The sequence below is a fragment of the Phascolarctos cinereus genome, unplaced genomic scaffold (genome assembly GCF_003287225.1).
Source record: "Phascolarctos cinereus isolate Bilbo 61053 unplaced genomic scaffold, phaCin_HiC Scaffold_726;HRSCAF=1367, whole genome shotgun sequence".
NCBI lineage: Eukaryota > Metazoa > Chordata > Mammalia > Diprotodontia > Phascolarctidae > Phascolarctos > Phascolarctos cinereus.
In genome coordinates this window covers 251,671,943-251,816,121 of record NW_027556098.1, presented here as the reverse complement: position 1 = coordinate 251,816,121, position 144,179 = coordinate 251,671,943, and the positions used below count along the sequence as shown (strand labels likewise).

Sequence of the window (144,179 nt, the reverse complement as noted above, 5' to 3'; positions counted from 1 at the left end):
AACCATGCCCCCAAAGAAGTTCAGATCCAGAGCTCTCAACCGACTGGTAACTACCCTCCTTCTCCCTGAACTCGATTTCAAGAAAGCTTTCTCTTCACTTCCTCCTCTGAGCCATCTCGATCAAAACTTCTCCCCAGCTGCCTTGCCACTGATCACCTTCCTGGAGTGTATCAATCTACTCCTCCACACACCATCTCTGTGACTTCTCCACCAAAATGCCCTTCCCTAGCCATCACTCCCTTGTATGTGCTGTTTTTTCCAAATACAACGCAAGGTCTTTTAAAGGAAGGGATTGTTTTTGCTTTTATATTTGTATTCACTGCAATAGTACGGTCTTCCACATACAGTAGACACTTAATAAATGCTTTTTATGTCATTCATTATACAGATGAGAAAAAGGATGTTTGGTGACTTCCTTATGGTGGCACCACTTGTGAATAGCAGAATTGGTCCTGAACCTGGGCCTTTTCATTTCTTTTCCAATGTATCATAGATCCAGAAGTTGAGAGTATCTCAAAGCCCCTAATCCATAGATTAGGAGGAAGTTAAGTGATGTCCCCAAAGTCACAAGAGTTACTATCTGGTAGCCTCCAAGGTGGGACTGAAATGTTTATCTTTGGACTTTAGAGCCAATAACTTTCCATTGTTCTCCGAGGCCTTCAACAAACTTATAGGTGTCCAGGGCCACACAGTTACCAAGCAACAGAGGCAGGATTTGAATCAACTTCTCCTAAAATATATTCACTCTTTAAACATATATATGCTATATTATATATTATTATATATGTTATAATATATACCTATGTGTTATAATAATAATTGTAAAGCATTATATATATATATATATGTATTCTCATTTTATTATCATAACTCTCAAAAGCAGATACTATTATTATTCTCCTCCCCCATATTACAGCTGGAGAAACTGAGGTAGAAATGTTAAATGACTTGCATAGGGTCACATAGATAGTATGTATATTAATTAGGCAAGTCTAATACTCTATCCACCATGATGCTGAGCTAACTGCCTTATCTCCCTCCTTTCTCCTAGGAGTGTAAGGATTTGTTTTGAATCCTTGCCAACTTGGTAGTCATATCATTGGGGGCTGGAAGCTGTACTCCAAAGCATATCATACAGAAGCTGACTCTTTAAGATTTATCAATGTTACTTTGAGCCATAGGTGGGTCCATTCTATCATCAGTGTGGCTGATGCCTCTGTCAGTTGCAGGCAAGCAGCCATCTTTGACTTCTCATTCCCTATAAATTTTGTCCCCTGGATCCTCTTCTAAATCCTTTACAGAGAATGTATTGAACACAACAGAGGCTTTCCTCTGTTCTTTGAATATTTCAGGGTCTTCAGTGCATTTTACTCAGGCGTTCTGTCATTCCTCATTCTCAGTCAAGAATCCCATTTTCTCTATCCTTTACATCCTAAATGGTACCCATTATGCCACTTCTCACACACAAATCATCCTCACCAATATGTTGCAGCCTAATTCAAATCAATTCTCTATATTACCCCTACTAGGGAAGGAGGCCTGGGGTGTGGCAATACAAGATCCTTATAACTGATCTTGGAACAGATCCAGAGTTTTTGGCCTTTTTTATTTTTAGCACATTTACATTCTTCATTGTGCTTTGGTTGGACCAATGCTGAAATTACTTGGATTTCTTACAATAACCCATTAGACACTGAAGCCACCCAGAAGGATACTGGATTTTGAGGAAGCATCTTGAGATTAAAATTTGACTGCAGATAATTAAAGAAAGTATATTATCAACATGTGATAAAGCTGGCTATTATTTTAATGCTTCCTTTAGAGAGAGAAAAAATGAACTCTTTCATCTTACAAAATGAACATTTTTGTAAGCTCTGAAGTAGGCTGCCTTTCTGCACTGAAGATAGGGTGAACTGAACCCTTTTATAAGAACAGCTATGCCCTGGTCAGTTAACAGCAACAGCTAGGTGGTGCAGTGGATAGAGTGCAGGGTCTGGACTCAGGAAGACTCATCTTCCCGAGTTCGAATCTAGCATCAGACACAACTAAACAGCAACAATGACTCAGTTAATGTATCATCCTGACCTTGTCATCTAACGTGCTATGGAACAAAGGACCCGTATCTTGGGGTACAAATTAACCGTACTTTATCTGTCCCCATCTCTCTGCCCCTCCCCCATGTGAAGGTCAGATGCTCAGGAAGTAAAGGTATGTGAAAATAGCTGAATGGTGGCTGGGGTAGAAAAGAGGTCAAGAAGGCAGTCAAAGGGGATGGGGGTGGCAGATACAAGGTCAAGGACATAATGGGCCAGAAGATCATGTAAATCAGTTAACTGACCAACCAAGCATGTATTAAATGTCATAATATATATATATCTGGAACTTTGGGATATAAAGACAAAAATGAAACAATTCCTACCCTCAAAGAGCTTGTATTTGATGAGGGAAAGACAAATTTACCTCGCCAAGTATAGATAAAATATTAAAAATAAGCAAAAATAATGATGTTGATTTGACCAGACTGTGCAGTATGTGAAGGGGGATAACATAATAAAGCTGTAAAGTTAAGTTCAGGCCAGGTTGTTAAGACCTTTAAATGCCTAACAGAGGTTTGGCCTTGATTTTAAAGCCAAAGGGGAGCCATTGAAGTTTACCAAGTAAGTAAGTAATATGGTCCAACTTGTACTTTAGGAAAATCTCTTTGCCCATTGTGCAGAAGGAGAAGTCGGAGGAAGGGAGGTTAATTGGGAGGCCATTGCCATCTTCTAAGCAAGAAGAAACCAGGGCCCACACTGGGATGGTTGTGGAACGAGTGGAGAGATGTTGTGGAAGTGGAAATGGAAAGATTGATAGGGTGAGGGAGAGCGAGGGCTCAGTTTGGGGAGGAACGAGTTGACGTTGACCACCTACAGGACATCGATTTAAATGTTCGGGCTTTTGGTGATGTGGGACTGGATCATGAGGAATAGTAGATCTAATAGCTGCCTGCACAGAAGTGCTACTCAAACAACTCAAACCAATGAGATCTGATGATTAACCAAAAGACCTCATTACCCACAGCCCTGAGACTGATGAAATGATCACAGCTGCTCAGAAAGTGGTAGAGCTTGGGGGACAGAAGGTGGCCCACTTTCTGACAGCTACCATGTCGGTTTCGTGCCCTTTCCCTGGAGTAGAGTATATAAAAATCAGGGGGACACTAGGACTTTCTTCAGCCCTCGTTGCTCCTTGTCAGCTATTACCAAGATAACAGCAATGACAACAACTAAGTTTATACAGCACTTACTATGTGCCAGGCACTGTGTTAAGCACTTTACAATTGCTATTTCATTTGATCTCCACAATAACCCTGGGAGGTCGGTGCTGTTATTATCCCCATTTTTATAGATAGGGAAACTGAGGCACAGAGGTTAAATGGCTTACCCAGGCTCACACAGCTAGTAAGTATTTGAGGCAGGATTTGAATTCAAGTTTACTGACTCTAGGTTCTGTGTTCCATCTACTGCCCCACCTAGCTGAATCTACTAGGACTTTTGTTATTGAGTTGCTTCAGTTGTGTCTGACTCTTCATGACTCCATTTGGGGTTTCCTTGGCAAAGATACTAGAGTGGTTTGCCATTTCCTTCTCCAGCTCATTTTACAAATCAGGAAATGGAGGCAAACAGGGTTAAGTGACTTGTCCAGGGTCACATAGCTGGTAAGTGTCTGAGGCCAAATTTCAGCTCAGGAAGATGACTCTTCTTGACTCCAGGCCTGGCATCTATCCACTGTACCACCTAGGTGCCCACCTCTAATAAGATAGTTGCTAGCAATGCCTGCTGGTGGTTAAAGAATGACTCCACCTAGCTTTGTCATTTCAAATTTGCTTAACAAGTCATGTATGCCTTTGCTCTAGTCATTGAGGATGATTTTTTTTCCCCCAGCACAAGGCCAAGCATAGATTCTTGGAAAATTATTCTGGAGTTCTGCCAAGCTGACCTTGACTCATTTTGGCTTCCTCTTCACAGCTAGACATTAACCCTTTAACTGTGCTCTTGGTAAGACATTACCCTTGTATCTAGTAAATGAGCAGCTTTGTCAAATTATTTCTTAGAATCTAGCTAAACTCTATCTATAACATTTCACAATCAGTCTAATAACCCTGTCAAAAAAAGGAATGAGGTTAGTCTATGTGGAATACACATATATGCACACACATATAATATAAGTATGTGTATATAGAGAGAGTACATATGTGTGTATACTCCATATACACACATGTGTATGTGTGTCTATATACATATGTATACACCTACACATACATACATATAAACACATTTTCCTCTGTGTGTGTGTGTGTGTGGGGTGTGTGTGTTGGGGGCACAAGTCTCCCAAAGATGATCGTTGTTATTTTTTCTAATTCTAAGTGTTTTTCAATCTGGAGTTCATAGACCTCTTAGAGATCTATGGATAGATTGCAGAGGGTCTGTGAACTTGGATGAGAAAATTTTATCTAACATGTAAATGAAATTTAGCATTTCCTTCAAATATCAACACAGGCAACAAACATTCTTCTGAAAAAGGGTCCATAAGCTTTACCAGTCTGCCAAAAGATTGATCAACACACACACACACACACACACACACACACACACACACACACATTTAAAAACCCTGGCTTTGAGACAGAAAAATCTAAACAAGCAGAATTTCTGTGGTCTCCCACGTTAAATTGTGAAACCCTTGAGGACACACTCCATTCTTCTTCCCAGCTCTGCTTCCGACTCCAGATTTCAAAGACATACATCAGTTGTGGTTGCTCCCTGGTTTCCCGAGTACCTGGAACCTCCTCACCTTGGAAAATCCATCCTCCCATTATGATCTTCTCCCTTTGGAGCATTTCTCCACCATGTTGGCCCTCTTTTCCCATTGGTGAGTTCCTCTGACAGTCTACATTTTGGGAGGCCCAGGCCAGGCAATCCTTTTCCCCTCTCCTGGCCTCTGACTTTCCTGACTTCAACAATATGCCTCAGCTGCAGACTCATCCGTGAGTCTTCCTTAGTGCCTGGGACCCCCTTACTCTTCACTCATTCCAGGCTGTGCTTCTGACTTTCTGGCCTTCAACACCATGCCACTCCACTCTCATGCTACTTTTCAGTTCCTTGTAGTCTTCCTCCACTAGAATGTAAGCTCCTTGAATTCAGAGTTTACCTTTCTTTTTGCTTCTATTTGCAGTCCAGGTTCAGCACTCAAGTAAGCATTTAATGTTCCTTTATTGTTGTTCAGTCATCTCTGACTCTTCATGACCCCATTTGGGATTTTCTTTGCAAAGATACTGGAGTGGTTTGCCATTTCCTTCTCCAGCTCATTTTACAGATGAAGAAATTGAGACAAACAGGGCTAAGTGACTTGCCCAGGGTCACACAGTTAGTAAATGTCTAAGGTTAGATTTGAACTCAGGAAGATGAGTCTTCTTGACTCCAGGCCCAGCACTCTCTCTACTTTACCACCTACCTGCCCTAAGACACAAAGTCCTAGGGAAAACAGGACTCGTACCTATAGCATGTGATGAGTGTAAGGGGATTTTTTTTGTTATTATCCCCATTTTATAGACGAGGAAACTGAGACACAGAGAGGTTAAAACTCAGAGGTTCTTGTCTCCCCTTCATGAGACCCTCATGAAATTCCCCTTAGCCTGGTGTAGCTTTCTGCTGGGGACACTGTTAGCACTATGACGACCTTTCTGGCCTTTTGAAGTTCACAAGCTCATCTTCTGATCAAGGGAAGAAGGCAGGGAAGCTCCTCTCCTCAAGTCATTCCCTCTCAGGATGTTGGCTAGAACTACTACTATCTCTTAAGCTGACCTGACATTCAAATGCTTAGCTTCCAAACTGATTTCTTATTTTTTCAGACCCAGAGGGTATGATTGAGTCAATTTGAGCCAATCCCAATTCACATCCTGCAGGACATCATTTTGTTTTATCAGATGGCTTTCATTACTTCCAAACTGATTACAGATTTTCCACACCTGATTTAGTGGCTGCAGTCGATTCAATGAAAGTGATCTCACCTGGTCAAATGAGATAATCTATGCAAAGTTCTTTGCAAACCTGAAAGCACTGTAGAAATGCCAGCTATTCTAAGTTGCCAGTTGGCTTCAACCAAGACATTTCAATGGAAGAAATTGAGTTGAATCACAGTTTAAAACAAAAACCCACCTCCTTAGAATAAGAAAGCACCTCCAAACACTCCCCATTTACTTAAACAGGTATATCTTCCATGCTAGCACAGTGTCTGACACATAGTAGGTGCTTAGTTAAATGAGTGCCAGCACATAGTAGGTGCTTAATAATAAATGTTTATTTATTGATTCATTCAGCTGGAAATAGAACAGTACTTCAATGACAACTACTACTAGGAAGGGTTCAAATGTCCACATCCTTCGTGCCAGCTTTCTCATCAACTTGCTGTATCCTGTTGGATTCCTACTCTCCAGATACTGCCTTCTTCACCTCCAGCAGACACCAGGAAGGCCGGAGGTTAGACCATTGAGATGAATTGTTCATGCTTTAGGGCTGATGAGGTGTTGAATAAATAAAGATGAGCATCACATTTAATTGATAGTGCAGATGTTGCCAAGACTTAATTTAAATTCATCCAGCATTAGGTAACTCTCCTTATTTGCTCTCACAACTCCTTAAAGCTTACTTAATATTAAATTGCATCATAACCTTTAACAGGCTGTTTGTCTTCAACTGATTTTTTGCTAAAATAGGAAGACATCTTAGTAAGTCCCCTTTTCACCTGGTGATTGTAGTTCTGCTCCTGTTTTAGGTCATGAAAACAATTGACAAATGGCTCAAATAAGCAAAACATTCAGTTAAGTTAAGCTTTGGAATTAGTGTTAAATGAAATGATTGGATAATAGAATGAAATCGTATTATACACCAAGATTGTTTTAAAACACAAACAGAAAAGGAATTCAAGTGGAATTTTTCAAAGGCTGTGGGAAGCTCAAGAGAGCTTTCAATCAAGTCTATCACCCGCCTTAGTATAAATTGTGTGCAGAACATAATTAGCTTAGAAATTACGTGGTTTTTAGAAATTTCATTTTAAAAATCAGATCCAGCTTCCCATCTTAAAAGTAAAACAGAATGGCCCCCACACCTCCTCTCCGGTGGACTGTGCTGGTCTATAAGGGCCTTCTGAGTCAGAGCTCATAACCAGCCTTAGCTGGTAGGATCCAATCAGCTTCCTGGGGAGTCAAATATTAATAACTCTGAAGTCCATTTAAATTAGGCCATGGCATGTAAGTGCTAGGAGAAAGAGGTCTGTGTTGGTTCAGGTATTTCTCTTTCACTAAAACAAATCCGGTCACAGGACTCTGTTTTGGTTGCATTCTTCAGTGGCATGTACTGTGTCCATTCATGCAGTTCTCAGACATATGGCTCCTATTCAGGCATCAGGCAAGATGATGCAACCATCACTGTTTCCACATGTTTTGGGTGTTTTGTTGTTTTTTTCAAAACATGCCAGCTTAGTGTGAAAAAAGTATTTAGAAAAAATGAGGGTCTGAAATTAAAATTGCGTTTGCCGTTTACAATTTTTACTAAAATTTTCCCATTAAAATTTCCCACTAAATTATGCACTCATAAAAATCCTACTTAGATTCGAAAAACTTTTATCTGCTTCCATTATTCTACATTCATTCATTTGTTTATTCATTCAACATGTACTACATTGACTAAATGACTCTTCTACTAAACACATATTTCCCCCTTGTCTACTCACATAACCACCACCCTTGGCTTACTGTAATCTCTCCTTCATAACTGGTCTACCTACCTTAAGTCTCTCCAATGGGATAGCTGGGTAGCACAGTGGATAAAATGATAGGTCTAGAGTCAGGAAGACCTGAGTTCAAATCTAGTCTTGTATACTCCCTAGCTGTGTGACCCTGGACAAGTAACATACTTAACCTCTGTTTGCCTCAGTTTCCTCAGCTATAAAATGGTGATAACAGCACTTACCTCTCCGGATTGCTGTGAAGATCAACTAACATAATCAATAAGGCAGAGCAGTGAATAGAGTGCCAGGCCTGGAGTCAAGAAGACTCCTCTTCCTGAGTTTAAATCTGGCTTCAGACACTTAGTAGCTGTGTGACCCTGAGCAAGTCACTTAACCCTGTTTGCCTCAGTTTTCTCATCTGTAAAATAGGCTGCAGAAAGAAATGGCAAACCACTCCAGCATCTTTGCCAAGAAAACCCCAAATGGGGTCACAAAGTGTTAGACACTTCTAAAAAATGACTGAACAACAAAATTAGCACAGTTCCTGACACATAGTAGGTTGGTCTGTTTTCTTTCACAAAATGACTTTTATAGAAATACGTTTTACATGAACTGCACATGTATAATTTATATCAAATTTCTTGTGTTCTCAGTGAGGGAGGAGGGAGAGAATTTGGAACTCAAAATTTAAAAAAAAAATGCTAAAAATTGTTTGTACAGCAATTTGGAACTATGCCCAAAGGGCTATAAAAATGTGTGCACACTTTGACCCAGCAATAGCACTTCTAGGGCTATATCCCAAAGAAATCATGCAAATGGGAAAAGGACCCACATATACAAAAATATTCACAGAAGCTCTTTTTGTGGTGACAAAGAATTGGAAATTGAGAGGGTGCCCATCAACTGGGGGATGTTGAACAAGTTGTGGTACATGAATGTAATGGAATACTATTGTGCTGTAAGAAATGAAGAGCAGGCTGACTTCAGAAAAACCTGGAAAGACTTGTATGGTCTGATGCTGAGTGAAGTGAGAAGAACCAGGAGAACGTTGTACACAGTAACAGCCACTTTGTATGATGACTAATGTTGATGACTTAACCCTTCTCAGCAGTACAAAGATCTAAGACACCTCCAACGGCCTCATGATGGAAAATGCTATCCACATCCAAAGAAAGAACTATGGAGTTTGAATGCAGATTGAAGCGTACTATTTGATTTTTTTTCTTCTGTTATGTTTTGTTTCCTCTTTATGGTGGTTCCTCCTATTGGCTCTAATTCTTACTTACAACATCACTAATGTGAAAATATGTTTAATAGGAATGTATATGTATAGCCTATATCAAATTGCGTGCCACTTTGGGGAGGAAGGTGGGGAGAGAGGGGGAGAAAAATTTAAAACTCAAAAACTTATGAAGTGATTGTTGATAAATCCAAATAAATTAATTTTTTAAAAATTGTTTTTACATGTAATTGGGAAAATTTTTTTAAAAGAAGCTGTCTGCACTCATTTCTTCTACTTCTTCCTCTCCTCTCATTCACTTCTCAGCCCTCTTTAAGCAATTGAAACCGCTCTCTCTTTCTGAAGTTACTAATGATCTCTTAATTGCCAAATCTGGTGGTCTTTTCTTAGTTCTCATCCTTACTAATGGTTTTACAGCACTTGACACATTCACTTTCTGGATTCTCTCTTATTGTCTTCTGGTTCTTCTCTTTCCTGTCTTACTGCTCCTCAGTCTCTTTTGCTGCCTCTTCAAATCATCCTCCCTAACTATGGGTATACCACAAGAGCATTCCTGGCATAGGAGTCAGCCAGAGAAAATACCCAGAGCTGAGAGATGGAGAGTCTCATTCATCGGACAGCAAAGTGGCCAGGGTCACCAGATCTAAGAGTGCGTGGCAGGGAGTAAGGTGTAAGAAGAGTAGAAAGTTAGGAGAGGGTGGATTATGAAGTGCTTTAAATACCAAAGAGAAGATTTTGTATTTGATTCTAGGGGTAATAGGGAACCATTGGAGTTTACTGAGTAGGGTTTGACATAGTTGGACCTGTGCTTTAGGAAAATCACTTTGGTGACTCAATGGTGGGTGAATTGGAGTGGAGGGAGACTCCAGGCAGGCAGACCTGAATGATGAGGTGATGAGTGCCAACACAAGGTGGGTGGAAGTGACAGAGAAGAGAAGGAGATATATTCAAGAGATACCGAAAAGGTAAAATCCATAGGCCTTCATAATAAATTGGATGGGGAAGAGGATGAGAGACAGTGAAGAAATCAGGATGACAGGTTGGGAGCCTGAAGGATGGTGTTGCCCTCTATAGTAATAATGAAGATAGGAGGGGGTGGGGAAAATTTGAAGGTAAAAATAACAAGTTTGGTTTTACACATGTTGAGTTTAAGATGTCCCCTGGACATCCATTTCCAGATGTCTGAAAGGCAGCTGAAGATGTCAGATTGGAGGTTAGCTGACAGAAATTTGAGGAAGGATAGGTAGATTTGAGGACCAAGCAGATCTCAAAAGAAAAGAAAATTGGGCGCAGCTGGATGGCGCAGTAGATAGAGCTCTGACCTTGGAGTCAGGAGGAACTGAGTTCAAATGTGACCTCAGACACTTGACACTTACTAGCTGTGTGAACCTGGGCAAGTCACTTAACCCCAATTGCCTCCCCCCCTCCCAAAAAATTAAGCTATCAATAACCATAGGAAAAAGCACTCTACTTAACCAATAACAAAAAAATGCAAATAAATAATGTTTCTACCTTATATTTATCTACCACATACTTACATGGCAATGATAAGAGATTGGAAATGGATCATTGTTGAAAGAACTGTTGGAAGGCAAACAAACTAATGAGCTGTTGTTTCTATAAACCGGTCCAACTATTCTGGAAAGCAGTTTGGAACTATACCTGAATAGTCACCAAATCATTTCTAACTTTTAACTTGGTAATGCCACTACTAGTCATATGGCCTAAAGATGTAAGAGGCAGAGGTAGAAGACCCTTACGCATTAAAGTATTTATAGTAACACTTCTCATTATAGTAAGAAACTGGAAACAGAGATAGTGCCCATCAGTTAGGGAATGGATGAACAAATTAAGGTCTAGTTATATAATGGAATTTTATTGTATCATAAGAAATAACAAAAAGAATAGATTCAGAGACACTCGGGAAGACTTGTTTGCCTTTATCCAGAATGAAGTGAGCAGAATCAAGAGAACTATTTATGTATGAACTGTTTATGTATTTATATAAGAACAATATTATAAAGGAAAAAATTGAAAGACTTGAGCATCTAACCAATGAAATGACCAGTTACGACTCTAGTCAGCTAACGATGAAGCAAGCACGCCTCCTGCCTTTCGGTAGAGAGATGATAGAGTGTACGTACAGAATAAGACATAGCTAGGCATGGTGATGCATGCCTGTAATCCCAGCTACAGGGAAAGGGTAAGGCTGGTGGATCACTTCAGTTTGGGATTCTGGGTTACGGTAAGAAAAAACAACATATTGGGCATGTATACTGCATGTGGCACTGAATCTGGTACGCTCCTGGCAGCAGAGGGCCACCAGGCTGCCAAAAGAGGTGCTACCAGCCCAGGTGGGAAAAACAGAACAGATTAAATAAAGCTTACACAGCAATCATCATTAGGATCAGGCCCACGAGTGGGCCTTGGTATTTCTACTCTGGCTGAGATAAGGAGCCCTGACAAGAGAGATAGAGATAGAGTGTCAGGCACAGAGGGAGATACATAGAGAGAAAACAACAATCAGTTTAATGCAAATTTGCTTTGCTTGAAGGGAGGGCTTTTATTTGGGAGTGGCTAGGGGATTAGTGTTAATGATGAAAAAAAGAAGAAAATGAATCAATGAAACATTTAAAAATATACAAAAGATAGCAGAAGTAAGAGACAAGCAGGGCAGCATTGGTATTACTCCATTAAATTGAACATACACAAACTGCATATGATAAATTCACAGTTTCATATGAAATTATTTTTCTTGGCTTCTTTGTATATGGAAACATTAATGTTTGTTGGTGATGTTTCTAGTTCATAATAAAATATTTTAATATTTAAAAAAAGAAAAGATCAATGAATTGTGCATGTAACAAAAAACTAAAATATTATTAACACTTCAAAATACATAAAAATAGTAATCCTGGAGATCAAAGAAGAGATAAACAAAACTGAAAGCAAAAAAGACTATAATAAAACTAAGCACTGTAAGTTGTTTTTGTTTGGGTTTTTTTTTTTTTTGGCATTGGGGTTAAGTGACTTGCCCAGGGTCACACAGCTAGTTAAGTGTCCAATGTTTGGTCTGAGGCCGGATTTGAACTCAGGTACTCCTGACTTCAGGGCTGGTGCTCTATCCTCTGCTCTATCCTCTGCACCACCTAGCTGCCCTGTAAGTTGTTTTCAATGTCCCTGGTCAAACTGGAAGAGAGAAAGCATTAAAAGAAAAGTGATGACCATTATCTTTTATGTATATTCATGTGACTATGCTGAATAAAATACTAACAAAAAAGGTCTGGTTAAAAATGACTCACTGTCATTAGATTAGATCTGTAAAAGGAATGAATGGATGATTCAACATTAGGATAACTATAAATGATAGACTTTATTAATAATAAAATTATTTTTAAACACATGGTTATATTAGCAGACACAGAAAAAGCACTCAACAAAATACAATACTTATATTAAAAGCACTAAAAGCATAGGAATAAAAGAACTTTTCTTTAACATGATAAAAAGTACACATCTAAGCCAAGAGTTAGTTATTTAATGGATTCCTTAACCTTTTTTGTTTGTTATGAATCCCTGGGGCAGCTTCATGAGCCCTGTAGATCCCTTCTCAGAATATTGTTTTCAGATGTAGAAAATAAAATGCTTATAGGGAAGAAGCATTTATTAAGCACCTATGTGCCAGGCACTTTGCTGAGTACTTTATAAATATCATCTCTCTTGATCCTCACAACAAAACTGCGAGGTATGTACTATTATTATTCTCATTTTATAGTTGGAGAAACTGAGGTGGATAGAGCATAAGTGACTTCTCTAGGGTTACACAACTAGCAAATTTTTTAGGCTGGATTTGAACTCAAGTCTTCCTGACTCCAAGCCCGGTGCTCTATCCACTGAGTCACCTAGGTGCTTATAGGTTTACAGAGGAAGCCAATTCTACTGAAATATAAATTTTTTTAAGCTCACAGATCCTAGGTTAAGAACCTCTACTGGTCACTTTCCCAAAAAGATCATGGACAAAGGCAGAATGTCCATGGTCTACATCTTATTTAATATAGCACTAGAAATAATAGCTATAGCTATAATAAGAGAAAAAAGAATCCAGGAGGAGGAGGAAAACCCTTTTTTGTAGATGACCTCATAATTTACTTATAGAATCCCAGGAATTCAACCCCAGAAGAATCAAAACATTACTAAGCTACAAATGAACTCACAGAAATCATCAGCCTTTTTGTATATTACTAACAAAACCCAGTAAGAGAGGATAGAAAGAGAAATTCTATTCAAAATCACCCCTCAAGAGGAGAATCAGGTGTTAATTTATGGGAAGCTAAATGGGACCAGCCTGGCTTCAGGAAATGAGGACAGGATCTGTCCCTGACTCCAGACTCTAGGCTGAGCTCCACTGAAACCTTATCTGGGTCCTTCCTCCTTGGACTCAAACGATTTGGTGCAGCAGTAATTGTGAGGATTGTGGAGGGACAGCATTGTGCCTGACTGGACAGCAGATCTCAAGCAACAAACACATTCTGGTCATTCTGAGAAACATCCTCAAACCTTACCTCTGTAGCCCAAGTGATTAGGTTTCTGTGGGCTGCATGAGGCCTGTCTGTACTGGGCATTTATCAGTGAGGGCTTGAAGTTCCTTAAGGAAGTCATGGATGTCTGCACACAAAATATTAAAATATTTTACATGATTGTACATGTATGACCTAGATCAGCTTGCTTACCATCTCAGTGAATTAGGGGATGGGCCAGAGGATGGCACAAAATTTGGAACTCAAAACTTAAAAAACTAAAACAGCAAATATTAAACATTGTTTTTAGGTGTAAATGAAAATATTATTTAAAAATAAAAATAAAAATTTGGGAACCCTGAAAAAAATACCGTTTCACTTTTAAAGCCCTTTGTAATCTGACCTCCTCCTACCTTTCCAATCTCTTTATATACTTCTCACCCACCACATATTCTGTGATCCAGTGATACCGGCCTTCTGACTGTTCTTCCATACAAGCCATTCTGCGTATTTTCACTGGTGTCACTTATGCCTTGAATGCTCCCCTTCTTCATCTCTGTTTCATGACATCCCCAGGTTCCTTCAAATCCTAACCAAAATCTCCCTCTCCCTTAATGCTAATGCCTTCCCTTGGGTGATCATTTTATTTGTACATGGTCATTTGCATGTGGTCTCCCTCAGAATGTGAGCTCCTGAAGAGTGAGGGACCATTTTTTTTTTCACTTTATTTGTAACCTCAGCACTCCGCACAGTGCTTGGCACCTAATAGAAGCTTAGTAACTGCTGCTTGACTGACCTGTGGTTCTGGCCTGTCAGCACTGACTGGGTCTGTTCTAAATATTGGCAGAATTACTGTGGGCAGTGGGTGACCTGGGCCTCAATAGCCACACACCTGACAATCTATGAGAAGAAGAGGATCTTTATCTGTCTAGTAGTATTCAGTCAATTTAAGTGTGTGGCTCATGGAAGCTCTGAGGCACTTGCCACATTTCAAAGACTTACTGGAGAAACTGAGGTCTGAGCAGAAGATTCAGTGAAATCAACATTGGATATTCCTTGGCTTCCTTCAACACTCAGCTCAAATCCCACCTTCCGCAAGAGCCCTTTCCCACTCCAACCACTCCCAGCCACCCTCTAATATGGCCCTCAGTCTATTCTGTACTCATCTCTTGAATGTACATGTTTACTTGCCTGTTGTCTTCCCCATTAGAATATAAACTCCTTAGGTAAAGGGACTGTGTTTTTGTCTTTCTTTGTATTCTCAGCATTTAGCACAGTGCCTGGCCCATAGTAGGCACTTAATAAATTCTTGTTGATTATTGACTGACTGACATTCTTAATGAATGCATACAATGCTACTAAGAATGAATCTACAGGTTTGGCTTCCATATTTGTTGATGTTTAGGCAAGAACCACAGTTAAACCTATTGATTTGTGCTTTGAAGACTTAGAAGATAGAAAAATCATAGAGACTCGGCCAGGACATCTCAAGACCAGAGCTGGCTCTGAAGGCCTATCATCCAGGTATAACCTCAATCAGGGGTGTGCTAGTAAATATTTAACAAACATCTCTCTGGAGGGAAAAAGACACATTTTTAAGTTCAACCTGAATTATTAGGCCCAATAGCCAAGAATGACTTTTATGTTTTTAAATACAATGAACTTTAAGATGTTAAAAATTATTCTAAGCTCAAGGGACATACAGAAATAAGATGTGAACTGAATTTGCTTTTTTTCTAGGGCTAGAAGCTTGCTATGTCTTGGTCTTGACAATCAGCAGAACAATAAACCCTCCCTGATCCGTAGCATTTGCTGATTTCCAAGTTATCAACGTTCACATTGAACGTTCAACAATCAGCTCTTTGGAACCAATTAGAGCTGGCTCCTGGCCCCATCTCAGAAAAGCTGTGATAAAAACAACCAATGACATGATGTTCAAGTTCAATGTCAAGAACTATGGTGGGAACATTCAGTGCAGTGACCCAATGGCAAGCTATTCCATTCCAAGTAAGTGAAAGATGGAACAACTTGCCAGTTTCCAAAATCACTCCAGAGAGTGGTCAAGGAAATATAAAAACAATACATTGTGACCATCTGTTGCCCTTTGGGGAGTCAAACTTTCTCGTGAATGAGGGAAAAGAGACATTGAGAATCAGCCATGTGGGATCCATGAAGAAGAGCCCATACACTAGATGCAAGTGGACTAACAGAGCTAAAGATGGCAGCACACAGTATTGGGTATGTTCATGTCCATTATGCCATGAAGCTGGGAGAATTACCTGTGGCTATGTTACATGCTAAATGATGGTGCTTATGTTATATGCTCACAAATATTCAAGTATGCCCTATACAATGTGTAGGGACGTGGGGGTGAATGTCTCAGTGGTATGGCTACATTCCTTCCAAGTTGAAGGACCTGTGGGGCCAAGGTGAAGCAGTGGTGCCTCCAAGGGAAGCAGGCTTTTGTAGGTGGAGGGACAGCAAGAGGAGTAATGATGATAGGCTTGCTAATTTCCCTGACCTAGGTGCCTTTAAGCACTAGGCATTGTTTTCTAATGAAGATGATAGATCAATGCTAGGGCCTTGGGCTTTTGAAAAAGAGGGAGGGAAGGATGGAGGTGACTAATGCAGAGAAATGGGAAGACAGCAAAAAGTGGTGGGGAAAGTGAAATATACTGCCATTACCTCACCATTCATACCAGTGCATTCCTATTTTGAGATACACACCAGTTTCTCCTATAGTTTCTGCATTTATTATGTGTAGTCTCTCATGATTGCCCATTTCACAAGTGGGACGCCTTTGGCTAAGCCCCCATTTGGGAGTTAATTTATGGGCTTTTGCCCTCCCTGCTGTTTGAGTAGGTTGGAATAGTACTGAATGGAAGTCTCAGTTTATGATGCATATGGCCAATGTGTTGATATTAACATCCTTGTGTTTAGTTTACCATTTTTATTAAATACATTTACAAAAATAACAACACTGAATACCAGTGATTGAAACTGGTACAAGGAACATAATAGAATAGGAATTGCATGTGAGGGGGGGACAAATGAGTGATTTGATTAGTGGGCACATCCAAAGAGACCTCTTGATTCAGAATTAAGAATTCAATACCAGCCATGCAGAGGTGGAACCTAGGGGTGAAAGGTAACCAGCTGCTCTGAGGTCCTAATAGAAAGGAATAGGCAACTTGGCTTGGCTGACACCCACATTACCCTCTGGTGTTGGACACAGAGTATGTAAGAAAGAATGTGGACAAGAATTCCAAGAGATGAGGAACTGTGGATGAGTTTCAAACTGACTTGGGGGATGGAGTGCCCACATTGATGAGATCACAGAATCATTAAATTATCAACATATTGAAATAAAAGAGCTATTTAAGATTCAACCCAATAGCTTAATGGTTCTGCCAAAAAAATGTTTCCCTCAAAGTTTCAAAGGCAATTGTTTCTTAGTGGGGGGTTTGCCAGTATAGTTTGTGTGTGGTTTCTTCTAGGCCTGGTAATCAGCCTCCTTTGGAATGTGTGCAGAAAGCTGGGTTTGGAGTGTCACCAATCAGGCTAGGACTGGTTCAGTAGGAGTACTGTTAGCTTTCCAAAGGAAGATCCCAATGGGTACTCTGGGTAATTGAATACATGCAAGTTGTTTATTTCATCCATAAAGAAATGACCTCTCTCTGAGGAGAATGATCATATTAGAGAAAAAATTTTGTTCTTCATCATTCAATTCCTGATTATGCCAGTTATAGAGACTTAGTTCCTAGCAGTTCAAATAAACAATTCCATGTGTGCCCAGTCAACCTTGAGAGAAAGATGCTAGGAAATGGAGGTGTTACAGAATCTAAAATAAATATGCATTCATGAGCACGATGGTTCACCCTTGAATCAAGAAGTGGCTTATCATAGAATCACAGAATTTTAGTTCTTGAAGGAACCATTGAGATAATCTAGTACAACCCTTTTATTTCATAGATGAAGAGATAAAGAAGATATGACTTGTTTAAGCTTATGTAACTATGTAATAGAAGACTTTTTACTTTGAACCAGGTCTTCTAACTCCAGTTCATAGTTTTTTCTACTATGTGACAGTGTATTGTGGAAAGACTACTCAGCTTGGAGTCACTGGGTCAAGGTATAAATCTAGACTTAGATACTTAATAGATGAGTGACTATTAGAATTTGGAAACTCAATTTTCTCATCAATCAGATGGGCACAATAATAGTTCCTCTACTTATGAGAATACTTTGCAAACTACAAATGTGATAGAAAGGTGAATTGTTAATTATGTATATGTAAATGATATTTATATTTGTAATTATTGATAAAAATTATAATGCAATGGAACCTAGTATAGTTAGGGAAGGCTTGATAGATAGGTAGGATTTGGATAGGGAAAAGGAAAAAGAGAGAACTTTCCAGGCAGGGGAAATGAGATGAGCCAGAGCATAGAGGAAGGAATGAGTATGACATGGTTGGGGGGAGAGTGGGAAGATTGATAAAAGTAGTGGACAATACATGTTTGGAAGTAATGGAAAATGAGGTTGTATCTTTAAGGTGAGGATAGATTATGAAGAACTTGAAAATAAGGCAAAAGAATTTAGATTTGATGTGACAAGAAGCACAAAGCCACTGACTGTTATTGAGCAAAACAACAAAACAAAACAAAACGTGATGTAATGATGAACACAATATTTAAGGAAGATCAGATAATTAGCTAGGAGAAATCCTGGAGTAAGAAAGGTTAGCTAGAAGGCTATTGCAGTGGCTGAGATATGAAATAGTTAGCATGATAATAATATAATTGGCATGTTATCAATGGGAATAAAAAGGCATAGCTTTAGTTTTTCTTGGCTCTTGAGGGCAGAAATAGAACCAATGAGTGGATATTAAAGGTCTGTTTTTGCTTACTATATGGAGGAATTTACCAGCAAGTAGAGCAGATCCAACATGGAGTGGGCTACCTTTGGATCTTTGGAGTAGCAAGTGCCATGGGACTAGAATTCTTCCAGAAAAGGCCAGATGGTTAGGGATGCTGCAGAAAGGATTTATACAGAAAATTCTTACTGATCTTGTATGGATGGAAGAGATACTTTAAAGGACAAATTTACAAGACTTTTCAATTGACTATAGATTGTATATGGTAGATGAAGTGGAATGAGCCGCATATGATAAAATGTGCTTACAAAAAGTCATTTGATAAGAATTATTTGTTTAGAGTACTGGAGAGCACTTAAACTTGGCTATTTTGATAAGATTTATGTCATTTATTTTTGGAGCTCCTCCACACTTTTCTAATAATTTTCTGATCTTGATTGAATTGAATTGACTGCATCTGCTAATCTAATAAAAAAAAACCCCATCAAAGTACAAAAGTTAATAAAAATAAAAAATAAATAAATAGGATAGGGAAAGACAAAAGAACCTATTATAAAACAGCTTCTTAAAAGATGTGTTGTTCTTTGCAGCTGGTATGTTGGACTTTTTGCCAGGCAGCTTTATTCCACACGTCACCAACTACACAATTTCCTAGGTGAAGTGTGTGTTCTATTGTGGTCTTTTGTTAGGGACATTCAAGTGAGAATTCTCCATTTTTTTCTTTTTTAAATAAATTTTATTGATCTTTTGTTTTTGCATTACCTACATTTCACACTGTATTTCTACCTCTCCCTCCTGCCAGAGAGGCATCTCATATAACAAAAAACAAAAACAAAAATGAAAGAGAGAAAAATAGGACAAGAAAAAAAAATCAGCAAAAAATCCCAATACATCTAAAAAGTCAGACTATATATTCAATGTTCTCTACCCATAGACCACCTACCCTATCATAACCCCAACCTCTGCAAAAATGTGAAAGTAGGTATCTTCTCATATCTCTTCTTCGGGGACACATTTTTTCCCTTAAAATTTGGTAATGTTCATTTTTTAATTGTCTTGTGGTTTTTCTTTTCATTAACATTGTTGCAGTCATTGGATATAAAGATTGGAATTCTCCTTTTTTCATTACAACATAGTGATCAGAAGTAGAACATAAACTTAAAAATTATTTCCACTAGATTAACAATATTGATGCCCTTTTTCTTTTAGGAATGTATTATTCCATTCCCTTCTGCATTTTCTGGTGGGTACAGAATAGTTGCATTATTTCAATGTCCTTTTTAGGTCTTTTTTGAAGGTCTTTCTCCCAGTCACTTAAGAAATTTAGTATTTGTCATTAGAATTGTTAAATTTCACCATTTTGTGTTTTGGAGTTTGATAGAAGAATTTTTCTGGAGGTAATTTGTGGATTCTTTTGATTGATATTTTATTTTCTATATTCAAAAGTTTTGGGTGGTTTTCTTGTATTATTCCTTATATTATGGTGTTGAAGTTTTTTTTTCTTTGTTATGTTCTTCCAGGGTCAGCTAGGTGGTGCAGTGGATGGAGCACCAGTGCTGGAGGCAGGAAGACCTGAGTTCAAATGTTCTTCTAGAAAGCCTATGATCCTTACGTTGTCTCTATGCCGCCTGTCTTCAAGTTTAATACTTTTGCTTGTCTAGATACATCACGTGCTCTTTTAAAATTATTGCTTTGTTGGTTCTCTTTTTCCAGATACTCATTCATGTCATTATATTTCAATTCTCAGTCTGTAGTTTCCTCTTTTGCATCTTTGGAGAGACTTGCCATTGTGACTTTTTCTCTTCTTCTATGATTTCTTCTGGGAAGATCACAAACTCTGTCATTTGTTTCTATCTAAATTCTTCTTAGAGCAGTTCCATGATCTCTTGAGAATCTATAGGGTTCTTCAGGTGTTGTTTTGTTTTCCTTTGCTTTGCAATCTTTATTTGGATCTGTTTGCAGTCTTTTAGATATCTTAGTGGCCTTCTTCTCTTCTAATTTTTGTTGATTCATCTCTTTATGCCATAGGCTTTTCATTGAATTTTCTTCTTCCCAAGATCTTTGGTGATTTTAGTCTTTTTCTCCTATATTCCTCCATCACTCACTTTCTGACCTTTCCCCTTTGATGGTGGGTTTACCCCTGTGTATGGATCTCAAAGCACTTTCAGTCTAAAGCAGTCTCAGTCTCTTCACACCTTAGAGAATTCACTTTTCACTGGCCTCTGTCCCTGCCCCAAGAACTTCTGAGTGGATAGGACTGGTCTCAAGTGAATACCAATCTCCTTTCCTTCAGACCATGATGGCATCCTGCTCCGATTCCCTCCATTCTAGACCAAGGCTGCTACTTTTCTTGCAGGCTTGGTTGGGGGTGTGTAGAGTGTGTATTCTGGGCATACTTGGTGCTGTCTATTGCAGCAGCTGCCTCAGGCAGAGTAAAGTCCTGTCATCCTCTACCTCTCCCTACTCCACACTGGGCAGAATTAAGGTCTGCTGCTTTTTTCCAAGAGAATGCTGGGGTAAGGGCAGTCATGATGCTTGCTGATAGAGACTGTAGAAAGAAGGAAACTTCTGAGTGGGTTCCAAGGCACAAGCTAGTCTGTGTGACTTTTCAGAGTACAGAGGCTAACAGGAAAATTATGTTGAGTGAGATAGTCAAGTATTAGCATTCTATGATGTTAATTCATAAGGCTGCTGCCTTGTTGGGCTTCTTGTATTTTTGACTTCTGGAAACTCTATCTCTGGCAAATTATTACTGTTCCTTGCTATTTTTTTTTTTGAGAGTTAGTAGGGACTGGAAAAAAACAAAAAGTCTGATCCTCCATCTTGTTTGTCATGCTACCTCCATTTTTTCCTGCATCACTTGAGGACCAGCAAGAAAGATGTTAAAGGGGACTCTTTCTAATGTGGATTTTTCTAATGGGAAAGAGAAAGAGAACCTGAAATAGCTTACGAGAATAATATACTTTTGGATCAACTGCCTTACTACCAACTAACTTACTGGCAACAAACTACCTTACTTTGCTAGAATGGAAAGGGTTGTCCCTGCAGGCAAAAGCCAGAACCTGCTAGCTAGAGTTAAAGGAGCTGAGAATAGCTGGTTCTGGATCCCAAAGACAAACTGATATTCACTATGTTATAGAAAGAGGCACTGTGGCGTAGTGGATAGAAAGCTGAGCGGGAAGACCTGTGTTCAGGTCCTGTCTCTGACACATATTGGCTGTGTGAACACTTAACTTCTCCCTAGGCAACTCTCAAAGACTAAGTTGCAAAAAGGGTGCAGGCCTGCATAGGTCAAATACCTTCTGGGAAAGGGTGTACCTTGGTACATTACCAACGTAATCATGCTTCCAATCTCTATTCCTGTGTTATTGAGAAGCCTCTCATAAATACATGCTTCCTTCACATACTTTTACGAGTCTCCTGAACTTGGGAGCTTTTAGTTTTACAATAGTGTATTTTGGTAGATTGCATCCAAAAACTTACTCCCAAAGATCTTTCCTTGAAATAAGAATGCAAATTCATTAAGTGTAGAGAGTTAACATATACATGAATCATCCTGGGAAAAATTTAGCGCACAGACAAGGATATGAACTGTTATTTATCAAAATAAGAGTTATTATAATCAGGTAACTTCATCAGGAACTTTGCTTTAAGAAATGATAATAGTAAATCACACAGGCCATGGGTAGACAGAGAACACACATACCCAGAAGGGCTAAGGTTTATGGGAGAAAACACACACACACACACACACACACACAGACACACACACACACACACACACACAGAGTATTAGGAATAGATGGGGAGCCTTCAATTTTCACTGAAAATAGCCTCTAGGAAGACAGGACAGAGCAATAATTCCCTTTCTTAGGGTCCTGTTTAACTGTTCTTCCTGAAATATATTAGAGCATCTAGTTTAGAAGAAAAAGCAAGAGAGTTTCTGAAATTCTTAATTTTCAGAAAAAAAATGAAAGAGCCCTGAGGAAAGGGAGTGAGTCAGAAAGGGGTCAAGCATATTTTGAGCTTTTCTCTGAGACAAGGGAAAAAAACAACCATAAAATTGCCCTCCAACCTCACCAATAAAAACTATCAGCAAGAGAAATAACAAAAAAAGATGATAGGAAACAAATAAACCCTGATTTGCACACACACACACACACACACACACACACACACACACACACATGCACATATACATATGTACATATATATGTTTATGAGCATATATGTATAGATAATATATGTGGTTCTGCAGTATATTTAGAGTTTAGGGTGTTCAGGGAAGACTAGCACCTCTGGTGTGAAGGCTGCCAAGCCCAATTCAGGGCTGCTCAACCACCTTTGGAGTCTGCTTGATTAACACAAGGCTCACCTGTGGCTCCAAGAGGCTGCAGCATGCACAGCAGCCACCCCCTGCTAAATCATTTCAGCAGATGGGCTACACCGGGTTGAGGGTAACCAAGGGGTCTCAAACCCATCAGTGAATTGGGGGCTGTCTACCCCAAGCATGTGAAGACTTCCCCGGGCAGAATGTGTGGATGAGAACAATTTGTTCCAACAGCAATTAAAGTGGCTGAAGCAGGCTCTGTGAAGCACTTAGAGCTCGATTAGCCATCAAAGAACCAATGTCATCCACTGCATACCGAGCCATTACAGTCATCTTGACTTTTGTCTTGCCACTGGACTTCAATGACTCTAGAAGAGAGTGAGGCTGACAACTTTACACAATTTTGTCTCACTTAAATACAATTTAGGTACAGGTCAAAAGACACTATGAGTACAACTTTGCCATCTTTTACCTACCTCAAAGTCCTGTGGTGAGAGGCAAGTGACGAAGCAACAGGTGCAGATACACTGGGAGCTGTAGGCACAACCCGGCACACAGGTGGCCCAGACCATAAGATCATCTTCTCACTGGACTGAAGCAACAGTGAGATTTGGCAGCCCCTTGGGTGTCTGAGCTGCCTTTTTTAAGGACTGCGCTGTTCACCTCCTGGTGTGAGGAAGGGGCTAGAAAAGGTGCCCTAAAAATTGTCTGCTTCACCCAACTCTCCTCTGCTGACCACAGTAAGTGGGTATTATGCCTTGTGGTGAAAAGACACACACACACACACACACACACACACACACACACACACACATACACACACACAAAGTATAAAAATTTTTGTAAAGATGATTTCACACACTGTTGGTACATGGCCTATATGTTTATGGACAACGTGGAATCCAGTAGATCTGAAAGATGAACAGCTCTTGCTGTGAGAGAACTCAGCAGGTATCACAGCTAAACAGTAGTCCTGAGTGAAACAAGGCTTGCACATGAAGGCCAGTTTCCTGAAGTCAGAGTTGGATACACATTTTTCTAGAGGGCCTGCAATGAAGGGGAGCACTGTGAAGCTGGCATAGATTTCACAATCAAAACTAATCTAGTCAACAAGCTTGTATGCCTCCCAAAAGGAGTGATTAACAATGAGAATGTGATTGCCACATGTAGGAAAATGTCATGCCACCATTGTTAGTGTCTATGTTCCCACCGTGATGAACCCTGATGTGGTCAAAGAAAAATTTTACGAAAACCTGGGGACTTTCATCATCAATGTGCCAAAAGAGGACAAGCCTGTAATTTAGAGTGACTTTAATCCACAGACTACCAGACATGGCAGGGAGTCCTTGGAAGGAATGGAGTTGGAAACAGCAACAACAATGGTCACTTACTACTGAAGACTTTTGTGTTTCATGACCTTTTCATCACCAATGCTGTCTTCCACTTACCTAAACACAATAAAACTTCATGGATGCACCCTCATAGCAAACATTGGCATTTAATAGACTATGTGATTGTAAGGAGACAAGAAAGACAGGATGTGAGTGACAAAGGTGATGTGTGGTGCAGAGTGCTGCACTGATCATAGACTTATCCTCTCTAAGCTAAACATTCACATTCAGCAAAAGTGGCAGCCCCCAAGGCAAAATGACTGCCAATGTCAACAGATTAGGGTGCTTCTTCTTGCATGAACAGTTTGTTGCTAACTTGGAGGGAAGGCTGAGTTAACACATGGTTGGCAATAGTGGAGCAGAAAAGGAGCGGGCAGCTTTCAGAGATCTGGTGTTACAGCACCACATTTACTTTCCTGGGTCAGAATACCCACAAATATCAAGACTGGTTTGACAAAAATGATGGGGAAATTCCAAAGCTGCTAAACAAAACACATGTATATATGTGGTTCATGTGTATTTAAAAAAAGATTGTATTGGAAACTATGAGCTTCCGTTAATAGTGTGGCCATTTTTTCCCAATACATACCGTTTATCATATTTTTAAATTTAGATTTAACATGGTAGTTCCAACATTGCCCTGCTTGTCCATATCTGCTTCATCATTAATTTTCTCAAGTTCCAATTAGTCCTTGTATTGATCATAGTTCTTAAATCATCCATAAATTGTTTTACTTTACAATATTACAGTTATTCTATAAATTGTTCTTCTGGTTCTCCTTACTTTACTCTTCAACAATTCATACAAGTCCTTTCTGGTTTCTTCAAATCTATCCCTTTTTAAATTTTTTATGGCACAATAATATTCCATCACATTTGTGTGCCATAATTTGTTTATCCATTCCCCAGCTGATTGGCATCAACTTGTTTCTAAAACAAGGAGAGTTGCTATAAATATTTTTGTATATATAAGTCCTTTTCCTCTTGCTTTCATTTCTTTGGGGCTATAAATTTAGTAGTGTTTTCATGGAGTCAGAGAATATGAACAGTTTAGTGACTTTTGGGACATTTTCAAATTGCTTCCTAGAGTGGTTTGAGTAATTCACAGTTCATCTACAGTACCTTAGTATGCCTGTCCTCCTGAAGCTCCTTCAACAATTGCCATTTTCTACTTTTTAAAAATAATTTTTGGTAATCTAATGGGTATGAGGTGGACCTTTAGAATTGTTTTATTAGCATGTTTTATTATTAAAGGTTTGATGCATTTTCCCCATGTGGTTGTTGATAGCTTGCATTTTTTCTTGAGAAATGCCAATTCATATCCTCTGACCATTTGTTGATCTCTTTTTCTGAATCTGGGTTATTTAGATTTCCCATTTGTTGTTCTGATAACTTGAGTGTCTTACACACACACACACACACACACACACACACACACACACACACATATATACATATATATAGATACATATAGATATATACCTATATCTATATATATATATATATATCATAAATATCCATCCATTTCTTTTGTCATCAGCTTTTTGGGCATATAGCTGGGCAAAATGGTTCTAATAATTAACTTGACTTCTTTTACATGTTTATGAATTTTCCTTTCTCCATTTTTATATTGGCACTTTTGTTTTCCTGTCTTTTAAAATTGGACTAGTGAAGAATGGTTCTGTTATTTTATTGTTTTTTTTTAAATCAAATTAAGTGGGTCCTAGTTTTATCTATGAATTCATTTTTTAAAAAATGTTTATCTCTTCTTTGATTTTAATAATTTCTATTTTTGTATTTATTTAGGATTTTTTATTTGTTGTTTCTCTAATTTTTTAGCTCTATGTCCAATTCATTGATATGTTCTTTTTCTCCTTTACTGATGGAAGTATTTAGAAATATAAATTTGCCCCTCGGGATTTTTTTGGCTAAATCCCCCAAATGTTGGTATTTTGTCTTTTTGTTGTTTTATTTATGAAATTATCTATAGTATTTGATTTTTTCCTTCCCTCACTAATTCTTTCGGATTAATTTATTTAGTTTCCTTTTAAGTTTGAATCATTTATTTAAAGGCCTTTAATTGATTATGATTTTTGCTGTGTTGTGGTTAGTAAAAAAGATGTGTTAAACATTTCTGATTTTCTACGTTTGTTTATCAGGTTTTTATGACCTAGCTTCAATCAGTTTTTGTAAAGACACCATGCACACCTGAGAAATGTGTATATTCTTCTCAATTCCTATTTGACGATTACCATAGATCTAGCATATCTTTTATAAACTTCTAAGTAGTCCCTAACTTCTTTGTTATTTATAATTTTTATTTGCCTCCAACAATTGGAGTTTTGCTATCTGTCTTCTTGTAGTTTGATTAACTTTTCCTTCAATAGTTAGATGCCATTAGTGTACATATTAAATATTAATATTTCAATATCTATGGTTCATTTACATACAGTGTAGTTTCCTTGCTTATTTCTTTTAAGCATGTCTATTTTTACTGTTGCTTTGTCTGAAATCATGATTGCTTTCTTTTTACCCCTGTCTTTTTTTAGGTTGCCTGAAGCATAATATTAAGTCCTACTATGTGCCTAAATTTAACTTGGTATGAATCTTTATGTTTTAAATATGCTTCCATTTAAGAAATACATTGAGTCTTGCTTTCTAATCTAATCTAATGCTACACTTCTCCATTTTATGGATGATTTCATCCCATTCATGTCCATAGTTATGATTCCTAATTTTATGTTTCCCTCCATCATACCACCATATTCTCTCTTTTTTTTCTCCTGCCCTTACACAGAAGGGGGTAGAGAAAGAGAAGGAATCTGATTAATAGAAGAAATCTGCAAGTGAAGTGTCTTTTCTTACTTCTTCACCCCTCTTTTAGACCCAGCCTGATCTGTACTTTTATACAATACTTTCTCTCTTTTTAATCATCCTTTTTACAAATAACTCTCCAAAACTGAAATTTGTTTGACTTGTGACTATTCACATCCTGACTTTACTGTCCCTCTTACACTTCTCCTTTCTTTTGGTCCCTGACAAATCTCTGTTGAGTTTCATGTATTTTTACATCACTTTTTTTTGTGAATGTCAGCATGCTCAACCCTTCTTTATTCAGTTCAGATAAGTATGAGGTCCTGAAATGCCTACTCCCCTTCAACCTTCCTCCATGTTTATATACCCTCCCTTTCTAGTACCCCATTCAAGTGAAATAATAAGCATCTCCCTCTTCTTTCTCTTTCTGCCCTAAGTATATTACTTTTCAACTCCTTTTTCTTTCCTCTCAAAACCAACATAGCAGAAGAAAGCTGCCCTCGGTGTTATTTGACTAATTTACCTCCCATTGTGACCCCTGAAGATTCTGCAGGGACAGTTGTCTCTTCTCCCTTGGCTAGAATCTATTTACATTATCATTGTATTGTCACTTCCAGTTGTTCAACTGTATTTACCTTTCTAGTTTTCTCTAAGTTATGTGTTTGAATGTTTGACAGTCCTCCCTTGTTTCAAAGATCCATTTCTCCACCCTCGCCCACCCCCCACATCCCCAAGGATTATACTTATTTTTTCAGGGTAAGTTGTTCTTAGTTGTAAGCCTGTTTCTTTTGCCTTTTGTAATGCGTCACAAGATTTTTCCCTCTTTTATAATTGTTTCTATAGTTTTGCGTTAGTACTGAAACTTTTGTACTTCTTTTTTGGCTACTTGTAGCATACTTTCTTTGACTTGAAACCTCTCATTTTAGGCTATGAACACCCTGAGTATTTTCAGTTTGGGAATTTTTTCAGAAGATAACTTATTGATTCGTTCTGTTTTGACTTTGCTTCTTGGTCCTAATAGATATGGGCAATTTTTCTTTCTGAAAATAGGATGTCTAGATTTTTGTGGGGGGGAGAGGGGGGGTCATGGTTTTCAGAGAGTCAAATGATTCTTAAATTATCTTCCCTTGACATGTTTTCCAACTCAGTTGTTTTTGATAGTAGAAACTACATTTTCTTCTATCATTTCAATCTTTTGACTCTGTTCTAATACCTTTTGTTATTCTGGAGAATAACTGGACCCTCGGAGTCACTGAGTCCCATTTGCTACATTTCTGTTTCAAGGAGTCCACTACCTGGATTAGATAGTATACCTTCTGTCCTAAGTTATTTATTCTGCCTTCAATTTTTTTCCCCCTATTGAACGCTCATTTTATTTGTAATTTCCTTTTTTTTCGCTTTTGCATCATTTCTTCCCTCTGCTTTTGTAGTCTTTGTAAACAAATCAATTTTTTTCTGCCAAGGCTCTTAATTGTAGTTATTACGAATCCACTTTCATCTTCTCAGTTTACTTGTGAATTTCTCTTAACAATGAAGATAGTATTTTTTTCTATGTTTTTGACTTGATTTTCCTGTTTACTGCTATTTCTATCCTCAGTTCTTGGTTTGGGGGTTGTTCTCAGGCCGATCCTTGACCTCAGCAACAGTTTGGATGGTGGGTCTGTGTTCACTATAGCCTGCATGTCATTGCCAATTAATACAGTGTGACTAGCATGGGGCTCCCCTTGGCTTCCATCTCAGTATCTTAGCGGTCCTTGTAAGTTCTGGCCTTAGATGAAATCTGTCTTCTTGTATGACCCCTACTTGGAAGTTGGTTCCATCCCTTGCTGTGGCCCTAATCAGCCCCAGTGGGATGCTGATCTCATACCTCCTGCTCAGTTCTCCTAGTACTGGCACCCAGGTGCTAAATTGGTCCTTTTTCCTGCTATGCTCTGAGGAGCAAATGGATGAGCCCCTGTCTCTTTATGCAGTGATCTATGAAGACTAGTTCCAACTGGGCTTCTATTCTGACAAGCCAAGATTAGGATCTGGCTGTAGGACCCCAATTACTAGAATTTACAATGGCTTACACTCCCCTCCCAGAGTGCTAGTTGGCTTCAGGTTTGTTTGAGGAAGCTTACAATGAAGTTCCCTGGGGAAGCTAATCTCCCTGGCTCTTCTGGCCTCCACTTCCCTGGTATATGTCCTCTTAATTATGCCAGCCTTATTGGTGGAGACCCTTCTGCTCATCTCTGTACATCTTTTTGTGCAGTTTTGAATGGGATACTGAAGTGTACTTCCTTTTTTATTTTCCTTCAGTTTTCTTTATCACTGATCTTTCTGGGGATCTTCTCAGATATTTACTAGTGTTATTTTGAGAGAGCTGGACTTCTTTATGACCTTTTGCATTGTCATCTTAACTAGAAATCCTTATCTTATTCTTAATTCCTCACAAAATTCTTGAATGTATTATTAAAAGTATAATATGTGAGAAATAAGAAAGGGAAATGATGATCACTGAAATCCATCATTGCTTCTTCAAGAACAGGTCATTCCACACTAATTTCATTTCCTTTTTTGACAAGGTTCTACACAAATACAGGGCAAGCGCTCACATAGTAGTCAGAAGAAGCAATATAAGGACACTTTCAAGGTCTCTCTTAAGAAGTTTGGGATTGATTGTGTGACATGGGAGACACTGGCACAGAACCACCCAGCATGGCATGCCTTAAAGAAGGGGCTGTGGTCTATGAGCAAAGCAGAATTAAGTAACTCAAAAGAAACATGAGATGTGCAAATTTAGAGAATTCACCCCAAATATTCACAGGGACTATTTGTGCCTGACCTATGGTAGAGCATTCCAAGCTCACGATGGTCTGATCAGCCACAGTCAGACATATTGTAACTTGACTCTAATACAGTGATGTCATTTTGGTCCTCTTCGAGGACAAAGGACAACAACCTACCAAGGTTACAGACTGGTAGATCAGAGAGATGCTTTAGTCAAAGTTTATCTAGATTCCAGCTGAGTATTTCACAAATTTTCCTATGATACCTTTGAGGACAAGACAGACAGATGCAGACTGGATGACAGAACAATGACTGGACCTGAAGGATAATCATTAAGGGATTAAAATCAATCTGGAATATCTCTAGTCTATTATCTCAGGGATTTGCTGTGATATGCAAAGCTTTGATCACTGATTCAGATGGTTTAGACAGAGATAAGATGTTTATCAAGCTTGAGAATGATAATCAATAATCAAAAATTTATGGATGACATGTTATTCACTATGGACACAAAAGCAAAAATATATATATTCAAAATAACTATAAGGCAATATTTGGTGGGGGAGCACCCTACTCTGAGTGGATCAGGTAATGACTCTTGTAGGAGGTGGCATTAGAGCTGACTTTAAAGGAAATGGGATCATAAGAGGTATAGATGAGAGGGACTCTTTGACAGTTATGGTGGACAGTCTGGGCAGGTGGACAGGAGTGGGAGATGGAGTGCCATGTCCAAGGAACAGCAAGAAGGCAATTTGGCAGGACAACAGAGTGTATGAAGGGGAATAATGATAAAAGGGCTTGCAAAGGTAGGATGAAGGCATTTACATGCAAAACAGAGAGGTTTTTATTTGATCCTAGAAGTCATATGGAGGCACTGGAGTTTATTGAATCCGGCATTGATATGGTTAGACCTGTGCTTTAGGACTATCATTTTGTCAGTTACGTGGAAGATAATGGAAAGGGAGAAACTGGATATGGGAAGGCCAATTAGACAGCTATTGCAATAGTGCAGGCAAGTAAGGATGACAGATTGAACTAGACTGGGTAAGTGAATAGACAGAAGGGTGTGATTTATGGAGGTGGAATCGACAAGACTTGGCAATTGATTGGATTTGTGCCGTGAAAGAGAGTGAGGAATCAAGTGTGACTCTGTGGATATAAACCCCAGAGATTAGAAGCATAATGGTACTCTCAAAAGAAATAGGGAAATTTGTAAGAGGGATGGATTTTGGGGGAAAGACAATGAGTTCAGCTATGAATACATATAGTACCTGAAATGTGAAATGTGCTAAATGACACAAAGCTGGGAGAAAATAGTGAACAAATTGGATAACAGATTCATGATTCAAAAAAGTCTTAAAAGACCAAAATTATGGCCTTAATCTAATAAGCTAGATTTTAATAGAGGTAAGTGGATTTGCATTGGGCTCAACAAATTAGAGGCACAATTACAGGACAGGAGTGGTATAGCTAATCAACGGCTCCTATGGAAAAGGTTAGGGAATTTTAGTGGCCAGCAGGTTCAATCAAGTCACATAGGTATAAGGTTTGTAAAGTGCTTTTACAAAAAGGCAATAAACATTTATTAACTGCCTACTATGTGCCAGGCACTGTACTAAGTGCTGGAAATATGATTTCATTTTATCCTCATAATTACCCTAAGAGGTAGGTGTTATTATCACCAATTAATAGATGAGGAAACTGAGGCAGACAATGGTTAGGTGACTTGCTCAGGGTAACACAACTAGTCAGTGCCTGAGGCCGTATTTGAATTCTGGTTTCATAGAATCTAAGCCTTCTAGCTGCCTCTGAATAATAATCTGAAATAGCCACTAATGAATTCTAATGAGACCTTAGTCTGAATAAATAGAATGATAGAGTCCAAAACACAAACAAAAGTAGTCCTTCTACATACTCTGCTGCAGTCAGACCTGGAAAATTGTGTTTGAGTTCTGGGAATCCCATTTTCAGGACATTGACAAAGTGGAGTGAGCCCCAAGGAGGACAAAAAAGATGGTAAGGGGATTGGGAGAGATCATTAGGTTTAAGGAACTGAAGATGTTTAACTTGCAGAAGAAAAGGGTTGTGGGGAAATGGACATTGTCTTCAAGTATTTGAAGAACTGTTACGTGGAATTGGGATAGACCAGTTTTGGTTGGCTAAAAATAGGCAGAACCAAGAGCAACGGGGGGAAAGCTTAAAAGAGTCAAATTTGATAGAAAACCTTCCTAAGAGAAGTCTCCAGAATGGAAAATGGTGTCTTGGGGCATATTGTGAGTTCCCTGTAGCTAAAGAGCTATGTGTTGAAACTGGATCATCATTTATCCAGGCCATTGTTGGAGGGATTCTTGTTTGGGTACAGGTTTAAGTAGATGACATGGAAAGATGCCTTCTACTTCTCAGATTTTATGAGCCTAGGACTGAACGATTATTTTTCTGAAGCTATCTCAGGCAGTTTTAGGGCTGCTTGTATTTCATTGGATCATAGAATTTAGAGTGGATTTAGAAGGGAGCTTAGATCCTCTAACAATCCAAGGGCTCTTGGGTTACATGTTTTAAAAAAAAAGTTCACGGACTCCTGGTTAAGGAGCCTCTTATCTAGTGCAGCCCCTTTATTTTGTAAATGAGGAAACTGAAGACTGACCAGACGAGTTAAACACTTGACTTGTCCAAGGTCATATGTAGCAAATGTAGGATCTGAACCCAACTTGTTTTTTTTTTTTTCACTCCAAAGCCAGCGCTCTGTCCAATACAAATTGCCTTTCAGAAGTGGAATCTATTTCTGGCACTTACAATTTCTGGAAGACACTGGCCACCATCTACTGTTCAGCATCTACCAGATGGATCGTGGTTAGGTGGATTAGGAAGTTGGCTGTTTCATAGTTTACTCTAGTTAAGTTTAATGCCCTCAACCAACGTCCTGCTATTTAGTATGTGACATCAAAGCTTGGTGGGAGGAAGTGAATAAATGTTCCTTGGAGATATAGTTGAGTGGCTAAATGATCAAACATTGGAGAGCCCTTTCTTTTCTCATGGTTTTTCCAAGAATATTGGGGAAAAGCTCAGTTGTTATTTCAAATTGGTTAACAAAGGAGGCTTTCTCTGGTATTTATTAGATACTTAGATCCCCTAGATTAGGAAGATTAACAGCCATCAGATTTAGAATAACAAGAAGGCTGGGTTATTAAGTAGGTCTTTTTTTTTTAAACCCCAGAAAAGGAAGGGCCTGAGTTATATCTGATTTTGGTATGGATGATACCATAGCTCCTGCCAATTACAATCTATCTTAATTGAGGAAGGCATTAGCTCTACCTCCATCTCCACCCCCAAAAGGTCAGAGCAAAGGGGAGAGGGTTATGGTGTTAAGAGATTTTCTGACCTGTATGTAAAGGGTAAATCTGGAAACCCTAGACCTTGACCCTTCCAGTCTGGGTCTAATACTGTTACCATGATCTGGGACTCTTATGCCACTTTCCACCTCTCCACTCCTTAGTGAAGAGTTTGCTGTTCTGGGATATGTAAGATAATCCTGTGAGGGTTATCTGCCTTTTGTTGTCTAAAAATATTAAACAGAAGGGCAAGGTGTGGGGAGGATTCCTCAGCTCATTTGAGCTCAGGGCTATAGTTACCCACAGTGAAGAAGGCATAGTATATAATATAGGGTCACAACCCACAGTCTAAGAAGCACTGAAGGTCACAAATGGAAAAAGTTTAAGAAGTCCTGGTATGACTTAAGTTCCTACTCCAATCTGTATTTTTCCTTTGGATTTCCAGCAGCCTTTGTATATTACACTGCTTCCTCAACTTTCTTTTGCCTATTAATGATGATTTTTTTGTAGCTGCAAATCTCCTTTCCATTCCCATTCCTAGTGTAACAGCAGTTCATATTTAAAAGATCTGAGGGGTGGGGTAGGGTTAGTAGCCTGCAAGCTCAATGTATGAATAATGAGATGTGGTAGCCAAGGACACATCGACTACATTAAGAAAAATAGGGTCCAAAACACAGAAGGTTCCATATTACTTGGGTCAAACCACAAATGAGAATATTATGCTAAATTCTGGTCACCACAAAATTAAGACAGAAACTGATGATGTGAAAAACATTGATAGGAAGCCTCAAGATTGTCATACAAGAACTAGTTGAAGGAATTGAGCCTATACTATAGCTAAGACTATCAGATGAGCATTGCAGAGAGGAAGATTTCAGCTTACTCTAAGGAGAAATTTCCTAACATACCAAAATGGAAAAGGTGGTGTGGATGAGAGTGTGGTGCCCCTTTATCTGAGCTTTTCAAGCAAAAGTTAGATGAATGCTTGTTAGAGAAGTTATCAAGGAGATTCCTGTTTAGAAAGTTTATAATAAATGACCTCTGAGGTTGCTTCAAGCTGAGATTTCTGTGATTTTTAATAGAACCCTGACAGGGATGGTCCTTCTACTGTTGGAAAACTATGAACTTAACTATTTCTCAAATAGGTATGTTTTTAAAATATGGATGTGTATGTATGTTAAGTTGTATGCATATGTGTGGTCCAAGATAAGGCCTGCTTGGGAAGGAAATGGAACTGATGGGTTTTTTGGGTGTTAGAAAATGGATTTAGAAAAAAAGAGACTGATTAGAGGGGCCACAGGCTCATCTGCTCCCCACTAACAATGCATTCTCCCTACCTTGATCTGGGTAAGTCTTCCATTTTTTCCTTAATAAGGGACCACTAGACACGAGATGTATTCTAGCATCAATGTTAGAGATATAGATTCTCAAATTTTCAGACATCCCCGTATATGTAAATTTATCAGACATGTGGTCTTAGCATTGCAGACAGAGGAATAAGGATAGCAAAATATCCTTAAAATGAATTAAAGGGAAAGAAGCATCTGTGAAATCCAAATAGCTGATCCATATGCATTTTTGAGAAAAAGACAAAACTAGAATTTGAAGGTGAGAATAACATAAAACTGTGATTTATGAAAATTCCTCTACATAGAATTGGAACTAATTTTTAGTTCTAATTCATTGAAATATGGTAGCTGACCACTGTTAACTGGATTCTTAACACCCATTTATTTCATAATCCATATTTTGTATTTCATAATTCATAGTTCATATATTTATGGGATAATCAAGTAAAGAGAAGACACATTTCCTAGTGGAAAAGTGTTGGAAATGACAAACCTAGAGCTCTCCTTTAGAATGAAGCTTTTACTTTTCAATCTTCAATAAATTAGAATGATAAGAATAGAGAAACCTTAAAGTTTTTGTTTTTTCTACGTCTGTTTGAAGGGTCACACTCTTAAAGAAAAAAATATGATCATAGAAGATATGTAGACTGGGAGATGGGGAAGAAACTGTATCCAAGCACCAGACAGAAAAGATGCAACACCAGATAGCAAGATCCTTAAACTGTAGTTGAATACAAGTCCCATCAGTCTCTGAAGTACAGTTGAGGAGTACCATGATATTGGTCTGACGATAAGACAAAAATATCACCAAATCAGGACAGATGTGGAGTTAGACATTACGTATGTACCAGAAACTATGGAAATGGGGCTCAGACTCAACAGTCAAAAAGCACACAGGGGAAAAGAGGTGCAAAACCAAGAAACTGACCAAAAGAACAAAATAGAAATTTGTGAATTTTAAGAAAAGTGGGAAGATAACACTGACTCTGAGAACGCAGAGAGAAGAAAGGCAGAAAAAGAGGAAGGTCAGGCTAGGGACATTTAGGTTCACAATTATTCCTTTGACAGACGCTTTAAAAACATATCAATTAAAGTGGAAAACTATGGAATGCCAATCAGAGAGGGTCAGCTAAATAACGGTAGTAAAGAAAGCTTCTTAGGAAGTATTGGCGCTTGTGTGGCAGTGAATTAGGTGCCCGATATTTAGAACTCTTCAGAAGCAGAATGGGCTGTCTCTGTCCAGTTAGTCACTGTATGACCACTTGTTGAAGAGGTCATGGACTACATAACTGGTTTGAATAGCGAGTAGGCCTAGAAGACGTCTTTCTGAGGTCCCTCCATCCCCAAGCCAATGACAATAATAAAAATACACGTTTACATAGGCCTTTGAGTTTTACAAAACACTTCCTCACAACTCTATGAAATAGGTAGTACTGTTATATCAATTTTGTAGATAATGAAGCTGAGGAGCTCAGGGAGATTAAGTGACTTGATTCTCTTTATCAACATAGTAAGTGTCCGAGTTAGGATCCAAATTCAGGAGTTCTGCCTCTATGATTCTGTAATTTTGTGATGCTGGCTCTTTCCTTTGGAGAAGATGAGACTAGGTAGCTAGTCCCAAAGTTTTATTGCTATTTTTGACTTAAAATTCTTTCCAGTGTTAATTTAGAATATGTATGTGAATTTATGTTCAACCATATGAACAAAGAAATTCAGAAGTATGGCAGTCAGAGCATAAAACAATTTGCCTTACAACCCAAAGCCGCTCCCATATTTTAGTATTATTTTAAATTTATGTAAGAATTCTTGCACTTAGTTTTGTCCATGATTTCTCCTCTAAGTCATTCCTGTTCTTGCCACTTTATTGGTAGTTTTGAATATCAAACCAAATCCTCCATGTTATCCACTAGGGTTAATCAATTAGGCTTTCGTGTTACCAAACAACAGTAATAATGGGAAGAGCCGAAGACCTGCATGGAATGAGCTTAAAGAATTTTAAAGGCAGAACTAAAATGGACAAGCTCTCTGTATGTTCACTTTCGGTATAAAAACTGACAGCCCACAAAAGAAAAACATCTTTTGCATAACATGTAACTCAGATTAAATCCCAAACTTCCATGAGTCAAACAATAGTGTATCATACACTTAACTAGTCAAGACATTAATAGAATACGGAAATTGAAAAATTCTACTTTTTTAAAAAAAAATTGGGTTCAATTATCAAAGTTCCTGAGTTAATGGAAACTGGCACCAAAAGTGAATTTTTCTGAAGGGCTGACTAGCAGCATTGCAAAAAGGAAGAAAAATGGTAAATAGTAGAAGGTGGAAAAAGATGAAGAAAATAAACCAACAGTGTATGTGGAAATTATTCCAGAGGGGTAAATTTTAATCTTATTTCACATTAAACATTATACACCACTCAGCTAACAAAAAATATTAACTTTGGCCAAGGTGACCCTATTAAAACTAAAATTCAGTGTTAGGGGTAAGCCTTATTTAATATGCATGATAATGCTAGATTTTAGTCTTTTTGGTGTCAAGAGCAGATACAATTTCTCTTAAACAGAAACCACACAGTTAACACTGACTCCAGAAGAACACTGACATTTTTGTGAAGACCAAGATCTTATCATCCTGAGAACCTTATCTATTCCAACAGGAGGCTAAAACTATTCAAGGACAATAAGGCACAGTTGAGAAACCAAGCTCAAGGATGTGTACCCGTACTGGATAAATTAAATGCCTACAAATCTCTGGTGTTACTACTTTGGTTCCAGTGCAACTTGAACCATTAGACAACTGAGGTGCCATTTTTGGCAATGGGGTCTCAGTTGTATCCAATCACATCTCAACTTTGATGCAGCACAAAATATTAAAGGGGTACTTGTACTTATCTCACAGTATGTTAAATTAAGAAAACATTTTGGTTTTAACCAAAGTATTGATTATGAATTTATTTTTGAAAACTAAATGGAATGAGGAACATAGTTCTGCGTTGCAGTTATGTACGTGTTGCATCTTCCCATTAATATTGTAAACTCGGTGAAAGCAGGCTCCATGTCTTATTCAACTAATACATCTCTCCTCTTTCTCAGTACACTGATCTGCACAAAGTGGGTACTTTAATAACTATGGAAGTTTGTTCATTTAGCATACCTATTATTTAAATCTCAGTATGCTAATTCTTTTTCTATTAATTAATTTCTTTATCCTATTTAGCAAATTTTTTTGGGGGGCAATTGGGGTTAAGTGACTTGCCTAGGGTCAAGTGTTTGGTCTGAGACCAGACTAAAGTGCCAGTACTCTATCCACTGCACCACCTAGCTGTCCCAGCAATTTCTAAATAACTAGTGAGTTCCAGTTCAACAAACATTAAGTGCCTAATGTTTGCAGACCATTGTTTTAAGTGCTAAAGAAGATACAACATTTTGCCCTTAGGGAGCTTAGTCTTATGGGAGGGAGGAGAAATATACAAATACAGATTAAAAACAATACAAAATAAAACATAAGTGCATTAGAGAGGTGGCAAAACAAAGTTCTTTGTGAGGATGGCTTTAAAGACTGGAGGAGGGAGGGTTAGGGAAACAAATTTCATGGAGGAGGCATTTGAGCTGCACTTTAAAGGACAGGCAGAAATTCAAAAATTGAATAAGAACAGACAAGACATTACAACCTAGGGCAAAGCTTGAGAAAAGTACAGAGGCAGAAAAGTGCCTGACTGTCTGAGAGACAATGAGTAGTCCAGTTTGGTCGGAGAGGGGAAAGGGTCTGCATTCGATGTTCAGCTGTAATGGTATAGTGGTGCCAGACTATGGCAGTCCTCGAATGCCAGGCAAAGGATCAACCAATATGGAAACAATGAAGACTGACCACAGAAGACTGTTTGGAGGACTATATTTACATTAAGAAGATTGGATTAGGTGCAGTATTAAGAATGAATTATATAGAGTAGGAGGTAGAGGTATAGACACAAGAGGAGTTATCAAGACATAATTTATAATAAAGATTAGACCAGCTATACAATTAAGTATAAATTATAGTAGGGAGAGAATGGAGGCAAGAAGATCTGTTAGGAGACTATTGCAATAGTCCAACAAAAGTCATGAATGGGACACTTTGCCTAACCAAGTAACCTGTCTGATTATTGTTCTTTAGGCCACATTGATAGGAGTCTTGTGCAAGCTATAGTTTAAAAAAAAAAGAGTATAAATATTTAGTATCTATGAATATAATATTTTTAATGAGAGCACAGACTACATAAACTTTTTCACTGTAGTGACTGTGCAGAAATAAATCAGATTAAATACCAAAGAAATACATTGGGAACACATCACAAACTAAATAATATTATATTAAGTAATTTAAAAAACAAGATTCAGAAGAAAATACCAATAGAAAACATAGTTTTAACCATGATGAGAACTGTTTAACCAATTATTGATCTAATCAAGGACCTCTAAAATTACCACCCAAATGCACTACAATATTCTTTTATTTAGTTTACAGAAGGATTTTATCAGTACAGGTTGCAGGAAGAAAATGTTTAGTACTATTTACAATTTGTTTTAAAACTCTGCTCTATACAAATTTAATTCTGATCAGTATGAACAATATTTTTGTAGATCTACTGCATATAAAGCCTTTTCATCAAAGCGATAACAATGAATAAAATAACCTGATTACATTTAAATGATGTTGACCATCTGGAAACGTTTACATGTATATTTAAGGGCTGTGGACACTTATTAAATACAGAACACAATGTCAGCCTGTGACTTTAATTTCTGTGAAGGCTAAAGCTATTTATATGGAATATTGTTCTATTATACTACACGCCAATCTATATTTAAATTCTATAGTTAAGTATTTTATAAGATTTTTATTAAATATATTCTACACATATTTGTAATTTCACCCAGGAAGAATTTCTTCCCAGTGAAAAAATATAAAATCTTTTATATTTTTACAGATTTAGATGAAACTAGCTCATGCTTTAGTGCTGTGCAAATTTCTTGAGCATATCAGCTTTTAAATTATTGGTATGAAACAAAAGAATGGCATCACTTTAAATCATGTATGCCTTAAAAAATCAGCTTTTGATTTTAATACAATTGCAAGCACTAATACCAAATGCAGATTACATAAACAAAACTAGTACTATGGAAAAGAGATTGGTTTTTTTTTAATATTAAGAATTTGTTTGAAATGTCTAATGAGTAAGCATGACATTGGACACTAACGTACAGATGAGAAAAGATTACTGGAAAAAAACCATCAATTTGTTGATATTCAAATACATAAAATTGATCAGGAGATGAGGTTTTCTAATAGTTATGCACAATAATAAAAGCCTATGGACTACAGGAAATTACCCCTCCCATATTAAGGCTAGGAAACACACTCTTTGCCCTATTTGTGCTGTATGAACAAGCACTCAACTACTGCATGACCAAAGAGTGCACACCATAATGAAAACAATTAAACAGCCCTCTGCAGAGTGCTTTAAATAGCAGGCACATTGTTTTTTCATTTGTTGCAGTTAAAATAGAGTCACACTCAGTTTGGTTAGTATCCTATGCCAGTGTTACTACCAAGGTTAACTTTGGTAGAATTCACTGAACAGTTTAGTTTATTTTCCATTTTTCTCCTGCCCCTTTTCTGTTAAAAAGAAAAAAAAGAGTTGGCCATTAACAAACATTATTAATTGCTGAGTGTTTTTCCAGTATGGAATTTATAGTAGATTATTTCTAGGTGTCATGGACAGAGTTACAAATTCTATTGATGAAAATAATGAAATAATGTCAACCATTTTTAGTGCAAATTGCATTTGGAACGCTTGATTTATTAGTTCTCTGGATGAAGATTTTTTTATGGCAGCAAAATGGTTTCTGCTCTGGAAGATAACATGTTAACTTTTTGTTTTCCTGGACTGACTGCATTCAAAAATCAATGAATTATAAGATTGCTCAACATAAAAATAACTAGAAATTAAAAATCATAGTGAAAATGTTCTTGAATCTCTTCTTGCAAGAGAGAATGCAACAACAGTGTTCATGTAATATTTCAGTTCCATGGATTTACAGACAGACTGTTCCTAAGCATGTCTGAAGCAATGTCGGATCTCTTCTATCCCAGCAGCATGAAAGACAAAGACTTATATATTACACCACACTTAGCAGAAACATCAGTGTTTACAGGATCACACAACAATTGCTTTCTCCAGTCTTTTCACGGTTCCTCTGACCTATGGAAAATGAGCAGAAGACCTATTTACAAGCTAGAAACTGGTTAAAATAAAACAAAACAAAACCACATCCAAGGTACATATAGCAATCAACCTAACACAACTTTTAAATTCTGTATTTATATGTATTGGGAAACTCCATGGCACAGTAGCTAGAATGTCAGGCCTGGAGTCAGGAAGACTCATCGTTATGAGCTCAAATCAAGCCTCAGACACTTACTAAGTATGTGACACTGGGCAAGTCATTTAACCCTGTTTGCCTCAGTTTCCTCATCTGTAAAATGCAAAGGAAATGGCAAATCACTCCAGTATCTTTGCTAAGTAAACCCCAAATAGGATCACGAAGAGTTGGACACTGACTGAAAAACGAATGAACAACAATTTATATGTACTAAAGAACTATCATAAATGCTTTTGAAAAAATACTAGCATGTCCCAGAATGTCTGATTAGTTGCTTGACAAAAACTATTCATAAACTGAAGATTTCCTAATCTTTCCCTTGGAAAGTCCAAGGAAAGCCATGATATCTTTGAATGCTTGCCCACGTGACTATAGTTAGACCCTCACAGCTTACCTTGAGAATTTGGTTCTGGCAATGTCTCTCGAGCCACCAAATGCATCACTGTTGTTTTGCCAAAAGGAAGTTTTAATGCTGTGTGAAAACAGAGTAATTTGTTAAAAATACATTTTTTTTTTGGCTAAAGAGAATTGAAACTATCTTTTTAATTAGATAAATGCCTTTTACTAAGCTTTGATAAGATGACTGTACTTCCACACAATAGAATTTCAAATATTTAAAAGATCACAATTTAAAAATGAAATATAGTCTCATAACCAACAAACAAGAAAAATTATCTCACTCACTCATTCTCAATAAATATTTACTTAACATCTAATATACAAGGCACTGTGCTAGAACTGTGTGGATATTTTCCTTTTTCTTGTGGAGCTTATAGTCTATTATTTAAAGGGTAATATCTAATTATTTTGAAAACCCAAAGGTGCTGAACAAGTCTTACATGTTAACAGTTCCATGCTTGACTTTCAAACTACAATACCTAAGTGAGACCTATCTTTTAACAACTATTGGTTAATCTCATGAGAAAATAAGTTTTTACTTACTAGAACTATAAAACTACGGACATTAAAGGTAGAATTCATAGCTTTTTTTTAAATCAACATCTGCTACATTTATATAACTTTTTAAAGCTACTTATTTCACACAGATTACCTCATTTGATTTGGCTCATGTCAGATAAGCTTAGCCATATACTTGTTTTTAAAGGGGAAAGCAACAACTGAGAACCTTTTTCCCCTAAATTAGGAAAAATGTTAGGCAATATAATTGGGATACATTTGTTTCTCTGATTACAAGCTAAAAATCCAAACAATCACTGGACCAAACTGATTTTCATAAACCAAAATAAATGATGCAGAAACTTCATTTTAATCTTTCCTCCCTTACAACCATTCTTCTAACAAGGTAGGTTTAAAAAAAATCACTGTTCTGGCACCACTCATAAAAAGTTTTGCAGGTTCTTCAAGTTTTCACAGTAAATTACTTCGCTATTCTGTGGATAATATCACAAACATGGAGTGAATCTGGCTTTCTGCATTGGTGTTTCCAACAATCATAACGCTCATTTACTTCTATGGCCATTTTTCAGTTTCTGATTTCTCTTCACTATCTATGAATGAGGTTAAGATCATCATTCAGTAATAAAACTAGGTTGTAAAAAGCTCTAAAAGCTCATCGAGGCAACAGGGAGCTAGCTGTCTGATCTGCCTGAGTGGGAAGTCACATGGTCAGACCCATATTTAAGGAAAATGATCGTGGCAACAACGTGGAAGATGGACTGGAGTAACCAGAGTCAGGGAGATCAATTTAAAGGCTGTCTCAATAATCTGGGTGAGAGGTGATAAGGATGAAAACTGCAGTGGAAGCTACGTGAGTGGAGAGAATAGTTCAAAAGTGAGAAATAATGTAAAGATAGAAAAGGCAAGATTCAGCAACTGAAGGGAAAGTGAAGATTCTAAGATAATGCCAAGCTTAAGGACCTGGAGACTCCACAGATGGTGGTACCTTTGACAGAAACAGGGAAGTTTGGAAGAGATGAAGATTTAGGCATAAAGATCATGAGTCTGGTTTTGGCCATGTGGAGCGTAAGATGTCTGTAGAACATCCAGTTTAAAATATCTCATAGGCAATTGGTGATGAGAGACTGAAGTTCAGGGGGCAGACCAAGGCTGGATGTATAGAGAATGCACTGAGGGGATAATGAGTTTACCAAAAGAGAGTGTGGCAGGAGTCAAGAAGACAACCTAGGACAGAGCCTTGGGGGCCCCGCAATTAGACAGCGTGATAGTGATGATGAGTCAGTGGAAGAGAATGAGAAAGAACAGTCAGAAACAGAAGGAGAATCAGGAAAGTGCCAAAAAGCCCAGCTTGGGGAAAGTATACAGGAGGAAACTCCCATTGCTTTTTTTTTCCATTTTACTCAGTCTGAGTCCAGTAATTCATTCATATTGCAGGTTTATGACTGACTTTGGGAGTCTAGAAGCCTATCTTCATCACTAAATAATTCACTTTAACCAGCAGAATATAAGTATATTGAGAGATTAATCTTCTTATATTTTGTATTTGGTGCCTATCGCAGTGCCTTGCACATAGTAAGTACTTTATAAATGCTCATGAAGTGCATATAAACTGTGGGACACAGCAATTAGGTTAAATTCAAATAAATAATATAGAAACTGATATGGACACAGAAATCCTATAGTTAAATACAAATTAAGAATGTGTCTAATATATTACTGAGAGGTAGCATGTTGTGAGTGGGATTCCAGCTCTGCCCTACCACCTACTATTTACAGACTTTGGGAAAGTTAATCTACTTCAAGAGGTGAGTTTTCTAATCTGCAAAATGAGAGAGATGGACGAGATGATCACTAAGGTCGCCTCCAGTTTTAAAATTCAATTATTTGATGATTTAAATATTTAAAACAAAAACGAAACCTAATTACAGAAAACAGGAACCACAAGGGGGCACCCTTAAGCTACATTTCTACAAACAGTTGCAAAACCCTATCAATTTTTGCTCCTCACGAGAGCTCTACCCTAGAGACAGACTGGCCTTCCATTATTATTTTTAAGTTGTTTCTTATCAGATCATAACCACAGTATTACTATTCCAACAAATTACCAAAAATACTTCAACAAAATTGGGATGCCCTGACATAATTTGTGTTCCTCTCAAATGACAGTTTTCCAATTATGCCACACAGCCTTCTAACTACAACAGAAAGGAGTCTGATTCATAAGAGGTTAAATACTTAGGTTTAGCAAAATATTAAATATTAAGAACCATATCAAAAACAAACAGAAAGTAACCTAAAAGAACCCACAAACAAATCCTACCACTCAACAGTTAATTCCTTTTAACAAAAATGATCCCATTACCTCCTAGTGTCACATTTCCATGTAGAAATCGTCCTTGATAAATAAGTCGAAGAATGCTTGGACTGCTAACCTGTTCTTCTTCCCAGTCTGAAAAGAAACCAGAGAATTAGTCATATGAATTCCAAAAGATAGGTAGGGAGTATTGTATTTTTCTGATGCAGTTTCAAACTTGGCAAGATGCAACAAGGAAAAGTCTAATGTCACATACAGTGTATCACTAACAATCAGAGAAGTACATATTAAGACATTTCTGAGGTTTTAGCTTATACTCAGCAAATTGGAAAAAGATGACAAAAGACAGAAATAATTAAAGGCTAGAAGGGCTAAAGGAAGACAGGCAATCTAATATGCTGATGATAGAAATAGGAATTGATCCAACCAGTCTGGAAAACAATGAGAAAAGTAAATACATTGCATGACCCTCAAGGAGATCAAAGACATGAGGGCGAAAAATCCACTATATACTGAAATATTCATAGCAACAGCACCTCCTAAGATAGAAAAATAAAGAAGATATCCATCCATTGATTAGGCGGTAGGTAAATAAACCATGACACAGAATTGCAATGGAAAAATTATTGCATTGTAGGAAAAACAATGTGTCTCTGTGGCTCTGAGCTTTTAAAATGACTGATCCTAGAGCTTGACCCATGAAAGTCAGTTTCTGTTTTAGCTCTTTGCCCTACATAGATTTACTCTAGAGAATCTCCAAATATGAATTAGGTACATCTCACGTCTAGGTTTTCACATATATGGATAAAGGGGATTTCCAGCTCCTATACACATATTCAAGATACTACAATACTACAATAAAGAATGATGCAGAAGAGGCAAAGAACTCAAAAAAAGTCTATAGACAAATACAGAAAACCCTCAGCACTTTAGAGCTCATAAGCAGATTGAGAAAACATAGAAAGCACTTGGGTAGTGCATCAATGCCTCTCAGAGATGAGCTAAACATGGTATTCCAGTGGGGCCCATTTTCCCACAGGAAACAGATTGTGATCATCCTGGGTCTACAAGGTAAAGGTGAAGCTGGGCTGCCAGAAGACTATGGCCTCTCTCTTTCTCATCTGCTCAAGTCTGTCCCTCCTCTTCTGACTCAATGTATTTCTCTGAAGCCGTCTTTCTGTTTCACTATTTAACTTGCTCTCCATTAAGACAATATAGTGCTCTTCTAAGTTCCCTGTTCTTAACCTAAGAAATAAGTGGAATTATTTTATGTTTCTCTGGGAAGAATGGATGGGGTGGACAACAACTCAACAACAAACCTGCCATTGGTGGTGGTTGTTTTACAGATCTATGGACCTTGGTGGACTCTTTCAGCAGCCCTTCACAGAAAAAGCTACTCTATTTCTGGCTTAAGTCCTGATGCTGTCCTGTAACTGTAGGCTTACAAACTGTTTCAAAGTGGTAGGACTGACTTTATTGTGAATATCCCATCCCAATTTTTGCACACTGATAAAAATCACAGTATTTTCAATATCAGCAACTGACTCACAAACTACTAAGAAAAATATATTATTCTATTATGAACCATCTCTTATATTAGACAAGATAGGCTTATCTGAATTTGGATTTTTTTAAAAAATTCCTATTTTTGTGCTTACTGTTATGAATGTTACTGGGTCAGAATACAAGTAAACAGATCTAAGAGATGAGCTCCCTCCTTCTCCTATCCTCATAGAAATCTCCTCTTCCTTCAAAGCTTCCTCATGGAAGGTGTTTCCCATTCCTCTCCTCACCTTCCTGAAATTACTTCATATTTACACGTGTGTGTGTGTGTGTGTGTGTGTGTGTGTGTGTGTGTGTGTGTGTGTATGTGTGTGTATCAGATTCTACCTGGTGGGTCAAAGTGAAAAGGAAAGGATGGGAATCAAATACTTTGTAAAGTTTAGTGTGGCATCAACACTCTCACTTACTGATGTGTGGTTTATCTACTCTAGAGACTATTTGCAGCAAATCCTCAAAATAGCTTCCTTGGCCACATGTCAAGAATTGCTGGGAAAAAACAAACAAACTAATTTTAACATTACTTGGATCAAACATAATTATTAATGAAAAAGATTTACTCCTTTCTCCTCTCAATACAGTCTAAGACAGGTAATATGGAGATTACCTTTTTTTGTTTGATCTTTTCTTCCTTGGACTTTACATAACACTTTTTGGTACCTCTATTACACCCATCCTGTTCTATTCCTCATTATTGTCACTTACATATGAGTATAAGACCCCATAAGCTCTATTTCAACAGGGAAAGCATCTCTCTCTCTCTCTCTCTCTCTCTCTCTCTCTGGAGTAGCACAGTGCTTTGCACATGATCAAATATGCTAGCATGTGAAAATGCTTTCTAGATCCAAGGTATTATACAAATATAAGGAATTATTACTCAATGGTTTTCATAAAGATGTATCACTGTAATAACTAAAAAGAACAGGAAAGCTATACAAAATTATAACAAAAAGTTAATCTCTCCAATACTCCTAAAAATTTTGAAAGCTCTAATTGTGGTCCCTAGTGACTTAGCCACAATCTGTTTAAATGATGTGACCTAATGAAATATAAGGTCTATTGCTTCCATCATTAACAAAATTATTCTAAATCCAAAGGTCATTGATCCAAATTCTGATAGGGAAAAAGGCAAGTCTTGGAGATACTCATTGTACCAAATGTCTAGAAACTATTAAGGTAAATAAAGCATCTATTTCTCTCACCCCCCAAAAGAGATAAAATATGTACACAAATAATTGTGAAAACAAGGTAGAATGTGACAAGTGCCAAAAGAGGGATACAAATAATAGCAATAAATTTTGCTGTTCAGTCATGCCTGACTCTTCATGATGCCATTTGGGGCTTTTTTTCGGGGGGGAGGTTGCCATTTCCTTTGCCAATTCATTTTACAGATGAGCAAAGTTTAAGTGTCTGAGGCCAGATCTGAACCTAGAAACATGAGTCTTCCTGACTCCAGGCCAGATACTAGCAACCCAAAAAATAATAATAGCTCACAATTGTATAGCACAATTCATGATTTATAAACTTAGGTCCTCAACATGATCAATATGAGAGGCAGGTAGACAGAAGTAATCTTTCCTTTCTTTGAAGTAGAGATTTTTGCCTGAGGTGAATCAGGATTAGAGAAGGCTTCATGGAGAAGCTAGAACCTGAGATAGATCTTAAAAGTTATCAACAATGAGATTTAGGAGGAAGGTGATGACATTTCAAGCAAAAGAAAAAGCCTAGTCAAAGCTGTTCCTCTGTCTAGAGAAGAAGATGCTGAAAGAAAGTACTGGGAGTTAAAGACAGAAAGGCAGTTTTAGGACCAGTCTGTGGAAGCTTTTGAATTTCAGGCTGTATTTAGGCAACGTGTTAGGCAACGTGGAGCCATGGAAGGTATATAACAGGGCGATGCTCTGATCACAGCTATACTTTAGTAAGACTCTTCTGGCAGCAAAGTACAGAATGAATTGGAGGAAAGGAGACAATTAGCAAGTCAGTGCAACAGACATGAAAAGAAGTAAAATGAGGACCTAAACTAGGCTGGTGACTGAGGAAATGGAAAGGAAGGGGCTGGAAGAACATTTCAAAGGCAGAATAGACAAATCTGATTGTCAGTTTGGATATCAGGGTCAGGGAGAAGTTAAGATTTAGGGAAATGGTGTTGACATTAGAAGAAATAAGGAAAGTAAAAGAAAAGAGCAGGTTTTTGAAGAAGATAGTTAAATTCATCCAGGAATAAGTTATGTACACATAACACAAGGGTTCCTTGCAGAGTTGCTTGGACAAGTGGCTGGGCAGACTTTAAAAAGATGACAAAATATTTTCCTAAGTCTCTTCTTCATACTTCATATGATTTCTCTTAAATTATTTGTCTTTTAATTTTGCTCAGCCTCATTCTTTCAAAACCTCATTGACTCCAGGGGTAGATAGGTGGCACAGTGGATAGAGAACTGGCCCTGGAGTCAGAAGGACCTGAATTCAAATTTGGCTTCAGAAACTTGACACTTACTAGCTGTGTGATCCAGGGCAAGTCACTTAACTCTGATTTCTTCACACCCAAAAAACACAACAACACCTCTTTGGCTCCAATTCTACCTACTTTCCAATCACATATATTCCTCCTGCCCCTGCCTTCCAAAAGCCCTATGCTTAAAGTTGTTTTAGTGAGTTGCAAATTTTGTCACTGACAAAACTGCTTGAATTCTGGGACCAACATGCACCTACAGATTACACGCAGAGGGACAAAGTAGTGATTAATTTTTACATACAGAAGTGGTTCTAGTTTTGCCCTTAAAAATCCCATTTTTCAAAGTCATTTACTAGCTTTTGCTCATGAAACTAAATTAAATCAGCTAAAAATGTCATATTACTCAGTCTCTCATATAAAAATGGCTTAGAAAAGTCCAGAAGAAAGAGGCTAGTCAGACTAGAGACACATTGCAAAGAGAATCTCAGAGGTGGAAGAGATCTACAGAAAAAATTTAACAGAAAATGGAGATTTTGTGCCAAAGAGAGGTTTTAGTTTTATTTTAAGAAGTGGGCTGCTTCAAACTGGCTGTTTAAAAACACAAAGGAGAAACTATCAGATTTCCTGACCTCATTACTCAGCAGACTGAAAAGGTTTTATTAACCTGTAACTATAAATGGCCTTCGAAAAATAGCTTTGAATAGTATATAACGGAAAGGATCAATTTGCTCCAATTTTTAAAAAAGTATTCTGCTTTTATTTACATTTTCTTTTCTTTTTTTGCTATGTCTTGGTATTTATTTTTTAAAAAGTGACAACTACCTCAATGGCCATTTTCCACAGGGAGAGAAGAAAACTCTTCTCACAAAACAAAAAAGTACAAAAAGAGAGACTTAATAAATATCTTTCCCGTACATAGAAAGTACAGATTGAACACGAAAGGCTTCTTAGTTTCTAGTTGTAAGGTTGAACAAGACTGTTACTCATTCTGGTTGTGCTACCATAACTAATAGCATCAACAAGAGGAAGCGGAATGAAAAAAGACCAACTTCAAAGAGATTCTGACAAGATCCTTTGGGAGTTGCTTCAACTCCTAAAGACTGATGGGACATTCAAATCCGGTCTCAGATACATGATCAAATCCGGCCTCAGACACTAGACACTTATTAGCTGTGTGACCCTGGGCAAGTCACTTAACCCTGACTGACTCACCAAAAAACAAAAAAAACGACAAAAACAAACAAACAAACAAACTGATGAGGCTGCCACAGGCTTTGGTTAGCTAGTGATTTAGGACCTCTGTTTCTGGGCTAGAGGCTATCGTCTAACACCAGTTCTAAGGATAAAGCAAAAAAGCAAAGTTACAGATCTGATTAAGGTAGGGGAACTCCAAATGGAGGTTTATGAGATAAGGTCATTTTTACTCCAAATTACGTTGTGAAGCTCTTAGGGCTCATCAGAAAAAGGAATTTTATGGCCATCATTGTTATTTCAGTTCCCTTAAAGTGACACTACCTTTGAAAATGGACATAGAATCACATGATTTAGACATGCAAAAAACTTTAGAGATCAGCTCATCCAACATAAGTCTTATGATCCCAGTTATTCTAAATTATAAAAAACATATAATCTAACATTCATCATGAGAAAAGGCTACTCACCCATTGGCCAATTGTCGTATACATGCTTTGCAATATCTGCTGCTGAATCATTAGGAGAAAACAGGAATTCTTTAGTTTTCCCACTCACTAAGATGAGTCGTAAATTTATCTGAAAGGAAAAACAAAATCTTTTTTTAAAAGGCTATTTTACAGTAAAAAGCAATCATATGAAGGCTTAATTCAATCATGTAATAAATTTAGTCACAACCATTATGACAATTTTCATTTACCAAAAACAATAAACTGTTCAACTTTGTTCATTTTAAATGTGCCCCAAATATTTTGACATTTAAGACCATTTTTAAAGAAGTAAAAATGTAGTAGTCTTTTTTTTTTTTTGGCAATTGGGGTTAAGTGACTTGCCCAGGGTCACACAGCTAGTAAGTGTCAAGTGTTTGGTCTGAGGCCAGATTTCAACTCAGGTCCTCCTGACTTCAGGGCTGGTGTTCTATCTACTGCGCCACCTAGCTGCCCCTAAAAATGTAGTTGTCTTATGAGACTCATTTTAAATCTATTTCATAAAGAATCTCTTTTAAAAGGTTTACATTTCTCTCAAATATCTTCAAAAGAAAACACTGATATTTTGTTTTAAAATTCCTCTGTAATCTTTTTAGAAAAACAATTACCTCCCAAAAGATTTATTTTTTGATGTCACATTACCTTTATTATTAGTAAACAATAAAAAATTCTATAAAGACTGCCACTCAGCCTCGACACTAAATTTTAGAAAGAAAATTTGTGATTGCTAAAGTGCTATATATACATTTATATACCTATACAGATGCACACACATAAAATTTGGGGATTAACCAATACAACTGGGTATAGCTAAAAAAGTTTCAAGAATTATTCAATTATAGATTCTATAAGCATCTCTATTCTGAATAGTTTCACTACAAAAATGCAAATGCCTCTGCTTCACATTTAAAGTCTTTAGGAATCTAACTCCAGCCCAGCTTTCCAGACACATACATTCCTGCTCCTAACTCTTTTGTGGTCCGTCTAAACTGGGCTACTTGTGGCCCTTCACATATAGTATTACAAGCTCCTATCACTGATCCCATCTATAAGCTGTCTCCTGTGCCTGGAAAATACTCCTTTCTCTCCTGTACCTTTTAGAATCTTTCATTTCCCTCAGTTGAGGCACCATCTTCCACCTTGAGATCAACAAAGACTGTGACTCTCCTCAGCTGCTAAAGCTTCCTTCCCTTCTGCCTTCCCTCCAATTGCCTTGCATTTTAACTTGTACATATAGTTTTCCCCATCTAATTTAACATAACCTCCTTATGGGCAAAGGGATTATTTTATTTTTGTATTTGTATATGTATATCCAGCATCTAGTACAGTATCTGTTATTAGCCAACATGGTTGGCTCTAGTAAATACTTGTTGATTGGCATCTCCTCAGGTATGCTATGATGGGTATCTTTTTGGATATGGATTGAACTAGTTCCCATCTGACTCTCCAATTCTGTGATCCATACCCCTTAATAAGGAATAGGGATCGGACCTGTGATTGCTTTGGTATGGAAACTTCCCATCAATGGCAATTCAGCTCCTTTTCAGCAATTTGATAGGGAGTGGCTCAATACATTGGGAAGCTTCTTGAATAGAGAAGGTATTGAATGGAGACATTAGATCTCTGTTTAGAAATATTATTTTGTAGTCATGTAGAAGATGGGACTGGGGAGTGAGGGAGACTGGCATTAGGAAGGCCAATTACATTGAGAAGTTAATTAACTTTCCCTAGGTCACACAGAAAGTATGTGTCAGAGACTAGACTTGAACCCCAGGGGTCTCCCTATTCTGGGGCTGACTTTCTATTCACTACTGTAACACTGCCTCTCATCAATTAATATTCTAGCAAAAAAAAAAGCATTCTGCTTGAAATTATCAGTCTGGAGATTTAATTCTTTGATTTTAATTGCTCTGTTTTATACCTAGGATGTTTATATAAATGTAATAGTTTCTTTCTGGTTTATGCTTTCCTTAAACTATGATTTCATATGCAAAGTTCTTATACTGTTATAGTTTTCCTATAAATGATTTATTAAATAACTGAAATACCTATAGAAAAATAATTCAGTATCTTATTCAGTGTCCAACTTGCTACAAAAAAATCAGGGTAAACTTAAGGCATAATTTTTTTCAACTTTAATAACAGACATTAGTAAGACCTTTCTAGAGCTTCTCCTAGGCCCTAAAGAAGTCTACAGTGGATAGAGCACCCGCCCTGGATTTAAGGAGGATCCGAGTTCAAATCCGGCCTCAGGCACATAACACTTACTAGCTGTGTGACCCTGGGCAAGTCACTTAACCCCATTGCCTAGCCAAAAAAATAAAAATTAACAAAACAAAACAAAACAAAAAACAAGTCAAGAAAATAATGCCCTATATAGAAAGAAACTATTTTGCAGATGATTTTCTCTTACAAATAGAATAATCTGAATGAGATCCTAATATAAACTAATCTTAAACCTCCGAAAAGAACTAACATTGTCACAAAACCTTGATATCATAAAAATGCTATCTGTATAAAAACTTAGAAAGTTTAGAATTCATCTTATATTGAGTTAAAAACATAGATGCCTAGGCAGTACTGAGGATGTAACTCACTTAGCATTAATCACCAAACCTTAATAAGGTAGTTTTGAGTTCCTTGAAGCTTTTATAATAATCTAGTAAAGAGTTAACTGGGGCCCAAGCTGGGATGACTGTGATGTGAGTGGAGAGAAAGGGGTGAATGAGTGAAGGGTTGTACAGGTAGAATAATATTTGGCAATTGGTTAGATATGGTGAGTGAATGAGAGTGGAGAATTAAGTAAGATCCCTATGTTGAAAACTTGGGTTCAGGAAAGGATGATGGTGCCCATGATATAAATAGGGTAATCAGGAAAAGGAGTGGGTTTGGGGGGAAAGAATGATGATCTTAATATTGGACATGTTGACTCCGAGGTGCCTTAGGTGTGCTTTTTCTTAAATTTGATTGCAGATACATCTTTTTAGATGTGACTAATACTTATGTGTCATAAAGAACCCAGAAATATAAATTAACACACAAGCTTCATACTATTTGAAGTGTATAGAATTTGATATAAATAATGAAAAAAGAATCCATTAATGTGGTCATCTGTCCACAATAATGTTTGGGAAATTAAGGAAATTTGATTGGAATACAAGTCCAATTTTCCCACTTGCCATCAAATTTTCAGATCTTTTTGCTTCCTAGTTTTATTTCTAAGTTCAAAAGACATTACTCCTTACAAAATAATCCACATCTTAAAATTCTACTGAAATCAAAAGTATTTGAAGATATTTTAGAAGTCTGGCTAAAAGAAAAGAACCAGGATGTTGCCAATCTTTTCTTCCAAACTTGAAAAAATTAAGTATAGAAATGTATCCTACTGTCTGGGTTAATGTCTGCAAAATTTTTAGCATTCCATGCAACAAAACCGTCCCATCATATGTTTTATAGACTTTAACTGGCCTGATACCTTCCCTTCCGCATTTCAAAATCAATGGCCTAAAGAAAAGCTTTATATATAGTCCATTCTTACTTAACGGTATAAAATTCTAGCAATTCAGATGACATATCAGTTGAGGAGTTCAAAAGTGGCTTTGGGCTAAACGATAAGATGTAACAATTTGCAAAAGCTTTAAAAATTAGTTATTTAAAAGATACAACTTGGGGGTGAGAAATAGATCCAGGAGAAGGGGGAATAAATTAATTTCTGGTAGAATTTGCCATTCTGATGAGCATTAGAGCTATTTTAAATTGAAAATAGCTAAGTGGAAGGGTTTTTTTTTTCAGTCTGCAGTTTCTGCAGACTTCAAGCCTACAATTTAAAATAAAACACAAATCCTAACTTGCTGAATGCAGATCGTGCACCAGCTGCCTGAAACATGTCAAGGCAATATTTCTTTCAGCTTCTTTGATCTCAAAATGCAACTCCAAATGGGTTTGGAGAATGGAGAGAGTCGTTCCTTTAAAAATAGAGACACTTTTCTCTTATGTTCTTCACCATTCTTCTTGTAGCTTTCACAAAGAAAAATCATAGTTGAAGACCTAGAGTCAAACAAATGTTGAGAGTTCTTTGCAATTTAATTGTAATGAAGAATATCAACTTGTGGCTACATGGCTTGTGAGAAGAAAAGGTAAACCTTGTTTATAGCTATTGGTCCTTTGGCCTTTACTTCAATCCAAACCCAGAAGCCTAGAGCTCCATTTTCTTGCTCTTTTTTTTTCCTGAGAGTCAATTAGTTGGATTTATAAAGTGTTTTGGAAAGTAACATGAATCAATCTATACAGCAGAAATAGGTTAGTGCTAACTACTCAAATAAAAAAAAAGAATGAGTGAATAAATTGTTATATTCAAAACCACAGTGAATCTAGTCTTTGTCCTATGTGTACATTCATAAAGCTGCCTTGATTTTAGGCCCCAAACAGGAACTTATCGTAGTATTTCAAGAATTATATTTTAGATTGTGATGGTAAAAAAACAAAACAATGAGTTACTATAAACTTACTTGGAAAAAATATCAAGAGCAACAAATGCTGTTATAATAGAAATTTATTAACAGCTAGGTGGTTATCTTGTTATTGGTCATAGCTACATTTTTAATGTACTTTAATTTAATAAATACCTTCTCAGGCTTGGATAAATTCTGTTATCAGAAAGTCTTTCCAGAAAATCTACGCTACACTAAATATATGCACTCAGTTACCACCACTGCCACCAGTCCCCCCTTAATGAATCTACCACCAAATAAACAGAGTTGCACAAATGTCAAATGGGCTGATCCAAGAGGTAGGGACTCCCTCCTAAGAGGATTTCAAGCAAAGGTTGAATGATGATGCTTGGTGATATTTTAGAGAAGTTCAGCTTATTGACTGATCTAGATGGGTTCTGAGGCCCTCTCCAAATCTGAGATTTTGAGATGATGCATTGGTTATTTAAAATATTCATTTAATGATAGATATTTTCATTATTTTAGACCTTAGTCAAATTCAATATTCAAGGATTTCAAAGAGAATATCAGCTTATGTAAAAGACAGCTGCTTTAATAATGGGTTAAATATGAGAACATTATTTATAACCTAGTATGTGACACATTTAGTATACACGCTTGTCTAAAAATAAAAGCTCCACACACACTTGAGATGACTTTTTGCTTTTAAATGTGGACTACAGATCCCACTATATTGTACAATTGCTAGAGGCTGTGATTTATACAATCCAACCTCTGAATTTTAAATTATAGCTACATTTTAGGCAACAAAAACTGTTAATGATGTAGAATGGTGGTGTCAAACTCAAATAGAAATGGGGTCATTAAACTATATATAAACATCTCTGTGGCCACATACTGACTTAAGTTTTAAAATGTAGTGTTATCAATATTTTAATGTATTTTTATCTATTTAATTAAATAATCCCCATTATATTTAATCTAGTTCCTACCTCTATCAAGAGTGTTGCATTTGACACCCATGGCATAGAATATCATGTTCCTTACTCTCTAAGAATTTATGAAATAATGAAAACATTTTTGCTCTACAAAATTTCAATGTTTGGTTCAGTGAACAGAATGCTGGTTGAATTTGGAGTCAGAGAACTCTGCCACCCACTGAACCCATCTAGGCTTCACTTTCTTCATCTGTAAAATGAGGGGGTTCAACAAGATAAAATGGCTTCTAAATCTAGGAGGCAATGACTCTGTTTAAAAAAAAAAAAACCCTAGCCGAATCTTCTGTCTGGCATTCAAAGCCTTTCATAACCTAGCCTCCTCCTACAGGACACTCCAGTAGCCAGTTCTGGGCATTTTCACTAGCCGTTCTCCTTCCTCATTTCCGCATCCTGGCTTCCATCAAGTCCCAGCTTAAAAATCCACCTTCCTACAGGAAGCCTTTCCCAGTCACTCTTAATTCCCATGCCTATTTATCTTAGAGATGATTTGTTTATTCATACTTGGTTATATGTTATTTCCCTATTAGATGTGAGCTCCTTGAAAGCAGGCACTGTCTTACTTTTCTTTATATCTCCAGTGCTTAGCGCAAGGCCTGGGACAAAGTAGACACTTAATAATGTGACTGATTGAATTCATTATATCTTCTTATGAAGTTAAATCACAGAAAGACATAAAATGGAGTTTGAAGAAGGTAGTATACCATTTATCCTGCAGAAATTTGTCTTCATTTTTAAAGTTTTATGCAATTCACCAAATTCTGCAGTATACTTTCTTTCAGATGTGAAGCCTTCCTTGAAAGGTCAGTACAAGGATAGGGGAAACGCGAAGAAAGTATTTAATGGGTTAAATTTCTGGAAAGGGTGGTGCACACAACTGTGGGACATGAATAGTGCCATTATAGAGCTGAGGCTGCCACACTACAGGCTATCAAGAGTGCTCAGTGGGGCTGAGATGTTCTCTTTTGGTTTACTTAGAGATCGATAAGAATTTCTTTTCCTCACCACCTTATCTTACCATGTCCATCATCAATAAAACAAAAAAGATTGTGAGGCCTTACATAAACAAGAGCCAGAAGAATAAGATTAACCCTAGTTTTCTGAATTGTTAAAAATGTTTCAACTTTTATCCTAAAATTTTCTTTTAAAATGCCTGCCAGCTGTTTTTGACGTGAACTTATTCAAGTTAAATAGAAACATTTAACTTTACTGTTTTGTGATTTTTACTTATCAGCCAATATTGTTTAGAAACTTTACATTTCATATTTGTCAGTATAACATAAAGCAAGGAAAGTCAAGTCTGAGTTTAGATATTAGAACACGAATGAGATGCAGCATTAATATTTGAAGTACCGTTTAAGGTACTTCATAAAATCATATTAGCGTATCAAGAATGTTGCAGTGTATACAAAGTGTTTTGATATAATACAATTATATTTAATTTAATACATTGAGAAATTTTTTAAAGTACAGTTGCCTATAATCTTCTATTTCAGTGAATGAGCAAAAGAAATGTGCCCTTATGACTTTGGTGATAAATATTGTGACTTAAAGGAAAAAATATGTTTATATAAACCTTGACCATAGTAAATGTTAGAACAGATTATACCACCGAGATTTGCATTTTGAGTTCAAGTACTTAATAGGTAAAGCCATTATCACTGCAGTAATAACCAATGCCACCACCACAATATTACCCATTAAGTGATGATTGTGGGTGGAGCACTAGGTGCTGGAGGAGATTTGAACTTTAGATAAAGAGGAGATCAATCTTAATTCAATATTGTTGAGACCTCTCAGATTTTATGCCACATGAGCCTCTGAGTCAGAGAATCAAATTGAACAACTTTAAAACACTCTTTTCTTTTGAAGATACATTCTTCCAAATTTTTATGATAGCAAAGTGGCAAACACTAAAAATAAGTCATAAGACTCCCCTGCCCCCAAAAACACTACCCTTCAAAATTTACACCTATATTAAAACTTTATCTTTGAGATGCCATTACTATATCTGGCAATAGGTAATGAAAACTCTTCTGTCTGATGACTAATGAAGAGTAGACACCAAAAAATAATACCCAAGACGTTAATCTGAAAGTAAAACATGGAACAGTATCAGAATTATTCTGGGCTGAGATTTTTTTTTCTATTTTGGGGAATGGAATTATTATCAAGAGGTAAGGTGAAGTTTATCCACACCCTCCAACTGCTAGTGCCTCTCCCACCAAAATTCCTTTACATTTATGTATTTATTGTGTATATACTTTATATTTAAAAGCTGTTTCCCCTGATTGAGCATAAGATGCTTGAGGGAAGGTACTTCAGTACTTCTGTCTTTTGTTTAATGCCTAGCCCATAGAAGGTATTTAATAAAGGCATACTAATTAATTGATGGTACAAATACCATAAATGAACTCCCAAAGGGGGGAGGGAAATTCCCAAGAGCAGATGTATTTTACAAATGAATTCTTTCAAACATTTAAAGAATAATTATTTCCAATATTAAATAAACTGCTAATAATAACAGTTGGCATTTATATAGCACTTTAAAATTTGCAAAGCACTTTGAGTGCAAAGTATTTTACAAAATATCTCATTTTATCTTCATACCAATCCTGAAGGGCAGGTACTCTTCATTATTCGAATTTTACGGATGAGGAAGCTGAAGCAGACAGAAGTCAAGTGACTTGTCCAGGGTGACACAGCTAGGATGTGCCTGAGGTTAGATTTGAACTCAGGTCTTCCTGACTCTGGTCCAAGGCTCCATCTACTGTGCCAATTAGCTGCCTTTTTTAATATAAGAAAAGGAGGTACTCATCCAATCTTTCTATGACACAAAACTATGGTCTTAATATATGAACCTGGGAGAGACATAGCAGAGAAAGAAAATTATAGACAAACCAATATCCCCAAACGAACACTGATGTCAAAGTTTTAAATGAAATATTAGCAATACCTAAGAAAAATTATAAATTAGGGTTGGCTGGGTTTAAACCAACCCTTCTGGAATCAATAGTCACCTGTCTTTGTTTCCAAGATTTTACTACCACTAAAAGTGTTGCTATGGTCATTTTTAGTATGCGTTAGACCTTTCTATTTCTACCCTCTTGAAAAAATGCCCACAAGTAGGATGGCTGAGTCAAAGAGTATAAACAACTTAGTCACTTTTCTCACAATTCCAAACTCCTTTCTAGACTGGTTAGACACACTGACTGGTATGTCTGTCTTCCCACAGTCCCCTCCAACCTTTTCTTATGTTTTTGGTCAACTTCGATTATTTGCAGAGTATAAATTAAAATCTGGGATAAGTTCTATGATCTCCAGAATATTGTAATGTATATTATGAGTGATCTGAAGCATATTTCTGTGTGGACATTTGTGGTCTGAAATTCTGTTGAAAATGGTTCACTTCCTTTTACCACTTATCTACTCATAAATTTAGTCTCAGTCTCATTTGTGTTAATTTTTTATGTATCCTGGATATCAGATTTTTATCAGTGATATTTAATGCAAATATTTCCTCACCCCTTCAAATAGTTTCTCTTTCATGCAATGAAAAGAAATAGCCACTTTTTTCACATGGGACAGTGGTCTCCAAAGTTGCACTGAAGACCAACAAGACACCCCCCACAGCCTAAGGCCTGACACAAAGGGGTGTGTGATAAATCACAGGGTGGGAAGACAGGTTATATCTTCCCTTCCCGAATAACTAATTACTACACTAGTCATAAATACAACCACACCTAACCTTATCCCCCACTACTCCTTCCCTCTTCCTCCTACGCAAGCTCCTATCCTCTGAAACTGGCACTGGCCACCAGGGTAGTCAAAACCTAAACTAATCTGCACAGATCCCAATAAGAAAACTCTGTCCCCACCCATTGACCTTTTACATCACACCACAGAGAGCATGTTCTATTCTTGGGGACAATGACCTGTGAGTAATAGGCCTGCCTCCCCTTTTCCATTCTGGATAGGACAGAGTCACACACAGTGAACTGGCATGATGGATTGTGATCAGGATCATAGATATCATTACATTAGCTTCCACCCAAACCCAGCTATCTTCTAACCTACCTATTAATATGCAAGGTACCGCCATCCTTCTAGTAAGCCAGTTTCTTACATCCTCCATGTCATCTTTGACTCCCCACTTTCCACAGCCTCCAGTATACAACAGTCTCCTAATTGATCCCCTTGTCTCAAGCCTTTCTCCATAGCTTTCACAGTCATCTTACTACAATGCTGGTTTGATGATGTCATGCTTCTACTCCATAAACTCCAGTGGCCACTACTGACTTTTAGGGACCAAATATCATTTCATTTTTATTTCATCCTTCTTAATTTCTATTTTTATGAGTTTTATAATGCACATAATTATTAGTATAATAGTACATACTTCATAAAATAAATCTATAAACAATGTATAAATAAAATCTATAAATTAAATAATCTATAAATACTTAATCTACAAATGAATACATAAATAAGTATGTACCATAAATAATACATTTGGGGGTATATACTGATACATACTCCCAAATTTTTATTGATGGGATACAAAATCAAAAGTTTGGAGACTAGTGATAGGAGATAAAAAACCATTGTGAAGCTCTGCTATGATAGCACTAGATCTCTATTAGTTTGGTTGTTTGAAATTCAAAATTAGGAAAGGACATTAAGAGCTAAAAATGTCTTCTATTAAGAATTGTCTAAATTACAATGGAAAATCAGATTTGATGTCTGGAATTAAATAGTTTTCTGTGTTATTTTTTGTTATAAAAACAGGGAAAAAATTCTTATTCCTAAAAATCACATATCCAAGTCAGGGAAACTCTTTTGGTTCCTCTGAACTCTAAAATTCTGTGCATGATTTTAAGGAGGAGTTCTTAACCTGAGGTCTGCAAACTTTAAAAAATATTTTTTGATAACAGCATTTTAATATAATTTGTTTCCTTTGTAACCCTATGTATTTTATTTTATCCATTTAAAAACCTTATTCTAAAAAGGGATCCATAGGCTTCAAAAACTGTCAAAGGGGTCCAGGACACAAAAAAAAGGTTAAGAACCCCTTTTCTTTTCTTTTCTTTCTTTCTTTTTTTTTTTTTTGGCTAGCCAATGGGGTTAAGTGACATGCCCAGGGTCACAAAGCTATGTGTCTGAGGCCGGATTTGAACGAAGGTCCTCCTGAATCCAGGGCCGGTGCTCTATCCACTGAGCCACCTACCTGCCCCAAGAACTGCTTTTCTAAAGAGATCAATGATCATAACGACTGGCATTTATATATCATTTTAAAATGTAAAATTTTTCCCTACATTTGATCCTCATAAAAACCCTGTGATGCAAGAACTAAAAGTATCACGTGTCATCTCCATTTTGGGGATTAGGAAATTGAGTTTTGGGGAATTTAAGTGATTTGCCCACCATAGCTGGATAAATTTCTGAGGCAGGATTTGGGCCCAGGTCTTCCATTTGAAAACTAAAATGGATGGGGGTTAAGATGAGATCTAAGGGCAAAGTAGTTATCTATGTTGTTTTGTATCACATGTTATTAGAGTACCTAGCTGGGACCCCCTGTGGGCACAGTACAAGTCTGTAGGCTTAGAATAATTACATTCCAGGATATTAAAATAACTTACAGATATCACAAAATCATTGACAATTTTTCTGAAACTATGAAGAATGAGTCTAAGACATGGGTTCTTAATCTTTTTGTGTGCGTCAAGGAACCTAGTCTGGGGAAGCCTATGAATCTCTTCTCAGAATGATGTTTTTAAATGTATAAAATAAAACCACAGTATTACAAAGGAAATAAATAATTTATATTGAAATAAACATGCAATTTTTTTCCTATCCAAGTTCATACACCTTCATTAAGATACTGATGTGGGCAAATGTCTTAATTTAAGGAAAAAGATGAATAATGGAGAACACTGACTTATAGCTTACAGTCAGTCTCTGAGAAAGTCAAGTGAACAAGAATTTATTAGATGCCTACTATATTGCAAGTACTGTGTTAAGCAATGGAGATACAAAGTCAAGAACAATCCTTGCCGTTCAGGGGCTCACAATCTACTAGAGCAGACAACATGCAAAGAATTGTGCAGTAGCATTAAGGGGGAACCAGGTAAGGCTTAAAATTCTAGAATGGAAATTTGTGGACAATTAGAAGAAAAGTGTGATTCCTAGGTTAACCAAGAACAAGTCATGCAAACTAATCTAGTTTAAATACACAAGTGGTGAAATAGATCCAGCACAATATCTGGAGTCAGGAACACCGAAGTTAAAACCTGGCCTAAGATACTATGCAAGGTACCTAACTTGTCAGCCTCAGTTTCCTCATGGGTAAAATGAGAATAATAGCACCTGCCCCCTAGGGTTGTTGTGAGACAAAATGAAATAATATTTGTAAAAAGACTTTGCAAACCTTAAATCTCCATGTAAATGCTAATTATTATTATTTTCCCCTTTTCTGAAAGAGCAACTAGAAATTCAGATAACAGGAATTCTGAAGATTTAGAATTATCTTGAGTTCAGTAAGATGGCTTAAAAAAAAATTCTCAATAGGTTGTAAAAAATACAGTAAACAAAGAAACCCCAAGGACGCTGAACTTTGATCAGCAAGCTCTGGGCTTCCTATCCTCAATGCCTGATTGTGCTAGACTCAGATAAGAACTCTATAAAACCCACCAAACTTTCCTGTGGGTGGAATGGAGGGAAGGAGAAGGAATGCCCACAGGGGTCCCAGGGAGGTACTCTAAATTCCACCCAGGGACACAGCAATTCTGACCTGTTTCCACAATTCTCCTTGACTGCTCTTCATACTGTAAGTATATCCCTTCAATAAAGCTGGCTTAGTTTTCTGTCTTGTTTGTTCTACCTTTCCTTATATTATACCTAGTTATTCCAAACATTCCTAAGTCTATATTAAGACATATGTTCCGGGACAAGTATAGACTGAAATTTCAAGAGTTAGATGTAGCTATAGGCAAGTAACAATGGCAACCAAAGAGTTTTGATTAATGTTTTAATATTAATCTAGAAAGAAATCTTTAGTAGCTGGCCACTGGGCTCTTTGTCCATGGAATTATTGTATTCAACATTTTCACGGACAGCGATGAAAACTATATGCATGCATAGTGCTCACAATTGGCTATGTTCAGTGCATAGTGTCAACAGGGAGTCACAACTTCATGAAACTTATATGAAAACTAGGTTTATTATGATAGAAATTAATGTGCATGTGGAACCCAAAGAGTTTACAATCTATACAGACATCTGCTTATTTATTACAGTAGGACAAAGGAAGGAGGAAAAAACATAAATCTTTACCTAAAAGGGAATGACTCGAGAAGGGGGAAAGTGCATTAAAGGTTGGAAAACACTAAAACCACTCCCAAAGGGGAGGAGCAAGGTGGTGGCAAAAGCAGCATTCTTTTCCTTTGGGAACTGCAACACCATGAAGATATGACGATGGTCTGCTTATCTACAAAGATCCCTACTGCACAAGCAATTTCCCAGTCTGGTGCAGACTGACTGGCATCTACTTTGACTCCCAAGGACACACGGGGGGGGGGGTCCAGTTGGGATGCAAACAACAAATACTATCAGCTTAAGGAGGGGGAGGAGCTTTGTCCTTGACACATTCAAGGCCTCCTGCATACCCTAGTTCTAGTATTTCTGAAAAATACGGCAACTCAAAAAATTAAGTTCAGCGAACACCTTAACATTCCTCAATAACACCTAGGACGAAGACAGTCATACTTCTAAAACTGAAGATTACATAACAATAGGATGGATGCTAATATAATGGATGACAGAAACAAGATTCAAAATTATGCCCACATGCTAGAATAAAAAGCTAAAACCAATAAAATACTATTTATCTCTGTTAAATTTTAAATCTTGCGTTTAGGACTTTAAAATTAATCATGAACACAACGTAGAGCTGAGTATATAAAAATAACCACCTAATCAGCTTTTTACAACACGATGTGAGATAAATTTATATACATATGGAGTCTTAAATTCTTGTTATTCAATGATTAGTTATAAATGTCCTACAATATAAACTGAGGCTGTGCTTATCATTCATTAGTTTATTGGTAATATCTAGTTAAAAGTTCTTTAACATGAGCTATGACATATGGAAAGAAAATGAAAACAATTTCAATATTATTTTGCTCCTGAAGGCACAAACTGTTTATTTTACTCTTATATATATTTGCTGAATTAATGAGCAGTAAGATTTACTTTAACAGAGAAAATCAAGAGACATATCAGGAAGGAATGACAGACAAACTCATTACAATGGAACAACTACAGATTGTAAAATTTTATTAGCAGCTCTAGATTTCCAGTTTATTCTGTGGTGACATGTCAGAAATATGCCAGAAGTCTAAATCACTGAGCTATGATAATTAAGCATTACAGGTCATATATAAGATCTTATTGCTAATCTAAAATAACTGAAGTGAGTATTTAATTACATTGCTAGATATGAATGTCAATTTTCTTGTTATACTCATGAAAATAACTAAGGCACACATGAATAAAAAGATGCCACATTCTAATTGCCTTCCTGGTATTCTTCCTTATATGAGAGAGATTCAAGTTCAGGAGACAAGATGACTAGGGAATGCATCATCAAAGAGGTCGGATCTAAACTAGACCTTCAAGGATAAATATATTTTGGATAGAGAAGAATAAAGGAAGGCACTCAGGTACAGAAATCTAAAGGTTCAAAGATGAGTGAATAAGCTGTATTCAGAGGTCAGTAAGCAGACAAGACTGGTTCTCCTTGTCTTTCTACTACTGGCATGTAGTGGAAAATGAGGTTGGAAAAATAAGTTGGGAACAGATGATAGAGCTCTAAAAACCAAACTAAGTAATTTTAACTTTGTCCTGGGGATACAATGCATATTTTTCAGCCGAGGATGATCAAGTTAGTGATTTAGGAGGGTAGTATGCATGATAGATCAGAGTTGGGGGAGACTATAGGCATAATCAGTTAGGAGACTATGGAAATGGTCCATGTGTGAAGTGATCTTGAAATAAATATCTAAATTAGGATGGTGGCAGCTGGAACTTAAAAGAAAGGATAAATTACAAAGATTATGAAAAACTAATATAATTTGGTTACTTGTTTGAGGATGGGGAAGTTAAGGAAAAGATAAGGGAGAGTCAAAAATGGTTCTGGGGTTTTTAGCCAAAATGATTGGGAGAATGATGGTATGTGCTATTCAGAAATCCATGCAGAAGGTAAATTTGGGGAGAAGATAGTGATGTCAGTTTTACGAATGTGTACTTAAAAGTACAGCCATAGTGCTGTAATGTGATATAGTGATGAAGATCTCAGGATCAAGAGAGACCTGAATTCAAATTCTACTGCTGTTAATTATTGCCACTGTAAACACAGACAATTACAACCCTCTGAGCTGCAGTTTCTCATTTGTGAAAACTGATAGTAATACTCCTATCTACCTCATAGGGTTACTGGTGAGAATAAAATGACAACGTGTGTAAAGTACTTTGCAGACCTTAAAAGTGCTATGTAAATGCCAGCTCTGATTACTGTAACCAACCACAACTATCTAATAATAATAAGTGGTTATAGATATAGGATTGAAGCTTAGAAAAGGGGTCTGAGCTCAAGATAAACTTGTGAGTCCTTTATATGAGGTAACAGAGGTAATAACAGGCTCTAAGTCAAGCCTCTTCACGACAGAACTATTAAGACAGTCCAGTACTTATGAATATCTATATCTACAAACAAGACTCCTGATCTAGTTAACACCACTATGGCATAACTGAAACTACTCCCCTCCAGAAGCCTCTAGAGAGCCTATCTTTGATCCTGTTGATAGAGCTTCCTGGCATGTCTGCCAGAAAAGTTCTCTAACCCACAAAGTCCTGCAATGAAGCAAGCCCAGAACTCCTTCCTCTAAAGGCGTTTAGCAGTTCCCTATTCTCCAGGGAACACTGAAATATCCCATTGTTGAGAATAAAATTCCAAGACAAAGTTTCTGGGTATTAAAAATCAATTTGCTAGTTAGGCTAGCAATAAATATCAATCAATTAATAGCTCATCAATCAATAAATTGATGGTCAATGATTCTCTCCATAACCAATGACCTAGATATTGTGTCTTGGATCATCTTGAATGATCCAAGGGATTTTCCCCCTTCCACAGGGCACATAATAGGGCCCTCCCCTGACCAGAAAAAGACATTGTCCACATTGACAAATGCAAGTTGCCAACACTGAGTAAGCGTGCTGAAAGTTCTCAGTCTCTCCCAATTACCGCATCATAGAGGGGAGAAGTCATCAGCTGAGAACAAGGTCAGGTCATGAGTTTTGAGCCCTCCCCAGAAATCTGGGCACCCAGATCAGGTTTTTGCTGGTTTTATTTCCCCTTCATGAACAAGGACACACAATCTCTCTGGGTAGCATCAACCAGCTCAGTTTGGTCTCTGTTTACAGAGTAAACAAAAATCCAGGCTTCTATTTGGGTGCAGCCCACCACAAAATAGTTAATGAGTAGATGCCTTGGTGGGGCCATGACTGCAGTCATGTTCTTCAAAGACTGACTAGCCTTTTCAAGAGTGAGGTCTTGACAAAAAGAGGACAAAAAGATGGGTCACTAATTAATAACTAGCTATTACTATAATAATATAATATTAGTTTCCCTCACTATGATGGAAGCTTTAAGGCTTCTGCACTCAGAGTTCTAGGACAGACTATGCAGAAGGGACTTGAGCAATCACCAAAGTCATACCAAGCCTTACCATGAGTATCACAGGAACTAAGGAGTCCCTGCTGCAGTTGTTAGGACAAGAGGAAACATATTCCTGTCATCACAAATTGTGATTTGACATGTTTAAATGTTTAAAATAATTATGTTATACAGTACTACTAGTACTAAGTTACACTATAGGTTTAAAAGACTTTGGTGGGAGGGCCTAAGAACCTTAACTGAACTTTGTAATATACTTCTTGGGAATGTTACAGAACTTCTATGGGAGAATGAATTCTTAATTCCACAAAGTGACTTGAATTTTTGAAATATAATCCATTACTATGGTAGGCACTACTTTACTCCATTAGAGACTCCATTACTATGTTAGGGACCTAACCCCAGGAGGGTGCTGAGCATTTTTTTTAAAGGGGGTGTTAAAGCAAATAAGTCTGGGAACCTCTGATCCAAACCATTACATTTGAAATAGCTCATACATCTACAGATTATCTAAGAATAAAACTAAATGAAATAAAACTTTACTGAATCACACAATCTTAGAATTGGAAAGGATTCAAAGACCCTCGTCTAGTCCAATCCACTCCTCTACTACCTGCCAGTTGGTCATCTAGCCTTTGCTAGACCTCTAGAGATCAGGAACCCACTACTTCCCAAGTCAGTCCATTCCATCCTGCGATAATTGATAATTTTTACTGTAGGAAGCCTAAACTTTCTCTGCATCAACCTTTGCATTATTTTTTTATTTTATAAGCAGGATTTTAAGACACCAATATTCAACCTAGCACCTTTTATTTGTTCTGCTCTGTCTTTAGCTCACTTATCTCTCTACATTCACTTCTTTCGCAATATCAACCACTTCCCATGGCTTCAATGATCACTTCTATTCAGATGTAGACAGGTTACTCACATTGACTTGTTCACTCATTCCTCTTCTCGGTTTACTGAAACCCTTCTCTTCCTTCCAGGCCAACCACACATTTATGAAGCCTGATTCAGGATATCCTCATCTGAAAGCTATCTTTCCCTTCTCAAATTTTTCCTAAAGCACTCTGTCTGGATCTCACATTTCTTCCTACCATATTGTACCCTGCATTACACTGATTTATGTCATTTTCATTTCTGTATCCTCAAAACTTAGTATAGGGCATATTGCACATGGTAGCTGCTTGATAAATATTTGTTTAATTAAATTGATTTTACATTGTACATTCACTCTGAAAGTTTTTCAGGATATGAAATAGATTTAAGTTATAGCTATTCTATTTCCTTACTTTTAAAACCGCATTAGTTTGCTATATACCACAGTTTGCTATGTACCACTGGCTTTTAATCAAGATTTTAATAAATATGAAACCTAGTCTTACATTATTGTATAGAGCTTTGCCATGGATCAGTAAAGTTTAAACCCTAATCCCCCTCGTAAAACATCACAGAAACACCCTTTGCACAAGCTGTCCCATCTCTGGAATGTACTACCTCCTCACCTCCATAATTCAGAATTCCTAGCTTCCTTCAAAGCTTCTTACCTGAGACCTTTCCAGATTCCTTCCAGTTACCAGTGTTCTTCCACCATAACTCTGTATTTACTTTCTATTTTATTGTTGACCCTACCCAATAGAAGGTAAGCTCCTTGTGGCCAGAGAATGGGTTTTTTTTTCCATCTTTATTTTCCCTGAGTTAGCCTTCTGAAGTCCTATGTAAAGGTTTCTTTCTCTACTAGTAGAATTAAAGCAGTTTGTCATCATTTTTTAAACTAATATTAAACGATAGCAACAGTTTCACAAATAATGCTGTGTGTGTAAGAAAAGGGTACAGTAGAAGAGTTCACATGAACTCGTTAAAGCTTCTTTGATCAAAAATACAACTGTTTATTTCACAAATTAGCATTTCATTCAGGTGCTTCTCATTTTAAATGTATGTTTTCCTGCCTCCCCTAGGACTATCTGTTGGTCACTTCTCAGTACAAATTACTTGGTAGAAATTACTTCTCCTTTGTTGAACTGATAAATCAAATATTTTCATTTGGACCTGGGCACATGCCATAGTCGAGAATTTTAGAAAGCCAGAGGGTCAAAATATAGGCACTGGGTTCTGACAGGGAGCAGAAGAGTACAAAAATTGCTCTTTTGGTATAGGGCTCTGACAGTGGGTAACTGGACTACCAAGAGAAAATCATTTATTATCCTATTCTGTGAATTCATCATGCATTGTGCTACCTGTACTAGCTTACTCACTACCTCTTTTTAGTATGACTCCAAAATGTAACACGGCACAGCCAAGTTGCAATTCCATACTCAGGCTTAGCTACTCACAAAGGGCTCTTAAATCAATTTAATTGCCTCACTCAAGACAACTGTTTCTGATAAAGAATAACTTGGCTTAGACTAATACAGCATATTAGAAGTGGTGGTATCCATTCCCAGCAGTGAGCAGTAGGAAAAATAAAGAATGTAAAAACTAAGCAAATTCTGAGCAAAGGCTTTTTAAAATTTGAAATGGGGATTCCTATAATGTAAATGTATTAAAATTTAAGTAGGCAATGCATTCTAAAGCCAAATATAGTATTTTTATTCAAAATTATCTGAAGCAAGGGTCTATTTCATTTTCTCACTTCTTTGGAGCTGACTTTATTTGATTTATTATTATATTGTTATTTTATTTTGGTTTGGACAAGTGATTTCATGGTTTTAGGGTACTTTAAGTATAGAAACTCCTCCCACTGAGGCCAAAGGGCAACTTCTATATATATATCTCATAGACAGAGAGAGCCTGGAGAATTAAGAAATTAAGTGACCTGCCCATGATTACACAGCTCTGGCTCATTCAATTGTTTCAGTCATGGCCAACTCTCACTGACCCCCATCGTGGCAAAGATACTGAAGTGGTTTGCCAATTCCTTCTCCAGCTCATTTTACAGATGAGGAAATTGAAGCAGAGTGAAATGACTTACCCAGGGTCACACTGCTAGGAAGTGTCAGAGACCAGATTTGAACTCTTCCTGTCTCCAGGCCTGGCCTTATCCTTTGCACCACCTAGCTGCCTGATTGCACAGCTAGTCTAGATCAAAGGCAAGACTTAAATCCAAATGTTCCTTACTCCAAAGACAGCCCTCTCTCCATTATACCTCAGTATCATTTAGTATTATTGTTGTTCTGAGCTAGTATCCTTATTTATACTACTTATACTACTAACAGTACTAGTAAATACTTCTTTCAAAAACACTGAAACATACTGAAGGAGAAGAATGATGCAGTGGAAAGAGTACTACTTTCTTGGGTCAGAAGAACTGGGCTTGAATCCTAGTTTTATTTACCCCCTCTTTGATTATAAGAAAAGCACTTAACCACTCCGGGCCTCCGTTTCCTTGCCAGTAAAAGGAGAAGGTTGTACTAGATGACCTGTGGTCCCTTCCAGCTTTAGATCTATGATATTATGATCCATGATGACGTACACTTTCCAAAGTATTTAATACAAACAACCCAACCCTTGATAGGTATAAATTACTAGCCTTGTGTGACTCTGGAGAAGCCACTGAACTTTCTAAGCTTTGCTTTCTTCATTTGAAAAGGAGATAATACTTGTACACTACCTACCTCACAGTGTTATGAGGAAAGTACTTCATAATTCTTAAAGCACTGTATAAAAGTGAACTGAGTTGCCATATTCCAGACTCTGTAGACAATATTTCTAAAAAATTTAAGTTCCACCTTCTTGCACACATACCAAGATACTTCAAATGCAGAAGGGAAATTGACTTGCTAATAGTTACCTAGAAAATACTTAAAAAGAAATATTGTTTTTAGAGAATGGTATGGAAAATGCAGTTCTGCCAAATGCCATGCCATAAAGGGATACGGCATACCACACTGACTATGACAAACAGCTCCCTTAAAGAAGAGAAAGAGAATAGAGTTTAAAATCATCCTATCCTTTCCAATGTTTGTCAGATAATTCATTGTGCAAAGATGATAGCAAGATCTCCTAGTTAAGAAGAGTACATTCTATCTTTCTATCAAAAAAACAATTGTTTCAAACTCCCCATATTCTATTCAGCTGTAAACAGACATTTTGCATCAACCTAAAACTAGAAGACACTGTCACTTAGTGGTGCCACAGACAGCTATGACATCACCTTTTTAAATATTGGCATTATTTGTAAATGAGTGCTTTTGGAATACTAATGAATATAGATACAGTTGTGTTTCATTGATTTCTTCACAGACAAGGTTGCTGAGTCTTAATAAATAACCTATCAGTATATATGGAATGAATGTGACAAACTATAGAGGCTGCAAAGAATTGTATATCAAGAAGAGAGCTAGGTGAATAAGATACATACATGTTTAGCTTTTCTACCACTAAAACATCGGTCCATAATGACAACATCTTGCATCAATACATATTCTCTGAGTTAAAGATATCATCACAGCTTGGTTAACATACATCATTCTACCTAGGTGCTAATCATTAGAGATGAAAACATCCTGCAATATATCATCTTTTATAAAACCTCTGAAAAAATAAGAAGCCTTAAGTATAGCATTAATGAAACAATTTAGCATAACAAAGAAAGCAAAGCAAATGCCAGTAGCTGTTAGAGTATGGCTAAGTAATACAAAGGTATAAATTTAAAAATGAAAAATAATAAAAATTATAGTAACCTTTATTAGATAAGAAAAGAGAACCCAAATGAGAAAAGTTGTGGTTAACAGAAGAGAGATTATTCATAATATAAATATTATTTTGACCATATTCTCCCCTCATACAGAGGGGAGAAAACGAACTTCAATTCTGCAATTAAATTGCTAAGCGCCTTCTATGTGCAAAGCACTATGAAAAAGTAGAATATTTGTCAGAGAAACAAAATTGTAAACAAAAGATGTTTAGTACAAATATTTAGTCAGAAAAGAGTAATAATAAGAGCTGACATTTATAGCACTTTAAAGTTTCCATCTCCTATGATCTTCCCTACAAAACAGGGACTCCTGGTATTATTATGCCTACTAGGCGAGAAAGAAGACCAGAAAGGTGAAGTGTTTTGCCCAAAGTCACAAAGCTGGTAAATTATCAGGGGAGGAATTCTACCACAGGTCTTCTTCATGCCAAGGCCAGGACTCTACTCCTTATGCCAGGCAGTCTCTCTTTACAAAGAAAGGAAGGCCCAGAGTTCTTAAATAAGTTTCCAAGGTTACAAAACAAATAAATGAAAGCTATTTTAAAATAAGAATTAGACTGGTTCAAGTCTAACCCTCAGCCTAGTCTATAATCCCAGTGATATTCTATTAGCTCTAATCCAGATAGCCTCTTACTGTATATCCTATAAGTGTCATCTGTAAGAACACGGGCAGTGTTCAAAAAGAAGTTGTTAAACTATAATAATTCAGAATAACCAATACCATAAAACAGATATAAAAAAATAATTCTTTCAAAGATATTTAATGAGACCTTTGGAAGGGAAAGAAGGGAATAAGCATTTTATTAAGCACCTACTCTTATGTGCCAGGCCCTGTGCTGAGCACTTTACAAATACTATGCCAGCTGATTCTCACAACAACCCTGTGAGGTAAATCTCTGACTTACAGTTGAGGAAGCTGACACAGGAAGAGATTAAGTGACTTGCCCAGAGTCTCACAGCCAGTAAGTTTTTGAGGCCAGATTTGAGTTGAAGTCTTCCTGACTCCAGGCCCACAGCTCTATCCACTGTACCACCTGGCTGCCCCTTGGAATTCTGGCTGCAGCATTTTTCTGTCTTATGCAAAACTTTCCTTTCCTTTCTTTATGCCTTGCCTTCTGGCTCCCCCTCCAACCTCGGAATCCTGCCCTGGGGCTCTAAGCCTCAGTCTTGTGAGAATTCTCCATATCTTCCCAACCCAGAACTCAGACCTGAAATACGGATCTCCAACCATCTTTATGCCACTTTTCCTAATTCTTTTAGTCATCTTCCACACTTAACTGGGCACTCCAGCTCCTGTCCTGATTTAACAGTTGTTAAAAGTTCTCCCTTAGCTGATCAACCTAGATCCACTACAGAGTGTTCTGAGGTCATAGTCAGTATTCCTCATAGTGCTCCCACCTTTTCTCCTCTAGCTCTGGGAAAAGTAATCAAATCTAATATTCCTAGAAAGGACATGCCAATCAATCACCCTGTGGTTCCATTCATCATCTATGTGACTTTTTGGCCCCAAAGGCCCCTTCCTGGCTACCATTCTCCCCTATGTGCTGTCTGTCTTTCAGCATTTGAAAATTTAAAATACACTCCACTACACCCCCAAGAATGGTGCCTACCTGGTCTGGAAGAAGAGCTTAACAAACGTCTTTTCATTTATTCATTAATTCATTCCTTTTATTTTCAGCATATTCCAGAGATCATTCGTAACACTATAGACCCCTAATGCCTTATTCTCATGATATGCTTCAAACGGTATCATGGAGAATACATATCACAGAGTTCTCTTTTTCACTTGTTTTCAAAAAGATAATAATATTTCATATTTATGTTAACACTATGATTTACAAAGTGTTTTATTTATAATAATCTGGTAAAATCGGTAGTACAAATAATATTACTCCCAGTTTATAGATAAGGAAACCATGGCTCAGAGAGGTTAAATATTTGTCCAAGGTCACAAAGTTTGATGTCCAGAAAAGGGAAATACTTGAAAACAGGTCTTGTGACTCCAAGATCAATTAGTGCTATATTGACCCTAGCACAAAGCAAAAGTACATTTTTAAAAAGTAAAACCAGAACACAAGAAAAAATAAAGACATGTTTTCTTAGCCTGGCACAGTTAATATACATGATGGTCAATTAATTGGCTAGGGTTCAATCAGATAATATCATAATAATGATGCTAGAAGCTAGAGAGCAAAGTTAAGAGAAACATGTATTCTTCAATGGAGAATACTTGCCTGTATACTTTTAATCACTGAAACCGGGTAGGATTACTGACCATTTTTTGTCTGCTATAGATCCCATCTATCTGGTCACTTGGATCCTGGTTATTATTCCTTTATAATATCTCTCATGTGTAAGCCCTTATTTTTTATTCCCAGTGTTATCATTGCAGATCAGGCCTTTATTTTCGTGAAAAGTAAGAACCTAAGGTCACCTAGTATGGCCTTCTCATTTTACTAATAAGGAAACCTGGGCCCGGTGGTATTCAGTGATTTATCTAAATTCACACCGGTAATGACTGATAGAGACAGGATTTGAACCCTGGTCCTTGGACTGTAAACCCAGTGCTCTTTCTACTGAGCCACTGTCCAGTAGAAAACCAAAAGTGATGGTCTAAAATTCTTCACTGGTATAAAGCATTCAAACACTAACTAGTGTTAATAGACAATTAAAGTTTCACCATAATCCGTGTTCGAGTGTCTAGAGCATAAGAAGAGATTATTCCATCCAAGCCTTGAAAGGCACAAAAGAAAGACCAGGCCAAGGCTCATCTGCTCCCCTAGGTTTCTCTCCTCCCCTTCAAGTCCATACACAGAGGAGGACTTTGAGAACTTGGGAAAGTCAGAATTTGTACTAATCAGGACCCTAATAGCATCTCTAATACAGCAGTGACTGAAGACACTGTCTGCACCAGGAACCACGGACAAACTATACACTGCAAATGAGATACATACACTTCAGGACTCCACAGGAAGCCCAGCAAAACCTGTATCGTGCCCAAGCAGAACTTCATAAATACTCCTAAACAAATGGGAGAAAAAAATTTACTGCAACCAGGAACTGCTGCACTCCAGAGCTCAGGAAGCTCATTCCAGCCCTGGAAATCACACATTGACTTCCATTCCCTGTAGCCTCCCCCTCTCATTGAAGCGTTCCTCCCAGAGCCTCTACGCTGAAGAAGCAGCTAGACCAGCCATGCTCACTCTACTCCAGTCTTCCCCATGACTCTGCTAGCAGTACTTTCTCTTCCTTCCTCCGCCCCTAATCTTCCTACCAGTATTTCAGCTCTCTTTCATCTATTATGTTTCCCCATTAGAATGTGAGCTAGTTGTCTTTCTGTGTGTTGGTATTCCCAGTGTAAAATGCTTCGGGACAAATTGGAGATAATGTAACTTTCAGACCTTAACTCTAATTATTTCCCCATAAAAATGTGATCACTCAATCCTCCACCCCCAATTGCCTTACTTTCAGACACCCTGCCCTCACTTAGGTATTGTAATTCTACCTCCCCCATAGACAATTCTACTACCTTCCCCTAACCACCCATTCAAATCCTGCAGTTATTCTTAAAGGCATGGTTCAGATTCCACCTTTGCAAAGATTTCTCAGACTAAAACCAACCAACAGAGATAACTCCCAGCCCCCAAAAACATTCTACAACACTCAATTGTTATATTAGTTTTCATTAGCACTTTGGTAATTTATCATTCATGGCCCAGTAACTTTGCTTCTTTTCTCGTGTGTGTGTGTGTGTGTGTGTGTGTGTGTTACACTATAAATTCTTTTGGAGGAAGAGAATTTGATTATACTTCTTTAAATCATTCCAATGACTAGCAGAGCTTCTTGCATGTAGAAGAGCAATAAATATTTGCCTATTGATTAAGAACATTTTGCTCACTGTTTGTACTACAGCAAAGAAAGTATTTTCTTTTCACCAATGTCAACATATATGCCTTTCCACAAATTAAAATTATAGAGCACACTAGATTTTGTATAACCTTTCAAAATCACTTTAAATTGTAACAAGTCAACTGTTTTTGAATTTTGCATTTAATAAATTTGACAGTCATTCCATTTGAATATCTTCACTTTAAAGTAACTTATGAGGTGCCAAGAAGTAAAAATCTAAAAAGAATAGTAAGCTTCTTCTATTCCAGAACTAGGTTTTAAAAAAAAACTTTAAAAACACCAGCAGTTATCTGTAAAAAGGAATTAAACACTGTGTGCACCACCCCACAGTGGAGGGAGAGAGGAAGAGTAGTAAAGAGATGACCATGCAGCAACTTCTCGTGGTAGCCACTGGGTGGCACCATTGGCCAAGGACTCAAGTCTCTCCTCACTCCAATCCATCATCCTCCCCTCAGCGGCTAAAGTAATCTTCCTAAAGTGAAGGTCATCACTCGGTAAACTCCATGTGGCTCCCTATCACCTCCCAATTCAAATATAAAAGCCCTTCATAATCTGTTCCCCACTCCCACGTGCCCGGACTTCTTCCATTTTGCCTCCCAACCTTTCCAATATTCTGACACTACCTCCTCTGTGTACCCAGTGATCCAATGAACTGACCTTCCTATCCCTTAAGACAATCCATCTCAGACTCCATGCTCTTTCATTAGCTGTCCCCCATGCCTGGAATGCTCTCCCTCCTCATGTCCATATCCTGGCTTCTTCCATGGCTTCCTTCAAGTCCCAGCTAAAATCTCATATTCTACAGGAAGCTTTTCTCAATGAACTCTGATTTCTATTGTTTTACCTCTGTTGATTACTTCCAAATTATCCTGAACATAATTAGTTTGCGTGGTTGTTTGCATGTTGTCTACTCTATTAGATTGTGAGCTCCTTAAGAGCAGGATCTGTCTTTTGCCTTTCTTTGTACTCCCTGAGCATTTGATTTACTCCAACTGCTTAAAGGGGTAAAAACAGAACTACAAAAAATAAAAATGCTTTCTTTTGAAAACAGTGCACTTCACTCTTTAAAATAATTTTTTTATTTGTAGCTGCTAAAGAGCCTAATTTATATGAATTTTTTTTACTGCAAACGTACAATCAGATATCTGTTTTAAACTATTCCATAGGTTCAGAAATACATATATATGTATGATCTTCTCTACAAACTCTGAAAAACTTTACATATAAAATGTGTGTTCTCATTAAGGTTCATCCTGCCTACAACTTTTGAAGCTACTCATGCTAAAAACCATTACTACTATCACCCTTGTGTATCTGAGGTGGCTTAAGCTGTAGTTGCCATGATCAAACCTTTACTTTAGGACAGTCATGTAGGCTGCAGCATAGAAGATGAATTGGACATGGAAGAGTCAAGACTCTGAGAGACCAAATAAGAGGTTATCACAATAGACAGGGGTAGATATGATGTTTGTTGAGAGAAGCTTTGTTCTTGGTCTCCCTAGCTCCTGATTTTTCTCCCCACTCTAATCCATACTCCACAGAACTGCCAAAGTGATTTTTGTCAAAACCTAGGTCTAATCCCATCACTATCCCTATGCAATAAGCTCCAGTGCCTCACTATTTTCTCAAGGATTGACTATAAACCTTTTGTTTGGTATTTAAAGCTCTTCATGACTTGGGCCATTCTTTTACCATCTTCTTACACTTTACTTCCCCTTTGAGTTCTGTGTCCTGGGAATACTGATTAGTTCCTTGTTGTTCCGTGCCCACAGTGCTCCATCTCTTGTACGCAGACACTTACTAGCTGTGTGACCCTGGAAAAGTCACTTAATCTGTCTGCCTCAGTTTCCTCAATTGTAAAATGGGGATAATAAATAGTGCCTACCTCACAGGGTTGTTAAAATCAAATGAGATAATATTCCTAAAGTGTTTAGTGCAGTGCCTAGTACATAGTAAGAGCCTAATAAATGTTTCCTCCTCCTCCTCCTCTTCCTTCTGTGCCATTCATTGGCTGTCCCTCATGCCTGCAATGCACTCCTTCATTATCTCCACCTCTTGGATTCAATGACAGCTAAATATCCCCTTCTTCATGAAATTTCCTGGTTCCACCAGGGCACTTCTAGGGCACTCCCTTCCCTCCAAAGCACCTAGTATTCAGTATTCTATTTTATACATATTCTGCATAAGGCATCCATGTTGTCTACACCATTAGAATGTAAGCTTCTTCAGGGCAGAGATTGCTTTACTTTTGTCTTTGTACTCCCAGTACTTAGCACTGGTGCCTGGTACACAGCAAACCCTTAAAACACTGATTGGTAGACATCCCTCCAATTAAAAATTAGAGACTATTATTTGAAATAATGGATTTGTATCAACTACTTTAATGATGAACCTCATACTAAGTATACATTATGCCACAAAATATAAACTAATCAGAGTATGAAGTTATTATAATTGTCAAGACATTAAAAAATGCCTTTGTTGTTGAAAACTACATGTGTTACCCTGTGAAAGGGGGGAGGGGGACACACAACAAAATTTTCTTGGAAACAAATTTTCTAACCTGTATAAAAATCCCCCAAATGAGGGGCTTCAGTGGGACTTGAGCTCCATGTATTAATTTTTTAAAAAATGTAACACCTTCTGTTTAGCTTGCAGCAACAACTAACTGTCTTCAGGGAAGATGAACATTTAATGGTCAAAATTAAACAAAAACTTTCATGTAATTGGTGAATATGATTGAAAAATGAGTCCCATAATTTAGCAAACACAGTCAATGACACACACTTCTTCCATTTGTTTCTATTTATCTTCATCAGGTATATTTATCAGCTGTGGTTAAAACCAAGTATCAAAATAAACTGTACTTAGAACCAAGGATTAAGAAAAAAAATCAAGGATATTCAATCACATTACTCAACTAAAAATCATTAATTTTTAGTGACAACAAAAAGGATTTTGGTACCATTCATAAAAAATTATTTGGAATTTAAATTTATTTAAAAACATTATTTAATCTATCTTATTTTAAAATGTCTTGTTTTATAATGCCCATAATATGTATATGTATATACATTTACAAATAAAATACTGAGTATTCTGAAAACTTTTTTTTACTGTTATGTGTGCATAATAAAAGAAATTTAGAGATCACTGCCTTGGATGTTGCATACTACCTATACTTAACTTTTCAATCTGTAAAATAAAGGGGTTAACCTATAATACTTCTAAGATCTCTTCCAGCTCTAAATGCATGATCCCATGAACTCTTCTCTTTTGATGCTTATTAAAACTTATCATGGTATCTAGGAATTGGGTTCCACAGAGGCCCTAACAGTCATATCAGACATGTTTACTGACAGGTTTTGACCATAATGTAGAAAGATTATATTTAGAAACTTCAGGACACTTAAGGCACAGATTTACTTTGAGACTTAGAAAGATCTGGGAATTCAAATATATAGACATTCTCTTTACTAAAGAGGATCACAAAACATTCAAAGTTGTGAATGAAAAAAAATCAAATACCTTGGTAGCCAACCCTCTAGTAACAAGTGATTCCATAGTTAGGTAATAATGTCTTCATATTGGCAAAACTATACCTGGAACTCTGCCAGCTCAGGAACACCTATCAGAGCTTGGGCTCCTAAAATATGCTTTTAAGAACTAGTCACCTCCATAACACAATGAGGCACTCAAGTGGTACTTTAATGAAGACTTGGCTTCCAATAATGGAAACTGAAAGAAAACATGGTATAATGGATGAAGGGGAAACATCATGAAAGTGGGAAATGGAATGTCATGTTTGGGAGAGAGCAAATAGACAAGTTTGGCTGGAACAGAAAATGTGAAAAGTAGCATGAAATATGGGCACCTCAGTTTCCTCACCAGTAAAATGCTGGGTTGGTCTAGATGGCCTCTCAGGTCTCTTCAATCACTAAAACTATAACCTTTTGTGATCCTTACTCTGGAAAGGTAAGCAGAAGCCAGATTGTGGAGGACTTTAAACACAAAGGAAAGAATATTAGATTATTTTCATACCATGTGAAGGCTAGATTAGAGAGAAGAGACTGGAAAAGGGGAGACAAATTAGTAAACTACTGCAATAATCTAGCCAAAAAGTAAACTAGGGCGAAAGGGGAGGAGTAACATAGGAGTGAAAAGAAGGGGTTGGCTACAAAAGATGCTGTTGAGGCAGAATTGACAAGACTTGTCAAGTTATTAGATATGGGAAATGAGGGAGAGAGAAAATTTGAAGATGACTTGAGTTGGGAACCTGGGTGGGATGGTGCTATCCTCAATAGAAAAGGGCAAGTTTGGAGCAAAGGTAGATTTATGAAAGAAAATAATGAATCTCAGTTTGAATATACTGACTTCAAGATGCCTCTGGGGAACTAAGGGAGAGATATCCAGAAAACAGTTAGTGATGAAGGAGTGAAACTTAAGAGAGATTAGAACTTGATATATAGACTTCAGAGTCAGAATTCATAATTCTCCCATTCTTAATAAATTATTTCTCCCAAACCAACTTTGAAAGAACCTATGCTAGCTACAATGTTCTTTCAAAATTAATCATTCTAACTGCTATCCTTTTGGTTAGCAACTCAAAGTCTTTCATATTAGATGTCTGAATTCTAGGTTTCATATTTTTAAAATATCATATTTAGGTAGTATAGGTTCTACAGAAATCAAATAAATAAGTAGTGCAATAATATCAGTCAGCTGTACTCTTAGAACACTGCTTTGTGTGTAAAATCTAAAGTGCTACTTTGTGGTTCTCTTAAATTATTCAGGGATGAAAGTATCTTTTTAAAAACTGCAAACAACCAAATCACTCAGCTAGAATAAAGACCATAATTTCAGCCAGTCGAACTGAGTGAACATTCAACTTTTAAAGGGTACATCATGGCTTTACCTCAAATGACTTGCCAGTTTCTTTTAAGGTCCTTCTGAAGGTGGTTAGGTTCATCTCATCACTTAGGCAAATACAATTTATTAGGTGTCCTTGTGTTTATGCATCCTGTTAGTCACTACACAAAAGTTGTAAGAGGGTCCCCCTGTGACCTGGGATTCTGCAATTGGATTCCTATATGGACTAGTTTTCCAAATCCTGATCACCCATGAGAAAATGCACCAGTTAAAATATGTCAACAATGAGGAAGCCTGATCAGAGACCAGTCAATGCTCTATAAAAAGTCTGACCAAGCAGGACAGGTCCGGGTAGGGCAGAACTAAGCTGCTATGGTGTAAAAGGAAATTGATACCTTCTGGCAGCCATTAATGCAACTACTGCAACTGTATTTAAAGACTAAAGACCAGAAACATGGCGTCATGGAAAGAGCCCTGGAGTCAGGAGACCTGGTTTCCATTCCCAGCTCTATGATGAACTAATTGTATGACCTTGGATAATTCACATAACTTCTCAGGATCTCAGTTTAGTTATCTATAAAATATAGGTGTTAGTCTAGAATCAGCAGTTCTCAAACTTTTTGGTCTCAGGATCCCTTTAATACACTTTAAAATTATTAATGAAGGACCTCCTCCAAAGAGTTTTTGTCTGTGTGGATATCTATTGATATTTATTGTATTAAAATTTTTAATGTCTTAATGCTACTTTGCAAATAGTTTTGATATCACAAATCCCCTAAAGGGGATCCTGGGGGTACCCAGACCACACTTTGAGAACCACTGGACTAGATAATACCTAAAATTCCTAAGGATTTAGAGTCCTAAATTCTGACTCTTTGAGACACTACTTTTTGGATCTTGGCTTTTGCCTTGCTATATAACTGCTTCATGGTGATCTACCTAGCCTGTTCCACCACATATTGTCTTGCCCCACATACTTAGCTGAACCAAAATGAAAAAGCAATGCAAAGACAACCAAGAAAATAAAACTGGAGACATGTACTCCATTTCATCAAGAGAAATGATTTAATATTTTTGCTTACTATGCCACTGTAACTGGAATTTTAGATTATTCAGTTATGCCATTGAATCACTATGGTAGGAGCAAAGAAAAGAGAACATATTAGACTGAACGTTTTAAAAAGCCATAGCAAAGAAAGAGACTTCTGGAGATAGTACAGCAGATGACAATTAAAATTAATAATGAAAATGCAGCTACTCGCTGAAAGACTGAAGGCATGGGCTACCGAATCTTTTTGACCTCTCACCACAAGGTACTTCATATTCAGTTGTCATTCCTCAAAGGTGTCATACTTTAGAATTAAGAGAACTGCACAAGATAGCAGCTTCCCAAAGAGTACTTAATTTACAAAGTGTGTTTTTACTTTAACCACTGCTGATATTTCAATTAGAATTGTTATTAAACTTTATGGTTTTCCTCCCTCTAAGCTTATTACTTACTTCAAACTCCCATACAACTTAAACCTGTATGCCCTGCCTCTGACTGGATCATACCAGAATCTCTATTTAAGGATGGCATCTAAGCCAGCCATTTCTTCATTTCTCACCAGGCTGCAAACCAGGACCCACACAGGCTGCTTCCTTCACCCTCTTTCAGCTTCCTTTTGTGCTCTGTCTCCCACTCCCCCATTGGAATGTAAACTCCTTGAAGGCAAGCTGTCTTTCTTTTGGGTTTCATTTGTATTCCCACTGCTTAACACAGAGCTTGGTACATAAAAAGCACTTGTTGACAAACCGACTAATAAGGCAAAAAAATCCCTTCTATGGTATTTCTAACAAGTGGTGATCCAGGCTCCAAAAGCATAGTGACAGGGAACGAATTCATCTGTCAGTGTTGTCCATTCAATTATTATATGGAATTATAATGAAACAAAATCTACTTCCTTATAATTCTTATCTACTAGTTCCCACTTTGATTTCTGTTGCAAAAAATAAGCCTGAATTCTTCTACATAAAAGACTTGGAAATATTTGAAGATAACTATCACATGTAGTTTTCCCTTCTCCAAACTACACTCATAAAGTCCTTTCAACTATTTCTCACATGACACTCTTGATCATTTCTCTAAATGTACTTTATTTTACCTATATCCCCCTAAAATAAGGAACCCAGAAACTGAATTGTTATTTCAGATATGGTCTAATAGACTACAACTGAACAGTTTCCCAAGATCTGGATATTAAAGTTGTTATTAATATAATCCAAGATGGCCAAATACTTGTGGAATGTGAAAATTCACTTAAATGCATGTGGGACAGTCAATAACTAAGAATGCAAAGTGATATAGTGGAAAGAATACCAGATTTGCAGTTAGAAAGACATGGACTCTGCCTTTATTACTTATTACATCTGAAAATGTAGTATATTCCTTATTTCTACAATATAAAGTTGAAAACATTTTATTCATGTTCCCAAAATAAAGTGTTTATTAGATTATAAATTCAGAATTGGAAGAAACCTTGCAGATCAACTAGTTCAACTCTCTCATTTTACAGATGAAGAAACTAAGACCCAGAGATATGTCAATAAATGACAGAGTTAGGACTCAAACCCTTGAAGATATATAACTGAGCAGCTTGAACTCACCTGAATTATTCACTCCCCTATGTACTATTTAAATGCTTATTCCCTTCCCTGCCCCCATGCATAATATTAAAAATACCAAAAGACAGCATGGTATAAGTTGGGAAGATCAGGTTACAACTCCATCTCTAACACACATGGCATTGTGACCCTGGGCAAGTCATTTAACCCTCAGGCAACCAAGACTATAAACTGCAGAGCAAGTACTGATTTGTATTGGTAAAGTGAGTTTCCTCATTGGGGATCATCTATACTAATGAAATCAAGGGTCTAATCCAAAAAATTTTTTAAAAGATAAAAGTAGGAAATTAATGCCATCTATTTTCTAAAGATGTATAGTTAGAAAATTTTCAGGTCCTCCTCTCAGTTATATTTCAGAAAATGTCCCTTTCTCCAAAACTTAATTTTTAACTTCACTTTAAAGTGGTTTCTCAGCTGAAGTTATTCACAGAATCGAAGCCAACTTGTTCATTTTAGGGGCAGTAGCTTTCATAAAGTACTAAGAAGGTAGCTTAAGGAATCAGGAACTGGCATCATTCTGCAATACATGAACAACATCTCAAATCAATATGGTTTTTCAAGGTTTAAGGAGCACCGGACTTGTATTCTAGAAACCTGGGTCCACCTCCAGGTTCTTTCCCCTGGGTTTGTCCTGGGAAAATCACCTTACTTCTCCTACTTAATTTCATCCACTTTCACTTTCTCCTCTGGAGCCATCTGGATCCAGTGACTTTACACAGCCCTCTCTCATTTAAATCCAATTCACTTGCAAGTCATGACAACAACAATTTCATCCACAATAAAATAAAGGCATTGGACTAGATGCCCCTTGTAGCTCTAAATCTATGATCCTATTGGTGAAGTAGGTAGTATAACAATGTTACATCTTGCAATTCACAAAGCTACTTCATATTCATTATTCCATTTGAACTTCCCAACAAAATGAGGTCAAGAGTAGCAAACTGAGGGTCAGGGTAGTAGTTTGACCAAGGGCATAAATAAAGTTACTAAATGGAGGAGGTAGGACTTGAATCCAGGACTTCAGACACTGAATTCAACTCTTTCCACTATACAATAACGCCTTCACAAAGGGACAAAGAGAAATTTAGGAAATTCCTATTTGTTAACCTATTTTATCAATTTCATGTGAATCAAATATTTCATGACTTTAAATGTTACATAAAAGAATGGGATTATCTCAGGTGGAATGACTGAGAGGTCATTCAGTAATGAATTTTTTAAAAAGTGTTCTCTTTATCCAGCCTCGCACCCTCAAACAAAGAATAGGAGAAGATAAACTAATTATCAAAGGGTTGTAGTTTTGTCCTTGGCCACCTTCTTTGCTTTGGATCCTGCAGCAGTGAAAGTGTAACACTTCGCCTGTGATCTGAAATATTTTTTTCAAAGCAATGAAGATGTTACAAGGCACCTGAGGTTTATGAATTCACCAAAGAATTAGCAGAAGAAAGGCATTAGGAGATGAAGAAACACAACAAAGAAAAACAGCTAAAACGCTATTCAAAACAACTTGCAAAGAGATCAGACAAAAAAATCTAAGTAAGATTTTGGTAAAATGGGCTCTTTTTGTTCAAGTTTGTACTAGTATGAAAGATTCTCTTTATGGTCAACATTCACCAATATAACTAAGTCACCACTCTGTAGTTTTTAAAAAGCTGAAAGAACTCTAGAGAAATTTCATCACTATTAAAAAAGCTTTCTGGGCAAAACCTGAATTCATCCATGAACAAAGTCTGATGACTTGCACATTAAGCCATATTCAAAACACATTAACATATGAACATGATACCAGAACAGTAGTACAGACATGGAGTGTAAAACCTGAGATACTTCAGACCACTTTAGATTGTGCTTTAGTTAGAGCATTATTTAAACCTTTCATGAGATCTTTCCACAAGTACTGAACCAGCTGATCATCTTCACCTTCCTCCCCAAGTGCGTCAATAAAATCATCAGGGAGCTATTCACTCTACAGAGGAAGAGAACATTACCATGATCACCTGATGCAGTCTCTTACAAATCACAGTAGGTACAGAAGAAATGTCCCTAGAAAGATGAATTAGTATACAGGCCATGTTATTTAGACCAAAAGGCCAAAAAGACAAAAGGTTCTCTCTAAAGTTTAGCAATTATTTCATGACTTTCTAATGTCTCAAAAGAACCTTTCAAACTAAAGTTTGAAAGTATTAAAGGATTCTACTACAATGATATTATATATCTTTAAAGAGTGACCTATCATGTATATTACTAGAAAATAAAGCAAAGAAACGAAAATAAAATTGCATGTACTTTTACTAAGAGATAGTTATCAGGCAACTATAAAGTATAATTTTCTCAAGGATAGCTAGTAGCAAAATAATAATAACAGCACCTGTACATCCTCGTGAAATATTAACACTTTGGTAATTCTGCATGTGAACAATGAGAATAAATATTTTTAACACTAGAAGGACCAGAATTTTAAATACCTCAAGGAACTAAGCTGCTTTAATTGATTCAGTGGATTTTTTTTAATCCATAAGGCAAAGAAAATAGAGATGGGTTTAAAATTTCAGTTCAAAGTAAAATTATAATCAAATTTTACACCAATTAATGTGCTGGATCCTTTTCAAAGTCCCAATTTTTGAAGAAAAATATTTGGATTATTTAAAACTATTCCTCTATTAGAGAATTCTTCAACTATCTGAAAAATCTAATAAACACTATCATTTTTATAAATTCCCAAAATTTAAATAGTACTCGAGTTTTATAAATTATGCTTTCATATGTCATTTACTGATTTTTAACATGACACACCCAATTTAAGAAATACTAGCATTTATACATCTAAATGAGTGTTATCCTTCAAACTATTCCAATATCACCAATATTGCAAGTGTTGCTCAAAATGTTTTTGGAACTCATTTTGGAACTGCCTTTAAAGTTAGTTTAGTAACTCTATACATGATTTAAGCTAACAGATTTTGATGTAAATTATTATAACTATCATTTCTTAATAAGACTTTGTTCCGAATGGCTTTCTCCTTATCAAATCCAATCAAATCAAAATATATTTATAAGCACCTGCTCTATGTGCCCAGCACTGTGTGATACATTGAAGATATAAAGAAACGGGGGAAGAAAAAAAGGAATAAACCATTCCTGCTGTAAAGGACCTCAGAGTCTAATGGTGGAGACAACATGCAAACAACCATGTTTGCACAGGCCAAAAGTATATATACACATATATTTATACACACAGAATAATAAGTTGGAAATAATCAATTGAGGAAAGGCATTTAAGGCATTAAGGGGGATGGAGAAAGGCTTTCTTGTAGGCAGTGTCATTTCAGCTAGGACTTGAAAGACCCAGGAGGCAGAGACAGAATTTTCTCCTTAAGAAGAGAATTTCAGGAATAGGGAACATCCACCTTCAAGTGATAAAGATTTGCCTACATTGAGAATAAATAAATATATATATATGTGTGTGTGTGTGTGTGTTAAAAAAAAAAAAGGCCAGAAGCTTCTAAAATAATTCCAAAAGAAAAGTTTCAAAAAAAGTTCTGAGAAATGATGGCATCATTAGAATAAGTATATCACTGTAAAGTAACAATTCTAAAGGGGACTCATGCATCTAGACACATAAATTCTAGCATAAAATTTTTCTATTTAAAAGTGAGTTGCATTTTTTCATGCTTTGTATGTACATAAGAAATCAAGATCCCCAAGCACCACTGATATAAATTCTTGAATCCTTTGAACATTCCAGTGTCAACTTACAGTGAAGGACTACATCAATGTTGGCAAATAGAAATGGGGGCTACTAAACTAGAAAGACAGAGACAGAAGATATATGTGTGTGTGTGTGTGTGTGTGTGTGTGTGTGTGTGTGTACAGAGAGAGAGATACACATACATAACATACATACATACACAGAGAGAGAGATATTGATTTTTGTTGTTTAGTGCAGTCATATCTGACTCTTCATGACCCCATTTGGGGTTTTCTTGGTAAAGATACTGGAGTGGTTTGCCTTTTCCTTCTCCAGCTCATTTTACAGATGAAGAAACTGAGGCAAACAGGGTTCAGTGACTTGCCCAGGATCACACAGCTAATAAGTGTCTGAAGCCACAATTGCACTCAGGTTCTTCTGACTCTAGGGCCCAATCTCTAACGTGTGTGTGTTCCTGGAGCCACATGTTGACTGAGAAAACCACTTATTAACTATATTCTGTTGTATTTTAAAATTTATTTTGTTAAATATTTCACAATTGCATTTTAAACTAGTTCAGGCAGCACTTGGGAGTTTTGCAGGCCCAGTATTTGACACCTCTGAGCTATAGCATTAGAGTGGAAAGTTAAAATTCCCAACTAATCCAACCCCCTTTTTTGAACCAAAGCTTCCACTAAATAAGAAACACTGACAGAGTCCAAGAACTGACTGGACTGAACTTCAGCTCTCATTTAAACCACTTCTAACTCAAAATGGATGAGCTTATAGGTTATGATGGCCCAAAGTCAGGCAAACAAGAAAGGACTGGAAAACAAATAAACTTGATATTGGCACAAGATCACTCAGGAGTTGATTATGGCTCCTTGCATTTAGTGTATAAAGTGTTGGGCCTGGAATCAGGAAGACTCATTAAAATCTGGCCTCAGACAGTAACTAGCTGTGTGACCCTGGGTAAGTCACTTAACCCTTGTCTGCCTCAGTTCCTCATCTGTAAAATGAGCTAGAGAAGGAAATGACAAACCACTCCAGTATCTTTGCCAAGAAAACCCCAAATGGAACCACAAAAGTCAAACAGGACTGAACAAGTAAAAAGTATAAAAAATTAGATAATTTCAATCAATATAACATTTATTGAGTACTTTTGAACAGAGTAGAGTAGAGAATAGTAGAGAAATTCGAAGTTTAGATAAGACATAATCCCTACCCACCCAGAGTTTATAATGTAGTACAGAGATAATGGACATTTACAAATAACTATTATACATAATAATAAAAATAATAACCACTCATCACTATTTTCTCACAACCCTGTGAGGTCGGCAATGTTAATGCCATTATCTTAGAATCCTTAAGAGCAGTATTTACCTCTTTGAGTCTCAGTTATGCCACCCATAAATGGAGAAAATTTGAAGGCAAAATTCAGCCCAGGTGCTGTCTTCAATGCAAAGTCTTTCTAGACTCGTTTGTCAATATCTTCTCCTTCCTTAAGTTAAACTGCATTTACAATTTGGATATAGATTCTCTCCCTGACAGTAAAGACAGTGAAACAATGCAGGAGACAGAACAGCTAAAAGATATCTCTTCATTTGAAAGAGAAAAGTGGAAGTATAACTCCAACGTTCTCTAAACAATGAGGTCTGAGCAGAACACTAGTATACAGAAACATCGTTTTTGTTTCGTAACCCCAGGACTTACGCATAATAGGTGTTTCATAAATGCTTGTTGAAATGAATTTTACCCATTTTCATAGATAAAAAAATTAAGGTGGCTCAGGAAAGTAAAGTGATTTGCACAACACTGTGCTACTATTAAGTGTCATAACTGGGACATAAACACTCAAGTCTTCTAAATCCAGGTTATACAATCTTTCTATGTCATGGTGCACTGGAGAAGTTCAAAAGAAAGGGCTATGTGAAGTCTACAGAAGGGGAGGACACTTATTGGCTTGAAGGAATCAAAAAAGGCTTTATGGAGGATGTGGAAAGAGTTTAGTGCCACTATTTAAGCTTCCTTTCAGATCTAAATACTGTGATCCTTCCTGTTCTATTTCATATTACTGTCTCTTATGCACTGTATGCCCTAGCCATCTCAAGTCACTGAATAAAGGCTTGAATGCCAGTCAAAGAAGCTTGAACTTTCCTATGTAGACACTAGGGAGCTACTGAAGATTTTTGAGCTTAGAAAGGACAAGGCCAGATCTATGTGTGTGAGAGATTAGACTAACTATAGTATAAAAAATATAAGGGTGGAGCAAATGGTGGTGGGAAGACTCTTTTTAAAAGACTGCTACCGGGGGCAGGTAGGTGGCACAGTGGATAGAGCACCAGCCCTGATGTCAGGAGGACCTGAGTTCAAATCCAGCCTCAGACCCTGGGCAAGTCACTTAACCCCAATTGCCTTTTCAAAAAAAAAAAAAGAAGACAAAAAAAAGAAGAAGACTTCTACAATAATCTAAGTTACTGGTAATAAGGACTGGCCCTGTGGTGGTAGCATTGGGAGAAAACTGAATAGGTTGAGTTTGAGGGTACATTGGCTAATAAAGGTGGAAATATCTGAATCATAATTGTACAGATCTGTCACAAACTAGCTTTGTGACCTTGAGAAAGTCACCGAATTTCTCCGTACTAGTTTCCTTATATATAAAATGAGAAAGCTGGATCATCTCAACAATTCCTTTATCTACCTCTTAAATTAATAGTATACCAAGGCAAACAATTACTTCTTCATGAGAATTATAATTCCTACCAAACATACATGCCTAAAATGCTTTACAGCAGGCTGCTATCCAATCTCCTTTCTCATCATCTTCAACCTAGGGGAATTTCCCCCAGCAACAAATTTTCTGTTTACACAATAGGAACCAAGGGACAAACAGGATTCACAGAATTATACAATATCTGTTTGAAAAGGGACCTCGGAGATCATTCTAGTTGAATCTGTACATGAGTAAGAATCCTCAGAATGTATCCCTAACATGTTATAACACAGACTTCCTGGGAAGACTTCTGGTGATGGAATACTCTTCATTTTAATAGTAAGGTAGCATTTCCTCACATGGAGCCTATGGCATATTCCTCAGTACTCTCAGCAACTGGAATTGCCCTCCTTGGGACCAAGCTCTACTTTGTTAATGGTGTTCCTAAAATGGTACCCAGGACTGAACTCAATGCTCCAGACATGGAGCATAATTCTCCAAAGGGTTTCTAAGTAGTAGAGCAACAAGATCAGAACTCTGCTTTACAAAGATTAATAGGGCAGTAGGGTATAGGTGAGGCTGAAGGAGAGACTCTAGGCAAGGAGACTAGTTTATAATGCTTACGTTCTTCTGCTTTAGAAATGAGAGATTCCTTAACCTACTTGAAAGAACCAGAAATTTAAATATCAAAACTGCCATCTGGAACCAAATCAACAGGCCTATTCAATTAGACCAAACAAGCAAAAACATCTATGAAAAGATAAAATGATTAAAAGGTATTTAATATCTCTGAAACACTAGTACTAAAGTTTTATGTAGAACATATGTTCTAAATATCATAAGAATGTTTGTCATTTTATAAGGACAATGGAAAAGAAAATATTTTTTCTACAACAACTCTCATCTTAGAACCATGCTTTTCTGAAAGAAAAATTCTTAAATTTTACATAACAATTTAAACAGTTTCTTCATGTGTTTTTAAGAAAATATAATTCTAGGGGGCAGCTAGATGGCACAGTGGATGGAGCACTGGCCCTAAACTCAGGAGGACCTGAGTTCAAATCTAGCCTCAGACCAAACACTTGACACTTACTAGCTGTGTGACTCTGGCCAAGTCACTTAACCCCAACTGCCTAAAAAAAAAAAAATGTATATATATATATATATATGTGTGTGTGTGTGTGTGTGTGTGTGTATATATATATATATATATATATATATATATATATATATATAAATAAATAAAATTCTAATTCTGGTCAAAGTACTTATGTATTTTTTTAGCACAATCACCAGATATATTCACAGAATATTCTTTCATTTCCAAATTATAAATTCTTCATCTACATATTTTGTAAATGGTTGAAATGTTAGTATCATGCACTTTTCATGAAATTATCTAGCAATAAAAATCATACATTTGGCATCTATTAAAACAAAATCTTACAGATAATTCCATTCTTGAATTTGGATAACCTGGAAAAACAGGGGTAGATTATCTGCCATACTACAATAAACACATTATACTCTCCTCATACAAAGGTGTAAAGCTATTCATATAATTAGAGAATTCTGTACCATAAGGATGATGGAGAAATTTCTTCTTTATTCCAGATGGCAATCAACTTACATCCCTTGATACATGGGGATTGATTACTCTAATAGCTTTTATAGTAGCATAGTATATTTCCATGGCTGACCACATCTTTGTTAGTCACACTCAACTGACTGAAAGTACAGGGACTATAATAGCTTGCTGCATTTATTAATTATTGATTTTTTAAAAGCATTTGACTCAGTAGAACAAAATGCAATCTTGAAGCCTATCCTCAACTAAGATATTTCCCATATGTAGAATAAAAATATACAATACTATGACATATGCTTAAGGAGATAACTTAGTTCAAAGATCCACTGACTGATATAGCAACTAAATTCTGATAACTTTTGCAACACTGTATTCATAACTTTCCTACCTATCTACAGAAAGGACAGAAGCCTATTGTATAATCTGTTCTCCTGGACCAAGATTGGCCATTAAAATTAATCTTTCCACTCTTGTCTTTATTTGCATTTTTGTAGTCATTCTATAAATTGTTTTGTGGTTCTGCTTATTCTTCAACAATTCATATAGGTCTTCCCATGCTTCTCTGAAATCCTCCCATTCACCCTTAACCACACAATAGTATTCCATTACAACTTATTCAGACATTCCCCAATTGACTGGCACACACTTTTTTTTTCCAGTTACTACCACAAAAAATGATGCTATGAATTTCTGATATGTGTGTGTATATATACATATATGATCTTTGTTTCTGAACTCTGTGTGTGTGTGTGTGTGTGTGTGTGTGTGTGTGTGAGAACAGGATATTGTAAGCCACTTCCTGTCATTAGATTTAGCAATTAAAAGATTACTGGTAACTTTGGAGAGAGAAGTTTCAGTTAAATGATGAGGTCAGAAGCCAGACTTCAGAGAGTTAAAAACAGTAAGAGAAAAGGAAGTGAAGACAGTAATTACAGCCCACTTTCTCAAGGACATCAGCCATAAACAGGAGGGAAAACATAGGTTCATAACTAGCAGGGAAAGATGGATATCAAGTGAGGGATTTGTGAGGATGGGGTAGACTGTGGGCAGTAGAGAATCAGAAAGTAGTTAAGGAAAGATTAAAGATAAGTAAGACAATTGAGATCATGATGGAGGTGACAATTTGCTGGAGATGGTAGTATGGAATGAGATTACTTGTGTGTGCAAAAGGAGGGTTTGCATAGGCAAGGAAACAGGCCACCTCCTCATGTAAAACAGAGGAGAAAGTGGCAGAAGGCATCTAAGTTATTTTTGAGATGACAAGGCCTTGTCTGTTTGTATCTATTCATCAGTTCCACCAACATTCAAACAAAAGAATGCTACAGCACCTAACCTAGTTTTTAGCAATTTTATCAGACTTTTTGAAACCCTTTCTAAACTCTGTATGAATGATCTAGGCTAACAAAACTGTTTTCCACAAAAATGTGAAGTACTGAAACTAGGTGGCACAGTGAATAGAGCTCCAGCCTTGGAGTCAGGAGGACCTGAGTTCAAATCCAGCCTCAGACAGTTGACACTTACTAGCTGTGTGACCCTGGGCAAGTCACTTAACCCCAACTGCCTCAAAAAAAAAAAGAGAAAAATGTAAAGTACTCTATTAACTGTCAATATGATACCAAATGGGGAAATTACCCAAGCCTTTTATTTGGTCTGATGCTAAGTGGTTGAACTTGTAGCTATGAATAAACTGAGAAAGTATGAGAGAGTGAATAGAGGGTGAAACACCCTTCCTTTTAAAAAAATACTAATTCACATCACCTGTAACAAACATGCAATCTGTGTACATTATAGTGTTTCAAGGAAATTTTAAAGTTAATAAAAATCATCTTGGATATCTATGCTTGCTAAAATGAAATTTAGATGGATACCAGAAATTGCCACCAGTACAGAACAAAACTCTTCCTTTCTCTTATGTCCAGTACAATTCCTTCCCATACCTTTCCATAAATTATCCTCAAATGCACTGGAGGTCTTCCTCTGGTTCACTATATATGCAAGTAAAAAACACAATCAAAATACAAAATCTTCTATCTGGTGGTTAAAAACCTTCACAACCTAGCCCCTTCCTATCTCTTCAAGTCTTCTGACAGTTTATTCTCTTCCAAGTATTCTATGATCCAGGGACATTGGCTTTTTTTTCCCATTGCTCAAAAAGGACTCTCTCTCACTCCCATTTTTCACAGCTGTGCCCCATACCTGGAATCTCCTTTCTTCCTGGTTTCCTCAGTTCAAATGTCGGAGAAGATGTGGAAAAATTGGGCCACTAACTCCAATGCCTTGCTACGGAGTGGAGATAACCCTGGGGTCTCAAAGGGTATGGTAGCATATTGCAAAACTCTAGTGAGTTCTACCAAGTTAAAATGTTTCCTAGGAATGAAAGACTAACCACCAGATAAGCAATGATAAGAATGAAATTTACTAAAACAAAGGGCATTAGCTCAGACTTCCTTGCAAACTTTTATGAGATTTGAGCAATTAAAAACCAATATCTAAGTGTTCCTATATTCTAAGATGGAAAGCAAAATTACTTTTAATTTGCTGTATAAACAAAATTGCATTATAGTTAGCATGCTAAAACTATATTAAACTTGTGATAGGTTAAAGTTGTAATTTTTGTGTTGTAAGTATATTATTACTAGATGACTGGCCAGCAGGTTGTTTTCAGCCAAAGTAGCTCAAGAAAGCTACCTACGGCACAGAAGTCTTATTGGAGGAAATACCCATGTTGCTGCCACATAGCTCTTCAAGTGTTATGTAAATTCTGTGATTAATATTCAAATAATCAATGCATATTATAAATTTATGTTGATTCTGTGAGATTTGAGGCACAATTTTACTATTTAAAAATTACAGAATTCACACAATACAGAGGTTGCAAGAGAAGAATTTATAGGTCATTGTTTCTAAGACATATTGCTGTTCTTAGCAGCAATTTTGTTGATTTTAAATCCTTAGCCAGGGACCCAATCCTCAACTGAAACAACGTTCCTATAAGAAAAGTATGGTGCACCTGGTGAACATCAGCTTTATGCCTCTCCCCATTGGGCAAATCGATTCAACCTTCTGAAGACTAAGTCTTCTCACCTGTAAAAATAAGAGGTTGAACTAAATGGTTTGAGGTCCCTTTAAGCTCTAACTCTAAAATCGATGATACTCTACAAACCACTCAAAATCCAACCTTAGAATCTATGTACAAATATTTCATTCCCTACAGAATCTAAATGGAAAAAAAAAGCAACAATAAAAAAAAGGAAGGTAAGAGGGCAGAAAACGAAGCATTCCTTGTGTTGTAACTCTGATATTACTATAAGTAAATAAAATAAAAATTGGAAAACCTCAAAAGAACAACATGCTTTCTGCAGGACCAGGTGTATAAGAAGAAACTGAAACTACATCCCCAATCCACCAGGGCTTCAGGGAGAAAAAAACTGGAGGCTAGTAAGAAATGTGTGCTAGAAAAATGGGGGAAAAAAAAAGAAAATACAAAAATTAGACTTATTAATCCCTGGGGGCCAAAGAGCTGGGGGGGGGGAAATAAGAGTACAGTAATTAGGGATCTAGCTTGGAACTGAAAAGTGTTCTCTATGAGCTTGTACTTCTAGAAGGGACTCCGTTCCCCCACGTGGGTTATTAGCTTAAGCTCCCTGAATTATCTCACAAGCGCTCCTCTTCCTCAATACCTACTCTAATGAGTAAACTGGAAAGGTTTGACTAATTTAACCTGTGAAGGAAGGAAGGAAGCATTTATTAAGCACCTACTGTGTACCAGGTACTTTAGGAAGTTCTCTACAAATACTATTTATTTGATCCTCACAACTACTCTGGGAGGTAGGTGTTATTATTACTCCTATTTTGCAGTTGAGGAAACTGAGGCAGACAGAGGTTAAGTGATTTGCCCAGGGTCAGACAGCTACTAAGTGTCTCAGTCTGGATTTGAACTCAAGTCTTCATGACTATGTCCAGTATTCTATCTAGTAGCTACCTAGCTGCTTTCTGACCAGGTGAAACTAAGCTAAACTGAGGTAAACTACTACTTTTCAATCTTTCACACTAGTCTTGATATCTAACCTACTGTGTGTCAGCAGGGTAGGTGCTGAGAGAAAGGAGACTCCAATAAAAAGGGAGTCTAAGTGATTTCAGTAGCACAATGATTATGGCTGTCCTTCCATCTGTTCCTCCCCATCTCCCAAGATCTTATGGAAAACTGCCCTCTGGGGCTAGCAAATGTGCCTTTCTCACCCCCCCCACCTACTATCTTATGCCCTTTGGTTGTCCAAAGTCCTCCACCTACTCCAGACATCCTACTTCAGTAGGAAAAATCAAACTAGGCTTTATGATTATTTCAACTAAGTTGTGAATGAGGTCTAATTCTCCTTATGTAATCAATAAGTAGCATGAATAGGCTGTAGGAATGAATGAAATAAAGATGACATACATTAAAAGCATTCCATGGAAGAACTACCCTTTTTTGTAAACTCCATACTTCTGTTATTAAAATTTTATTAAAATGCAAGGAATCTCAGCTACATTCCTTCCATGTCCCAAATTCAGCCAAAGAGGGGAAAATAAACTAAAATATGTCATAAAACCCCAAGGTATTCTTTTAAAAGTTAAAAAAAAGCTATAAATTATATGTTTATTTCTAAAAAAGATTCTATCAAAATAAAACAAAAGATTCAATGCAGAAATAGAGACCTTGGCCCAGATCCAGATGAAACTCTATGTGATAAGAGTAGTTTAAGAGTTATGAATATGCTTCCTGTAAAGATTGTTTCATTCTTTTTATCTGTATCCACAGTACCTAACACAATGCCTGGCACATAATAGGTGTTAAAATAAATGCTCCTTGGTTGACTGAAAACAGTGGTCAAAACAGAAAGACCCTTGTCCCTCTACTGCTTTTAGTGTATTCATTTTGCTTCTTACCATATGTGTTTATCTCAATACTAGGACCCAATTAAGCCTTTCCTTTCCAAAGAAAATGCCAATAGCCCCCTCCCTGAACTAAGCCAAAAATATATCCACTCCTCAAATTTGATGCATTAAAAGGCTCAGACCAAAGAAATTACCTGGAGATAACTGTATTAGAACCAGTCCAGTTTAAGTCAAATGAGTCAGTTCTAATCTTCCAAAGAAGATAATTCAATTTGAGAATTTTTTTTAAATGTCAAAGAACAAAATTGTAAAATTAAGACTAAAGTTCCAAAGTAAATTTGTTTAAAAAAAAAAGTTGGTCAAATTCCTATTTTATGCATAATATTGTTGATTCATGTGTGAAACTTTCAGAAATAAATCTATATTTCAAAATCAACTTTAAAATTTTAAAAACAAAAGCAAACAAGCTATTTTAGATGCAGAAAGGAGATTGAATTCTACTGAAGGACTAATAAGAACTTCATAGGATAGTGGTAGCAGGCAATAACTTAATTTGTACTTTCAGCTACACAGAATATCAAGGTTTAAATGAATATTGAATAAATAAAAAGCATTTATTAAGCACTTACTATGAGCAAAGCATAATGCTAGCACCCTGAAGATAAAAAAAGAACAATCAAGCCAGCTGCTACTCTCAAGGAGTTCACATTCTAACTAGGGAAGAAAACAAATGAGAGTTGGAAAGGCCCGGATGGTCCAAAAGGTACACATAAAACAGTTTTGTCTCTTCCACATTATCCTTGAAACCTATTAACTTCCCCACCTTTTCCTCTCCAGTTTTTATGCCTTTTCCTTTTTCTCTCTTGTCAACCACATATAACTGGGAAGCATTGTTTTTAAAATTTGTAACATTTATTCTATATAGTTCTAAGTATTCCATTCTTTTATAAATAATTTAGTAAGATATTTTATATATGAAACTGCTTTTTATCTGAGTGTGGTCTGCAAATGATTTTGCTTCTGGATTAATGGCCCTTGAATGAGGAAAATGTCCCACAGTATTGCTTAAATTAAAAAGATATAATTTCTTAAACTATTTAGGTACTTAAATGAGTTCCAGATGTTTATATTGATATACTGAACAAATTACAAGAATCTATTTTTAATCCTCTAAATACAAGCATCTTCTTCTACTTCCTCTCCCGCTAAAGCTTCAAACAAAGCAGATGATTAATATAACTTATTCATTCAACATTTATCCAACACCTAATATGGGCAACATACTGTCCTAGGTGCTGAAGGGAATTCAAAGTTGAATAAGAATTGGTCCCTGCCCGTATAAAATTCATTCTCTAGTAAAAGAGAGACATGTATACAAATAAATGTAATGCAAAACATTGTGATAAGTGCATGAGAAAGGCTTAAAATAAAGTGATATAAGAATTCAGAGAAATTAGAGATGACAAAATAATATTTTCAGGGCTTTTCCATTTTAATTAAAAATAAATAGTTCATTTTAAAGGGAACTACTATAGCTTCTCTTTGTAACAAAGTAAATACATTTAGGGCATATTTAATTTTTAATATACTTTCAGTATATTATTATTAAATATACTATTGGACTAATATGTATTTTTTGAAGTTTCAAAATTATGAACTATATCTAGCCTACGTATGATTTTACTTACATAGCTTTCTGGGTTTTTTGGATTAGGTGGTAGCTAAAGAGTAAGTTTTAGAAGCCAAGTTGTTTCCTAATGAGCAAATTTTAAAAACTGATTGATGTTTTCTTTTTAAAAGCCATCATTTCTGAATGCTGCACCACAGGCAAAATATCTAGGGTTTCTTTTTCAGAGAGAGACAGAGAAACAGAGAGACAGAGAGCGCCCAAATGCTAAGTTCTTTGAAATTACAAAGGATCCAGTGGAATCAGGTATTTTGTTTGAATTCTCCCTATTCAAGGTCACAAAGCCACTGGGAGCGCGTGCACCCCCCCCCCCCAGCATATGTTTTAAGACGAAAGGCAGCACAGTTATTGAGGGAGTATAGAATCCAATTAGGACACTTGGGCCAGAATTCTGGCTCTGCTATTTACCACTTACACTATGGGAAAATCACTTAATCTCATTGGGTCTCAAATTTTCTCAGCTGTAAGATGAAGAATTTGAACTAAATGGTTTCTATTTCCTTCTAGCTATTCTATGATTCTAAGGTAAAAGTGAAGCTCAACAGACAGAAGAAAAAAAACTAATTTCACTTGAATCCTTTATTAATCTTCCACTAGCTCCTAAAGATACTTTTGTCCCTTCCTTCCCAATACATATGTACAAGAAAGTGGAGGGAGCCATAACAGGGAGGTTCAGGAGCACCAGCTCCAGGAATAAAAGAGGACTTCAATTCATTTCATCAAACATTTAATTGAAGGAATGAGGGAGTTAAGAGTTTTATGGAATTGACTCAAGACAAGAAGAAAAAGTTAACTGGTATAGAAGCCAAGGTAGAAGATAACAAAGATCAGGCTGAAATCTATTTACATTCCAGGAAAAAAACAATAACAGTAAGACTTTGTTTTTAAGACTTTTCATACTGGCCATAATTTTCTCATGCTTATTTTTCCTTATCTCTTTATTTTCAAGTTACTAACAAACAAAAAAAAACCACCTTAAAAGGGCTTTAAACTTGCTCTAGGAACCATAAGGGAAAAGTAGTGAGACAGTCTGGATTTCAGTGTACCTGAAAGGAGAAAAATAAAATGTAAGAAGTTCCTCTGAGGGCAGAGACTGGTTCTGTATCTATCTTGTATGTACTGATTTATATACCTTGTGTCCCCCCATTAGAATGTAAACCCAAGGGCAAGGACAGTTTGTTCTTTCTTTGTATCCTCAGAGCTCACATAGTGCCTGATACCATAGTAGGTGCTTAGTAAATCTGTGTTGGCTGATTTGGTTGACAGTTTCAGACTGTCCCTAAGATCTAGTACAATGACTTGTTCTTTTTTTTTTTAAATGGCTAGGGCATACAAGTTTTCCATAAAGGAAGTTCCTAGTAAAGAAATTCTCTTTAACAATGTAAATCTGCAAATGTTCTGCAACTGTAGCCTTTGAAAATTCTGTGAGGCCCTGGGAGATTAAGTGACTAGCCTGGGGTCACCAAGTCAGTAAGAGTCAGATGCTGGAACTGAAACCAGGGTGTCCTGACTCTAATGTGTACCCTCTATCTACTGAACAATGAAATTTCTCATTTTATACATATGATAGGCACTTAATAAATGTCTATTTAAGTGGAAGAGCAGGTTGATAGCTGATGAACAACAGCAAACAGGGCACCAGTGTAGGGAGGCCCACAAGAAAGAGAAAGGAATTAAAAGCAGAGCTAGGATATACACTAAGAGGCCCTTTAGGCTGACCACCCTTGTCATGGTCTCCAGAGAATCAGAGAGCATGTTGATTCTTATGTTCAATTTACAGCTATGAACAGCAGTGCCAAAACTCTTTCAACCCAGCAAGAGACATGCTTGGCTTGATCACTGTCACACTGAAGGAAAGAGGAAGAAAAATGAGAGAAAAGATGGTGTACGCTGGAGAGATAAAAGAAAAATGGTCATGTTTAAAGCCAGAGGTCTCCAGTTCACAGATATACTTACAAGCTTTCTAATTCCTGATCAAGAAATTTAAGTTTATATTGACTAAGGAAGCCAAGAGCCTAGCACAAACATCCTCATTAGTCAGGAAGATGCAGTTAATAAGATCTGCAAAGCCCTCACACCACAGGAATTCAGAGACATTTAACATCAATTATTTAAATAACTACTAATCTCTAACAGAGGAAAGGAAAAAGGGAGCAAACTGTCTAGGTCAGATGACCAGTCACAAAAAAGTATTACCTTTTAAAAGCTCAATAAAAAGGAAGGTAGAAGAAGCCTAATTATTTCTCATATTACAGTCATTACAACAGCCCAAAGGCACAGGCAAGAACTGTTTCTAAATCTTGAGGCATATTTCATACCATTTTCAAAATATTTATCATCTTAATCATAGAAATTCCTATATCTACACCATATTGAACAACTGTTACAAGTGTAGTTATTTACATACAGGAGCATGCATCTGATACTAATTTATGGCCAAGAGTAACAGTTTGTAAATTCTAATAAATTAGTAAGACTTCCTTCTTACAAAGTCTAGTCATTAAAGAAAAAAAGAAATCTTAAATATTTTGTTGATTGACTGATTTTGGGGTGTGCCTTTGTATTCTCAATCTCTAACACAGTGCCTTGTACATTGTTTTTCAAGGTTGGGGGATGTGATTTCATAAGTGTAGTCAGTTCCTAGTGAAGAAATTCTTTCTATCAATGCAGATCTCCAGGATAAAAACAGAACATTTAATTCCAAAAGAATTTATAGTATGCACTTTTTAAATTTTCATAAATGAGAATATATTTGTACTTTAATACTTTAATGCGCCCATAATTTCACTGATATGGATATCCCTCCAAAGATAGAGATCACAACCCATCTGACATGTCTCAAGCTGTGCAACTTTCCTGTCCCTGTCATCCCCAAATCCTTTAAGTCTAAATCTTTTTAAGTGCTTGTCTTAGTTCAGATCACAAAAAGTTTTATGCCAGATCTTTTTACAGAACTGTAGAAAAATGACACTTCATTCAGGTCTCTAAGAATCTCTCTGAATCAAAACTTATATAAAATTGATGATCTGGGCTTTGAGAATGACAGATGAAGAGTAGGAAGTGTGAGGAAAGAAAAGATGAAGATGTTCTCAAGGCCTGAGTGTTATATGGATTTAGATAATACTATTAGGGGTTTTGCCAGGAACAAACATGAAAAATGGAGATTTTCCCATATTTGTAATATCAAAATGTCTTCGCCATCAATGACACTATAGCCACCTCATTTGACTCTTAACATCATAGTACCTGATGAACACAATGAGGAATAATTACATAAGCATAACAGCTAGAGAAGTAGAGTTGTATAATAATCATAATCATAGCAAACATTTATATAGCACTTACTATGTGCCAAGTACTGTGCTACAAGTTTTATGATTATTATCTCATTTGATCCTCACGACAACCCTGGGAGGTAGGTGCTATTATGATCCCCATTTTATAGATGTGGAAGCTGAGGCAGACTTATTAAATTACTTCCCCAGGGTCACACAGCTAGTTAAGTGCCTCAATCCAGATTTGAACTCAAGTCTTCTTGACTTCAGGCCTGGTGCTCTATATGCTGTGTGACATTTAGCTTGTATATAAATATATAACTTAAGGAGTGAATGTCCTCTTCTCACATTCTCAAAACCCCTCTACATCGTTCTCCATTCTCTCCTCTTTCCTCCGTGACCAATAATCTCAGCTTTTTCTGTAAAGTGTGAGGCAAGGTTCTCAGCTGAGAGGGTCAGAAAGAGAAATCATGAAGATTTGAGAAAGGATGAAAAAGTTTGGAAGGGTTACTGTGAAAAGTGGAATAGTGAATTAACAAGGGAGGTTCATAAGGATTGCCTAGTGGCAGTGAGGGCCCAGCTGAGGGTTGTATAATGTAAATTTGTAGGGAGCTCAGTCAGAATGGTTGCATGATTTTCACCACCTATGTTCAGCAGCACATATGTGGAACAGAAGGCAGTGGATGGCAGAAATCATCCAAGGCTGAGGCTTGGCAGGATGCAATTGGCAATAAGAAAAGCTGGATGACACAGTGGGTAGAGCACCAGGCTTGGAGTCAGTAAGACTTGAGTTCAAATCCAGCCAAATGCTTACTGGCTACATGATTCTGGGCAAGTCAAATGAGCTGGAGAAGAAAACAGCAGACCACTCCAGTATCTTTGCCAAGAAAACCCCAAACAGGGTCATGAAGAGTTGAACACAACCAAAACAACTCAACAACAACAAAAAAATGGCAACATGATAAGGTGTAAGAGACAGATTAAGAGGAAAGCCTGAAAGTGGCAATGATGAGAAAGGAATATCCTAACTGCCCTGCTCAGACCAGGGAACAGAGTGGAATAAGTGACAGTTCAGCCAGAACTAGAAAGGATAACCAGGTAGGCTGTGTCATGAGTGTTGGGGAGGGAAGGGAAGCAAGTTTCAGTGATGGCTAGAAGATAAAAGTGGGAGAAGAAAAGATTTCAGATAAAGGAAAGAATGCTGCCTACAGAATAGGCATTCCAGAACTTCTCTATTTCTGCTGAAACACTACTATTCTTAACCTCAGCTTTATCTTAGATACCTTACTCCTCCTCACCATGAATGGAATGAGGCCTACTTAGGGCCAGTCCCCAAGCAATTTAGATCAAAAACTAGAATAAGACTCACATAATCCACTTGACAACAAATAAAAAGTTGACTTAGTCATAGCAAAGGAGTTATATTCAGAACAGGGAAGGGATGTTCATCCAGAATAAAACACCAATTCAGTTGAGCATAGATTTCCAGGATTGTTCGAGCTCCTGGACATGTGAAGACTCAAGAAGGGACTGTTGCCTCTCTAGCCCTGGATGTTTTTTCCCTAGGTTATCAGGAAGCTATGTCAAAGGCCAGAGTCTGTACCAATCAAATATCAAGGAACATTTCAATACCTTTTATGGAAAAACTAGCCTAACTTGCATGGTTAGGGTGGAGGAAAGGAGCTGATTGGAATATTGCTCCTACCATTTCCTCACATTTCCATCCAATCAGCTACAAAATTCTGTTATTTGTACCTCCATCAGATCTTACCCATTTGACCTTTTCTATCTATTGACAGGCACCACCTTAGTTCAGGCCTTCATCACTTCTCACCTAGACAACTTTAATGGCTTCCTAATTAGTCTCCTTCCCTCAAGCCCTCCCCAATATATTCTCCCTCCACACAAGTGCAGAAGTGATTCTCCTTAAGCACATAGCTGACTAACATCACTCCCACTGTTCAATAAATTCCAGTGGCTCCCTATTGCTAATATAGAATATAAACTCTAAATTTTAAAGCCCTTTACAACTGGCCCCAAACTATTTTTCTAATCTCATTATATTTTACTCTCCTTCCTACTTTTAACATCCAGTCAAATTGGCTTCTCTCTGTTCTTCACATAGGCCACTCCTGTCTCAATACCTCATCTTATCCCCTTCTCTTTGCAATGACTATCTCTCAATCCTAGAATGAAGCTCCTCCTCACCACAACCTCACAGAATTTTTACCTTCAAAACACAGGTCAAGCACAGCTTCTTCTATGAAAGCCTTTTCATCTTGCCTTCCTCCCTGTTGTTAGTATTCTCCCTCCTTATAAGTACCTTATATTTATTTTGTATTTATTTCCAATTAAATATAAGCTACTTTTGAGCCAGATTTATTTAGTGCCTAACAGTGTCTGGAACACATTAGGTGGTTAATAAATACTTCTTGATTAATTTATAGTAAGCTTTAAAATATTATTTAAATTTAAAAATTATGGCCAGTAACAAAAAGAATCATTAATGAACAGCCTTATTAGTGCCAAAAATTTTGGCAAAGAATAATGATGGAAATACCTGATATTTCTATCACAATGATGACAAGGACAATAATCCATACTTTGCCCCTCATGAAGTTTCAAACAGCTGAAATAAAAGTACACCTATCAAATAAATTTTCAATCACTTAAAATGGAAAAGGTATTACATATAATATTGTTATTGATATATATTGTTTGGTAGATAGTAATGTATGATTCTAAATTGTAAGGCTTTCATAGCAGTATCTGATTTCACTTCTTCTATGAAAGAAGAGAACAACAGCAAACTCCTTAGTGATCCCAACATGTTAGAGATCCTGGAAAGAAAAATAAGCTAGGGATCTGTCTCACTGACCATTAAGTTTTCAAGTTAATGCAGAAAATGCATATTCAGATTAGAAGTTTAGGCTATCCCTAATACTTTGAAATCCTAGAAAATACTTTTAGTTCTTCGTTCCTATATTTGAAATCTCATTACACAAATGTCTTGAGAGTGTTTTTTCTTGCCGGATCATATCCAAAATTGGGAAGAGATTTCTACAAGAAAAATCAAACTACATTAAAACTGATTACCTCCAAAGAACAAACATAAATGATCTACTTTAAGAAGAGGAAAAAACAGAAAGGAGAGAGAGAATATAATAAACAGGGAGGGGAGGGGAATAGGATGGAGGGAAATACATTTAGCAATCGTAACTGTGAAAAAAATTTTGAAGCAAGTTTCTCAATAAAGGCCTCATTTCCCAAAAATATAGAGAACTAAGTCAAATTAAGAGCCATTCCTCAATTGATAAATGATCAAATGGGGGCAGCTAGGTGGCGCAGTGAAAAGAGCACCGGTCCCTGAAGTCAGGAGGACCTAAGTTCAAATCTGGCCTCAGACCAAATACTTGACACATACTAGCTGTGTGACCCTGAGCAAGTCACTTAACCCCAACTGCCTAAAAAAAAAATATTAAAAAAAAGATAAATGATCAAATGTTATGAACAGTATTCAGATGAAGTAATTAAAGCTATTTATAACCATATGAAAAAATGCTCTAAATCACTATTGATTGGAGAAATGTAAATAAAAATAATTCTGAGGTACTACCTCATACCTATTACGTTGGCTAATAGGACAGAAAAAGAAAATGACAAATATTGGAGGGGATGTGGGGAAATGGGACATTAATGAATTGTTGGTAGAGTTGTAAACTGATTCAACCATTCTGAATTTGGAACTATGCCCAAAGGGCTATAAAATCCATGCATACCCTTTGACCTAGCAATGCCACTACTAGGTCTGTATCCAAAAAGAGATGAAAAAACAAAAAGGAAAAGGACTTATATGTACAAAAATATTTACAGCAGCACTTTTCTGGTGGCAAAGAATTGGAAATTGTGCTATAAGAAATGATGAGCTTCAGAAAAACCTGTAAAGACTTGTATGGACTGATGCTGAGTGAAGTAAGCAGAACCAGGAGAATACTGTACACGGTAACAGCCACGTTGTATGATGACCAATATTGATAGACTTAGCTCTTCTCAGCAATGCAAGGATCTAAGATATCTCCAAAGGTCTCATGATGGAAAACGCTATCCACATCCAAAAAAAGAACTATGGAGTCTGAATGAAGATCGAAGCATACTATTTGTTATTTGTTTCTTCTGTTTTGTTTTGTTTTCTCTTTCTTGTGGTTCCTCCTATAGGTTCTACTTCTTCCCTACAACATCACTAATGTGAAAATATGTTTAATAGGAATGTATGTGTGTAGCCTATATCAGATTGCGTGCCGTCTTGGGGAGGGAAGCGGGGAAAGAGGGGGAGAAAAATTTAAAACTCAAAAAGCTTATGGAAGTGATTGTGATAAATCAAAATAAATTAATTTTTAAAAAAGAAAAAAAAAGAAATGATGAGCAGGATACTCTCACAAAAACCTGTAAAGACTTACATGAGCTGATGCAAAGTGAAATGTACTGTGTACAAAGTAACAGCAATATAGTAAGATGATCAGCTGTGAATTACTTAACTATTCTTGGCAATAACAATAATCCATGACAACTTGAAGGACTTATGATGAAAAATGTTAACCATCCCCAAAGAAAGAACTGATGGTGTCTGAATACAGATTGAAACATACTTTTTAAAATTTTATTTTTCTTTAGGTTTTTTTTTGTCCATGTTTTCTTTTACAACATAACTAATATGGAAATATATTTTGCATGACTACACATGTACAACCTATATCAAAATGCTTGCCTTCTCAATGAGGGGGGTCGGGAGGGAAGAAGGGAAAGAACTTGGAACTGAAAGTTTTAAAAATAAATGTTGAAAATTTTTTTTTGCATGTAACTTGGAGAAAATAAAATACTAAATTTTTTTAAAAAAGGAATAGGAAAAACAAAGGAATGGAAGGAGAAAAGAAGAGTGAGTAACAGATTTGTTCCCCCTCTGGAACATGAATCACATTCTCATACAGGGATGTATTCAAAAGAAATGGCATATAGACACTCTGAAATATAACAGCCTCATTTTAGTCCTGTTCCCTAAGTCCAGGAAGGGACTGCTTCACAAAAATTTCTTTTGATACTCATATAACTAATTTTCTCAGCAAAAGTATGTATGTACTTTAAACCAAGTGCTGTTTGGAAGGAAGTAGAAAAGGTTTTAGAACAGAAGATGAACACAGAGTCTCCAAATTAATCTCTTATAACTTAAAATTATTTTAAACTGCAGTCATTAACAACAAAGGAAAAGATAAATCCCATATATACCAAAATATTCACAGCAGCAAATTTGTGGCAGCAGAAACCTTGAAGAATGTGTCCATCAATTGTAGAACAGCTAAACAAAATGTAATGGAGTATCAGTGTGCAGTAAGAAATGATGAATGCAAAGAATTCAAAGAAGCATAGAAAGACTTTTGAAGTGAAGCAGAGTGAAGTACACAAAACAAGGAAAGCAACATATACAATGACTAAAACAGTTTGATTATAAGAACAAAAAGATGTAATTGAATATTATGTGATTTATAATGACTAAGCTTGGCCCTGGAGAAAAGTTGAAAAAAATGTACCTGCCTCACTCTTCAATGCTAAGGTAGGGGACTGTTGGAAATCAAGGGAAAAAACCATAACAAAATTCAAGGAATCAAAAATTATGACATTCCAAAATTTTAATACAACGTCAGGTGCAAAGTATGTCTAGATTTAGACTATAAATTTTACAATAATTTAACTGAAGAAACACTTGAGATACTCTAAAGCAACACATAACATCAGTTACAATTTTCTTGACTAGTTATATAGAATACTACCTATAGCATATTTACAAGAAAATGTTATTAAAATACTCTAAGATTATAAAATATTAAATTTGATCCAGTCAACATCTAATTCTATAGATTTTTCTAATACTTCATTTTCTAACATTAAAAACAGATTCTTGATATTCCAGATAGATCACATATACTCTGATATATCATATGGATGTGGTGTTCCATTCAATTATACAGACTACAATCTATCTCTGCCTATCTTTAAGAAACTATTGTCAGGGGCAGCTAGGTGGCACAGTGGATAGAGCACTGGCCCTGAAGTCAAGAGGACCTGAGTTCAAATCTGACCTGAGACCAAACACTTGTCACTTACTAGCTGTGTGACTCTGGGCAAGTCACTTCACCCCAATTGCCCCTCCCCCCAAAAAAAAGAAAAAGAAAAAAAAAAGAAACTACTGTCCATGTCCTCCTATCAGTTCTCCATGTTGGTATATCCAACATGTTTAGGGCTTTCCTCATCTTCTCTTGACATCAAAAGGATGCCAATGGAGCCCCCAGACTATCCACTGATTACATGGCTGGTCCATCTTTTTCATAATCATGCGTTTTCTTGGATGACAGCCTTTATACTGATTCACGAATATAAATCTGCTTATAATGTATTGTGCCTAATACTTTTTCAGTGACCTTTGGGTGATCTGATCCTCAACTACAATGCTTCAAAGACTAATATTCCTTAACTGTACATTCATTTCAATGATAAGGAATTTTAGTACATGGCGCTGTATGTGTATGTGTATATTTATATATATATAATAGTGTGTGTGTATGTATATGTATATATATATATACACACATATATATATGCACTTATCTGCATATATGTGTATATGTATGTGTCACATACATACTTGTATGAGTCATGAAGAAATATTTTCTTAGCAAAAGTTAACTAATTTCAATGCCTTATGGATCCTTGATTGTGTTAGCATATGCATTCTCAATCCCTTTATAGCTTGGAAGATGACCAAAATATTTTGTCAATATGCTGCTGAACTAATGAGAAGCCTTTTTGAACAAATAGGTTGGTCCTGAGATGTCATGTAGCCTGTTGCTGGACCATACCTGAAGCCTTTCTGTACTGATAGAACCTGCCAGAACCTGCACCACACTAACAGAGGCATGAAATAAGCAGGACCACCACCACACCACATAAGTTATTGAAACAATACTTTAATGGAGACAATTAAAGTCACCAAGAAAACAAAACATATTTTATATGGAATATATAGAAAAAAATCAGACATACAGCCACATGATTAGATGATAGGACAATTAGGCTATTCTGCAAATTAATAGCATCACAAAACATTCTTATTCAACATTAAGGGGCTACAGGTATGCCCAGCTTATACTGTTTTTTAAACCTAGGTATTATACTTCTGTGGGCAGCTGGGTGGTGCCAAGCCTGGAGTCAGGAACACCTGAGTTCAAATTCTGCCTCAGATACTTACTAGTTGTATGACCCTTGGCAAGTCACTTAACCCTCTTTGCCTCAATTTCCTCATCTGTAAAATGACTTAGAGAAGTAAATGGCAAACCACTCCAACATCTTTGCCAAGAAAACACTAAATGGGGTCACAAAGAGTCAGATACAACTAAAAAAATGAACAACAAAATTATACTACTGACAGCATATGATTCATGTATTAGGATATAGACTACAGATTGATTTCTTAGGAGTCTTTCTATAATATACAATGAAGATATTTAAATCATCTTTTGATTTCTTCAGTGCTTTGCCTTTTCACTGTACAAGTCTGTTAAGTGATAGCTTACACATACAACATTCAGTTCTAATTATTACATACCAATTTCTTCTATTTCCCATTATTATTTTCCTAGATTTTCACAGCTATGTCACATTACTAGAGTAGGGATGATCATCTTTACACTTGCTATTAAAAGAAAAGTTTGGTATAAACTGTTAGTCAATAATAGCATGTTTTAAAGACTTATTATGTGATAGGCATTATACTAAATGCTGTCCTCAAGAAGTTCATATTCTAAAGGGTATATACAAGAAATATACAGTGTGGAAAGATAATCTCAGAGAGAAGGCACTAATGCTCAGGGGAGAGACTAGGAAAAAATTCCTGAAGAGATGTGAGCTGAGTTTTGAAGGAAGCCAGAAGACAAAAGGCTGACATGAAGAGGGAGAGCATTTTAGGTACAGGGGTCAGTCAGACTATTAAAAAGGCATAACATCCTGAGATAAAGTACTATGTAGGAGGCATAGCAAGAAGCTAGTGTCCTTGATTGTAGAGTCCATGAAGGGGAATAAAGTGTTAAGACTGGAAAGGTAGGAGGGACTAATTTGTGAAGGACTTTAAAAGCTTCAGAATTTAATATTTGAGGGCGGAGCCAAGATGGCAGAGTGAAAGCAGTGACTTGCTTGAGCTCTCCTCCAAACCCTTCCAAATACTCATAAAAAATGGCTCTAAACAAATTCTGAAGCAGCAGAACCCACAAAAAGACAGAGTGAAACAAATTTCCGGCCCAAGACAACCTGGATGATTGATCAGAAAGGTGTATCGTGCCGGGCTGGAAGCGCAGCGCAGTGTGGTGTGGGTGCACAGGCCGCAGCAAACCTGGAGCGGGCCTCAGAGGACAGAATTTAATATTTGATCCTGGGGGCAATAGGGCACCAATGGAGTTTACTGAGAAAGACAGTAACATGGTCAAATCTGCCAGCAATTTAGGAAGATCACTGGCAGCTGACTAGAAGATGTATTGGAGTGGGCAAAGACTTGAGGCAGGGAGACTAACCGGGTTATTGCAAGGGTGAAGTGTTTGGCATTCAAGGCCTTTATGACCTGTCCTATCATCACTTTTCCAGTAACTGGATACCTCACATCCCACCCTCATGTACTGTGCAATCAAGTAACACCAACCTCCTTGCTGTTTCTCAAACATGATACTCCATTTCCTGACCCTGGGCATTTTCACACTTGCTGTCCCTCAAACCTTAATTTCTCTCCCTCCTTTCTCATCTCTGCCTCCTGGCTTCCCTGAAGTCCCAGCTAAAATCCCACCTTCAACAGGAAACCTTTACTAATCCCCCTTAATCTTAGTACCTTCTCTTTGATATTATCTCCAATTTACCCTTTTTGGTTCCATGTTGTCTCCCCCATAAGAACTGAGCTCCTGGAGAGCAGGGACTGTCTTTTGCTTTTCTTTGTATCCCCAGTACTTAGCTATATACCAGGTGCTTAATAAACATTCAATGGCTGATTTGACTAACTGCACCAGGTTGCTAACTGAGTGAAGGGGGCATGTAAGGTACTGTGAAGATAGAAACAACACGATTTGGCAAAGACTATATATGTGATGGGAATAATGACCTAGGTTTTGAGCTTGAGTGGATGGTAGTGTCTTCAACACTAATAATGAGTTCCATTTTGGACATCTTGAGTTTGAAAGTCTAAGGGATACCACGTTGAGATTGTGAAGGGGAAACTAATGGTATGAGACTGAAGCCCAGAAAAGAGGTTAGTCCTGGATACAGAGATTTAGGAATCATTTCCATAGATGATAAACTAAATCTACTCAGGCTGGTAAGATTATCAAATGAAGTAACATAAAGAGAGCCCCAGACAGAACCCTACAGGATACTTGCAGTTATTGGCTGTGAACTGGATGAACAACCAGCAAAGGACACTGAGGAGCAGTCAAACAGGTAGAAGGATATTCACAAGTGAGCAATATTGTTAAAACCTGGAAAGGAAAGACTACCCAAAAAAAGAGAGTGATCAACAGTGCCAAAGGCTGGAGAGAGGTTTTGAAGAATAAAGACTGATAAAAGGCCATTAAATTTGGCAATTAAGAGATTAGTTTCAGTTGAATGATGAGGTCAGAATCCAGAAGAGAGTGAGAAGTGTAGGTACAGAAAGTAGATGGCTTTTTCAAGAAGTTTAGCTATGAAGGGGAGAAAAAAATATAAGATGAAAGTTGTCTGTATCATGGACTCTATCTAAAAAGATTAGCTAATGTTCTACTATTGTTTTTAAAGCTTGAAATTATACTGAATCAGGGCAGCTAGGTGACACAGTGGATAGAACACCAGCCCTGAAGGCAGGAGGACCTGAGTTCAAGTTCAGCCTCAGACCAAACACTTGACACTTGCTACCTGTGTGACCCTGGGCAAGTCACTTAACCCCAACTGCCTAAAAATAAAAAAATAAATAATAAATAAAATTTAAAAAAAATTATACTGAATCCCCATGCTACCAACTATCAGTCTCTGCAAGAACATGCTACCTTCTACATACAATATTTTGCTTTTTTAATCAAATGTATCACTGGGGGTCTGTTAAAACAGGTAATTTTGATTACATAATTATATAAAATTTAAAAGTTTTAACATAAAAAACCAATGCAACTAAAATCAGAAAAAAGCAGGAAACTGGGGGAAAAATCTTTATAGCAAGTTTCTCTGATAAAATCTCATTTTTCATATATATAGGAAACATAGGAAATTGAGCCAAATGTTTAAGAATAAGAGCCAATCCCCAATTAAAAAATGGTCTAGGGGTATGAACAAGCAATTTTCAGAATGAAATGAAATGAAAACTATCAACAGTCATGTGAAAACAATGCTGTAAATCACTAATAATTAGAGAAATGCAAATTAAAGCAACTCTGAGATGCCATCTCAAACCCATCCAATTAGCTAAGATAACAGAAAAGGAAAAAAAGGAAAAGCAAAGAAAAAGGAAAGGGACCCACATATACAAAAATATTTATGGTAGCTCTTTTTGTGGCAGCAAAGAATTGGAAAGTGAGTGATGCCCATCAATTGAAGAAAGGCCGAACAAGTTATAGTATATGAATGTGATGGAATACTATTGTACTATATGAAAGGATGAAGGGAATGGTTTCAGAAAAACCTGGGAAGACTTATACAAACCTATATAATGTGAAGTGAGCAGAACCAGGTACTGTAAAGATAAATCAACTCTGAAAGACTTGGTAACAACACAATGACCCACCACAATTACCAAAGGGCTCATGATGAAAAATGCTATCCACCTTCAAACAGAAAACTCATCGATTCAGAATGCTGATTGAAGCATTTTTTTCTCTTTCTTTTTTCTTCCTTTCCTTTTGAAACATAATGAATGCAGGAATTTGTTTTTATTACTTCATATTTGTAAAGAGTTTATATTTCTTGCGTTCTCAATGGATGAAGGAGGGAGAAAATCTAGAACTGAAAATAAAACTGAATTTTTAAAAAAATGTATCATTGGACAACTTCATCCCTAGCATACTGATAAATTTCAATTTAGCAATGCCAGTGAAAATCTTTAACTGATTTCCCTGATCTAAGAGATATGAGACTTCAGTCTTCGGAGTTATTGATAGTTCTTAAAAAGATACTGAACCTACAAAGTGGTCAAAATCTAATATATCAAATTGCATTTAGTCTCAAAAATACATTCACCAACAAATATCAGCTCAAAGATTTCTGATAGATAGTCTATTTAGATAAAAGATTTTTTTTCCAGAAGATCTTAAACTGTTTTAGCGCTACTTTTGTTTTATTCTTGAGTGGCAATCTGGCTACTGGCAATGGCAATCTGCTTCCCCTTCAGCATTTATGACAAACAAGTCAGGCTGGATGCTCAACTTTCACAAAACTACCCACATAACCCAAGGAGCAAATCTGGCCTCAGTGAATGTTTCTGTCTGATGAAAACTTATTGAGAAAATTGTAAAGGCCAGACACTCCTTTACAGAATGTTGTTGTTTGCCCTTCATTCTCAAAGAAGACCAATGATATCACAAGGGTGATGTCTAAGTACTCCCAAAAGGCTGATCTATTCTTGAAAAGTGTGTACAAAGAGGAGTTTTGTGGGGGGTGGTGAATTAGAAGAGTGATGCCAAAAAAAAAAGTATCAATGAAGCATTTCATTGTTGAAAGAAAATGCAACAAAACAATTTTTTATATGATACAGATGAGATTCCAAGGTTCAGAAGAAAACAAATAAAAGTGAGAGAAAGGTTTGAAATAAACCAATAACATGGTTATACAGTTTTTCAAAAGGCAAGCAGTATGCAGTTAAGATTTGCAGTTTCTTTATCTCTTCTTTGTATATGGAAATGTTCATTTTTGGTGTTGACCAACAAAAAGTTAAACATTATAAAAAGTATGTGCACACAATTTTGTAAACAGCATTATATTTTCCCAATTACTTTAACGATGTTTTATATTCCTTGATCTTCAATTAGCTCAGATTCAAAACTTCTTTACAATTAACTTCCCCTCCACTACCTTACACATATTTATCAACTAAATGCTCTGTATATCAACACTAAAATACACTACGGAGCTCTCCTTTAAAAGAAAACTCTCCAGGGTTGCAAGAAGACAGGCATATTAATACTCTATTGCTGGATCTCTGAATTGCTCTAAATGCTCTGAAAAGCAATGTAAATGTTTCAAAAGTCATTAATATGTCCAGATCTTTCGACTGAGAGATTCTACTTCTAGGTATGTATGCCATGGAAATCAAAGACATAAAGCAAAATCCCACACAAGTGCCTGGCACATACTAGGCAATTAATAAATATTGACTGATTACCACTCTCTCATTTACCTTCACCCTCTCCCAGTCTACTGGCTGCTTGCTTTTGCCTACAAACATACCCATGACTTCCTCTCATTTATTAAAAAAAAAAAATCTTGATCTCTCCATGCCCCTTACCTGTCATCCTCCATCTCTCTTCCCTTTCAGGGATAATATCCTTCAGAAAGTGGCCTGTGATCTCTGTCTCTACTTCCTTTCTTCTTACTCTCTTTTTAATCTCTGCAGTCTGGATTCTGACCTCATCATTCAACTGAAACTGCTCTTCTTCAAAGATACTAATGATTTCTTAATGACCAAATCTACTGGCCTTTTCTCAATCATCATTCTTCTTGATCTCTCTGCAGCCTCTGACACTATCATCACTCTCTTTTCTTTGATACTTTCTTCTCTCTAGGCTTTTGTGACACCACTCTCTCTCGGCTCTCCTTTATCTGTCTGACTATTCCTTTATAGTCTCCTTTGCTGGAGTGTCATCAAGGTTGAGATGGGAGTACTCCAAAGCTCTGTCTTGGGCCCTTTTCTTTTCTTCCTCCAGAATATAGCACTTGATCTCATCAGCCTCCATGGACTCAAGTATCATCTATATGCTAATGATTCCTAGATCTGTTTACATAGATTAAGTTTCTCCTGACTGCCAGTTTCACATCTTCAATTGCCTATTAGATATGTTGAACTGGATGCTTCATAAACTTAAAGTTAACATGTCCAAAACTGAACTTATCATCATTCTCCCTAAGCATTTGAGGTGAGCTTCCTAACTTCTCTATTGCTGTTTTATCTCCCCTCATATCCGATCTTTTGCCAAGTCCCAATGATTCTACCTTTGCAACACACTCTGACACTGACCCCAACCTGGTGCAAGCCCTCATCACACCTGGAAAATTGCAACATCCTTCTCAGTATATTCTTCACTCAGCTGCCTGAATAATCTTCCTAAAGTGCAGGTCTGACCATCTCATGCCCCTACTCAGTAAACTCCAGTGGCTCCCTATTACTTCTAAAATCAAATATAAACTCCTCTGGCTTTTAAAGTCATGTATAACCTACCCTTCCTCTCTTTCCAGTCTTCTTACACTGTCATCCTTTGTATATACTTCAAAATCCAGGGATGCTGGCTTTTTTCCCCTCTTCCTTAAACAAGACACTCCACACATTTTCACCGGCTGGCTATGCCCCATGCCTGGGATGCTTTCCCTCCTGTCTCTGCCTCCTGGTTTTCCTCTGTGGCTAAAATCTCACCATCTACAAGAAGCCTTCCCCTGTGCACTTTAATGTTTGTGTCTTCCCTAGGAGAATACTTTATAGCTTGTGTGTATCTTATAGATAGTTATTTACCTGTTGCCTCACCCATTAGAGCATAAACTCCTTGAGGGCAGGCACTGTTGTTGGCTTTCTTTATGGTCTCATCACTTTGCACAATGCCTGGCACATAAGGGCTTAATAAATGTTTGTTGACTTGGTGATGGCACTATCTGCCAATTTCCACTGGTCCAACTACCAACACCCATTTAAGAAAGCTGACTAGAATTAGGAGTACTATCTATGGCTGTGGCTGTGTGGTGCTAAGCTAAATGCACTCATGAGCAACCTCAGTCTCATTAGCACTTTACTTAAACCTAATCTGTAGTATACAAAACATTCAGAAACTCATTTAAACAAGACACAGATGTATAGATATAGTCTTTCTTTTCTTCCTTTAAAATTATCACAAAAGCTAACCTATCTAAAAGCTCTAAATCTGTAAAAATAAAAATGTTATTTTAAAAATATTGTTTATGCTTCTTTTTTTTTAATTACAAGATAACAAGCTTCTCTTTATTCCTAACCAAGGTATTCAATACCTTGATTCTTATAATGTCATTCCTACATTTCCTAGGAACTAACTACTATAATCCTATAATCTCTCTAAACAGATCTCTTCTGAAAATCACTAACATTTCAAATTCATTAATGCCTATGGTATATTAATTTTCACATAACACCTGTGTATATATAGATGATCAAGCCAACAGATAGTATTAAATGGTGATTATATCTTACCAAAATCTAGCACTGAATGTAAGGATACTACAATCTTAAAACTAGAAAAATATAAAAGACACTAGTTTGGTGTTTTCTATCATAAATCATTATATGTGGCACAACTGACTTTCATAGATCAAAACACACCTAACTCTGGAATTTTATGTCTACTGCAGATTAGAAATGAGGTAGATTTTAACTTTACAAAAGAAATTAAACTCTGAACAAAATCTGTTTGCACTTTAGCAAGAGATCATTATTTATTCTCATTAAAGCCAACTTCACAAGAAAAAAAGAAACCAGCTTCCTTCACAGTAAAATCAAATAAAGCAAAGAAATAATGAATAATTTGTTTTATTGTAGCATCTCTTAAGTGATATTTTAAAAGATATTGCATGTCAAATTAAGTCTGAAAAACAAATTTAATGCCAATATTTCTAATTTTGTTGTTTTTTATTTTATGTTTTTTATTCATTAAAACTAACACAAATAATTTAGGCATTGAGTCATCTTAATCAAAACCACAGTGAATACGAAAGAAATTAAATACTAACATCCATAAATTTATGTATACATATGCAAAAATCGATAAATGAAGCAGTAAAACATAGGTTGAAACAGATCATTTCTTAAACAATGGCTAAGTGAAATGATCTGAAGAGAGCAACAGAGATGACTAGTAATCTGGACACCTGTGTTCTAGTCCTGGCTCTGCCCTTACTCATTGTAGATAACTTCTCAGGATCTTGGTTCACTCGTCAGTAAAATAAAGGGGCTGGGCTGGATAGACAGTATCTTAAATCTATTTAGGCCCTAACACCTCAGTATTCTAGAGTTAAATTCTCTTTTTTAAAATAAGAATCCAAAGTTTATCTTTGCAAAATTAAATGTTTTTATCAAAATTTTAACAAACTGTACACAAAACTCAACAAACATTTATTACCTTCTTTTGGGTGCTAAGGGAAAACAAATACAGATAAGACACAGTTCTTGACTTCTTGGCACTCACAGTCTAATACCAATAAAAATCTTAGGGAACTTTCTAAACCAAATTTAACTTGAAGCTATGGTGATCCTCTGTACAGTACTTACCAGAACTACAAAACCTTTTTGGACAAAAAGTAAATTTTTCACCTCTGCCCAATATTTCAAGTTTACTTAACATTTTTTAAGTACAGCATTTACAGATGAATGAGATCGAGGAAATTCAAAGAAATCTATATAAAAATAATAACATTTTTCTTTTTTAAAAAATTTAAAAAGATTACAGACACTGGTTTTGAAATCATATTTACAACTTATTCGACTCATTTAACGTCCCTGGATCAAACCCTGAAGGACACTTAAAGTTAGAGGATCAGGAGGATCTAGCAAAGGAGACAGTAATTAGATAGGTAGGAGAAGAACTGGGAGTGGTTATTCTGAAAACCTACAGAAAAGAGTGTCAAGGAGGAGAAAGTGATCAACAGGGTCAAAAGCTACCGAGAGGTCAAGAACTGAGAAAAGTCCATTGGATTTGACAACTAAAAGTTCATTAGTAACTTTGGAGTTAGCCATTTTGGCTAGCTTGTTAGAGGTTGAGAAGAGAGTGAGAAGAGAAAATGGAGGCATATATCACAGAAGGCCTTTTCAAGGTGTTTAGCTACAAAGGACAGAAAAGATACATGATGACAGCAGCTATGAAAGAATCAAGCAATGCTTTTTTTCAGGACAGGGGAAGACATGGGCATGTCTGTAGGCAATAAGGATTGAGCTAGTAGAAAGGGAGAAACTGAAAATAAGTGAAAGATTGGGGATGAAATAGGCGTCACACTGTTGGAGGAGACACAATGGAAGGGGGTCACTTGAAGAAGCAGAGGAGTTAGCCTTGGTAAGAAATAAGGTTAGCCCTTCATGTGAAGAAGAGATAGTGGCAGAAGGCATATTAGTGATATGAGATGCGGAAAACGGAATAAGAGGGAGCAAAAGATGAATGGCCTCAATTTTTTTCCCCACTGAGCCACCTAGCTGTCTTCAAGGGATAGTTAGGAAAGGTTTCTTGGAGGAAGTGAATCTTGAGTTTCATTTTGAAGGAAGCTGAGGGGCAGCTAGGTGGTGCAGTGGATAGAGCCACATACAGCCTTGGAGTCATAAGGACCTGAGTTCAAGTCCAGCCTCAGACACTTGACACTTACTAGCTGAGTGATCCTGGGCAAGTCACTTAACCCTGACTGCCTCACCAAAAAGCCAAAAAAAAAAAGCTGAACATTTCTGTGAGAATCAAGAGATCATTCTAAAAGAGGAGGAAAAATAATTTAATTTAACCTAATGGGAAAACTGAGTTAGGAGGCAGGCAGAATGATAGCTATTGACTTGAATGAAATGGAGGACCTGTATTAGGGAGAAGAAAAAGCTAAACTGGACAGGTAAAGTGAAGTTATTTGAAGAAGAGTTCTGAATGCTAAGTTATATTTTATTCCATTATTAATAAACAACCATTGTGTGATTTTAAGTAAGAAAATAGAGTAGCTAGGTAAGCAATGTATAGAACATTGGGCTAGGGATCAGGAAGACTCATCTTCATGAGTTCAAATCCAGTCTCAGATGCTTAGTAGCTGAGTGACCCTGGGTAAGTCACATAAGTCTGCATTAGTTTCCTCATTTGTAAAATGAGCTGGAGAAGGAGGCAGTTAGGTGGCACAGTGAATAGAGCTCTGGCCTTGGAGTCAGGAGGACCTGAGTTCAAATCCAGCCTCAGACCCTTAACACTTACTAGCTGTGTGACCTTGGGCAAGTCACTTAACACCGACTGCCTCACCAAAAAAAAAAAAAGCAAAAAAGAAAATGAGCTGGAGAAGAAAATGGTAAATCACTCTAGTATCTCTTCCAAGAAAACCCCAAATGGGGGTCACAAAGAGTTGGACTTGACTAAAAAACAACTAAACAACAAGAAGTAGGGAAATACCATAATGAAAACAGTTTTTTTGTTTACCTTAATCCAATGATTATGTGCAAGATAGAATGGCATTTTTTGGAATATGTACTTTGTTAAGAAATAAATTGATTTTTATATTAGATCGATTAAAAATTATGGAACATATAAAATTGTGAAAGATATTGGGCTAGGTGTTGAAGCATATAGAAAAAAAGAAAATGTAGCTTCTTTGCTCATGGAGGTTACCGTAGAAAAAAATACATATATAAAAATGCCTATAACAAAATGTAGAACATGAAAGTGAAACAAAGGTAAAAATTATTATGTAAGTACAAGAAAGGATCATAGGGGAGTTTAAATGTTTGAGCTTGTGAATCTTAGAAGAATAATTACATATTAAACAGCTATCTTCTAGACAGTGAATGATATAATTTAGTATCAAAGCCTTCAAAAAGTTTAAATCATTTGTACTTATCCAAAAAGTAGATAGTCAATTTCTTAAAATGAATATGAAAGCCAAAGGACTATCGCATGGGAAAGTCACAATTGTCCTAAAACAAACAAAAAAAACAAAACAGTATAATGTCATAGCAGTTGCCCCAACATAATGCGCAGGGTCTGAAAAGAAATGCCTAACCCTGAGAAATCTGAAGAGAACCATAGAACACAGGAGATTAGTTTCTTCTCTGATTTCATATTGTTCAGGATGCCAAGTGATCATCCTTCTTTCTAAGGTAAGAATAACCAAATGGCTATACTGATAGCAAAAATAACATTTTGGCAGGAAAGCAAAAAATAATTTATATAACATGAGTTAAGATTCTATCAGCCCAAAATGAACTGCCAGGTGAATTTAACCATACAGAGAAAATTACGCACTGTACTACCCAACTTTGGAAGTTTTCTTTAACAGAAGGAACATTTTCTTCCTACAGTGTAGTCCTAGAAGAATGCCCATATGCCAATTTTCCTTGAATTATCTTAAAAGGTACAAAGTTAAAATAAATGTATGTTAAAAAAGTTTGTTAAAAAAAAAAAACCCAGGGGCAGCTAGGTGGCACAGTGGATAGAGCTCTGGCCTTGGAGTCAGGAGGACCTGAGTTCAAATCCAGCCTCAGACACTTGACACTTAACTAGCTGTGACCCTGGGCAAGTTACCTAACGTTGTCTGCCTCACCAAAAAGCCAAAAACAAACAAACAAACAAAACAAAACCCATATATTATGTTGTAAAGATTACAGATAATTAAAATTTCATGGAAACCCACTGCTAATCTTTCATTAGTTAATTATTATGTATATAAACTACCAAGCACTTGTATTGTACTTGGTAACAGTTTTTACATTATTAAGTTAGACTTAGTAGAGTTGATATATCAGTAGTAGTTCCCAATTTAAGAATAGGTTATATTCTATTAAGTTTGGACCTAAGTCGGTGGTTGATACTCTGAATCCATTGTCCCACAGAAACAATGTTATATATAGTAGTTAGGTTTTAAAAGTCAACCCTCAAAAGCCTATTTAATAGGAACCTGGTCCAACTCCCTCCTCCTTCTCTTCTTGTTCTATTTTCCCTCTAATTCATCCTTTATACTGCTATTAGATTAATTTCCTTATGCACAAACCTGATCGTGAAAAGCCTGGCATTCAAGGCTCTTCACTAACACCACCCTCTCTCTCATCCTAACACTATCAAGCCTTATCTCACACTACTCCCCCTCCATATGGGCTACATTCTAGTTAAACTATGCTATCCACCCACTATTCCCACACACATTCCACTTTGTGCCATCTTTGCTCATACTATTTTCTACACCTGGAATATATTATTTCCTTAAAATCCTTGTTGTTGTTCAGTCATTCACATCCAACTCCTTGTCATTGGGGGTTTCCTTGGCAAAGATAGTGGTTTGCCATTTCCTTCTCCAGCTTATTTTACAGATGAAGAAACTGAGGCAAACAGGGTCCAGTGACTTGCCCAGGGTCACACAGCTAATAAATGTCTGAGGCTGGATTTAATCTCAGGAAGATGAGTCTTCCTGACTCTAAGACCAACATTCTACCCAATGCACCACTTAGCTGCTAGAAATCCTATTCATCTTTTACAACCTAACTCAATAATTTATGTTTTCAATTAAGTCTTTCCTATTCCCATACAGTTAATAAGGATCTTCCCTCACTCTCCTTTCCTACCTCCCAAAACCTTATACAGAAATTAAACACATTATAGTTCCCATTCCACTACTACAAGGGTTCCTAGGATAGATTTCAAGGAATCCTTGAACTTAGATGGGAAAAAAAATTACATCTTCATTTTTACTAACTTCTAATTGAAATTTAGCATTTTGGTCAATCATTTATAAACAAAGATTCTAAGAAAGGGTCCATGTTACCAAAAAAAAAAAAAGGTTAAGAGCTCATGCCCTACCCTTTGATTCAGCAATACCACTACTAGGTCTGTATTCCAAAGAGATCATAAAAAAGGAAAGATGACCTACATGTGCAAAAATATTTATAGCAGCTCTTTTTGTGGTGGAAAAGAATTGGAAATTGAGGGGATGCCCATCAATTGGGAAATGGCTAAACAAGTTGTGATATATGAATGTAATGGAATACTATTGTTCCATAAGAAATGGTAAGCAGGTAGATTTCAGAAAAACCTGGAAAGGCTTGCATGAATTGATGCTGAGTAAAGTGGGTAGAGCCAAGAGAACACTGTACACAGTAACAGCAACACTGCACAATGACCAACTTTGTTAGACTTAGCTCTTCCCAGCAATACAGTGATCTAAGACTATTCCAAAAGAGTCATGATGGAAAATGCTATCAACATCCAGAGAAAGAATTATGGAGTCTGAATGTAGATCAAAACATACTATTTTCTTTTTTTGTTTGCTTTTTTGTTTCTCGTGGTTTTCCCCTTTTGCTCTGATTTTTCTTTCACAACATGACTAATGAGGAAATAAGTTTAATATGACTGTACATGTATAGCCTATATTAGATTGCATGCCATCTTGGGGAGGGAGGAAGGGACAGAAGGGAGAAAAATTTAGAATTAAAAATCTTATAAAAGTGAATGTTGAATACTAAAAATAAAACTTTTTTTTGAAAAGAAAAAGCTCATGCCCTATTAAATGAATTATATGAGAATAAAGATTATCTTATTTAATCTTTGAAATTTTTCCCCCTCCAACAAATCTCATCAATGTACTCACTGCAAAATTACAACCTATCCATACTTTCCCACCTCAAACCATTTTTGCATGTTTCCCCATAAATTCTTCACTGAGGATCAACCCAATTCAGTAGTGAACTTTTAGCTCTGCACATACTAGGCACTTTGTAAATGTCTGTGGAAGTGAACAATGCTTTTTATTGGAAAATGACTTCATAATTACAAAGTGGGAGACCCAAGATATAAAGCCTGCCTGGTACATATTAGGAGCTTAATAAATGCTCCAATCTGATATATATATAGATATACACACAAATACACATTTATATATATACTCACACATATCATGTCTCCTATGTATATAGTTTTTTGCATATTGTCTCTGCCATTACAGTGTGAGCTCCTTAAGAGTCAGGACTATGTTTTTGCCTTTCTTTGTAGCAGTCACTTAGCACAAAGGGCCTAAAAGGCTTGGAGATTGATGCTTGATTGATTAATCTCCTTCACCATCCTTCAACTACAGAATAATTGGAGATTTCCCCAATCCTCACCTTCCCCCATGTCCAAAATACATTCTATGATTTTATGAACCCCATGTTCTGGAATAGGCCTGTATAGGGTTATAATAAAAACTCATTGTAGTTTACAGGTTTCTACACAAACTAGGAATACTTTTTAATTCGGGCAAACTGCCCAGTCATTTCCTTTCTTTTCTTGCCCAGCCTCTGTGCCCAGCTTGCCAACTTCCCTTTTTACTGAGACCACCTGCTGCTTCTGACCAAGGTTTGTCTTCTAGCCCACCACAGAACAAAATGCTATCTCCACATAGCTTTTTTGAGGTTTTTTGTTTTGTTTTTTTGTGGGGGTGGAGTTTGGGGGGGGGGGTTAGCATCTTGTAACAAAGAGGGAACAAGAATTAAAACATTCTCTCCCATGGTCCCTCCTGCTAAGGACCACTTATTCCCCTACTCTTCCACTTACCACATCTCTTTTTAGTTTTTTTTTTTTCTACTTAGACCCTGTGTGGAAAAAGAAAGTCAAAGACACCTGATTGTATAGATCTCTATACAAAAAAAATACTAAACTAAGATTTATCTTTTAAATTTTAGGGGGAAAATCAGGCTATTCTGTACATTTCCTCAGTGTAATTACAGATAGGAATAATGGTTTTGAGTTAAAGGTTAAGATAGGGTTGGGTACACAATACATGGGTATACGATGAAATATTGGACCAAGAACTAGAAACAATGATCTTTGGGGCTGGGTAAGCTGACATATTTTGAGATGAAGAAAGATTACCTATGGAGTTTATCCTTACCTCCTCCCTCCACTTTCTGCTACCAGTTATGTCACTACAAACTCTATCCCAACAAGGTAAGAATCAGAGACTAAGCAGGAAGTTTAAAAAGTAATCCAGCCAATGGAAGAGTATGAGAGAGGGAAATCCCAACTCACTCCAGGAAAAGGAGTTCCTATGTCAAAAATTATTCTAGAACAGTCACTCAGAACTGCTTCTATATTATAGATATGCTACAGATGTAGAAAGATAAAAAATAAGCCCAGTATTTGGACACTGGAGTACCAGTCAAATTAAGCTTGGAAAGGCTCATAAGCAAGTTAACTTTAGCAACTCTCAAAGATCTTTTATTAAATTATAGAAGGGCTATGATCTGCATAGGTGGAAGGAATATACATACTGATTAAATACCAAGTCATTGAAGTACTGAAAGATGCAAAAATGAAAGGAATCCAATGTTTCAATAACTTAAATCTCTGATTAAAAAACAACCCTAACTTTTAATAAAAATCAGCCTATTTTCCCACCAAAACACAAATTATACACGGCACCAGCTTAACTATCTAAAATTCTGCTAACACACAACAAAAAAAAACTCCAATAATGATGATGATGATGATAATAATCCTCAGAATCTAAAACATATGTATTTTTAAATCCATACATTAATCTTCATATATTTACAGGATCTCAAAATCTACTTCTTCTTAGTTTTGACACAGTTAAATTCAAAGTCCACAGAATACTCAGAAGCAACAAATTGGATATGAGAGCTGCTACTATAGACAAACATGCTAACAAGCAGTAGAAGTCATAATGGATACCAAGTGGGGAGAAAGAAAAATTATAAAAAGAAGATTTGTGATTTCAAAAAGCATGTTCTGAAACCATTTAGCATAGAAATAAACAGTCCTATCCACCTCAACAGCCCTAAAGGTGTATCATGTTTATATATATATACATATACACACACACACATAAAAGCTCAGTACAATAATTTATGTTCCTAATTATAATAACCCTGAATCATCAAGAAATGACGCTCAGTATAACTTTTAGAAAGATTTCCATGCAAAATGTTGGGTTTTTTTTAAGTTTGGGTACTTAAAACAGGTAAGTCTCCAGTGTTCTTAATAACTCAGTTATTTAGAATGAGTGGAACTCAAAGGGTTTCAGATAGTTGAGGTTTTAATATATACACAACTTCTGTATTTTTCTTGCCCAGGAAGAAAATTATTTTAAAGAATCAAAAGAGTATATTCTGGCTCTTAAAATCCATTTAAAGTTTTCAGTTATACTTCAAGTTCTAAATGTTAAGACTGGGAATTTGGAGTCAAAAGTCCTGAGTTCAAATGCAAACAGGCCATTAACCTGTACATGCTTCTGTTTCCTCATCTGTGAAACACTGGGGTTCCGTCCATGTCTATGTCTATGTTCCTATGATCCAAAAAGAATATGTTTCCTTTATGACATTCTGATAACATGAACACAGTTTTATACTCTATAGTGAATCAAGATAATAATGGGAAAAATGCTCATCTTTCTCATTAGTAGCTAAGAAAATATTTTAATCTTAAGGAAAACATATTTTTTGAGCACTCATTACATACAATTCTAGTAAATCTGATGTAATAGGCAGAGTACTCAACTTAGAAGACAGGTTCTACGCCTAGCTGCAATATTCACTAGCCATGCCACCATAAGCAAGTCACTTAAATTAAGTCTGTTAATGAGAAATGAGCATTTACCATCTCTTTTATTAGTAACAATCCAAAATATGTAAAATGTTTTAAAAACTCTAAACATTATAAAAAGATGTAAAACTATAAGCAATTATATTAAACTAATACTATTTGCTAATATTATTTACCAAACCACCTATATTTATAGGCAGTACTTAGTCTGCCCTTTATAAAACCTTAGAGCTTGAGATGGGGAGAGGAGAGAAAGAGGTAAAAACTTTTAGTTCTGTGCCTTAATTAGCATGGCTACTTGGTATGTAAAAATGCCCTATTCTGCAGATCAATTTCTTTGAATGAACTGGTATTTTCTTCATGTGTACTCTGAATCAGCTATTCTTAAATAAGCTTTAGAAAAGAGATTAAAAAGGCCAGATTAAAAGAAATTTGATTAATGTCTTAGCAATATCCTGTTTTAGTTAAAGTTTTTAGATGCAGGTATTTTATCCAAAAATAGCACGGATCTCAGGTTTACTCATTTACACAGTTATAACATTTTGTCCACCAGAGGGCTCCAATTATTTCTTCTACATACGAAATAAAAATATAACTAAAAATGACAATTTTTTAAAATAAGGCACAAAGCCCCAAATAATACTTAAATTCAACTTAAGTTCACATTATATCACCCCAGAGCTAACATGGAAAATAGAATCTTGATACATCTGGCTAGCCCCTATTGGCAACAAAAATGACACCTTATATGGAACTTTTCTTCAAAGATATAAAAATACTTTACTGGAATTCTTTCATTAATACCCAACTCCTCTTATAGGCAGACAGGTGTTAGTTTACAGAAGTATCTTTAAAAGGACAGACTTGCATCAAATCTAATTCCAAAAGCAAAAAAATAGGATTGTAGAATCCAGTGATTCACCCAATAGTTCAAAACCAACATACAAAAACTTCTGCTTGAAAATACAAATAATTTTTTTGCTGAAGAACTCCTCCCACCACTCCAAAAAGATGAATTACATTCCTGTCTACACCACTGACGTTCTTTCTGACAGACAGTAAATAGTCTTATGCTGACTTGACCCACAGTCATCAAAATAACTCAAGCTATCATTAAGAGCAACCAGAGTGAAGCATTTAATTCCCCCACTAAGAACTGTATACTGTGAATTGAGTTAAAATGAGGAATACTTTTGATTCACTTCTAAATTATCAAACTGATTTTTATGTTTAATTCAAATTTCTTTTAAAAAATTAAGTTACTTAGATGAGTTTTCAGCATTTAATTTAAAATTAAAGTGTAGAACTTTCTTAGTCAAGGGACTCAGTACCTAAAAACATTTTAAGTAAATAAATACTGATAAAACTAAGTAAAAGTAATACTGATAAAATTAGCCTATCTGAAACTCTGAGTATAAGTATCTGCAAATGTAAAATGGGAATAATGGTATTAGCACATTTTACAAAGCTGTTGTGAGGGTCAAATGAGATAAATGACCTGAAATATTTTACGTAGTACTAAGATAAAACAATTAGTACTAGTGATTTTAAAAGCGCCAAAACCACAATAGAAAGTGACCAAAAACAAAACAAACACCTTACTCATAGGATCACAGATCTAGTGCTAGATAATACTTCAGTTCATGCTGGAAAAATGGGTATGCCATGTGATGAGCAAAATTAAATTAAATTAAAAATAGGTAAGTCACAAGCCCAAGACTAAATGTATTTTTAAGTCTCACAGTCAAAACTGTAACCTTTTTTTTTTAAAAAAAGATGTTTCTGAAAGATCAATAGATAACTACTGAACTTTAAGAATGAATTACAATTGACGAAACATAAAGCTCCACAGCTCCACCCTGTCCCCAAAAGAGTATTTTCTCAGATACCAAGCATTCACTACACCAATGTTAAGAGAATAATAAAGTTACCTTCTAAATAGTATTCTTACTCTAATATTAAAATTCTGCATATCTGGAATTCTTGAAATTTGGTCTAATGAAATTGAAGTGTGCTAATTGACCAGTGTAATCCATGCTTAAAAGCTTATTGGAATGCAACATATACATGCTAATCAATTTAGGAATTTTGTTGCAATAAAACACAACTTAGTTTCAGAGGCAGAGTTTTACCTTTTAATTTCAGTCTGAAAAAAAAGTGTGAAATTAGCTTCCATTGGTTTTGAATAATCAATGTAAATACAAACAGTAAATTATTCACATCCAACAAGTCTAGCAAATCTGTAAATCATCTACAACTTCTAACCAACATTTTACATGATTTTCAGAAAGTAACTTGGGTTGTGAATCCTGGACTAATGTTAAATTAAAGAATACATTTAAGTAATTTCATATATTTCTAACAACAAATAGAATCTTAATAGCTTTAAATGACATGATAAAATCTCAAGACCCCTTAAAACAATTAGAAAAAAAACAAACTTTGGAACAAGTTAATTTGGGCTGGACCACAATGCCGATTCAGAAACATCTACATAAGGTGTTATATGAATATTACATAACATTGCTTTGCCCTTGTTGCATATCCCCTTTAATCAAAGGATCTCAAAGCACTAGAGAACACCAAGGCCGTACAACAATGTCAATCTAAAAAAGATAAATTCTACTAAGTTTAATTTACAAAAGTAAAAACTGATGTAGCAAAGCAGCAGAAAAGTAAATTAAATCCTATAGCCTTCCTTCCAAATCCCTGTATTTGACCTGCAGCTTCCATTCCCTATCTCTGAGCAGAAAATAATATTCCCAAGTCATCTGTAACAGGGACAATATTATACATGATGCTAGTTTTTCTCCAACTGTAATCACCAGGCCTAGATAACAGCAACATTATCTTAACTGCACGTTTATTTTGATATGGTTTTTGTGACAGAATAAAGAAAACTTGGAGCTTTCGTTACAAAAAAAAATTTTTTTAATGGTAATTTTAAAGACAAAACCTTTTGCTGGAGTTCCAATGCTCCCCAGACCAAGAGTATTCACCACCAAACAAGAGAAAAAGCACTAAACAGCACTACCTAGAGACCCCTTTAGTCAACTTCAGGAGAGTGAAAGATAACATGTCCTGGCACCCTTAATCAGAGAAAAGGGCTTTCGTCATGTGTGAGTTTAGGATGTGTGCATGGTGGTGGGAAAGAAATTAAAGGAGAATGCAAGGACCTTTTAGAAGCTTGGGAAGGAGAGGTTTCCATCTGAGGCCAAATAAGCAGGAACTTATACTTATTCTGCATTTATACATTAGAGTAAATGAAAAATCAAGATAAGAGCAAAATACATTTCTACATGTACTAAGTTATTTTTCTATTTAAAAAAATTGCCAATGCAGTTTCCTGCTGTGCAATCGTTTATCTCTTGGCTCTTAATGGTTTAAATTTTCTACAGGAATACAATAAACAACTAAAAACTACCACTTTTCAAACAACAAGGTTATCTCATCTATATTAACTACAAATCTATTTTAAATAAGATTATTCATCTTTAGGCTTTTTACCATACTTGGCTTTATTATTGCAAACGCCATGTAATTTCACACCAAAAACCCACATTGTAAGCTTACACAGCTATTCTAGTTAGTTAATAAAGTCACAACCTTAACCTTTAAAAAACAAAAGCATCGATAAACGAAAGTAGTTTTGTTTCAAATAATAAACACTTGGCGAAATTCAATAATATATGGTTTCTGTTTTTTTGGTCTAAGGATGTTAATAATATCAAACATTTTATACAGTTACAGGAAGTCGTAGAAAACTGATGTAAATTTCTAACCATTATGACTGTCCTATTTTGTGAGATTTCCTTAACAGCTTAACATTTCTCTTGTCCAGACACACATTAGCCGATAAACTGGGAGGTGGGGGAGATAACTAACTCCAAATGTAATACAGACCATAATATAATTTTAAGCAAGAAGTAGTAGTACTTCATTGTCCTTGGAAAAATGTCAAGTTTGCAGCTACTGCATTAATGATCTTATTGTGTTATAAAGGCAGGATTTTATTTTTCCTAATGATCAATTTCTATCCAGTACATGAAATATCAATTCTCCAGCTCTACCTGGTGTCACTGACAATTTCAGAAGCATTAAGGTAGACGTGTTTCTTACATTTGGTTCTAGAGGAAATAGGAAGATCATTTTTTTTCCTACTAAAGCTCCCTACTTCTGCAATTTTGTATTATTCTCCAAACAAAAACACTGGTAGAAAAGGGGGAAAAAATCAGAGGCTGCAACTTTCAGCGCTCTAAATCACCAGACGCTGTGGTTTCCAAACTATTTCCATCAAATATCCTCTTTGCACCCAACAGCCTTCCTAAGTAAATTAAACTGAAATATCATCTTAAACAAATAATAACAATACATCCTTCACTTACCATATCAGCCGGAACATTGCTGGACATCTTGCTGTTTGATTTATACCCTGATGATTAAACAAAAATACGAGATCCTCAAGCCACAGATATAGCTCCTCTACCAATTTTGATTTAAGTTATGTGCTTTTAAAAGAAACTTGTTTCAAGAAAAATATTGTTGGATTGGTTGAGGTTCTGATGAAAATTGAAAAGAAAAGAAAAATCCACAGGAACTGTCTTTAGCTGTGTCAAGAGCAAAACTCCAGAGATGGCAGCAGATCCCTGTCAGCAGCAGCAACAGTACCAACCGTGCCAGGTAGACCAAACCGAATGAGACATGGACATGAAGTGGGGTGGGAGGGGGTTAAATCTTCCTTCCTCCTTTCCCTGCCCAGAGAATGATTCACAGTGGCTCCCGAGTCAAGTTCTCATTAAGCAGGAGAAAAAATGTCCCGATGTGTACATAGATAGCTATGTAGATACACATGCAGAGTAAGAAATAGCTGGAGAGCCGGACCAGTCCCAGTGCACCCAGAAACACGCACAACTCCCGGACTGGGAGACACGGAGATGGAAAAACCCTAGGGGGAAGGGGGGGAGGTTGCAATATCTCGGGCAGGGGGGAGAGGGAGGGACACAGAAGCTCAACTTTCACTCCGGGGGTCAGAAACAAGGGCAGAAAGAATCTGTAACTTGTGAGTGGCAGAACCGAAAGCCCAGGGGAAGGAGAGAGGTGGGGGAGGGGAAGAGGTGAGAGCGAGGAGGGGGCCGGGCGGGACAGGAAACCCCCGCACTCCCCAGGGGGTTAGGCGGCCGTCGGGGTCGTCCAGCGGCAGCAGCGGCAGCCAAGCCGAGTCTTGGGAGTCATCGTCTCCGGCTTCTCAGGACTCTCTTCTTCTCCTTCTGCCTCTGTCTCTCTCTCCTTCGTCCTCGTCTACTCCCCCCTCCTCCCCCGTCCCTCTAGCCCTCAGTTAGGCGGATCAAGGCCGGACGCCGCCGGCAGCGGCAGTTCTCCCCCTCTCCACAGCCCGGTTCCGGTTTCTTCTCAGCCCTCTCTCCTCCTCCTCCTCCTCCCCCAGCTGCTGCTGCTGCTGCGCCTCCACTTTTCAGCCCGAGACGCAGCAGCCACCTCCTGTCATCGCCTCTCAAACCAACATGGCGGCTCCGGCGGGCGACGGCGGCGGAGGCTGCCTAAGTCTAGGGTAGGGAACACCGAGGAGAGTTCTGCCGCCCCGCTCCGCCTCCCCTCACCCTCCCTGCCTCCCACTGCCCCACTCCCTCCCAACCACCAACACCGACTGCGTCACTACGGAGACCACCGTCTAGCATCACGGGAATTGTAGTTCTCGCTCCAGAAGGGGCGCACTTGACGAGCCTTCCTTTCGACTCAAGCCACGCCTGACCCTAGCAATGGTTGCTAGGACAGGGAAGCTCCCTGCTTCTGGGGCTGCCACGCTGCTTGCTTGCTTAGAACTTTGGGGTGACTTCCGAGTTATTAAAACAACACTAATAATAGCTGGTATTTACGGTTGGCAAAGCACTTTAATAATAACAACAACGAAGGGGCAGTTAGGTGGTGCAGTGGATAGAGCTCTGGCCTTGGAGTCAAGGAGGACCTGAGTTCAAATGCGACCTTCACACTTGTCACTTACTAGCTGTGTGACCCTGAGCAAGTCACTTAACCCTGATTGCCTCACCAAAAAAAAGAAAGAAAAAAATAATAACATTTATATAATGCTTACTATGTGCCAGTCACTGTGCTAAGCTCATTATCTCATTGTTCCTCACTGGAACCCTGAGAGCTAGGTGCTATTATCATCTCCATTTTACAGATGTGGCAACTGAGGCAGACAGAGGCTATGTGAGGTTCCCAAGGTCACACACCTAGTAAGTGTCTGAGATCAAATTTGAACTCAGGTGTTCAGCTCTGAGCTTGATCCACTATGCTACCAAACATTATAAAAGGCATGGTGTTGTGAGCCTAGGGGAATTCATGTTGTCATTACAAGCTTTCATTATTAAAAAGTGGTGTTTCCTAGAATCTGCTTTTCCCTGAGAAGCATGCATGTGCAATGAACACACACATTCAGTTAAAATGTAGCAGGTAAAATGGAACCAGTAAGGTCAGGCTTTTGAATCCTGACTGCTAATTATTTCCCTTGAGAGCTTGGGCAAGTCATTTAACTTCTTTTGCTGAAGTTTTTTGTTTTTTGCTTTTTAATCTACAGATAAGGGAGTTGGACTTAGGTGATCTCTGAGGTCACTTCCAGCTCAAAATCTATGACCATGTGGTACTAAATAGTCTAAAAAGAAAAATGGCTTGCCTCCTTATCTTAGTATCTCAAAGCTTTTTGTAGTCAGTGAATCATTTCCCCACTAATCATCCATATCTATTGCATTTTAAATATCAGAAGCAATCACTAATTTTTAATAAGTTCCTCAATGTTCCTTCACAGTAATTTATCATGCAGTCCGTTTATTTCTGATTAGAACTGAAAATATCAGCCTGATTAGGGTAAGTAGCCTTTCTGCTTTAACAGATTGTCTAGGAATACAAGAAACCTTCTCATGGGGTGGAGGCAGAAATGGAAGCAGATGGATCAAGTTCCTACAGAAAACCAGTGGCAGAGGGAAAAAGGAGTGAGAAAGGAAGAGAAGTAAGATTAACTGTTTACTAGGCCTCGTGCATATTCCTGAGCCTGTAGCCAGACCATAATCTCAAACTCCCCAACCTCCTGACTGTGAGCTCTCCAGTCTGGTTACTTTCCATCCCTTCCCCCTCCAGGTACTGAGGACTATTTAAAGAAGTGTTCAGTTTGTCAATATATTCAGAAGAAATTCTTGGGTATATTTTGTGAAGTTCTCACTGACAGGACCACCTCCACCCTTCCATTTAGTCCAAGGTTGGGGTCACATTCACCACAATAACCAAGGGGAAATTGAGTGGAAAGGTGTATAGGATATCCGGACCCATGAAAGTATGATTCTGTTTTCCCCTAAAAGGAGTTTCCACCAGTCTATACAGAGAAACAGTGCCATCACAACCAACTTGCTATGTGATCTCATGCCCTCTCATCCCTGCCATTGTCCCCATGCCAACCTTAGATGTCCACATTCTCCTCTCCTCCAGATGTAAGATCATGACATCCAAAGGAATCGATCAATGGTACCAGTTCAGAATAGAACAGAATGTCTGTTCCCTAATAGTGCTGTTACAACATGATACAAAGCTAATATCATAGTTACAAGCATTCTCTACCATCTTGTCCTTGCTCTTAATACTTTGGATAGGAGGGGAAAAGGAAGGAAGAAATAAAAAGTAGCACATCTATCCATAGCCACACTCAGGAAAACTAGGTTCCTACCAGTTTCCTAAATAGGCTTTCACTTTCTTTCTTGCTTCTATACCTCCACCTGGAAGGTTCTTCTCTGTCATCATAATCCCAGGGGAAACAAGACAGGAGATGGTACCAGGAGCTGGGAGATAGTGAAGGAAGTCACACAAGAAGGGAAGGAAGGAGTGGCCTCTTTTTAATTTTGTACCTGAGAGGAAGGTCAGAGTTGAATGAATGTGTGTAGAATTACTCTTCTTTTATCTTTACTGTAAAGCAGCATAGACCAATGAAAATGACATCCAAGGGGGCTAACTGCATGAAGGGACTACATTCTACACCAGTGAAAGATGTCCCCACATTAATATGACTTTAGTGTAAGCTCCCTGGGAATATTTCTTTTTGTCTTTTTTGTCTTTGTAGTTTCAGCACCTACAACAGTGCCTGGCATGTAAATGCTTAATAAATGTCTGTTGATTCATTGACTGTGAAGCATTATCATAAGTGTTTTTGCTGACATAGTGATGAGGTTTAGGCGTGCTAGGACCCCAAAATCACAATACTCTGGTCCTGCCTGAAAGAATTCGACCTAAGCCTTCTTTCAGCCAAAGACAGAGTTTATTAGAACATTCATCATATTGGGCAGACTCTCAAGGAGTCTGAATGTTAGTGAGCTACTGGCTAGATTGTAAGAATCTAAGCATCATATTGGAGACAAGATGGATCTTATATACAGAAAGACTAGGGGGCGGGGGGATCTAGGAGTGGCCAAGTAGTCTATGAGGTAATAGAACTCCAGGGACCAGGATAATGAGGCCTAGGGAAAAATAAAGCCTAAATAGGATTAAGAGTGGGAAGTGGCCAGGGGCCATAGGGAGGTAAGACAATAGAGGGAGAAGCTAGATTAAGGGTAACAGAATTGGGAGGTTGAATATAGGCAATAACAAAAGGCCAGCTAATGGAATTATAGCCTCAGACAAACCTTTGGCCATGTGGGAAATCCAGGGTTTTTCCTTTTTGGGGTCTAGATCCCATTCTCATCATTAGGACCATAAAATTTAGTGCTGGATGAAGTCTTGGAGCAGGGGTTTTTAACCTGTGATTCACAGACAAGGGAGTCCATTGACTTGGATGAAGAAAAAAAATTACAGTAGATCATTATTTCAATATAATTGACTTCCTTTGTAATTCTATGTAATTTATTCTATGCATTTAAAAACATGATTCTGAAAAAGGGTCCAAAGTCTTCATCAGACTGCCAACGGGTCCATGATACCAAGAAGGTTAAGAACCTCTGCCTTAGAGGCTATCTGGTCTAGCCTCCCATTTTACAGATTACAAAAACATGCCCAAGTCTTCCAAGTCAACTTTATTCATCCTTTTAATACACAGCTCAATTCTCTTCTCCTTCTTAATATACCTCTAACTGGCCAAGCCTATAATTATCTCTCCTTCTGACCTTCTGTAATATCAGCAGTTATTATCTGTGTATGATAGATCATTTAGACTAGCCCCTTTGTTTTCACAGAATCTGAAAGCAAGGATAGTTAAATATCTTTGTCTACAAAGAAGTTAGAGGCAGAACAGTGACTAGAAACTACGTCTCCTGACTTCTAATTCAATATTCTTTCCTTGTATCTCTTTGGCAATTAATCTTATTCCACCCTTTAATACATTTTGCATTGCTGCATGGAGCAGATATTTATCTGTTTGCTTCCCTAAATAGACTGTAAGTAACTTGAGGTCACAGACCCTATGATTTACTTCTTTGCATCTTCAACAGAGTTTTAAAAACACAAATTTAAAACTGGAAGAGACCTTAGCGGAGATCTAATCCAACCTCCTCATTTTATTGAGAAGGAAACAGTCCCAGAGAAGTGAAATTACTTGGCCAAACGTCCCACAGGTACTGAGTCCCTGCTCTAGTTTTTAAACCTACCTTCTCTGACTCCCAAGCCAGTAGTGTTCTTTTTTTCTTTTCTTTTTTTTAGGCAATTGGGGTTAAGTGATTTGCCCAGGGTCACACAGCTAGTAAGCATTGAGTGTTTGGTCTGAGGCTGGATTTGAACTCAGGTCCTCCTGGCTTCAGGAGCGGTGCTCTATCCACTGCACCACTAGCTTCCCCGCCAGTAGTGTTCTTTCAAAGTATCCTCCTGAAGTATTTTGCATTTAGTGGACATTCAATTAATAATTTTAATTGATTACACAATTAGGAGACTCAAGACCTCCCTATAGGATATGATCTTACATGAATTTGGAGCTTGATTCTCACCCACCAAAAAGGATCATTTTCCATTTCTTTACCTGGCTGCCTCCATCTGAAATTAATCCAGGAAGATTTCTGACATAAAACTGGGGTAAAGCTAATGTCTTTGAGTTTCCCCAAATGTGAGTACCAGGCTGGTACTGGGACACTGGAACAGAGGGAGCAAAAAGAGAAATATTCCCTCCCCCCTCTTCCTATGCTCTGGTGCAGAAATCCAAGGGAAAGCAGAAACCATTTCACAATTCACATTAAAAAGCCCCTATTATGTACCAGGCACAGGATATAGTGAAAAAGATGTACAGCCCCTGCCCAGTGGACCTTATGTTGTTTGGTTTTAAGCTGCAAAGGCAGCTTATTGACCACTGGGAGAATTTACTCTTCCATCAAGAGTCAGTTCTGTTGACTCTCATTCAGCAGTTATCTTGGAGACTGCCCAATCGTCAGTAGTTCAGAGGAGTTCCCTGTGTCTTCCAACAAAAGCCTGCGTGTATGGGTACCCTTCAAAACAAACATAAAACATTTAATGTGCCTTCTTTTCTTGAAGCAGGAATGGCCCCTAAGGTCCAGCCCTATGACTATAATTTTTTGTACTATCTTAATACTATCTTTAGGCCCAGATATTTCTGTGTTTTACCCAAAAAAAGATGTTTGATTCTTACTTCAATTGTTGCCATATGTAAAGATTGGTGTATTTTATGTAAAGGCATACAACTGTCATTAAATCTGGAGTTTGCTTTTGAAAATGCCATCTCTTCTACATATTCCACCAGTAACATCTTTCTGGACATATTTTCAGAACATACAGATGTTGGGTGGGTAGCTTAAGAATTCGTAGGCCACAAAAGCAGTGCTGGGAAAGTTTATATTTTTTCATTTTCTTGTCTCCTAACTGCTGCTACTCTATCTCTTCTCCATCACTTTATTCCGTATTCCAACCTTATGAAGAACCAAGGCTGAGCCCCAAGGGAAGGCCACACATCCTTCCCTGATGTGGACTAGGGATTGTGATTGGGCCAGGTTCAGCCCTAGGGGAGTGTGGATTCCTTTTTCTAGTATTCTTCAATTCATTAAGTCCCCATACCGGTACCCTTAGGATGATTTTATTTAGAGATCACTTCTAGGGGCTCCCCAAAACAGTAAGTAGATAAAGAGTCTAAATGTGCAAATTATATCTGGTATCAGACAGATAATTTTTTCTTATACACTGTCGACTCCAGAGTTCAACCTAAGAAAGATGAACAGAATTAGGTTGTATGTGTGTTTTATTTCTCTCAAGCTGGCAGCATGCATGCGGAGCTGCAGTCAGAACTCAGCCCACTTTGGGGTTAGGCTGCACAGATTATAAAGACAAAAATAAACTACATAGCTGGGCAGGAATGGCCATGTGGTGGCCCAGTCAGGTACTGCCACAGTCCCTTGGGTTCAGGTTCCATTTTCTAGGGAGGGGCCATTTCACAGAGATCATGAGACACCTACATGGAACAAGGAAGAGGGTCAAGCTGCAAAGTCCCTGAGGTCCAAGAACTAGGATGCCTGTGCTAGTATGAACCAGCTTAAGGCATTTCTGTGGTCACCGGCACACCAGAGGGAGTTCTGGTTTCAGCAAGAGAACACTGCAAAGGATCTCTGGTATATCAAACTTAAGGGATGCTCAGTTTGCCTCCTGGTTGGCTGATTCTTTTTTAAATTTTATTAATTTATTTTGATTTATCAACTATCACTTCCATATGCTTTTGAGTTGAAAGTTTTTCTCCCCCTTCCTCCCTCCCACCCTCCCCAAGATGGCGCACAATCTGATATAGGCTTTACATTTACGTACCCATTAAACATATTTTCACATTAGTGAAGTTGTAAGTAAAAATTAAAACCAATAGAAGGAACCATCAGAAAGATGAAACAAAACTCAACAGAAGGTAAAAATAAGTGATAGCGATTCGACTTCCATAGTTCTTTCTTTGGATGTGGACAGCATTTTCCATCCCGAGGCCTCTGGAGATGTCTTAGATCCTCGTAATGCTGAGAAGGGTTCAGTTTAACAATCTTAGTCATTGCATAACGTGGCTGCTATTGTGTACAAAGTCCTCTTGCTTCTGCTCACTTCACTCAGCATCAGACCATATAAGTCTTTCCAGGTTTTTCTGAAGTCAGCCTGTTCATCATTTCTTATAGCACAATAGTATTCCATTGCATTCATATACCACAACTTGCTCAGCCATTCCCCAATTGATGGGCATCCTCTCAATTTCCAATTCTTTGCCACCACAAAAAGAGCTGCTATGAATATTTTTGTACATGTGGGTCCCTTTCCCATTTGTTTGATCTCTTTGGGATATAGCCCTAGAAGTGCTATTGCTGGGTCAAAGAGTATGCACATTTTTGTAGCCCTTTGGGCATAGTTCCAAATTGTTCTCCAAAATGGTTGGATCATTTCACAACTCCACCAACAATGTATTAGTGTTCCCGATTGGCTGATTCTGATTCCCAGGTCAGTCCTGCTTCCTCTGGATAATAAGGAAGCTCAAGCAAATCAAAGTGGTTAGTAACGTCATTTTTCACAACACAAAAGGAATGAAGGCAAAACACAGGATACTTAAAAGCACTCATTTGACAAACACAAATAAAACAATTCAGTAACAACATGTAACTACTATTCTAATCTGACCCTCAGAACAGAAAACAGTTTGTAGGACTGCTAATTAGGTATTTAACATATTTCACCTCAGCTCAGCACCATCCAAACAATTCCCAATACACGTCTGCCATTAAAATAGCCAGTCTTGGGCCAGTCTTCCTGAAAATAGTCATCTTCTCTGATGCAGAAGCTTCCCAGGCTGGTCTGCACTCACAATATCGCCTCCAAGCAGGGATATATTCATTTTGATGTTATTGCTTGGCCAACCATTCAGGAGAAGAAACACAAAAAAAGAAAAGGCAGCCAGAGACCCAGGCACAACTTTGACTAGTTGATTCTTGCCATGGTGCCTAAGTAAAGAAAAGCTAGCCTTCTCCTACCCCTCACTTGAAAGTCTCAAAACTACATGCCATCTAGGAGACTTGGAATCAAAGAGCCTGAGCTCTTATAAAACTATCATCAAATTGTGAATACATACAGCTGTACTCCACCTAACATCTTTAATTGGTTCCGTGAAAACACAGTTTTAGGAGAAACATCATTACCAGTCAGGCAGTCAACAATTCAGACCATCAACAAGCATTTATTAAGCACCTACTATTTGTCAGGTATTGTGCTAAATGCTGGTGTTGTTTGTCCTTCTGGATGAAGACCATGATATCATGATGCCGTGACTTAGGAGGGCTGTGCAAAGTTGATAGCCTCACTTTCTCCTCTGGAACCATCTGGGTCCAGTGGCAAGATATAGTTTAGGATGACTAGAGATGGCCCTGAATGCAATGGGAGACCTTGGCCTTTTTAAGCTAAGGTCTTTAACAGGTCTCAGTTTGATTGAGGCAATGCCCATTCAGTGATTAAGGCTAGGTAAGAAATGAGCCAAGGAATGGTCTCTTTTACCTAACCAAAAAAAAAATCTATCTGGGAGGGGAAGACCCTTAAGGTTTCAGGCGAAAACAAAAACAATTACTATTTACATTCACTCTGAGTCATCTGGACCCAAACAATGACCTCAAAGAGGGCTTAGGCTGGAACTTATTGTTGGCCAATCAATGAGAATCAGAGTGAATTAGGTTTAAGGGATGGTCTTTAAGAAAGAAATCTAACCCACAAATCCCAAAATATCTTGCTAGGTTTTGATGTGGTGCTTGGGTGCTTATCCTTGGGTGCTTGTGTTTGGGTGCTTGTACTTGGACCCCAATTTCTCCCTAGCCTCAGAAACACTGTCTCTGACAGTTTCTCCCCAGCCCAAGGACCCTGTGCCTAGCAATTACTCCTGAGCAGGCCCTAGCAAGACCCTTATCTCTCTCCCTGGTGCAGTTCCAAACAGCACCTGAAGGATTTATTAGTTGAAACTGACTTTGCACTGGGTCATAAAGACATTCTTACCCACTACTATACTATCCTACCCCCCTACCTTATTATCTACATCCTGGGCTCCTCATTAACTGTATTCTAGACTTAAGACATATGTGTACTCCCTACATCTATCTTGTCTAACAAGACATTGATTGTTGGCAGACTGGACAACTCTCAGTTACCCTGAACTCTAGTTGACTTAGTGATGTAGCAGGCCTAAAACCACACCTCCATGGGGCCCCCCCTTGTAGGCTTTTCCTAGTGAACTGTGGGTAAAACTGTGCAGTAGGTACAAGAAGTGCGTGCTCTTTTACTGACCACTCTTTAACCACTCTCTAATCCCACCCTGAATCCTCTAGTTAGCATATTTAGCACATGTTTTATTGTATTTTATCCTATATAAACTTTATCTATACCTCTCTAAGGTTACAGGATCCTTTAAGAATTCTTGCCCACTGAAAAGCATTAACAATAAACTTTGCCACCTTGACTTAAAGAATGCTTGAGTCTGTGAATTCATTCCAGATGACCTATCCTGTATTCCAGTCTTTGAGGGGTCACAACCCTCAACCTCTCAGCCCGCAACAGTTTCAGGCATCAAAATTTACACTCCTTTGGACAAAGCACCCACAGGTAAGGGTATGATACCCTATGTGGACAGAGGAAGAGAAAGGAGGGAAGGGAAAGGCAGGAAAGGGAAGAGAGAGAAGGAAGGGAGGAATGGAAGAAAGAAAGAAAGAAAGAAAGAAAGAAAGAAAGAAAGAAAGAAAGAAAGAAAGAAAGAAAGAAAGAAAGAAAGAAAGAAAGAAAGAAAGAAAGAAAGAAAGAAAGAAAGAGAGCTGCATTACCCAACTGGGACTGGCCAGGTGGGTCCCTGTTAGGGCATCTTGGACTACTCATAGGTTGTTGTTTTTCCTGATATCAGGAAGTGATGCCATGACTTGCAAGTGAATTGGATTTAAGTGAGGGAGGGCTGTGGGAAGTCACCAGCCTCACTTTCTCCTCTGGAGCCACCTGGGTCCAGTGGCAAGATGTGGATCAGGATAACTGGAGATGGCCCCACCTAAGTTCTAGGGATACAGAGATAGCCAAAAAACAGTCCTTACCCTTAAGGAGCTCATAGTCTAATGAAGGAAACAATATGCAAATAATTGCATACAAACAATGCATATTTGTGTATATATACATACATATGTATGTATATACACAGTGTGTGTGTGTGTGTGTGTGTGTGTGTATACTATGATAGTCAAAAGAGGAAGGCACTAGCATTAAAGATGATCAGGAAAAGCATCTTGTAGAAAGTGGAATTTTAACTGGGACTCGAAAAAAAACCAGGGAAGAGTGTTCCAGGCATATAATGAAAATGTATGGAGTTGGGAGATGGAGGGTCTTATGAAAGGAAAAGAAGACTAGTATCAGCTGGATCTCAGAGTACATGAGGGTGAGAAAGGTGAAGAAGACTGGACAGGTTATAAGGGCTTTGATGTCAAACAGAGGATTTTATATTTGATCCTGGAGGTGATAGGAAGCCACTGGAGTTTATTGAATAGAAGAGAATCATGATATGCTTTAGGAAAATAATTTGACAGCTGGGTGGACCATGGACTAGATTGGGGAGATACTTGATACAAGACTAACCAGAGGCTATTTCACTAGTACAGACATGAGGTGATGAAGGCCTGCTTCAGAGTGGTGGCAATGAAACACAGAAAAGAAGGAAGGCATGTAAGAGATATCATGAAGGTGCAATTGGCAGGATTTGGGGACAGATTGGGCTTGATCATACCCATGATTTAGGAAAATCACTTTTCACTTCTATGTGGATGATGCTGCAACCTACTTGTAGGCACCCATGCATCTCTCCCTTGCTATTTGGGTCTTCCACAACTTTGACTTCTTAGAGATCATTCTGTTCTAAAATTTATAACCATAACCTCATTATTTTGAACTATATATTATAACTAGGAGAATATTTGTATTTTTTGAACAACGAATCTTTGCTTTGGGGAGCAATTTGGAATCATTGAGAACACCATACAATATACCAAGTACAACCCAACCCACTCTCTTCCTTCTCCTCAATTCTGGGCCCAACCCATTGTCAATCTAAAGTTCTTGTCATAGATATGTAAACTGACAGACTACCTCAATGGATCGCTATCTGATGGCATGTCATCATTTGTACAGTAGGCATTTTCATCCATTTAGTTTTTCCTCACTGGGTTGTTAGATGAATCTCTTTGGAATAATCATGGATCTTACTGAGGAGACTCTTCAATGTTCTGCGGTTTGATACAATCAATTTGTGGTTGCTCCATCAAAAAAAAAATAAAAAGAGCAACCTATGAAATTTATGAACATTATGGTTACATTGTTGTAAATGAAAGATATACGCTCCCAGGAAGCAAAAGTTTCAACTACTTTGCTATCTATGTTTTCATAGACTTGGGTCTATAATCAGGCTGGACTAGGAAAAGTGGCTGTGCTACAAAGATATGAGACACTGAATCATTGGAGAGATCCTTAAGTTGCCCTTTGACATCCAACAGAATGAAGGTGGGATGCAGAGAAGAATGAAAGAGAAGTGGTTGCCTGGAAGCAAGAGGGAGAAAAATCTAGCAAAGTCCTACAAAATGGGATGGGAAGAGAAGCCAACTTTTTCCCCTTTATGAATTCCTCTAGTTTAAGTACTACACAGAGATAATAACTCTCAAATGAGAGCATTTCTTCTTTTATTCTGGAAGGAAGGAAGGAAGGAAGGAAGAAAGAAGGAAGGAAGAAAGGAAATGAAGGAAAGTATGTTGTCCATAGGTAAGGAAGGTAACAAATACATACTAACAATGGGGGGAAAAATCCATATCAGCAATGGAAAAATACTGAGCCCTAAATGCAATGTTTGGAAGGGGGAGAGTAATTGATTAAAATTAGAGACCCCCAGGATTCAAATACCACCACCATCACCCTTCTTTAATTAGGAAGAGGACTAGGGCAATCAGTGGGGAGTGACTAAACTTGTTAAGTTAGATTTAGTGTTAGAAACCTCAGGATTTTTTTTTCCTATTCTTTTCCTTTATGTTTTAAAAGCAGCTAGGTGGAGCAATTAATTTGATACTTTTTGTTTGTGAATGGGGCTGCTATTGATAAGAGCAAGAACTATTTGGATAAAGTATTTCATATCTTTCTGTGATATTTAGTAACTTAAGTAAATAACAAAGACTTGGGCTGGAGATCAGGGTGGATTTACACTGGACTCCAGGGTTTGGCTGAAGGACATCACAGTGGGTTACTAACTTTAGGGTGGGGTTTGATTATCATATAACTGGCAATGTTACTGTGAAATGTCGTTGGTTAGGGAAACCTTAGGAGGGCTATGTCTTTAATATAAGTATCATTATTGGCTTAGATACTTTAATATTGCTAAAAAACAAAAACATGCCTTTGTTGATACAGGTATCCCTCCACCCTTTAACTGACAGTCTTAGAGGATCATAGTTCTAAAGCTGAAAATGACCTTAGAGGTCATTTAATCCAACACCCTCATATTACAGAGGAGAAATCAAGTCCCAGGGAAGTAAAGTCACTTACTCAAGGTCATACAGGTAGAGTTGTAGCCAAAAAACCAAAATCATCTCATGCTGGCTAGTTTTCAGGTAATGAGCCTCTCAAAATGTAGCTGTTTCTCAAACAACAGTCTATAAACAGTCCCACACTTTCAAAACCTTTTCAGTTTGGTAGGGCCTGCCAGACTCTGTCCCTCTGCCATTTCCTTCAAGCACTGGGTCTCCTTCATGCCACAATGAGGTATCAGTCAGAAGCAATGGACAATTGGCTTTATCATCCCTTAACCACAGTAATCTTCTCAGTAAGGGTAAAAACATGAATCTCTTTCCTACCTGTAAAACAAAAGAAATCATACTTAATATATGTACCATACCCCCAATCAATGAAAAGAGAATTCGTCTGAACATTAGGATTTATTAGATTCAGTTATTTTGAACAGGGATGGCACCTTTGTTTCTTTGGAAGGCCCACGGTGCCTAGTTCAGCCCTCAGCACATAGTAAATACTGAGTAAATTCTTGATGATGGATTGATCTGCTATTATTCCAAACTGGCCAAATAAACTGAATTATACATTGTCTTAATTCAATGAATGAGGAGCAGTACTGACTGGTAATGAACAGATTGCTCATTATACTAAAGATAAGCAGAGAACAAGCAATCAATGAAAGATGTCTCCAAAGATTCTTACTTGCTCTGTAAGCTTGCTGTACAGTCACTATACTATTTATTTACATCACAATGATCACAGCTGTAGAATGGTTGGGGCCTGACTATTGGAGCAGTCATCCTTGTCTCATTTCTTGAATCAGAAAGGCCTGTTAGGCAACTGTCAATATGCCTGAATTCCATGATTGTACTTCCGGACCTGGAACATCCAGTTAGCTTCAGTATGACAATTGGAGCCCATTAAGGAAGCAAAGACTAACAGTTTCACAAGATAACAATGTAAAGAATTGGTCATCTTCTTTAACTTGGCATCAAGTCCCAACATGTCAGTCATTCTTTCTATTATCTTCCTGCCTAATTTACATGTTTGTGATTCACATATATGCCCAACTGATTATAATGCCTGCTTGCTAGAGCTTTTGATATTCCAGAATCCTTAGTTAATAACATTTGACATAAGACCACTGATTTAGAAAATAGTCTCAAACTAATTCATATAGAACACTTATCTGCTTTAAAATCAAATACGTTTCTCCAATAGACATATTCCAGTGTTACTTTTTTGATAAGTATTTTCCTTTTACCTGATCATTCAGAATGACATAATTCTTAGTATGTATTTTGTGGTAGCTATATTGACTTTCTTTCTGGGTATGGCGGCACATGCCTGTAATGGGCTAAGCCAATCAGGTGTCTACACTAATTTCAGCATTAATGTTATGAGAACAGAGGAGCAGGGGGAAGAGGGAGGAATAGGTTGCCTAAGGAGGGGCAAAATAACCCGAGTTGGAAACAGAACAGGTCAAATCAGAGTAGGATCAGGCCCTGGACTTTCAGAATAGGTGTGATAGGGAGACCCAGTCTTAAAACAAAACTTATTCTTTCTTGGTAGAATTGGCTCTGACTACCACAGTATCTCTACAGAAAAAGGCATGTATTTTGAGTTGTTTTTCCAATAATGGGGATGGATTTGAGCAAATACAAATCCTTTCCTCTTTCATTCTTGCCTGTTTCAGTCAAGGGCGTCACTTATCCTTCTAATAACCCAAGTGTGCAACCTGGTTGTTACCTTCCATCACTCACTCTCCCTCCCCCCATTCTTCCAATCAACTGCCAGATCATATTGTTTCTACCTTCACAACATCTGTCCCATCACTCCTGTTCTCACATTACTACCACCCTCATTCTGGCCCTTATCACTTCTTGCCTAGACTATTACAACAGCCTCCAACTTGGTCTCCCTGCCTTAACTATCTCTTATTCTAATTCATCATCCATGCAGCTGTCAAAGTGATTTTCTTTTAGCCCAAATCTAACCATGTCACTCTAGTGACTCCCTGTATCCTCTAGGATTAAAAGCTTGGTATGTAAAGCCCTTCACAATCTAACTCCAACCCACATAGCAGGTACTATATAAATGCTTATTTCCTCTTTCCTGCCATTTCCAGCCTTATTCTATGTTATCCTCCTTCCTACATATTACAGTTCAGACAAACTGACCTTCTTTATTCTCTTCATCCTTGAACTCAATCTCCTATCTCCATACCCTTGTACTGATTATCACCCATGCTTGGAATGTACCATCTTGTCTCGTCCTATTCTTAGAATTCCTAGTTTCCTTAAAGGCTCAGCTCCAGAGACTACTCCTTCATGAAGCCTTTTCTTATCCCTTTGGTGGTTACTGCCTTCCTTACAAAATTATTGTATATATTTTGTAAATATCTCTAGGTGTTTGCAGGTCTCCCATACCTATATTATAATCTCCTCAAAAACAGGATTGTTTGACTTTTGTCTTTGAATTCCCAGCCCCTAGCACCAACTGAGTAAGTAGGTGCTTAATAAATGCTTGTTCAGTCATCCACCTTCTGCTATCTTTGAAACCAGTAGCACACATTTTTGTAAAGGTTGACTAGGTCAACCTCCAGAGTTCAGTCTAAGAAAGACAAACAGAATCAGGGTGTATGCATGTTTATTTCTCTCAAAGGTGGCTAGCATGCATTTGAATGCATGGGAGCTGCAGTAGTAACTGAGTTCCCTCTTGGGGTCAGGTTACACAGTTATACATACTTCCAAGAGAGGCTTGTGTGGGACAGCGACCCCAACCCAAATTAAACTCAGAGACTTCTCAAAGTGGAAAGCAAAGGTTGCCTTTATTACAATCTCGCGAGATGGCTGTCTGCTCCTCCAATACATGTGGAGGGGGAGAAGAGAGAGAGAGAGAGAGAGAGAGAGAGAGAGAGAGAGAGAGAGAGAGAGAGAGAGAGAGAGAGAGAGAGAGAGCGCCCGAGAGAGAGAGCACCAGCGCCTAAAAGGGGCCGCCTTATAAAAGCAAATCTCCGCCCACCATGAAAACAAGTTTCCACCCACCATAATCCTTTACCCCCTTAACTGGGGGTGGGCTTACACTCTAAGCTTGAAAGTTTCTTCCTATCCCCTTAACCGGGAGATGGGGCTTATATTCCAGGCACGAAATTCAAAGCCAAGGACAAATGGCTCAGGTTGGGGGTGGGGCAGGGCTTATTCTTTCTGTTAAGTGTTTAAAAACAGGGTCTGAGTGGGGGAGGATTTTGAAAGTAGTAATCAAG

General features: G+C 37.1%; 1 protein-coding gene across 1 annotated transcript; it reads right to left on the bottom strand.

Moving 5' to 3' along the window:
- Nucleotides 1–38,856: 38,856 nt before the first annotated feature.
- On the bottom strand, nucleotides 38,857–129,032 carry UBL3 (ubiquitin like 3). Its single transcript, XM_020997200.2, has 5 exons — nucleotides 127,798–129,032; nucleotides 49,713–49,821; nucleotides 44,088–44,174; nucleotides 41,202–41,279; nucleotides 38,857–40,626 (listed from the first exon to the last, which is right to left on the bottom strand). The coding sequence occupies exons 1-5, from the start codon at nucleotides 127,822–127,824 to the stop codon at nucleotides 40,574–40,576; spliced, it is 354 nt and encodes a 117-aa protein (XP_020852859.1). The 5' UTR covers nucleotides 127,825–129,032; the 3' UTR covers nucleotides 38,857–40,573.
- Nucleotides 129,033–144,179: the final 15,147 nt, after the last annotated feature.

Coding starts and splice junctions, on each gene's coding strand:
- UBL3 (XM_020997200.2), bottom strand. CDS start 127,824: ATGTCCAGCAATGTTCCGGCTGATATG. Junction 41,280..44,087: donor TGGAAATGTGACACTAGGAG/GTAATGGGATCA, acceptor GTTTTCACACAG/CATTAAAACTTCCTTTTGGC. Junction 40,627..41,201: donor GCCAGAACCAAATTCTCAAG/GTAAGCTGTGAG, acceptor CATTTTCCATAG/GTCAGAGGAACCGTGAAAAG.